The sequence below is a fragment of the Oncorhynchus kisutch genome, unplaced genomic scaffold (assembly GCF_002021735.2).
Source record: "Oncorhynchus kisutch isolate 150728-3 unplaced genomic scaffold, Okis_V2 Okis03b-Okis08b_hom, whole genome shotgun sequence".
Taxonomy (NCBI): Eukaryota; Metazoa; Chordata; class Actinopteri; order Salmoniformes; family Salmonidae; genus Oncorhynchus; species Oncorhynchus kisutch.
The window spans coordinates 19,194,932-19,318,920 of NW_022261980.1; the positions used below are offsets into that span (position 1 = coordinate 19,194,932).

General features: G+C 43.9%; 2 protein-coding genes and 1 long non-coding RNA gene across 3 annotated transcripts; 2 read left to right on the top strand and 1 right to left on the bottom strand.

The window, feature by feature from the left end:
- The first annotated feature begins 5,672 nt into the window (after positions 1-5,672).
- LOC109886248 (solute carrier organic anion transporter family member 3A1-like) lies at positions 5,673-68,507 on the top strand. The gene is made up of 10 exons (XM_031812470.1): positions 5,673-6,204; positions 14,676-15,135; positions 32,668-32,766; positions 38,525-38,797; positions 38,973-39,137; positions 42,048-42,246; positions 54,178-54,313; positions 56,321-56,493; positions 66,604-66,668; positions 67,894-68,507. Exons 1-10 carry the CDS (start codon positions 6,049-6,051, stop codon positions 68,268-68,270), a joined length of 2,103 nt encoding a protein of 700 aa, XP_031668330.1. The 5' UTR covers positions 5,673-6,048; the 3' UTR covers positions 68,271-68,507.
- LOC109886249 (high choriolytic enzyme 1-like) lies at positions 19,938-20,912 on the bottom strand. Its single transcript, XM_020477971.2, has one exon. It carries the CDS (start codon positions 20,733-20,735, stop codon positions 19,938-19,940), a length of 798 nt encoding a protein of 265 aa, XP_020333560.1. The 5' UTR covers positions 20,736-20,912.
- A 16,452-nt stretch (positions 68,508-84,959) lies between the features above and the next one.
- LOC116359596 (uncharacterized) lies at positions 84,960-86,030 on the top strand. Its single transcript, XR_004206705.1, has 2 exons — positions 84,960-85,322; positions 85,360-86,030. It is a non-coding gene; the product is annotated as an uncharacterized LOC116359596 (long non-coding RNA).
- Positions 86,031-123,989: the final 37,959 nt, after the last annotated feature.

Consider the following 123,989-nt stretch of genomic DNA (forward strand, 5'->3'; position numbering starts at 1 on the left):
GTGATAGTGAGAAGGACAGATGTCGTGTGGGAAAATAGCTTTTTTCACTCGATCTGTCCAACTTCTCACCTTATTGCCTCTAAAATGTAAATAAAACAGAGAGTTTATATAATGTGTCATTACATACCTATTAAAGAGTTTATATAATGTGTCATTACATACCTATTGGAACGTTTGTATAAAGAGTTTATATAATGTGTCATTACATACCTATTGGAACGTTTGTATAAAGAGTTTATATAATGTGTCATTACAGACCTATTAAAGAGCTTATATAATGTGTCATTACATACCTATTAAAGAGTTTATATAATGTGTCATTACATACCTATTAAAGAGTTTATATAATGTGTCATTACATACCTATTAAAGAGTTTATATAATGTGTCATTACAGACCTATTAAAGAGCTTATATAATGTGTCATTACATACCTATTAAAGAGTTTATATAATGTGTCATTACATACCTATTAAAGAGTTTATATAATGTGTCATTACAGACCTATTAAAGAGTTTATATAATGTGTCATTACAGACCTATTAAAGAGCTTATATAATGTGTCATTACGTACCTATTAAAGAGCTTATATAATGTGTCATTACATACCTATTAAAGAGTTTATATAATGTGTCATTACAGACCTATTGGAACGTTTGTATAAAGAGTTTATATCATGTGTCATTACAGACCTATTAAAGAGTTTATATAATGTGTCATTACATACCTATTAAAGAGTTTATATAATGTGTCATTACAACCTATTGGAACGTTTATATAATGTGTCATTACAGACCTATTAAAGAGTTTATATCATGTGTCATTACAGACCTATTAAAGAGTTTATATCATGTGTCATTACAGACCTATTAAAGAGTTTATATAATGTGTCATTACATACCTATTAAAGAGTTTATATAATGTGTCATTACATACCTATTGGAACGTTTATATAATGTGTCATTACATACCTATTGGAACGTTTGTGTCCAATTTGAATCGGGTTTTTAGGGCTAAGTGATCTTAGAAGTAAACAGCGGCTTTGAGAATGATGATCGCATGCAATTATGAAGCAAAAAATGACTAGGTATCCCCCCCTTACTGTCCATTTCTTGTTTTTAAAGGATGATAGAAGTGCTACACCTGGTGGAGAGAGATTGTAAGACAGAAATAGTAGCTTTATGCGTGCTGTACGTTACGACATGACATGTCAAGATGTAACGGAAGGTCAGTTTTTTCAACTTTTCTCCAATACTATAGAGCCATTACCATGTCGATCAACGCTTGAATAGAAACCTAGTTCACACCCCCGATTTTGAAGTCAACACAGTCGCTACAGTCCCATTAGTTTTCTTTGTAGCCTCGTTTGAACGTCGTGGTTATGCACATTTGTATGGAATGGGGCGGAGTTTACGTTACATTAATATCAGTTTGAAAATTAGGGGGTTCAGTCCAGTGGTGTGTTTACCCTTTTCTTTAATATTTATCTACAATAATTGGTAGTTCTAAGTACTTATTTTCCCAGTTTTTTATTTTTCCACAGTATTTAACAGTGGTACACAATAGGACAGAGACAGATAATATCTCCTTTCGTCGTTAATATCAACCATAAAGGAAAAGGGCAAAGTACGAGAGTCATGCTAATAATTATCCAAAGCAGGGATGGAGAGTGAGCTGGTGAGGTAGGCTGGTTAATACATATACTGAACATGTAACCACAGTAATGGGGGCCAGGAAATCAATGAATAAAAATGGAATATTGACAAATTAAACAGAAATTGTAGACCTTTAATCTTTTCCAACATGTGAACAGACACTTAACTTCAATTAAGCATGAAACATTTCACAATGTTAACTTCCTCTTTATCCCTGGTTGATGTACATGTCAGAGCCTCTTCAGTGTGGATGGGGTATAGCATACATTAACCCTGGTTGATGTACCTTTCAGAGCCTCTTCAGTGTGGATGGGGTAGAGCAGACATTAACCCTGGTTGATGTACATGTCAGAGCCTCTTCAGTGTGGATGGGGTATAGCAGACATTAACCCTGGTTGATGTACATGTCAGAGCCTCTTCAGTGTGGATGGGGTATAGCATACATTAACCCTGGTTGATGTACCTTTCAGAGCCTCTTCAGTGTGGATGGGGTAGAGCAGACATTAACCCTGGTTGATGTACATGTCAGAGCCTCTTCAGTGTGGATGGGGTAGAGCAGACATTAACCCTGGTTGATGTACATGTCAGAGCCTCTTCAGTGTGGATGGGGTATAGCAGACATTAACCCTGGTTGATGTACATGTCAGAGCCTCTTCAGTGTGGATGGGGTATAGCATACGTTTTCAACAACAAAGACTGCACTTCCAGTTTGTGTTCTTTACTCTGTTGAACTCTTTTGTATTCATTCATAATTTGCAAATAAATTCATTAAAAATCCTACAATGTGATTTTCTGGATTTTTTTTCTAATTTTGTCTGTCATAGTTGAAGTGTACCTATGATGAAAATGACAGGCCTCTCTCATCTTTTTAAGTGGGAGAACTTGCACAATTGGTGGCTGACTAAATACTGTTTTTCCCCCCTGTAGGTACAGCTGCAATGATCTGTGAGCTGCTTTGATAGCCGATGCTTAAAGTGGCCTAAATCACATTTTATTAGTCACATGCGCCGAATACAACAGAGAAATGCTTACTTACGAGCCCCCAACCAACAATGCAGTACAAATAAGAATAAGAAATAAAAGTAACAAGTAATTAAAGAGCAGCAGTAAAAAAGCAATAGCGATACTATATACAGGGAGTACCGGTACAGAGGCAATGTGGAGGCTATATACAGGGAGTACCGGTACAGAGGCAATGTGGAGGCTATATACAGGGGGTACCGGTACAGAGTCAATGTGGAGGCTATATACAGGGGGTACCGGTACAGAGGCAATGTGCGGGGGCAGCGGTTAGTTGAGGTAATTGAGGTAATATGTACATGTAGGTAGAGTTATTAAAGTGACTGTATAGATGATAACAACAGAGAGTAGCAGCAGTGTAAAAGAGGAGGGGGAGGCATTGCAAATAGTCTGGGTAGCCATTTGATTACATGTTCAGGAGTCTTATGGCTTGGATGTAGAAGCTGTTTAGAAGCCTCTTGGACCTAGACTTGGCACTCCAGTACCGCTTGCCGTGCGGTAGCAGAGAGAATAGTCTATGACTAGGATGGCTGGAGTCTTTGAAAATTTTTAGGGCCTTCCTCTGACACCGCCTGGTATAGATGTCCTGGATGGCAGGGAGCTTTGCCCCAGTGATTTACTGGGCCATACGCACTACGCTCTGTAGTGCCTTGCGGTCGGAGGCCGAGCAGTTGCCATACCAGGCGGTGATGCAACCAGTCAGGATGCTCTCGATTGTGCAGCTGTAGAACCTTTTGAGGATCTGAGGACCCATGCCAAATCTTTTCAGTTTCCTGAGGGGAAATAGGTTTTGTTGTGCCCTCTTCACGACTGTCTTGGTGTGCTTGGACCATGTTAGTTCGTTGGTGATATGAACACCAAGGAACTTGAAGCTCTCAACCTGCTTCACTACAGCTCCATCGATGAGAATGGGGGTGTGCTCGGTCCTCTTTTTCCTGTAGTCCACAATCATCTCCTTTGTCTTGATCACGTTGAGGGAGATGTTGTTGTCCTGGCACCACACGGCCAGGTCTCTGACCTCCTCCCTATAGTCTCGTCGTTGTCGGTGATCAGGCCTACCACTGTTGTCATCTGCAAACGTAATGGTGTTGGAGTCATGCCTGGCCGTGCAGTCATGAGTGAACAGGGAGTACAGGAGGGGACTGAGCACGCACCGCTGAGAGACCCCTGTGTTGAGGATCAGCATGGCGGATGTGTTGTTACCTACCCTTACCAACTGGGGGTGGCCCGTCAGGAAGTCCAGGATTCAGTTGCAGAGGGAGGTGTTTAGTCCCAGGGTCCTTAGCTTAGTGATGAGCTTTGATGGCACTATGGTGTTGAACGCTGAGCTGTAGTCAATGAATAGCATTCTCACGCAGATGCTCCTTTTGTCCATGTGGGAAAGGGCGGCCTGGAGTGCAATAGAGATTGCATCATCTGTGGATCTGTTATGGTGGTATGCAAATTGGAGTGGGTCTAGGGTTTCTGGGATGATGGTGTTGATGTGAGCCATGACCAGACTTTCAATGCACTTCATCGCTACAGACGTGAATGCTACAGGTCGGTAGTCATTTAGGCAGGTTACCTTAGTCCCTGTGCCCAAGAACACTAGGGTGGTCTGCTTAAAACATGTTGGTATTTCAGACTCGGACAGGGACAGGTTGAAATTGTCAGTGAAGACACTTGCCAGTTGGTCAGCACATGCTTCTCAGTGCTAGAGGCGTCACTACAGACCAACACTCTGTGTTGTGTAATTTTAATTAGGATGCTGCCACAACTGAAGGTCTGCTAGTTGAATTATTTTTATTTGCCCTGCACACAAAGAGACAACACACATTATGTTAACCCTTGGCGCGGTCCTATCTCTCAGGCACCTTGCTAGCTGGAGGTCAGGCAAAAGAGAACCAAAAGGAAATAACAGGTGCTGCGTGCACACATTCAATGCACAACAGCACACCATACAATACAAGCAAAATGATACAGGACATCATTCAGACAACATAAAGACATACCTGCACACGAAGAGACAACACACATTCAGTGCACAACAGCACACCATACAATACAAGCAAAATGATACAGGACATCATTCAGACAACATAAAGACATACCTGCACACGAAGAGACAACACACATTATGTTAACCCTTGGCGCAGTCATAGCTCTCAGGCACCTGCGCAAGCACATGGACACTCACTCAAACACTGTCCCAAGTACTCACACGTTACAATAGATACCCTAGTTAGGGAGCTTTGTGAAACTTGTTAACATAAATCTTTATATTGTCCACAATGTAACACATTTATGGTAGCATAACAGTACATTGTGTAACATTATGACGGTTTTATATTGAACAATTTCGGAAAATATACAAAACTTTTACAATCACATGTATGTACAATATTGATATGAAAAGTGTTTGTACACCAAAGAAAAACATTAGCTATGCAGCTGTAATTAAATACAAAAATACATGGAATTATTATTATTATTATCAAATTATTAACATTCCCTCTTGACCTGGCCTATTTGAATTGGTCCTTGTGTGCAACTTGGTGCATAATCACAACAAAATAACAATACCAAGGCTATATACAGGGGGTACCGATACCCAGTTGGGGGTACAGGTTGGTCGAGGTCATTTGTGCATGTAGGTAGTGGTAAAGTGACTGCATAGATAAGAAACAGTGAGTAGCAGCAATGTAAAAACAGGGGGGCAGGCAATGTAAATAGTCTGGGTAATCTCGTAAAGTTGAATATAGTCAGGAATGGATGGACTACTTAAATGTAAGATGTGATAGAGATGAAAGGGAGAGCAGAGAGCTAGAGAAATGGACAGAGAAATGGAGAGAAATAGGCAGAGAGAGCGAATTAGGCAGAGAGAAAGAGGGGTAGAGAGAGAGAGCTTGGGGGTGGTATTTTGGTGCAGGTTATCCAGCTGCACTGAGAGAGGTGGCTACGTAGTAACGCAACACGCACGGTACGGTGTGTGATCATTGCATTTCTCTGTGAAAAACAACCTGCACGATATGGAGACTGTCCGCTGTTATGGAATTTGATCATTGCCGCGGTTAGAGATATCAATATACCGTCGGCGGAAAAAACAATGTCCTTCAACGTTACGTCTGATGGGGGGCATTCATTCCTGCTGGAGCTGAGTCGACGCACCAGGGATGTTTAGAAGCCGCCCGGACCACCAGACCAATAAGGTCTTCAGAATAATGTATTGCCGTTTTCCGACCATGTTTATGTTGTGTGGACATACTGTAGCAGGGTTAATAATTCGAACCGGCTAGTGACAGCTAGTTCTCCTGCAATAGACTAAGTTATCTCGCTGGAAATGGTCATCATTAGACTGGATCTGTGTAGCTTCCAGCCGTACCTTTTCTGAAAGGATGCAGGTGAAAAATCAGATCTGTACAGAGAGGAGTACCGAAGACCCCGAACACGATGATAACCAGAAACATACTTCATGTTTTTCTAATATCAAAATATTTCTAGTATCGGAATGTGCGCTGATGCTGGCGCAGGGGACGGTTGGCGCGTATCTGGTAAGTTATCCTCTCAGAACGCTGTCGAACGTCCCAACCTTCCAGTGTTGGGAAATCATGTTTGTTCCCCTTCACATGCGATGTAGGCGCTTTTCTTTTGGTGAGAAACTGTGACGTTAGGTCAAGTGGCCCTTACACACGGAGCTCGCCAGAATCAACGTTCATGCACAACAATGTCGCCGGCGGTGTTGTTTTGTGTTCACATGAAATCAGGCTCATATCACGGAGCCTTCCAATTTCCACTGTCCATTGATTTATAACGCATACGCATCAGGTTAAGAGACTGCACCAGTAGAATGGTTGCCACGACACGTAACAACGCACAAACACGTTTTTGACCGGTTCACCAGGTGACATCTGGTCTCAATATAAAATGTGTATTTTGATGGCAGTTAGGCTACATCTTCTTAACAGATTATGGGCCTCTGTCGTGAGGCAGGCAGGTGGTATTCAGCAGTGGAGCACCAGCATCACATGGCTGATACTGTATTTATGACAGGCCTCATCAGTATGAACCTGCAGATAAACCAACACTGCTTTTGATTATAACTGTTGGAACTAGCTGGGGCTATGATACCCATGGTGAATAATAGATTTGTTGAATAACTGTTGTTGTACCACCAGACCCCCCTCCTAATTTCAGTTGACATATTTTCAATAATGCAGATGTGGGCAATTTGATTTGAGGTGTTGGGCTGGTCTGTAGTGCAGTGCTTAGTGTACAATTAATAGTGTCCCCTTATGTCCAAGCCCCCTAACCACAAGTGGTGGAAAAAGTACCCAATTGTCATACTTGAGTAAAAGTAAAGATACAGTGCCACATTTCAGGCTTCAAACATAAAGATATAAAACTGTATTTTTTTGTGAAGAATCAACAACAAGTGGGACACAATCATGAAGTGGAACGACATTTATTGGATATTTCAAACTTTTTTAACAAATCAAAAACTGAAAAATTGGGCGTGCAAAATTATTCAGCCCCCTTAAGTTAATACTTTGTAGCGCCACCTTTTGCTGCGATTACAGCTGTAAGTCGCTTGGGGTATGTCTCTATCAGTTTTGCACATCAAGAGACTGACATTTTTTCCCATTCCTCCCTGCAAAACAGCTCGAGCTCAGTGAGGTTGGATGGAGAGCATTTGTGAACAGCAGTTTTCAGTTCTTTCCACAGATTCTCGATTGGATTCAGGTCTGGACTTTGACTTGGCCATTCTAACACCTGGATATGTTTATTTTTGAACCATTCCATTGTAGATTTTGCTTTATGTTTTGGATCATTGTCTTGTTGGAAGACAAATCGCCGTCCCAGTCTCAGGTCTTTTGCAGACTCCATCAGGTTTTCTTCCAGAATGGTCCTGTATTTGGCTCCATCCATCTTCACATCCATTTTAACCATCTTCCCTGTCCCTGCTGAAGAAAAGCAGGCCCAAACCATGATGCTGCCACCACCATGTTTGACAGTGGGGATAGGGTGTTCAGGGTGATGAGCTGTGTTGCTTTTACGCCAAACATAACGTTTTGCATGGTTTCATCTGACCAGAGCACCTTCTTCCACATGTTTGGTGTGTCTCCCAGGTGGCTTGTGGCAAACTTTAAACAACACTTATAAGAAATGGCTTTCTTCTTGCCACTCTTCCATAAAGGCCAGATTTGTGCAATATACGACTGATTGTTGTCCTATGGACAGAGTCTCCCACCTCAGCTGTAGATCTCTGCAGTTCATCCAGAGTGATCATGGGCCTCTTGGCTGCATCTCTGATCAGTCTTCTCCTTGTATGAGCTGAAGGTTTAGAGGGACGGCCAGGTCTTGGTAGATTTGCAGTGGTCTGATACTCCTTCCATTTCAATATTATCGCTTGCACAGTGCTCCTTGGGATGTTTAAAGCTTGGGAAATCTTTTTGTATCCAAATCCGGCTTTAAACTTCTTCACAACAGTATCTCGGACCTGCCTGGCGTGTTCCTTGTTCTTCATGATGCTCTCTGCGCTTTTAACGGACCTCTGAGACTATCACAGTGCAGGTGCATTTATACGGAGACTTGATTACACACAGGTGGATTGTATTTATCATCATTAGTCATTTAGGTCAACATTGGATCATTCAGAGATCCTCACTGAACTTCTGGAGAGAGTTTGCTGTACTGAAAGTAAAGGGGCTGAATAATTTTGCACGCCCAATTTTTCAGTTTTTGATTTGTTAAAAAAGTTTGAAATATCCAATAAATGTCGTTCCACTTCATGATTGTGTCACACTTGTTGTTGATTCTTCACAAGAAAATACAGTTTTATATCTTTATGTTTGAAGCCTGAAATGTGGCAAAAGGTCGCAAAGTTCAAGGGGGCCGAATACTTTCGCAAGGCACTGTACCTTAATAGAAAAAGTCACCAAGTAAATTCCAACTTGAGTTAAAGTCTAAAAGTATTCTGTTTTAAATATACTTAAGTATCAAAAGGAAATGTAATTGTTAAAGTATACTTAAGTATCAAAAGTAAAAGTATGAATCATTTAAAATTCCTTAGTTTAAGCAAACCAGACGGCACCATTCTCTTGCTTTTTAATTTAAGGATAATTAGGGACACGCTTCAACACTCAGACATACAGTTGAAGTGGGAAGTTTACATACACCTTTACATACACCTTAACCAAATATATTTTTCACAATTCCTGACATTTAATCCTAGTAAAAATTCCCTGTTTCAGGTCAGTTCGGATCACCACTTTATTTTAAGAATGTGAAATGTCAGAATAATAGTAGAGAAAATGATTTCTTTCAGCTTTTATTTCTTTCATCACACGTGTGTCAGAAGTTTACATTCACTCAATTAGTATTTGGTAGCATTGTCTATAAATTGTTTAACTTGGGTCAAACGTTTCAGGTAGCTTTCCACAAGCTTCCCACAATAAGTTGGCTGAATTTTGGCCCATTCCTCCTGACAGAGCTGGTGTAAGTGAATTAGGTTTGTAGGCCTCCTTGCTCGCACACGCTTTTTCAGTTCTGCCCACGCATTTTCTACAGGATTGAGGTCAGGGCTTTGTGAATACCTTGACTTTGTTGTCCTTTAGCCATTTTGCCATAACTTTGGAAGTATGCTTGTGGTCATTGTCCATTTGGAAGACCCATTTGCGACCAAGCTTTAACTTCCTGACTGATGTCTTGAGATGTTGCTTCAATATATCCACATAATTTTCCTGCCTCATGAAGCCATCTATTTTGTGAAGTGCACCAATCCCTCCTGCAGCAAAGCACCCCCACAACATGATGCTGCCACCCCCATGCTTCACGGTTGGGATGGTGTTCTTCGGCTTGTAAGCCTCCCCCTTTTTCCTACAAATATAACGCTGGTCATTATGGCCAAAAAGTTCTATTTTTGTTTCATCAGACCAGAGGACATTTCTCCAAAAAGTACGATCTTTGTCCCCATGTGCAGTTGCAAACCGTAGTCTGGTTTTTTTATGGCGGTTTTGGTGCAGTGGCTTCTTCCTTGCTGAGTGGCCTTTCAGGTTATGTCGATATAGGACTTGTTTTACTGCGGATATAGATACTTTTGTACCTGTTTCCTTCATCATCTTCACACGGTCCTTTGCTGTTGTTCTGGGATTGATTTGCACTTTTCTCACCAAAGTGCGTTCATCTCTAGGAGACAGAACGCATCTCCTTCCTGAGCGGTATGACGGCCGCGTGGTCCTATGGTGTTTATATTTGCGTACTATTGTTTGTACAGATGAACGTGGTACCTTCAGGTGTTTGGTTACCTTTCGGTTACTGGCCCAAAGCTCTAACCACTAGGCTACCTGCAGCCCCATATAGACCTAGTTACTATGGTGTCAGAGTACTGGCTAGGCCAGAGAGCTGTATTTGTAGAACTAGTTACTATGGTATTAATCTAGACTATATTTGTAGAACTAGTTACTATGGTATTAATCTAGCACTGTATTCTGCTGTTTTTCCAAACTTTTGACTGGCACTGTTTTGACTTACAGTCTAGGGTTACACCCAGCAGTTTAGTCTCCTCAACTTACTATCTAGGTTTACACCCAGCAGTTTAGTCTCCTCAACTTACTGTCTAGGGTTACACCCAGCAGTTTAGTCTCCTCAACTTACAGTCTAGGGTTACACCCAGCAGTTTAGTCTCCTCAACTTACAGTCTAGGGTTACACCCAGCAGTTTAGTCTCCTCAACTTACAGTCTAGGGTTACACCCAGCAGTTTAGTCTCCTCAACTTACAGTCTAGGGTTACACCCAGCAGTTTAGTCTCCTCAACTTACAGTCTAGGGTTACACCCAGCAGTTTAATCTCCTCAACATACAGTCTAGGGTTACACCCAGCAGTTTAGTCTCCTCAACTTACTAAATCGCCACATTATTCAATAATAGATGTAGATCATGATATTAGAACCCAAATGTTGACCAGAAGGCCCTAGATCAAATCAAATTGTATTGTCACATGCACCGAATACAACAGGTGTAGGTAGACCTTACAGTGAAATACTGAATACAACAGGTGAACAGGTAGACAACAGGTAGACCTTACAGTGAAATGCTGAATACAACAGGTGAACAGGTAGACAACAGGTAGACCTTACAGTGAAATGCTGAATACAACAGGTGAACAGGTAGACAACAGGTAGACCTTACAGTGAAATGCTGAATACAACAGGTGAACAGGTAGACAACAGGTAGACCTTACAGTGAAATGCTGAATACAACAGGTGAACAGGTAGACAACAGGTAGACCTTACAGTGAAATGCTGAATACAACAGGTGAACAGGTAGACAACAGGTAGACCTTACAGTGAAATGCTGACTACAACAGGTGAACAGGTAGACAACAGGTAGACCTTACAGTGAAATGCTGAATACAACAGGTGAACAGGTCGACAACAGGTAGACCTTACAGTCAAATTACTTAACAAGCCCTTATAAGAGGTTGTGTTCAGCGCATTTGACAAATAAAGTGTGATTTGATTTGAGATGTCAACCTTATAGGCTCCTCGTCTCCCCCACACTACATACTACAGATATCCCTCTCCTCCACACTACATAGACAGATATCCCTCTCCTCCACACTACATACTACAGATATCCCTCTCCTCCACACTACATAGACAGATATCCCTCTCCTCCACACTACATAGACAGATATCCCTCTCCTCCACACTACATAGACAGATATCCCTCTCCTCCACACTACATACTACAGATATCCCTCTCCTCCACACTACATACTACAGATATCCCTCTCCCCCACACTACATACTACAGATATCCCTCTCCTCCACACTACATAGACAGATATCCCTCTCCCCCACACTACATAGACAGATATCCCTCTCCTCCACACTACATAGACAGATAGCCCTCTCCTCCACACTACATACTACAGATATCCCTCTCCTCCACACTACATACTACAGATATCCCTCTCCTCCACACTACATAGACAGATATCCCTCTCCTCCACACTACATACTACAGATATCCCTCTCCTCCACACTACATACTACAGATATCCCTCTCCTCCACACTACATAGACAGATATCCCTCTCCCCCACACTACATACTACAGATATCCCTCTCCTCCACACTACATACTACAGATATCCCTCTCCCCCACACTACATACTACAGATATCCCTCTCCCCCACACTACATAGACAGATATCCCTCTCCCCCACACTACATACTACAGATATCCCTCTCCACACTACATACTACAGATATCCCTCTCCTCCACACTACATAGACAGATATCCCTCTCCTCCACACTACATACTACAGATATCCCTCTCCTCCACACTACATAGACAGATATCCCTCTCCTCCACACTACATACTACATATATCCCTCTCCTCCACACTACATAGACAGATATCCCTCTCCCCCACACTACATAGACAGATAGCCCTCTCCTCCACACTACATAGACAGATAGCCCTCTCCTCCACACTACATACTACAGATATCCCTCTCCCCCACACTACACAGACAGATAGCCCTCTCCTCCACACTACATACTACAGATAGCCCTCTCCTCCACACTACATACTACAGATATCCCTCTCCTCCACACTACATACTACAGATATCCCTCTCCTCCACACTACATAGACAGATATCCCTCTCCTCCACACTACATAGACAGATATCCCTCTCCTCCACACTACATAGACAGATATCCCTCTCCTCCACACTACATACTACAGATATCCCTCTCCTCCACACTACATACTACAGATATCCCTCTCCCCCACACTACATACTACAGATATCCCTCTCCTCCACACTACATAGACAGATATCCCTCTCCCCCACACTACATAGACAGATATCCCTCTCCTCCACACTACATAGACAGATAGCCCTCTCCTCCACACTACATACTACAGATATCCCTCTCCTCCACACTACATACTACAGATATCCCTCTCCTCCACACTACATAGACAGATATCCCTCTCCTCCACACTACATACTACAGATATCCCTCTCCTCCACACTACATACTACAGATATCCCTCTCCTCCACACTACATAGACAGATATCCCTCTCCCCCACACTACATACTACAGATATCCCTCTCCTCCACACTACATACTACAGATATCCCTCTCCCCCACACTACATACTACAGATATCCCTCTCCCCCACACTACATAGACAGATATCCCTCTCCCCCACACTACATACTACAGATATCCCTCTCCACACTACATACTACAGATATCCCTCTCCTCCACACTACATAGACAGATATCCCTCTCCTCCACACTACATACTACAGATATCCCTCTCCTCCACACTACATAGACAGATATCCCTCTCCTCCACACTACATACTACATATATCCCTCTCCTCCACACTACATAGACAGATATCCCTCTCCCCCACACTACATAGACAGATAGCCCTCTCCTCCACACTACATAGACAGATAGCCCTCTCCTCCACACTACATACTACAGATATCCCTCTCCCCCACACTACATAGACAGATAGCCCTCTCCTCCACACTACATACTACAGATAGCCCTCTCCTCCACACTACATAGACAGATATCCCTCTCCTCCACACTACATATCACAGATATCCCTCTCCCCCACACTACATACTACAGATATCCCTCTCCTCCACACTACATAGACAGATATCCCTCTCCTCCACACTACATAGACAGATAGCCCTCTCCCCCACACTACATAGACAGATATCCCTCTCCTCCACACTACATAGACAGATATCCCTCTCCTCCACACTACATAGACAGATATCCCTCTCCCCCACACTACATATCACAGATATCCCTCTCCTCCACACTACATAGACAGATATCCCTCTCCTCCACACTACATACTACAGATATCCCTCTCCTCCACACTACATAGACAGATATCCCTCTCCTCCACACTACATAGACAGATATCCCTCTCCCCCACACTACATACTACAGATATCCCTCTCCTCCACACTACATAGACAGATATCCCTCTCCTCCACACTACATACTACAGATATCCCTCTCCTCCACACTACATACTACAGATATCCCTCTCCTCCACACTACATAGACAGATATCCCTCTCCTCCACACTACATAGACAGATATCCCTCTCCTCCACACTACATAGACAGATATCCCTCTCCTCCACACTACATACTACAGATATCCCTCTCCCCCACACTACATACTACAGATATCCCTCTCCTCCACACTACATAGACAGATATCCCTCTCCTCCACACTACATACTACAGATATCCCTCTCCTCCACACTACATAGACAGATATCCCTCTCCTCCACACTACATAGACAGATATCCCTCTCCTCCACACTACATACTACAGATATCCCTCTCCTCCACACTACATAGACAGATATCCCTCTCCTCCACACTACATACTACAGATATCCCTCTCCTCCACACTACATAGACAGATATCCCTCTCCTCCACACTACATACTACAGATATCCCTCTCCTCCACACTACATAGACAGATATCCCTCTCCTCCACACTACATAGACAGATATCCCTCTCCTCCACACTACATAGACAGATATCCCTCTCCTCCACACTACATAGACAGATATCCCTCTCCCCCACACTACATAGACAGATATCCCTCTCCTCCACACTACATAGACAGATATCCCTCTCCTCCACACTACATAGACAGATATCCCTCTCCTCCACACTACATACTACAGATATCCCTCTCCTCCACACTACATACTACAGATATCCCTCTCCTCCACACTACATAGACAGATATCCCTCTCCTCCACACTACATAGTACAGATAGCCCTCCTCCACACTACATAGACAGATAGCCCTCTCCTCCACACTACATAGACAGATAGCCCTCTCCTCCACACTACATAGACAGATAGCCCTCTCCCCCAAACTACATAGACAGATAGCCCTCTCCCCCACACTACGTAGACAGATATAACATTGTGTTTCTAGGTGAGTGTTCTGACCACCCTGGAGCGCCGCTTCAACCTCCAGTCCGCCGACGTGGGCGTGATCGCCAGCAGCTTCGAGATCGGCAACCTGGCCCTCATCCTATTTGTCAGCTACTTCGGCGCAAAGGCCCACCGGCCGCGTCTGATTGGCTGTGGGGGCCTCGTCATGGCGCTGGGCGCGCTGCTCTCCGCCCTGCCAGAGTTCCTGACCCACCAGTATGAGTATGAGGCCGGGGATGGGTGGCACGCAGAGGACGGGAGGGATGTGTGTTCCAACATGACCAGGACTGAGGGCAGAGACTCTGCCTTCCTGTGTGGGAACAAGTCCAACACCAACATGATGTACCTGCTGCTGATAGGGGCCCAGGTACTGCTGGGGATCGGGGCAACACCAGTACAGCCTCTAGGGGTGTCCTACATAGACGACCACGTCAAGATGAAAGACTCCTCTCTGTATATAGGTGAGTATATCAACCTTATATAATTTGCATATTAATAACAGAACAACTGTTACTCGTCTCTGTATATGGAGTAGGACCACACGCATTAGGAAGAAAGTAGTGACTCGTCTCTATACTGTATATAGAGGTCAGTTAACTACCACTCCCTAACCACAATAACCCTAACCACAATTCCAGCAGGTTCTCTCTGTATATACTGTAGGTGAGTAGGACCACACACTTTAGAACAAAATAACTCGGAGCACCTCGCTGAAACGTTCAACCAGCCCGTCAGTTTGAGGGTGGTAAGGGGTTGTGCCATGCTGTCTGTGATGCTGCTTTATGAGCTTAGAGTTGAATTTGGTTCCCTGATCAGTGACAATATAACCTATTGGAACATGACTAACTACTTGTTAGTTTTCCTGTGATGTGTTTGGAAAAGCACACCATAGGGCAGAGGTAGGTAACTACATTCAGCCTAGGGCTGATTCATGTCAGAGTAGATGGTTGGGAGAATGGAACATAATAATAAACACTCTAAATTGACCACAATTCAATTGACCCAAAAATAGATTGTATTTGAATATAACAGTAATTTCATAGCTTGATTACATTGAGACGCGATCAAATTTCTTTTTTTCTCTGGATTCCTGGCGGTTTTTAGACTTTTTGGACCAATTATTATTGTAATGTTTTTTTGCAAAAAGCTTTGGGGGGCCCCAAAACAAATGACTGGCAGGCCGATTTTGGCACGAGGGCTGCCAGTTGCCAACCCCTGCCATAGAGGTTAAGTGCTGAGAGAGAATGACGAGGACAGTAACAGATGGTAATGAGGTAATTTACCATCAGCACAACAGGCAGAATACAGTGGCTAGTATATGTGAAGAAAAATTCAATTCAACACTATATCATAATGAGTCCATTCTTTACAATATTATCTGGCTCTAACTAACAAGTGCTATCCCTGGATTAACTCTGTGGCTCTAACTAACAAGTACTAGCCCTGGATTAACTCTCTGTCTCTAACTAACAAGTACTAGCCCTGGATTAACTCTGTGGTTCTAACTAACAAGTACTATCCCTGGATTAACTCTGTGGCTCTAACTAACAAGTACTAGCCCTGGATTAACTCTCTGTCTCTAACTAACAAGTACTAGCCCTGGATTAACTCTGTGGTTCTAACTAACAAGTGCTATCCCTGGATTAACTCTCTATCTCTAACTAACAAGTACTAGCCCTGGATTAACTCTCTGTCTCTAACTAACAAGTACTAGCCCTGGATTAACTCTCTGTCTCTTAACTAACAAGTACTAGCCCTGGATTAACTCTGTGGTTCTAACTAACAAGTACTATCCCTGGATTAACTCTGTGGCTCTAACTAACAAGTACTAGCCCTCGATTAACTCTCTGTCTCTAACTAACAAGTACTAGCCCTGGATTAACTCTGTGGCTCTAACTAACAAGTACTAGCCCTGGATTAACTCTGTGGCTCTAACTAACAAGTACTAGCCCTGGATTAACTCTCTGTCTCTAACTAACAAGTACTAGCCCTGGATTAACTCTGTGGCTCTAACTAACAAGTACTAGCCCTGGATTAACTCTCTGTCTCTAACTAACAAGTACTAGCCCTGGATTAACTCTCTGTCTCTTAACTAACAAGTACTAGCCCTGGATTAACTCTGTGGTTCTAACTAACAAGTACTATCCCTGGATTAACTCTCTGTCTCTAACTAACAAGTACTAGCCCTCGATTAACTTTCTATCTCTAACTAAGAAGTACTAGCCCTGGATTAACTCTGTCTCTAACTAACAAGTACTATCCCTGGATTAACTCTGTGGCTCTAACTAACAAGTACTAGCCCTGGATTAACTCTCTGGCTCTAACTAACAAGTACTATCCCTGGATTAACTCTCTGGATCTAACTAACAAGTACTAGCCCTGGATTAACTCTGTGGTTCTAACTAACAAGTACTAACCCTGGATTAACTCTGGCTCTAACTAACAAGTACTAGCCCTGGATTAACTCTGTGGTTCTAACTAACAAGTACTAGCCCTGGATTAATTCTGTCTCTAACTAACAAGTACTAGCCCTGGAATAACTCTGTCTCTAACTAACAAGTACTAGCCCTGGATTAACTCTGTGGTTCTAACTAACAAGTACTAGCCCTGGATTAACTCTGTGGTTCTAGCTAACAAGTACTAGCCCTGGATTAACTCTGTGGTTCTAACTAACAAGTACTAGCCCTGGATTAACTCTCTGGCTCTAACTAACAAGTACTAGCCCTGGATTAACTCTCTGGCTCTAACTAACAAGTACTAGCCCTGGATTGACTCTCTGGCTCTAACTAATAAATACTAGCCCTGGATTAACTCTCTGGCTATAACTAATAAATACTAGCCCTGGATTAACTCTCTGGCTCTAATTAATAAATACTAGCCCTGGATTAACTCTCTGGCTCTAACTAACAAGTACTATCCCTGAATTGACTCTTTGTCTCTAACTAACAAGTACTAGCCCTGGATTAACTCTCTACCTCTAACTAAGAAGTACTATCCCTGGATTAACTCTGTGGCTCTAACTAAAAAGTACTAGCCCTGGATTAACTCTCTATCTCTAACTAAGAAGTACTAGCCCTGGATTAACTCTGTCTCTAACTAACAAGTACTATCCCTGGATGAACTCTGTGGCTCTAACTAACAAGTACTATCTAACTAACAAGTACTAGCCCTGGATTAACTCTCTGTCTCTTAACTAACAAGTACTAGCCCTGGATTAACTCTCTGTCTCTAACTAATAAATACTAGCCCTGGATTAACTCTGTGGCTCTAACTAATAAATACTAGCGCTGGATTAACTCTGTGGCTCTAACTAATAAATACTAGCCCTGGATTAACTCTGTGGCTCTAACTAATAAATACTAGCCCTGGATTAACTCTCAAATGAATCTCTCCCCTACATTTAAATCACCATCAAGACTAATGGCGTGACTAAGGGGCTGACTGAGGGACTGATTCTGACCAGTCACTAGGTTACGTAAACCTAATGACAGTGACTACAGAGGTTTAATGACACAGTGACTACAGAGGTTTAATGACACTGACTACAGAGGCCTGATGACACAGTGACTACAGAGGCCTAATGACACAGTGACTACAGAGGTCTAATAACACAGTGACTACAGAGGTTTAATGACACTGACTACAGAGGCCTGATAACACAGTGACACAGAGACCTAATGACACAGTGACTACAGAGGTCTAATGACACAGTGACTACAGAGGTTTAATGACACTGACTACAGAGGCCTGATGACACAGTAACTACAGAGGCCTAATGACACAGTGACTACAGAGGTTTAATGACACTGACTACAGAGGTCTAATGACACAGTGACTACATAGGTCTAATGACACAGTGACTACAGAGGTTTAATGACACAGTGACTACAGAGGCCTAATGACACAGTGACTACAGAGGTCTAATGACACAGTGACTACAGAGGTCTAATGACACAGTGACTACAAAGGTCTAATAACACTGTCATTAGACCTCTGTAGTCACTGTGTCATTAGACAGAACCAGGCTACCAGCAGACTAGAACCAGGCTACCAGCAGGCTAGAACCAGGCTATCTCCAGACTAGAACCAGGCTACCATCAGACTAGAACCAGGCTACCAGCAGGCTAGAACCAGAATACCAGCAGGCTAGAACCAGGCTATCGCCAGACTAGAACCAGGCTACCAGCAGGCTAGAACCAGGCTACCGGCAGGCTAGAACCAGACTACCAGCAGGCTAGAACCAGGCTACTGCCAGGCTAGAATCAGGTTACCACCAGACTAGAACCAGGCTAACAGCATGCTAGAACCAGGCTACTACCAGGCTAGAACCAAGCTACCAGCAGGGTAGAACCATGCTACTAGCAGGCTAGAACCAGTCTACCGCCAGGCTGGAACCAGGCTACCAGCAGGCTAGAACCAGGTTACCACCAGACTAGAACCAGACTATCTACAGACTAGAACCAGGCTACCAGCAGACTAGAACCAAGCTACCAGCAGGCTAGAACCATGCTACCAGCAGGCTAGAACCAAGCTACGTGCAGGCTAGAACCAGGCTACCGCCAGATTAGAACTAGGCTACCTGCAGACTGGAACCAGGCTACCAGCAGACTAGAACCATGCTACCAGCAGGCTAGAACCAGTCTACCGCCAGGCTGAAACCAGGCTACCAGCAGGCTAGAACCAGGTTACCACCAGACTAGAACCAGGCTCACTGCAGGCTAAAACCAGGCTACCAGCATACTAGAACCAAGCTACCAGCAGGCTAGAACCAGGCTACCACCAGGCTAGAACCAAGCTACCGCCAGGCTAGAACTAGGTTACCCCCAGACTAGAACCAGGTTACCAGCAGGCTAGAACCAGGCTACCGGCAGACTAGAACCAGGTTACCAGCAGGCTAGAACTAGCCTACCAGCAGGCTAGAACCAGGCTACAGCAACTTCCGGAAACATTGGAGGATACATTGTCAACATATATACAGCACCATAGTGTCATCAGAGAAACACATGAAGATTCAATAATGTTGTTTCAAATGCTTTTATTTCTATGTTTCAATCCAAAGTGATACAGAAAAGCACATTGTTCTGTACTACTAAATATTTATTTGATCTAAATCCGATAAGGCAATAAGACATGAGAAGCCGTGAATTATTGTGAATAACACACGGCTAATGATTTGAATGAACAGGACACTGGATAATGTGTCAGATGTATTGTAGACATCTTCACCTTTACTCTCCTCCTCCTGTGACTTGATGTCTTCCTCTCAGCAGCTGTAGAGTCGGTTGATCCTCAGGATGTCAGTGGTGGACATCCCCTGTCTCTGGCCGATGGACACGTCAGGGTTGGGGATGGGGGTGATGGTGTCCATCCCGTTGATAGAGAAGGCTGTTTTTCCATAGTGCATGACAGAGCTGTAGTCATAGGGAGTGTTCAGGTTGTTGGTGTTTTGTTTATCGAAGTTATTGGCCATGTAAGAGTCGATGTTACTCCAGTTGATTCTGATGTACTGGTCACGGTCGCTCCTGGTTTGTTCGTGCTGGAATCCCAGAGCGTGGAGGGTCTCGTGCTGAATGATGCCGAGAAAGATGCAGCCAACGCTGTTAACAGAGACCGTCTGTTTCCCTCCAATTCTCCCGAGAGAAGAGTAGCAGCCGCTCATACTCTCAAAGCTGATGTAGTCTTTCTGGTTGCCACGTGGCACAAAGCGAATGCAGGTCTTGCTGTGGAACGACTGGACGGCGTGCTCAATCTCCTTCATGTCGGAGGGAGTGAATCTGCTGTCTTCTATTGTGTAGGGCACTTCAATGTATCCACTAGAGGCTTTGTTCCACAGGCAGCTGTTTCCTCCTTGCATGCACTGCATGGCATTTCTGGTTCTTGGTACCACCAGGTCTCCCTCCATCAGCATCTCATCAGAGCCGTTATTAGCGGTCAGAATTCTCTCAGTGATGTCTACAGCCTCAAGGTGGTCTATCCACATGGCTGGTCCACTGTGGTCCATTTGGGCCTGAGAGAGGCCCAGTACCAGCAGCAGGATGGTGAGAGAGGGGCTTTGCTCCATCTTCAGTGTGTGGACAGATTCTGGATGGTTCCTTGGATCTGGCAGTGGACAGACTCTGGATGGCTCCTTGGATCTGGCAGTGGAGATACTCTAGATGTCTTGGTCTTTGAGATGCTTCGGAGAGGCTCCTTGGCACTGAGTCTTGATGTGTGATTCTGTCTGGTCAGTCCTGGGCTTTTATACAGACCTCTACAGGTGTGTCTGCAGGAGGATTAAGGGTTGGGGTCCATGTTGTTAGTTATAAATAAACTTCTGAAGGGAGGACTCCATCTACAGTTTACACAAGGATTCATTTACTAGGCTGGAGTTCTTGTTTAAAACCACCATTAGGACTACTGGGCCGGCTCCAGGCATAAGCGACATGAGCGGTCGCCGACCCCAAATATGTAATAATATAATTTTTGGGGGAAACTCAGTCAGGGTCTCAACCTACTGTTGAGAGTTAAATTAGTAGAATACACAAGGTGAATCAGCTGTTTTTCACTTGTTATGTCAGTCACTGACCCTCAATCAGCCAGATAACAATGTTTAGATTTTATTAGTCCGTATCACTCAGATATCATTAACATGGCAAAATGTGTACAACTGCAGAAAACTGGCTTTAAAAATGCAACATTTTCTCAACTCCCCATGGCAAAATGTGTAGAACTGCAGGGCATGTACTTTAACGTTCAAGAGAGGGGCCACAATATTTTTTTGATCCCTTGGTGGGGGGCCCCAGAAATGTTAGAACCGGGCCTGCAACACACACACACACACACACACCCACACACAGGTCGGTTTCCAGCTGGTCCAGTCTCCAGCTCATCCATTAGGGCTATTCTGGGTGGGACTAGCTCACTAATGCACCTCTCTTAGCCATGTTGTCAGTCCTCACTAAGGGTTAGAGCTGCTTTGTTTACAGGAAACACCCCACCCTGTTCTCATAGTTTATAAAATAGCTATCCTATTACCCAAATATACTGTTGTATCTTCATTAAAGTTACATGTGATTCATGAAAAGCACATCCATTTGTCCATCCAGATGATAATAAAGTTGATGAGATCAGCCATATGTCCCCCAGTATGATGAGATCAGCCATATGTCCCCCAGTATGATGAGATCAGCCATATGTCCCCCAGTATGATGAGATCAGCCATATGTCCCCCAGTATGATGAGATCAGCCATATGTCCCCCAGTATGATGAGATCAGCCATATGTCCCCCAGTATGATGAGATCAGCCATATGTCCCCCAGTATGATGAGATCAGCCGTATGTCCCCCAGTATGATGAGATCAGCCATATGTCCCCCAGTATGATGAGATCAGCCGTATGTCCCCCAGTATGATGAGATCAGCCGTATGTCCCCCAGTATGATGAGATCAGCCATATGTCCCCCAGTATGATGAGATCAGCCATATGTCCCCCAGTATGATGAGATCAGCCGTATGTCCCCCAGTATGATGAGATCAGCCATATGTCCCCCAGTATGATGAGATCAGCCATATGTCCCCCAGTATGATGAGATCAGCCATATGTCCCCCAGTATGATGAGATCAGCCGTATGTCCCCCAGTATGATGAGATCAGCCATATGTCCCCCAGTATGATGAGATCAGCCGTATGTCCCCCAGTATGATGAGATCAGCCGTATGTCCCCCAGTATGATGAGATCAGCCATATGTCCCCCAGTATGATGAGATCAGCCATATGTCCCTCAGTCAGTAGTATGATGAGATCAGCCATATGTCCCTCAGTCAGTAGTATGATGAGATCAGCCATATGTCCCTCAGTCAGTAGTATGATGAGATCAGCCATATGTCCCTCAGTCAGTAGTATGATGAGATCAGCCATATGTCCCTCAGTCAGTAGTATGATGAGATCAGCCATATGTCCCTCAGTCAGTAGTATGATGAGATCAGCCATATGTCCCTCAGTCAGTAGTATGATGAGATCAGCCATATGTCCCCCAGTATGATGAGATCAGCCATATGTCCCCCAGTATGATGAGATCAGCCATATGTCCCTCAGTCAGTAGTATGATGAGATCAGCTGTATGTCCCTCAGTCAGTAGTATGATACGGAGATCAGCCATATGTCCCTCAGTCAGTAGTATGATGGAGATCAGCCATATGTCCCTCAGTCAGTAGTATGATACGGAGATCAGCCATATGTCCCTCAGTCAGTAGTATGATGAGATCAGCCATATGTCCCTCAGTCAGTAGTATGATGGAGATTAGCCATATGTCCCTCAGTCAGTAGTATGATACGGAGATCAGCCATATGTCCCTCAGTCAGTAGTATGATGGAGATCAGCCATATGTCCCTCAGTCAGTAGTATGATATGGAGATCAGCCATATGTCCCTCAGTCAGTAGTATGATACGGAGATCAGCCATATGTCCCTCAGTCAGTAGTATGATGAGATCAGCCATATGTCCCTCAGTCAGTAGTATGATGGAGATCAGCCATATGTCCCTCAGTCAGTAGTATGATGGAGATCAGCCATATGTCCCTCAGTCAGTAGTATGATGAGATCAGCCATATGTCCCTCAGTCAGTAGTATGATGGAGATCAGCCATATGTCCCTCAGTCAGTAGTATGATGAGATCAGCCATATGTCCCTCAGTCAGTAGTATGATGGAGATCAGCCATATGTCCCTCAGTCAGTAGTATGATGGAGATCAGCCATATGTCCCTCAGTCAGTAGTATGATGAGATCAGCCATATGTCCCTCAGTCAGTAGTATGATGGAGATCAGCCATATGTCCCTCAGTCAGTAGTATAATGGAGATCAGCCATATGTCCCTCAGTCAGTAGTATGATGGAGATCAGCCATATGTCCCTCAGTCAGTAGTATGATGGAGATCAGCCATATGTCCCTCAGTCAGTAGTATGATGGAGATCAGCCATATGTCCCTCAGTCAGTAGTATGATGGAGATCAGCCATATGTCCCTCAGTCAGTAGTATGATGAGATCAGCTATATGTCCCTCAGTCAGTAGTATGATGGAGATCAGCCATATGTCCCTCAGTCAGTAGTATGATGAGATCAGCCATATGTCCCTCAGTCAGTAGTATGATGGAGATCAGCCATATGTCCCTCAGTCAGTAGTATGATGAGATCAGCCATATGTCCCTCAGTCAGTAGTATGATGGAGATCAGCCATATGTCCCTCAGTCAGTAGTATGATATGGAGATCAGCCATATGTCCCTCAGTCAGTAGTATGATGGAGATCAGCTGTATGTCCCTCAGTCAGTAGTATGATGAGATCAGCCATATGTCCCTCAGTCAGTAGTATGATGGAGATCAGCCATATGTCCCTCAGTCAGTAGTATGATGGAGATCAGCCATATGTCCCTCAGTCAGTAGTATGATGAGATCAGCCATATGTCCCTCAGTCAGTAGTATGATGGAGATCAGCCATATGTCCCTCAGTCAGTAGTATGATGGAGATCAGCTGTATGTCCCTCAATTCTGATCTTAATACCTTACTTTGACGTTGAAATTATCTTCTCTACTCAGAGTCTAGACTTGACGTAAGTGATTTGCCTGCTGGTTATGTAATGGCAATTCTGTTCCCCTACAGTTTAAGTTCAGACCATTTATTTCCCCTACAGTTTAAGGTCAGACCATTTCGTTTCCCTACAGTTTAAGTTCAGACCATTTCTTGCCCTTTCAGTTTAAGGTCAGACCATTTATTTCCCCTTGTATGACAATACAGTGTCCTACAGCTAGCCCATCCCCAATGTATCACAATACAGTGTCCTACAGCTAGCCCATCCCCCATGTATCAGCTAGCCCATCCCCCATGTATCACAATACAGTGTCCTACAGCTAGCCCATCCCCCATGTATCACAATACAGTGTCCTACAGCTAGCCCATCCCCCATGTATCACAATACAGTGTCTACAGCTAGCCCATCCCCCATGTATCACAATACAGTGTCCTACAGCTAGCCCATCCCCCATGTATCACAATACAGTGTCCTACAGCTAGCCCATCCCCCATGTATCACAATACAGTGTCCTACAGCTAGCCCATCCCCCATGTATCACAATACAGTGTCCTACAGCTAGCCCATCCCTCATGTATCACAATACAGTGTCCTACAGCTAGCCCATCCCTCATGTATCATAATACAGTGTCCTAAAGCTAGCCCATCCCCCATGTATCAGCTAGCCCATCCCCCATGTATCACAATACAGTGTCCTACAGCTAGCCCATCCCCCATGTATCAGCTAGCCCATCCCCCATGTATCACAATACAGTGTCCTACAGCTAGCCCATCCCCCATGTATCAGCTAGCCCATCCCCCATGTATCACAATACAGTGTCCTACAGCTAGCCCATCCCCCATGTATAACAATACAGTGTCCTACAGCTAGCCCATCCCTCATGTATCAGCTAGCCCATCCCCCATGTATCAGCTAGCCCATCCCCCATGTATCAGCTAGCCCATCCCCCATGTATCACAATACAGTGTCCTACAGCTAGCCCATCCCCCATGTATAACAATACAGTGTCCTACAGCTAGCCCATCCCCCATGTATCAGCTAGCCCATCCCCCATGTATCACAATACAGTGTCCTACAGCTAGCCCATCCCCCATGTATAACAATACAGTGTCCTACAGCTAGCCCATCCCTCATGTATCAGCTAGCCCATCCCCCATGTATCAGCTAGGCCATCCCCCATGTATCAGCTAGCCCATCCCCCATGTATCACAATACAGTGTCCTACAGCTAGCCCATCCCTCATGTATCACAATACAGTGTCTATAGCTAGCCCATCCCTCATGTATCACAATACAGTGTCCTATAGCTAGCCCATCCCCCATGAATCAGCTAGCTCATCCCCCATGTATCAGCTAGGCCATCCCCCATGTATCAGCTAGCCCATCCCCCATGTATCACAATACAGTGTCCTACAGCTATCCCATCCCCCATGTATCACAATACAGTGTCCTACAGCTAGCCCATCCCCCATGTATCACAATACAGTGTCCTACAGCTAGCCCATCCCCCATGTATCACAATACAGTGTCTACAGCTAGCCCATCCCCCATGTATCACAATAAGGTGTCCTACAACTAGCCCATCCCTCATGTATCACAATACAGTGTCCTACAGCTAGCCCATCCCCCATGTATCAGCTAGCCCATCCCCCATGTATCAGCCAGCCCATCCCCCATGTATCACAATACAGTGTCCTACAGCTAGCCCATCCCTCATGTATCACAATACAGTGTCCTACAGCTAGCCCATCCACCATGTATCACAATACAGTGTCTACAGCAAGCCCATCCCCCATGTATCAGCTAGCCGATCCCTCATGTATCACAATACAGTGTCCTATAGCTAGCCCATCCCCCATGTATCACAATACAGTGTCCTACAGCTAGCCCATCCCCCATGTATCACAATACAGTGTCTACAGCTAGCCCATCCCCCATGTATCACAATACAGTGTCCTACAGCTAGCCCATCCCCCATGTATCAGCTAGCCCATCCCCCATGTATCACAATACAGTGTCCTACAGCTAGCCCATCCCCCATGTGTCACAATACAGTGTCCTACAGCTAGCCCATCCCCCATGTATCACAATACAGTGTCCTACAGCTAGCCCATCCCCCATGTATCACAATACAGTGTCCTACAGCTAGCCCATCCCCCATGTATCACAATACAGTGTCCTACAGCTAGCCCATCCCCCATGTATCACAATACAGTGTCCTACAGCTAGCCCATCCCCCATGTATCAGCTAGCCCATCCCCCATGTATCACAATACAGTGTCCTACAGCTAGCCCATCCCCCATGTATCACAATACAGTGTCCTACAGCTAGGCCATCCCTCATGTATCACAATACAGTGTCTATAGCTAGCCCATCCCCCATGTATCACAATACAGTGTCTACAGCTAGCCCATCCCCCATGTATCAGCTAGCCCATCCCTCATGTATCACAATACAGTGTCCTACAGCTAGCCTATCCCCCATGTATCAGCTAGGCCATCCCCCATGTATCAGCTAGCCCATCCCCCATGTATCACAATACGGTGTCCTACAGCTAGCCCATTCCCCATGTATCACAATACAGTGTCCTACAGCTAGCCCATCCCCCATGTATCACAATACAGTGTCCTACAGCTAGCCCATCCCCCATGTATCTCAATAAGGTGTCCTACAGCTAGCCCATCCCCCATGTATCACAATACAGTGTCCTACAGCTAGCCCATCCCCCATGTATCACAATACAGTGTCTACAGCTAGCCCATCCTCCATGTATCAGCTAGCCCATCCCCCATGTATCACAATACAGTGTCCTACAGCTAGCCCATCCCCCATGTATCAGCTAGCCCATCCCCCATGTATCACAATACAGTGTCCTACAGCTAGCCCATCCCCCATGTATAACAATACAGTGTCCTACAGCTAGCCCATCCCTCATGTATCAGCTAGCCCATCCCCCATGTATCAGCTAGGCCATCCCCCATGTATCAGCTAGCCCATCCCCCATGTATCACAATACAGTGTCCTACAGCTAGCCCATCCCTCATGTATCACAATACAGTGTCTATAGCTAGCCCATCCCTCATGTATCACAATACAGTGTCCTATAGCTAGCCCATCCCCCATGTATCAGCTAGGCCATCCCCCATGTATCAGCTAGCCCATCCCCCATGTATCACAATACAGTGTCCTACAGCTATCCCATCCCCCATGTATCACAATACAGTGTCCTACAGCTAGCCCATCCCCCATGTATCACAATACAGTGTCCTACAGCTAGCCCATCCCCCATGTATCACAATACAGTGTCTACAGCTAGCCCATCCCCCATGTATCACAATAAGGTGTCCTACAGCTAGCCCATCCCTCATGTATCACAATACAGTGTCCTACAGCTAGCCCATCCCCCATGTGTCACAATACAGTGTCCTACAGCTAGCCCATCCCCCATGTATCACAATACAGTGTCCTACAGCTAGCCCATCCCCCATGTATCAGCTAGCCCATCCCCCATGTATCACAATACAGTGTCCTACAGCTAGCCCATCCCCCATGTATCACAATACAGTGTCTACAGCTAGCCCAAATCAAATCAAATCAAATGTATTTATATAGCCCTTCGTACATCAGCTGATATCTCAAAGTGCTGTACAGAAACCCAGCCTAAAACCCCAAACAGCAAGCAATGCAGGTGTAGAAGCACGGGGGCTAGGAAGAACTCCCTAGAAAGGCCAATACCTAGGAAGAAACCTAGAGAGGAACCAGGCTATGTGGGGTGGCCAGTCCTCTTCTGGCTGTGCCGGGTGGAGATTATAACAGAACATGGCCAAGATGTTCAAATGTTTATAAATGACCAGCATGGTCGAATAATAATAAGGCAGAACAGTTGAAACTGGAGCAGCAGCACAGTCAGGTGGAAGTTGAAACTGGAGCAGCAGCATGGCCAGGTGGACTGGGGACAGCAAGGAGTCATCATGTCAGGTAGTCCTGGGGCATGGTCCTAGGGCTCAGGTCAGTTGAAACTGGAACAGCAGCATGGCCAGGTGGACTGGGGACAGCAAGGAGTCATCATGTCAGGTAGTCCTGGGGCATGGTCCTAGGGCTCAGGTCCTCCGAGAGAGAGAAAGAAAGAGAGAAGGAGAGAATTAGAGAACGCACACTTAGATTCACACAGGACACCGAATAGGACAGGAGAAGTACTCCAGATATAACAAACTGACCCCAGCCCCCCGACACATAAACTACTGCAGCATAAATACTGGAGGCTGAGACAGGAGGGGTCAGGAGACACTGTGGCCCCATCCGAGGACACCCCCGGACAGGGCCAAACAGCCCATCCCCCATGTATCACAATACAGTGTCCTACAGCTAGCCCATCCCCCATGTATCAGCTAGCCCATCCCCCATGTATCACAATACAGTGTCCTACAGCTAGCCCATCCCCCATGTGTCACAATACAGTGTCCTACAGCTAGCCCATCCCCCATGTATCACAATACAGTGTCCTACAGCTAGCCCATCCCCCATGTATCACAATACAGTGTCCTACAGCTAGCCCATCCCCCATGTATCACAATACAGTGTCCTACAGCTAGCCCATCCCCCATGTATCACAATACAGTGTCCTACAGCTAGCCCATCCCCCATGTATCACAATACAGTGTCCTACATCTAGCCCATCCCCCATGTATCACAATACAGTGTCTACAGCTAGCCCATCCCCCATGTATCAGCTAGCCCATCCCTCATGTATCACAATACAGTGTCCTACAGCTAGCCTATCCCCCATGTATCAGCTAGCCCATCCCCCATGTATCACAATACAGTGTCCTACAGCTAGCCCATCCCCCATGTATCAGCTAGCCCATCCCCCATGTATCACAATACAGTGTCCTACAGCTAGCCCATCCCCCATGTATCACAATACAGTGTCCTACAGCTAGCCCATCCCCCATGTATCTCAATAAGGTGTCCTACAGCTAGCCCATCCCCCATGTATCACAATACAGTGTCCTACAGCTAGCCCATCCCCCATGTATCACAATACAGTGTCCTACAGCTAGCCCATCCCCCATGTATCTCAATAAGGTGTCCTACAGCTAGCCCATCCCCCATGTATCACAATACAGTGTCTACAGCTAGCCCATCCCCCATGTATCAGCTAGCCCATCCCCCATGTATCACAATACAGTGTCTACAGCTAGCCCATCCCTCATGTATCACAATACAGTGTCTACAGCTAGCCCATCCCCCATGTATCACAATACAGTGTCCTATAGCTAGCCCATCCCCCGTGTATCAGCTAGCCCATCCCCCATGTATCACAATACAGTGTCCTACAGCTAGCCCATCCCCCATGTATCACAATACAGTGTCCTACAGCTAGCCCATCCCCCATGTATCACAATACAGTGTCCTACAGCTATCCTGAAGCTAATGCCACAAGTTATACAGCTGATCCTTCATGTGGTTGGTATCCAAGCTGTGTATGAGACGGGCGAGCAGGTTTACAGACGTATTCCTAGTGTGTCTGTGTGTGTGTGTGTGTGTGCATGTTGACCCTGTGAGAATTGAAGCAGAGGAGGAGAGGTGTAGATCAGTTCAGCTGGTACCCTGCCAGGGGGTGCAGACCCTGCAAGGCTGGCAAGTAGTGCACTATGTAGGGAATAGGGTGCCATTTGGGATGCAGGCAAGAGATCATTACACTGTGTCCTGTACCCAGCCTGTACCCACTGCTACCCAGCCTCTCTCTGTCCTGTACCCAGCCTGTACCCACTGCTACCCAGCCTCTCTCTGTCCTGTACCCAGCCTGTAACCACTGCTACCCAGCCTCTCTCTGTCCTGTACCCAGCCTGTAACTACTGCTACCCAGCCTCTCTCTGTCCTGTACCCAGCCTGTACCCACTGCTACCCAGTCTCTCTCTGTCCTGTACCCAGCCTGTACCCATTTCTACCCATTCTCTCTCTGTCCTGTACCCAGCCTGTACGCACTGCTACCCAGCCTCTCTCTGTCCTGTACCCAGCCTGTACCCACTGCTACCCAGCCTCTCTCTGTCCTGTTCCCAGCCTGTACCCACTGCTACCCAGCCTCTCTCTGTCCTGTACCCAGCCTGTACCCACTGCTACCCAGCCTCTCTCTGTCCTGTACCCAGCCTGTACCCACTGCTACCCAGCCTCTCTCTGTCCTGTACCCAGCCTGTACCCACTGCTACCCAGCCTCTCTCTGTCCTGTACCCAGCCTGTACCCACTGCTACCCAGCCTCTCTCTGTCCTGTACCCAGCCTGTACCCACTGCTACCCAGCCTCTCTCTGTCCTGTACCCAGCCTGTACCCACTGCTACCCAGCCTCTCTCTGTCCTGTACCCAGCCTGTAACCACTGCTACCCAGCCTCTCTCTGTCCTGTACCCAGCCTGTAACTACTGCTACCCAGCCTCTCTCTGTCCTGTACCCAGCCTGTACCCACTGCTATCCAGTCTCTCTCTGTCCTGTACCCAGCCTGTACCCACTTCTACCCATTCTCTCTCTGTCCTGTACCCAGCCTGTACCCACTGCTACCCAGCCTCTCTCTGTCCTGTACCCAGCCTATACCCACTGCTACCCAGCCTCTCTCTGTCCTGTTCCCAGCCTGTACCCACTGCTACCCAGCCTCTCTCTGTCCTGTACCCAGCCTGTACCCACTGCTACCCAGCCTCTCTCTGTCCTGTACCCAGCCTGTACCCACTGCTACCCAGCCTCTCTCTGTCCTGTACCCAGCCTGTACCCACTGCTACCCAGCCTCTCTCTGTCCTGTACCCAGCCTGTACCCACTGCTACCCAGCCTCTCTCTGTCCTGTACCCAGCCTGTACACACTGTTACCCAGCCGTATCCCTGACTGTATCCCTGACATAAACCATGCCTGCCTCAAAGGCTCTGTTCAAAGGCTCATGTGTTTGTGAGGAGAGAAGAAGAAGTGAGGGTCAGGGGACAGCTGTAAATGGAAGGTTCTGTCAGCTGTACCTGGAAGGTTCTGTCAGCTGTACCTGGAAGGTTCTGTCAGCTGTAAATGGAAGGTTCTGTCAGCTGTACCTGGAAGGTTCTGTCAGCTGTACCTGGAAGGTTCTGTCAGCTGTACCTGGAAGGTTCTGTCAGCTGTACCTGGAAGGTTCTGTCAGCTGTACCTGGAAGGTTCTGTCAGCTGTACCTGGAAGGTTCTGTCAGCTGTACCTGGAAGGTTCTGTCAGCTGTACCTGGAAGGTTCTGTCTGCTGGAACTGGAAGGTTCTGTCAGCTGGAACTGGAAGGTTCTGTCAGCTGTACCTGGAAGGTTCTGTCAGCTGTACCTGGAAGGTTCTGTCAGCTGTACCTGGAAGGTTCTGTCAGCTGTACCTGGAAGGTTCTGTCTGCTGGAACTGGAAGGTTCTGTCAGCTGTACCTGGAAGGTTCTGTCAGCTGTACCTGGAAGGTTCCTTCCAGCTGTACCTGGAAGGATCTGTCAGCTGTACCTGGAAGGTTCTGTCAGCTGTACCTGGAAGGTTCTGTCAGCTGTACCTGGAAGGTTCTGTCAGCTGTACCTGGAAGGTTCTGTCAGCTGTACCTGGAAGGTTCTGTCAGCTGTACCTGGAAGGTTCTGTCAGCTGTACCTGGAAGGTTCTGTCAGCTGTAACTGGAAGGTTCTGTCAGCTGTACCTGGAAGGTTCTGTCAGCTGTACCTGGAAGGTTCTGTCAGCTGTACCTGGAAGGTTCTGTCAGCTGTACCTGGAAGGTTCTGTCAGCTGTACCTGGAAGGTTCTGTCAGCTGTACCTGGAAGGTTCTGTCAGCTGGAACTGGAAGGTTCTGTCAGCTGTACCTGGAAGGTTCTGTCAGCTGTACCTGGAAGGTTCTGTCAGCTGTACCTGGAAGGTTCTGTCAGCTGTACCTGGAAGGTTCTGTCAGCTGTACCTGGAAGGTTCTGTCTGCTGGAACTGGAAGGTTCTGTCAGCTGTACCTGGAAGGTTCTGTCAGCTGTACCTGGAAGGTTCTGTCAGCTGTACCTGGAAGGTTCTGTCAGCTGTACCTGGAAGAACCAAGAATGTTGTATTTTCATCTGTTTGAAGCTGGTGTCCAAAACCACAAGTAAAAGATACAATAACTACACTTCAGAACAGGAAGAATAGAAATAGCGCACATAGAACAGATCTACCGCTTCTTAGACTTGCTTTCAATGCGAATGACGGATCTATAACTCCCAGTTCTGTGCATTTGGCCGGGTCGCTCCTAAAAGTGACATATAGCAGCATACAGTCGTCCAATTGTATAAAAAGAGGGAAGGTATATTTTTCTGACTTCACTGGAAAGTTATGAAAGGTTACATTTGCCTTCGTATAAATCTGTCTAAACGTGTCCTTACCAATGAGAAGTGTCTTTTTGACGTTGTGGATGTTACTATTAAAGTGTCCTGTCTGTGTTTCTCTTTAGGTATAGTATTTTCCACGCTGGTGTTTGGCCCAGCCTGTGGCTTCATATTAGGATCCCTCTGCACCAAAGTCTATGTGGACGCTGTCTTCATCGACACAAGTCAGTACCTGTTACCTAGTAATATGTCCAGAGTTGGTGTCAATTCTACATCAATTCCAGTCAATTCCAAAAGGAGACCAAATTCCAAATGTTCCCAATTGAAAAAGTGTTGAATAGAATTGGAATAGGAATTTCAGTGTACTTCCTAATATTGACTGGAATTTAAATGGAATTGATCCCAACCCTGACCATTTCTTTAATACAGTAATGTGGCATTGTACTGCGATGTCTTGATCATTTGAAGTATATGGAAGTGATCCCTGTGTCAAAACATGTTTAACACACATGCAAGCATAGCCTACTGGGTATCTCTCCCATTCAGACAACAATATGGTACAATATACACTAGAACTTCTGGCTGCATTCTCCACCATATGTAGCACTGTGTCTCTCTTTTCCTTGGTTTCTACTGCTGTGTGACAAAAACAGTGTTATATTTCTTCCTCCTGGAGTCTCTGCTGTGTATATATATAATCTTTGTTCCGTCTGGAGTCTCTACTGTGTATATATATAATCTTTGTTCCCCCTGGAGTCTCTACTGTGTATATATATAATCTTTGTTCCCCCTGGAGTCTCTACTGTATATATATATAATCTTTGTTCCCTCTGGAGTTTCTACTGTGTATATATATAATCTTTGTTCCCCCTGGAGTCTCTACTGTATATATATATAATCTTTGTTCCCTCTGGAGTTTCTACTGTATATATATATAATCTTTGTTCCCTCTGGAGTTTCTACTGTGTATATATATAATCTTTGTTCCGTCTGGAGTCTCTACTGTGTATATATATAATCTTTGTTCCCCCTGGAGTCTCTACTGTATATATATATAATCTTTGTTCCCTCTGGAGTTTCTACTGTGTATATATATAATCTTTGTTCCCTCTGGAGTCTCTACTGTGTATATATATAATCTTTGTTCCCCCTGGAGTCTCTACTGTATATATATATAATCTTTGTTCCCTCTGGAGTTTCTACTGTGTATATATATAATCTTTGTTCCCTCTGGAGTCTCTGCTGTATATATATATAATCTTTGTTCCCCCTGGAGTCTGCTGTGTAATATATAATCATATGTGTATATATATATATAATCATATAGTCATTTAGCAGACGCTCTTATCTAGAGTGACTTACAGTTAGTGCATTCATTTTAAGATAGCTGGGTGGGAAACCACATATCAGAGGCATAGTAGGTACACTTTTCCTTAATAAAGTAGGGGTGGGAGGGCCAAGAGAACTGAGGTGGCAGAACGGAGTGCTCGGGTTGGGGTGTACGGTTTGACCATAGCCTGAAGGTAGGGAGGGACAGTTCCTCTTGCTGTTCTGTAGGTAAGCACTATGGTCTTGTAGTGGATGGGTTGGGGTGTACGGTTTGACCATAGCCTGAAGGTAGGGAGGGACAGTTCCTCTCGCTGTTCTGTAGGTAAGCACTATGGTCTTGTAGTGGATGGGTTGGGGTGTACGGTTTGACCATAGCCTAAAGGTAGGGAGGGGCAGTTCCTCTTGCTGTTCTGTAGGTAAGCACCATGGTCTTGTCGTGGATGGGTTGGGGTGTAGGGTTTGACCATAGCCTGAAGGTAGGGAGGGGCAGTTCCTCTTGCTGTTCTGTAGGTAAGCACTATGGTCTTGTAGTGGATGGGTTGGGGTGTACGGTTTGACCATAGCCTAAAGGTAGGGAGGGGCAGTTCCTCTTGCTGTTCTGTAGGTAAGCACTATGGTCTTGTAGTGGATGGGTTGGGGTGTAGGGTTTGATCATAGCCTGAAGGTAGGGAGGGACAGTTCCTCTTGCTGTTCTGTAGGTAAGCACTATGGTCTTGTAGTGGATGGGTTGGGGTGTACGGTTTGACCATAGCCTAAAGGTAGGGAGGGGCAGTTCCTCTTGCTGTTCTGTAGGTAAGCACTATGGTCTTGTAGTGGATGGGTTGGGGTGTACGGTTTGACCATAGCCTAAAGGTAGGGAGGGGCAGTTCCTCTTGCTGTTCTGTAGGTAAGCACTATGGTCTTGTAGTGGATGGGTTGGGGTGTAGGGTTTGATCATAGCCTGAAGGTAGGGAGGGACAGTTCCTCTTGCTGTTCTGTAGGTAAGCACTATGGTCTTGTAGTGGATGGGTTGGGGTGTAGGGTTTGACCATAGCCTGAAGGTAGGGAGGGACAGTTCCTCTTGCTGTTCTGTAGGTAAGCACCATGGTCTTGTAGTGGATGCGAGCGTCAACTGGAATTCTGGATAAGTTGCAGGGGTTTGATGGCAAAAGCGAGCAGCCCAGCCAACAGCGAGTTGCAGTAGTCCAGAAGGGAGATGACACGTTCGTGGATTAGGACCTGCGCCACTTCCTGTGTGAGGGGGGGTCGTACTCTACGGATGTTGTACAGCATGAATCTGCAGGAGTCACTGCTTCGATGTTTGCAGAGAATGACAGGGTGTTGTCCAGGGTCACGCCAAGGTTCTTTGCACTCTGGGAGGGTGACAGTGTGGAGTTGTCAACCATGATGGAGAGGTCTTTGAGTGGACAGGCCTTCTCTGGGATGAAGAGCAGCTCTGTCTTGTCAAGGTTGAGCTTGAGGTGGTGGGCCGACATCCAAGCTGAGATATCTGCCAGGCACGCAGAGATGCGTGTTGCCACCTGGGTGTCAGAAGGGGGAAGGAGAAAAGTAGTTGAGTGTCATCTTCATAGCAGTGAAATGAGCTGAGTGACTTGGTATATAGAGAGGAGAGGTCCATCCTCATAGCAGTGATAGGAGAGACCATGTGAGTATATGACAGAGCTGAGTGACTTGGTCTATAGCGAGAAGAGGAGAGGTCCATCCTCATAGCAGTGATAGGAGAGACCATGTGAGGATATGACAGAGCTAAGTGACTTGGTCTATAGAGAGAAGAGGGAGAGGTCCATCCTCATAGCAGTGATATGAGAGACCATGTGAGGATATGACAGAGCTGAGTGACTTGGTCTATAGAGAGAAGAGGAGAGGTCCATCCTCATAGCAGTGATAGGAGAGACCATGTGAGGATATGACCAGTGACTTGGTCTATAGAGAGAAGAGGAGAGGGCCTAGAACCGAGCCCTGGGGGACACTAGTAGTGAGAGTACGTGGTGCAGACATAGATCCTCTCCACGTCACCTGGTAGGAATGTAGAGAGGATCCACGTCACCTGGTAGGAGCGTAGAGAGGATCCACATCACCTGGTAGGAGCGTAGAGGATCCACATCACCTGGTAGGAGCATAGAGAGGATCCATGTCACCTGGTAGGAACGTAGAGAGGATCCACGTCACCTGGTAGGAGCGTAGAGAGGATCCATGTCACCTGGTAGGAACGTAGAAAGGATCCACGTCACCTGGTAGGAGCGTAGAGAGGATCCACATCACCTGGTAGGAACGTAGAGAGGATCCACGTCACCTGGTAGGAGCTTAGAGAGGATCCACGTCACCTGGTAGGAACGTAGAGAGGATCCACGTCACCTGGTAGGAGCGTAGAGAGGATCCATGTCACCTGGTAGGAGCGTAGAGAGGATCCACGTCACCTGGTAGGAGCGTAGAGGATCCATGTCACCTGGTAGGAATGCAAAAAGGATCCACGTCACCTGGTAGGAGCATAGAGAGGATCCACGTCACCTGGTAGGAGCGTAGAGAGGATCCATGTCACCTGGTAGGAACGTAGAAAGGATCCACGTCACCTGGTAGGAGCGTAGAGAGGATCCACGACACCTGGTAGGAGCGTAGAGATGATCCACGTCACCTGGTAGGAACATAGCGTGGATCCCCCCTGGTATCCCTACTGTGTTATATGCCCCCCCTGGTATCCCTACTGTGTTATATGCCCCCCCCCTGGTATCCCTACTGTGTTATATGCCCCCCTGGTATCCCTACTGTGTTATATGTGTTCCACTGGTATCCCTACTGTGTTATATGTGTTCCCCCTGGTATCCCTACTGTGTTATATGTGTTCCCCCTGGTATCCCTACTGTGTTATATGTCCCCCCTGGTATCCCTACGGTGTTATATGTGTTCCCCCTGGTATCCCTACTGTGTTATATGTGTTCCCCCTGGTATCCCTACTGTGTTATATGTGTTCCCCCTGGTATCCCTACTGTGTTATATGTGTTCCCCCTGGTATCCCTACTGTGTTATATGCCCCCCCCTGGTATCCGTGTTTAACCTGGTATCCTGACTGTGTTATATTAACCTGGTATCCTGACTGTGTTATATTAACCTGGTATCCTGACTGTGTTATATTAACCTGGTATCCTGACTGTGTTATAATAACCTGGTATCCTGACTGTGTTATATTAACCTGGTATCCTGACTGTGTTATATTAACCTGGTATCCTGACTGTGTTATATGTCCCCCCCTGGTGTCACTACTGTGTTATATGTCCCCCGCTGGTATCCCTACTGTGTTATATGTGTTTAACCTGGTATCCCTACAGTGTTATATGTGTTCCCCCTGGTATCCCTACTGTGTTATATGTGTTCCCCCCCCCTGGTATCCCTACTGTATTATATGTGTTCCCCCTGGTATCCCTACTGTGTTATATGAGTTCCCCCCCCCTGGTATCCCTACTGTGTTATATGTGTTTAACCTGGTATCCCTACTGTGTTATATGACCCCCCTGGTATCCCTACTGTGTTATATGACCCCCCCTGGTATCCCTACTATGTTATATGTGTTCCCCCTGGTATCCCTACTGTGTTATATGTGTTCCCCCTGGTATCCCTACTGTGTTATATGCCCCCCCCCCGGTATCCGTGTTTAACCTGGTATCCTGACCGTGTTATATTAACCTGGTATCCTGACTGTGTTACATGTGTTTAACATGGTATCCTGACTGTGTTATATTAACCTGGTATCCTGACTGTGTTATATGTGTTTAACCTGGTATCCTTACTGTGTTATATGTGTTCCCCCTGGTATCCCTACTGTGTTATATGACCCCCCCCCCCCCCTCTGGTATCCCTACTGTGTTATATGTGTTCTCCCTGGTATACCTACTGTGTTATATGTGTTTAACCTGGTATCCTGACTGTTATATGTGTTTAACCTGGTATCCTGACTGTGTTATATTAACCTGGTATCCTGACTGTGTTATATTAACCTGGTATCCTGACTGTGTTATATGTGTTTAACCTGGTATCCTGACTGTTATATGTGTTTAACCTGGTATCCTGACTGTGTTATATTAACCTGGTATCCTGACTGTGTTATATTAACCTGGTATCCTGACTGTGTTATATGTGTTTAACCTGGTATCCTGACTGTTATATGTGTTTAACCTGGTATCCTGACTGTGTTATATGTGTTTAACCTGGTATCCTGACTGTGTTATATGTGTTTAACCTGGTATCCTGACTGTTATATGTGTTTAACCTGGTATCCTGACTGTGTTATATTAACCTGGTATCCTGACTGTGTTATATGTGTTTAACCTGGTATCCTGACTGTGTTATATGTGTTTAACCTGGTATCCTGACTGTGTTATATTAATATCCTGACTGTGTTATATTAACCTGGTATCCTGACTGTGTTTTTTGTGTTTAACCTGGTATCCTGACTGTGTTATATTAATATCCTGACTGTGTTATATTAACCTGGTATCCTGACTGTGTTTTTTGTGTTTAACCTGGTATCCTGACTGTGTTTTTTGTGTTTAACCTGGTATCCTGACTGTGTTATATTAATATCTTGACTGTGTTGTATTAACCTGGTATCCTGACTGTGTTATATGTGTTTAACCTGGTGTTTTCTACCTGTGTTGCCAGGTAAGCTGGACATCGGCCCTGACGACCCCAGGTGGATTGGTGCGTGGTGGGGTGGCTTCTTGCTCTGCGGTGCCTTACTCTTCACCTCCTCCCTCTTCATGTTCGGCTTCCCCCAGTCCCTGAATGAGCAGGATGTGGACAGTGGGGGGGAGAGTGAACAGGCCATGTTGCCCCCCTCCCTGTCCAGGGATTACGAGGGTAACAAGCCCACTAATGGGGTGATCCATGGCTTCCAGGCCAATAGTGGACTGACCTGCTGCGAGCACATGAGAGGTGAGATCTACTGTCATATAATAATATGGTAATGTCAGCGATGTTGGTCAGGGGAGAGGTCTGCTTCTCTGTTTATTAACAGACTGGTGTTAATGGATACGGTACACATGTCAAATACATACAAGATATTATGTTGTGATGTACACAGTTTCAATCACCCCCCACCCCTTTACAGTCATCCCCAAGGTGACCAAGCACCTCCTGTCCAACCCTGTGTTTACCTGCATCTCGCTGGCAGCCTGTATGGAGATCGCTGTGGTTGCAGGCTTCGCCACCTTCCTAGGGAAGTACATGGAGCAGCAGTTCAACCTCACCACTTCCTCAGCCAATCAGCTGCTAGGTGATAATGCTAATCACTACATCCAAACCAGAGCATAATAAAACATGGGACTTCTATAGTGGTTTTCAATGACCCTGTGGCCTTTCCTTTCTTCCTTCACAGTGTTTGTTATTGGCCCCTTCTCACACACACTCCTCTCTGTCCTCTGTCTCTCCCTAACCCTGGTCCTAACACTGTTCTCTGTCTCTCCATAACCCTGGTCCTAACACTGTCCTCTGTCTCTCCCTAACACTGTCCTCTGTCTCTCCCTAACCCTGGTCCTAACACTGTCCTTCCAACCATAACCCCTGTCCTCTGTCTCTCCCTAACCCTAGTCCTAACACTGTCCTCTGTCTCGCCCTACCCCTGGTCCTAACACTGTCCTCTGTCTCTCCCTAACCCTGGTCCTAACACTGTACTTCCAACCATAATCCCTGTCCTCTGTCTCTCCCTAACCCTGGTCCTAACACTGTCCTCTATCCTTCCAACCATAACCCCTGTCCTCTGTCTCTCCCTAACCCTGGTCCTAACACTGTCCTCAGTCTCTCCCTAACCCTGGTCCTAACACTGTACTTCCAACCATAACCCCTGTCCTATGTCTCTCCCTAACCCTGGTCCTAACACTGTCCTCTGTCTCTCCCTAACCCTGGTCCCAACACTGTCCTCTGTCTCTCCCTAACCCTGGTCCTAACACTGTCCTCTGTCTCTCCCTAACCCTGGTCCTAACACTATCCTTCCAACCATAACCCCTGTCCTCTGTCTCTCCCTAACCTTGGTCCTAACACTGTCATCTGTCTCTCCCTAACCCTGGTCCTAACACTGTCCTCTATCCTTCCAACCATAACCCCTGTCCTCTGTCTCTCCCTAACCCTGGTCCTAACACTGTCCTCTGTCTCTCCCTAACCCTGGTCCTAACACTGTCCTCTATCCTTCCGACCATAACCCCTGTCCTCTGTCTCTCCCTAACCCTGGTCCTAACACTGTCCTCTTGTCTCTCCCTAACCCTGGTCCTAACACTGTCCTCTGTCTCTCCCTAACCCTGGTCCTAACACTGTCCTCTGTCTCTCCCTAACCCTGATCCTAACACTGTCCTCTATCCTTCCAACCATAACCCCTGTCCTCTGTCTCTCCCTAACCCTGGTCCTAACACTGTCCTCTGTCTCTCCCTAACCCTGATCCTAACACTGTCCTCTATCCTTCCGACCATAACCCCTGTCCTCTGTCTCTCCCTAACCCTGGTCCTAACACTGTCCTCTGTCTCTCCCTAACCCTGGTCCTAACACTGTCCTCTATCCTTCCAACCATAACCCCTGTCCTCTGTCTCTCCCTAACCCTGGTCCTAACACTGTCCTCTATCCTTCCAACCATAACCCCTGTCCTCTGTCTCTCCCTAACCCTGGTCCTAACACTGTCCTCTGTCTCTCCCTAACCCTGGTCCTAACACTGTCCTCTATCCTTCCAACCATAACCCCTGTCCTCTGTCTCTCCCTAACCCTGGTCCTAACACTGTCCTCTCGCTCTCCCTAACCCATGTCCTAACACTGTCCTCTATCCTTCTGACCATAACCCCTGTCCTCTGTCTCTCCCTAACCCTGGTCCTAACACTGTCCTCTATCCTTCCAACCATAACCCCTGTCCTCTGTCTCTCCCTAACCCTGGTCCTAACACTGTCCTCTATCCTTCCGACCATAACCCCTGTCCTCTGTCTCTCCCTAACCCTGGTCCTAACACTGTCCTCTGTCTCTCCCTAACCCTGGTCCTAACACTGTCCTCTATCCTTCCAACCATAACCCCTGTCCTCTGTCTCTCCCTAACCCTGGTCCTAACACTGTCCTCTGTCTCTCCCTAACCCATGTCCTAACACTGTCCTCTATCCTTCCAACCATAACCCCTGTCCTCTGTCTCTCCCTAACCCTGGTCCTAACACTGTCCTCTGTCTCTCCCTAACCCATGTCCTAACACGGTCCTCTATCCTTCCAACCATAACCCCTGTCCTCTGTCTCTCCCTAACCCTGGTCCTAACACTGTCCTCTGTCTCTCCCTAACCCATGTCCTAACACTGTCCTCTATCCTTCCAACCATAACCCCTGTCCTCTGTCTCTCCCTAACCCTGGTCCTAACACTGTCCTCTGTCTCTCCCTAACCCTGATCCTAACACTGTCCTCTATCCTTCCAACCGTAACCCCTGTCCTCTGTCTCTGCCTAACCCTGGTCCTAACACTGTCCTCTGTCTCTCCCTAACCCTGATCCTAACACTGTCCTCTATCCTTCCAACCATAACCCCTGTCCTCTGTCTCTCCCTAACCCTGGTCCTAACACTGTCCTCTGTCTCTCCCTAACCCTGGTCCTAACACTGTCCTCTATCCTTCCAACCATAACCCCTGTCCTCTGTCTCTCCCTAACCCTGGTCCTAACACTGTCCTCTATCCTTCCAACCATAACCCCTGTCCTCTGTCTCTCCCTAACCCTGGTCCTAACACTGTCCTCTGTCTCTCCCTAACCCTGGTCCTAACACTGTCCTCTATCCTTCCAACCATAACCCCTGTCCTCTGTCTCTCCCTAACCCTGGTCCTAACACTGTCCTCTCGCTCTCCCTAACCCATGTCCTAACACTGTCCTCTATCCTTCTGACCATAACCCCTGTCCTCTGTCTCTCCCTAACCCTGGTCCTAACACTGTCCTCTATCCTTCCAACCATAACCCCTGTCCTCTGTCTCTCCCTAACCCTGGTCCTAACACTGTCCTCTATCCTTCCAACCATAACCCCTGTCCTCTGTCTCTCCCTAACCCTGGTCCTAACACTGTCCTCTATCCTTCCAACCATAACCCCTGTCCTCTGTCTCTCCCTAACCCTGGTCCTAACACTGTCCTCTATCCTTCCAACCATAACCCCTGTCCTCTCCCTCCCTCCCTCCCTCCCTTCCTCCATAGGTATGACAGCCATTCCGTGTGCGTGTCTGGGTATCTTCCTGGGTGGTCTCTTGGTGAAGAAGTTAGACCTGTCAGCGTTAGGGGCCATCCGTATGGCCATGGGTGTCAACCTCGTCTCCACCGCCTGTTACGTCTCCTTCCTCTTCCTCGGCTGTGACACCGGCCCTGTCGCCGGGGTGACTGTCGCCTACGGCAACGCGTGAGTAGCCTACTGTATCACTGTTAACGCGTTCAACAATGTTACCAAGTTGTTCCTCACCTCTAATAACATTTTATTGGCCTCATGTGCAGAATACAAAAGGTGTAGATTTACAGTGAAATGCTTACTTACGAGCCCATTCCCAACAGGACACTTAAAAATTAAGACAAATATTTTCTACATATAAAAGGAAATAGTAAAACTATTTAAAAAAAATAAGATGATTATGACTATATACAGGGAGGTAATAACATGGTTATATACAGGGAGGTAATAACATGGCTATATACAGGGAGGTAATAACATGGTTATATACAGGGAGGTAATAACATGGTTATATACAGGGAGTACCAGGTAATAACATGGCTATATACAGGGAGGTAATAACATGGTTATATACAGGAAGTACCAGGTAATAACATGGTTATATACAGGGAGGTAATAACATGGTTATATACAGGGAGGTAATAACATGGTTATATACAGGGAGTACCAGGTAATAACATGGCTATATACAGGAAGTACCAGGTAATAAAATGGTTATATACAGGGAGGTAATAACATGGTTATATACAGGGAGGTAATAACATGGTTATATACAGGGAGTACCAGGTAATAACATGGTTATATACAGGGAGGTAATAACATGGCCATATACAGGGAGTACCAGGTAATAACATGGTTATATACAGGGAGTACCAGGTAATAACATGGTTATATACAGGGAGTACCAGGTAATAACATGGTTATATACAGGGAGTACCAGGTAATAAAATGGTTATATACAGGGAGTACCAGGTAATAACATGGTTATATACAGGGAGTACCAGGTAATAACATGGTTATATACAGGGAGGTAATAACATGGCCATATACAGGGAGTACCAGGTAATAACATGGTTATATACAGGGAGTACCAGGTAATAACATGGTTATATACAGGGAGGTAATAACATGGTTATATACAGGGAGGTAATAACATGGCTATATACAGGGAGGTAATAACATGGTTATATACAGGGAGGTAATAACATGGCTATATACAGGGAGTACCAGGTAATAACATGGCTATATACAGGAAGTACCAGGTAATAACATGGCTATATACAGGGAGTACCAGGTAATAACATGGTTATATACAGGGAGGTAATAACATGGTTATATACAGGGAGTACCAGGTAATAACATGGCTATATACAGGATGTACCAGGTAATAAAATGGTTATATACAGGGAGGTAATAACATGGTTATATACAGGGAGTACCAGGTAATAACATGGTTATATACAGGGAGGTAATAACATGGCCATATACAGGGAGTACCAGGTAATAACATGGTTATATACAGGGAGTACCAGGTAATAACATGGTTATATACAGGGAGTACCAGGTAATAACATGGTTATATACAGGGAGTACCAGGTAATAAAATGGTTATATACAGGGAGTACCAGGTAATAACATGGTTATATACAGGGAGTACCAGGTAATAACATGGTTATATACAGGGAGGTAATAACATGGCCATATACAGGGAGTACCAGGTAATAACATGGTTATATACAGGGAGTACCAGGTAATAACATGGTTATATACAGGGAGGTAATAACATGGTTATATACAGGGAGGTAATAACATGGTTATATACAGGGAGGTAATAACATGGCTATATACAGGGAGTACCAGGTAATAACATGGCTATATACAGGGAGGTAATAACATGGTTATATACAGGGAGGTAATAACATGGTTATATACAGGGAGTACCAGGTAATAACATGGCTATATACAGGGAGTACCAGGTAATAACACGGCTATATACAGGGAGGTAATAACATGGCTATATACAGGAAGTACCAGGTAACAACATGGCTATATACAGGGAGTACCAGGTAATAACATGGTTATATACAGGGAGGTAATAACATGGCCATATACAGGGAGTACCAGGTAATAACATGACTATATACAGGGAGTACCAGGTAATAACATGGCTATATACAGGGAGTACCAGGTAATAACATGGCTATATACAGGGAGTACCAGGTAATAACATGGTTATATACAGGGAGGTAATAACATGGCCATATACAGGGAGTACCAGGTAATAACATGACTATATATAGGGAGTACCAGGTAATAACATGGCTATATACAGGAAGTACCAGGCAATAACATGGCTATATACAGGGAGTACCAGGTAATAACATGGTTATATACAGGGAGTACCAGGTAATAACATGGCTATATACAGGGAGTACCAGGTAATAACATGGTTATATACAGGGAGTACCAGGTAATAACATGGTTATATACAGGGAGTACCAGGTAATAACATGGCTATATACAGGGAGCCCCAGGTAATAACATGGCTATATACAGGGAGGTAATAACATGGCTATATACAGGGAGTACCAGGTAATAACATGGTTATATACAAGGAGGTAATAACATGGCTATATACAGGGAGTACCAGGTAATAACATGGCTATATACAGGGAGGTAATAACATGGCTATATACAGGGAGTACCAGGTAATAACATGGCTATATACAGGGAGGTAATAACATGGCTATATACAGGGACTACCAGGTAATAACATGGCTATATACAGGGAGTACCAGGTAATAACATGGCTATATACAGGGAGTACCAGGTAATAACATGGTTATATACAGGGAGTACCAGGTAATACCATGATTATATACAGGGAGTACCAGGTAATAACATGGCTATATACAGGGAGTACCAGGTAATAACATGGTTATATACAGGGAGGTAATAACATGGCTATATACAGGGAGTACCAGGTAATAACATGACTATATACAGGGAGTACCAGGTAATAACATGGCTATATACAGGGAGTACCAGGTAATAACATGGTTATATACAGGGAGGTAATAACATGGCTATATACAGGGAGTACCAGGTAATAACATGACTATATACAGGGAGTACCAGGTAATAACATGGCTATATACAGGCAGTACCAGGTAATAACATGGTTATATACAGGGAGGTAATAACATGGTTATATACAGGGAGTACCAGGTAATAACATGGCTATATACAGGATGTACCAGGTAATAAAATGGTTATATACAGGGAGGTAATAACATGGTTATATACAGGGAGTACCAGGTAATAACATGGTTATATACAGGGAGGTAATAACATGGCCATATACAGGGAGTACCAGGTAATAACATGGTTATATACAGGGAGTACCAGGTAATAACATGGTTATATACAGGGAGTACCAGGTAATAACATGGTTATATACAGGGAGTACCAGGTAATAAAATGGTTATATACAGGGAGTACCAGGTAATAACATGGTTATATACAGGGAGTACCAGGTAATAACATGGTTATATACAGGGAGGTAATAACATGGCCATATACAGGGAGTACCAGGTAATAACATGGTTATATACAGGGAGTACCAGGTAATAACATGGTTATATACAGGGAGGTAATAACATGGTTATATACAGGGAGGTAATAACATGGTTATATACAGGGAGGTAATAACATGGCTATATACAGGGAGTACCAGGTAATAACATGGCTATATACAGGGAGGTAATAACATGGTTATATACAGGGAGGTAATAACATGGTTATATACAGGGAGTACCAGGTAATAACATGGCTATATACAGGGAGTACCAGGTAATAACACGGCTATATACAGGGAGGTAATAACATGGCTATATACAGGAAGTACCAGGTAACAACATGGCTATATACAGGGAGTACCAGGTAATAACATGGTTATATACAGGGAGGTAATAACATGGCCATATACAGGGAGTACCAGGTAATAACATGACTATATACAGGGAGTACCAGGTAATTACATGGCTATATACAGGGAGTACCAGGTAATAACATGGCTATATACAGGGAGTACCAGGTAATAACATGGTTATATACAGGGAGGTAATAACATGGCCATATACAGGGAGTACCAGGTAATAACATGACTATATATAGGGAGTACCAGGTAATAACATGGCTATATACAGGAAGTACCAGGCAATAACATGGCTATATACAGGGAGTACCAGGTAATAACATGGTTATATACAGGGAGTACCAGGTAATAACATGGCTATATACAGGGAGTACCAGGTAATAACATGGTTATATACAGGGAGTACCAGGTAATAACATGGTTATATACAGGGAGTACCAGGTAATAACATGGCTATATACAGGGAGCCCCAGGTAATAACATGGCTATATACAGGGAGGTAATAACATGGCTATATACAGGGAGTACCAGGTAATAACATGGCTATATACAGGGAGGTAATAACATGGCTATATACAGGGAGCCCCAGGTAATAACATGGCTATATACAGGGAGGTAATAACATGGCTATATACAGGGAGTACCAGGTAATAACATGGTTATATACAAGGAGGTAATAACATGGCTATATACAGGGAGTACCAGGTAATAACATGGCTATATACAGGGAGGTAATAACATGGCTATATACAGGGAGTACCAGGTAATAACATGGCTATATACAGGGAGGTAATAACATGGCTATATACAGGGACTACCAGGTAATAACATGGCTATATACAGGGAGTACCAGGTAATAACATGGCTATATACAGGGAGTACCAGGTAATAACATGGTTATATACAGGGAGTACCAGGTAATAACATGGCTATATACAGGGAGTACCAGGTAATAACATGGTTATATACAGGGAGGTAATAACATGGCTATATACAGGGAGTACCAGGTAATAACATGACTATATACAGGGAGTACCAGGTAATAACATGGCTATATACAGGGAGTACCAGGTAATAACATGGTTATATACAGGGAGGTAATAACATGGCTATATACAGGGAGTACCAGGTAATAACATGACTATATACAGGGAGTACCAGGTAATAACATGGCTATATACAGGGAGTACCAGGTAATAACATGGTTATATACAGGGAGGTAATAACATGGCCATATACAGGGAGTACCAGGTAATAACATGACTATATACAGGGAGTACCAGGTAATTACATGGCTATATACAGGGAGTACCAGGTAATAACATGGTTATATACAGGGAGTACCAGGTAATACCATGGTTATATACAGGGAGGTAATAACATGGTTATATACAGGGGTACCTGGTAAGGGGTTAGGGTTAACCCTGCCATATGAGTTCTGTTATACTCACAGACATAATTCAAACAGTTTTAGAAACTTCGGAGTGTTTTCTATCCACCAGTAATAATAATATGCATATATTCCCATCTGGAATATACATATACATCTGAAAGAGTAGGAGGCAGTTTACTCTGGGCACGCCTTTCATCCAAAAGTAAAAATGCTGCCCCCTAGCCCCAACAGGATATACAGGAAGTACCGGGTAATAACATGGCTATATACAGGAAGTACCAGGTAATAACATGGCTATATACAAGTGTGTGTGTGTGTGTGTAATAAATAATCAAGGGGGTCAATGTAAATAGTCAGGGTAGACATTTGATCAAATGTTCAGCAGTATAATGGGAGTAGAAGTTGTTCAGGTGCCTTTTGGTCCCAGACTTGGTGCTCCGGTACCGTTTGCCGTGCAGTAGCATTGATAACAGTCTATATGGCTTGGGTGGCTGGCTCCGGTACCGTTTGCCGTGTGGTAGCAGAGAGAACAGTCTATATGGCTTGGGTGGCTGGCTCCGGTACCGCTTGCCGTGTGGTAGCAGAGAGAACAGTCTATATGGCTTGGGTGGCTGGCTCCGGTACCGCTTGCCGTGTGGTAGCAGAGAGAACAGTCTATATGGCTTGGGTGGCTGGCTCCGGTACCGCTTGCCGTGCGGTAGCATTGAGAACAGTCTATATGGCTTGGGTGGCTGGCTCCGGTACCACTTCCCGTGCGGTAGCATTGAGAACAGTCTATATGGCTTGGGTGGCTGGCTCTGGTACCGCTTGCCGTGCGGCAGCATTGAGAACAGTCTATATGGCTTGGGTGGCTGGCTCCGGTACCGCTTAGCAGAGAGAACAGTCTATATGACTTGGGTGGCTGGCTCCGGTACCACTTGCCGTGCGGCAGCATTGAGAACAGTCTATATGGCTTGGGTGGCTGGCTCCGGTACCGCTTAGCAGAGAGAACAGTCTATATGACTTGGGTGGCTGGCTCCGGTACCGTTTGCCGTGTGGTAGCAGAGAGAACAGTCTATATGGCTTGGGTGGCTGGCTCCGGTACCGTTTGCCGTGCGGTAGCATTGAGAACAGTCTATATGACTTGGGTGGCTGGCTCCGGTACCGCTTAGCAGAGAGAACAGTCTATATGACTTGGGTGGCTGGCTCCGGTACCGTTTGCCGTGTGGTAGCAGAGAGAACAGTCTATATGGCTTGGGTGGCTGGCTCCGGTACCGTTTGCCGTGTGGTAGCAGAGAGAACAGTCTATATGGCTTGGGTAGCTGGCTCCGGTACCGCTTAGCATTGAGAACAGTCTATATGGCTTGGGTGGCTGGCTCCGGTACCGCTTGCCGTGTGGTAGCAGAGAGAACAGTCTATATGGCTTGGGTGGCTGGCTCCGGTACCGCTTGCCATGCGGTAGCATTGAGAACAGTCTATATGGCTTGGGTGGCTGGCTCCGGTACCACTTGCCGTGCGGTAGCATTGATAACAGTCTATATGGCTTGGGTGGCTGGTTCCGGTACCGCTTAGCAGAGAGAACAGTCTATATGACTTGGGTGGCTGGCTCCGGTACCGCTTGCCGTGCGGTAGCATTAATAACAGTCTATATGACTTGGGTGGCTGGCTCTGGTACCGCTTGCCGTGCGGCAGCATTGAGAACAGTCTATATGGCTTGGGTGGCTGGCTCCGGTACCGCTTGCCGTGTGGTAGCAGAGAGAACAGTCTATATGGCTTGGGTGGCTGTCTCCGGTACCGCTTAGCAGAGAGAACAGTCTATATTGCTTGGGTAGCTGGCTCCGGTACCGCTTAGCAGAGAGAACAGTCTATATGGCTTGGGTGGCTGGCTCCGGTACCGCTTGCTGTGCGGTAGCAGAGAGAACAGTCTATATGGCTTGGGTGGCTGGCTCCGGTACCGCTTGCCGTGCGGTAGCAGAGAGAACAGTCGATATGGCTTGGGTGGCTGGAGTCCTTGACCATTTTTAGGGCCTTTCTCTGAAACCGTCTTGTCTAGAGGTCCTGAATGGCAGGGAGTTAGGCCCCAGTGATGTATTGGACACTACCCTGAGTTGCACCTAGTGGTAAGATGCCGAGCAGTTGCTATACCAGGCGGTAATGCAGCCAGTCAAAATGCTGTATAACTGTATAAAGCAGCTGTATAACTTGTTGAGGGTCTGAGGGCCCATGCCACATCTTTTCAGCCTCCTGTGGGGGAAGAGGCATTGATGTGCCCTCTTTCACGACTGCCTTGGTGTGTTTGGACATTGATAGGTCCTTAGTGATGTGGAACCCAAGGAACTTGATGCTCTAGGCCCGCTCCACTACAGCCCCGTCGATGTGAATGGGGACATGTTCGGCCCTCCGTTTGCTGTAGTCCACAATGAGCACCTTTGTCTTGCCCACGTTGAGTGAGAGGTTGTCTTGGCACCACACTGCCAGGTCTCCGACCTCCTCCTCCTCCGGTCATAAAACCACTCCCTTATTATCTCTACCATAGTTAGAAGTTCATAAAGGTTATTGAATAGTGTGGCCTCTATAGATGATAGTGTAGTCTCTATAGATGATAGTGTAGCCTCTATAGATGATAGTGTGGCCTCTATAGATGATAGTGTAGCCTCTATAGATGATAGTGTAGCCTCTATAGATGATAGTGTAGCCTCTATAGATGATAGTGTGGCCTCTATAGATGATAGTGTGGCCTCTATAGATGATAGTGTAGCCTCTATAGATGATAGTGTGGCCTCTATAGATGATAGTGTAGCCTCTATAGATGATAGTGTAGCCTCTATAGATGATAGTGTAATCTCTATAGATGATAGTGTAGCCTCTATAGATGATAGTGTAGCCTCTATAGATGATAGTGTAGCCTCTATAGATGATAGTGTAATCTCTATAGATGATAGTGTAGCCTCTATAGATGATAGTGTGGCCTCTATAGATGATAGTGTAGCCTCTATAGATGAAAGTGTAGCCTCTATAGATGATAGTGTGGCCTCTATAGATGATAGTGTAATCTCTATAGATGATAGTGTAGCCTCTATAGATGATAGTGTAGCCTCTATAGATGATAGTGTAGCCTCTATAGATGATAGTGTAGCCTCTATAGATGATAGTGTAGCCTCTATAGATGATAGTGTAGCCTCTATAAATGACAGATAGTGTAGCCTCTATAGATGATAGTGTAGCCTCTATAGATGATAGTGTAGCCTCTATAGATGATAGTGTAGCCTCTATAGATGATAGTGTAGCCTCTATAGATGATAGTGTAATCTCTATAGATGATAGTGTAGCCTCTATAAATGACAGAAAGTGTAGCCTCTATAAATGATAGTGTAATCTCTATAGATGATAGTGTAGCCTCTATAGATGACAGAAAGTGTAGCCTCTATAAATGGTAGAAAGTGTAGCCTCTATAGATGATAGTGTAGCCTCTATAAATGATAGTGTAGCCTCTATAAATAACAGAAAGTGTAGCCTCTATAAATGATAGTGTAATCTCTATAGATGATAGTGTAGCCTCTATAAATGACAGAAAGTGTAGCCTCTATAAATGATAGTGTAATCTCTATAGATGATAGTGTAGTCTCTATAGATGATAGTGTAGCCTCTATAGATGATAGTGTGGCCTCTATAAATGATAGTGTAGCCTCTATAGATGACAGAAAGTGTAGCCTCTATAAATGATAGTGTAATCTCTATAGATGATAGTGTAGCCTCTATAAATGACAGAAAGTGTAGCCTCTATAAATGATAGTGTAATCTCTATAGATGATAGTGTAGTCTCTATAGATGATAGTGTAGCCTCTATAGATGATAGTGTGGCCTCTATAAATGGTAGTGTAATCTCTATAGATGATAGTGTAGCCTCTATAGATGATAGTGTAGCCTCTATAAATGACAGAAAGTGTAGCCTCTATAAATGATAGTGTAGCCTCTATAGATGATAGTGTAGCCTCTATAGATGATAGTTTAGCCTCTATAAATGACAGAAAGTGTAGCCTCTATAAATGATAGTGTAATCTCTATAGATGATAGTGTAGTCTCTATAGATGATAGTGTAGCCTCTATAGATGATAGTGTGGCCTCTATAAATGGTAGTGTAATCTCTATAGATGATAGTGTAGCCTCTATAGATGATAGTGTAGCCTCTATAGATGACAGAAAGTGTAGCCTCTATAAATGATAGTGTAATCTCTATAGATGATAGTGTAGCCTCTATAGATGATAGTGTAGCCTCTATAGATGATAGTGTGGCCTCTATAAATGGTAGTGTAATCTCTATAGATGATAGTGTAGCCTCTATAGATGATAGTGTATCCTCTATAAATGACAGAAAGTGTAGCCTCTATAAATGATAGTGTAGCCTCTATAGATGATAGTGTAGCCTCTATAGATGATAGTGTAGCCTCTATAGATGATAGTGTAGCCTCTATAGATGATAGTGTGGCCTCTATAGATGATAGTGTGGCCTCTATAGATGATAGTGCAGTCTCTATAGATGATAGTGTAGCCTCTATAAATGATAGTGTAGCCTCTATAGATGATAGTGTAATCTCTATAGATGATAGTGTAGTCTCTATAGATGATAGTGTAGCCTCTATAGATGATAGTGTAGCCTCTATAAATGATAGTGTAGCCTCTATAGATGATAGTGTAGCCTCTATAAATGATAGTGTAGCCTCTATAGATGATAGTGTAATCTCTATAGATGGTAGTGTAGCCTCTATAGATGATAGTGTAGCCTCTATAAATGATAGTGTAGCCTCTATAGATGATAGTGTAATCTCTATAGATGATAGTGTAGCCTCTATAGATGATAGTGTAGCCTCTATAGATGATAGTGTGGCCTCTATAAATGGTAGTGTAATCTCTATAGATGATAGTGTAGTCTCTATAGATGATAGTGCAGCCTCTATAGATGATAGTGCAGCCTCTATAGATGAAAGTGTAGCCTCTATAGATGATAGTGTAGCCTCTATAGATGATAGTGTAGCCTATATAGATGATAGTGTAGCCTCTATAGATGATAGTGTAGCCTCTATAGATGATAGTGTAGCCTATATAGATGATAGTGTGGCCTCTATAGATGATAGTGCAGCCTCTATAGATGATAGTGTAGCCTCTATAGATGAAAGTGTAGCCTCTATAGATGATAGTGTAGCCTCTATAGATGATAGTGTAGCCTATATAGATGATAGTGTAGCCTCTATAGATGATAGTGTAGCCTCTATAGATGATAGTGTAGCCTCTATAGATGAAAGTAGAGCCTCTATAGATGATAGTGTGGCCTCTATAGATGATAGTGTGGCCTCTATAGATGATAGTGTAGCCTCTATAGATGATAGTGTAGCCTCTATAGATGATAGTGTAGCCTCTATAGATGATAGTGTAGCCTCTATAGATGATAGTGTAGCCTCTATAGATGCTAGTTTAGAACTGCCATGCTCCGACACCACCAAAACAGCTGCCATGCTCCGACACCACCAAAACAACTGCCATTCTCCGACACCACTAAAACAACTGCCATGCTCCGACACCACTAAAACAACTGCCATGCTCCGACACCACTAAAACAACTGCCATGCTCCGACACCACTAAAACAACTGCCATGCTCCGACACCACTAAAACAACTGCCATGCTCCGACACCACTAAAACAACTGCCATGCTCCGACACCACTAAAACTACTGCCATTCTCCGACACCACTAAAACAACTGCCATGCTCCGACACCACTAAAACAACTGCCATGCAGACAAACAGGCTACAGACAGACAAGACTGGTATTGTTGTAACTCAGCAATCTTTGTCCTCCAAACACGACGAGTTGAGTTTTTACCAAAAAGTTATATTTTGGTTTCATCTGACCATATGACATTCTCCCAATCTTCTTCTGGATCATCCAAATGCTCTCTAGCAAACTTCAGACGGGCCTGGACATGTATTGGCTTAAGCAGGGGGACACGTCTGGCACTGCAGGATTTGAGTCCCTGGCGGCATAGTGTGTTACTGATGGTAGGCTTTGTTAATTTGGTCCCAGCTCTCTGCAGGTCATTCACTAGGTCCCCCGTGTGGTTCTGGGATTTTTGCTCACCGTTCTTGTGATCATTTTGACCCCACGGGTGAGATCTTGCATGAAGCCCCAGATCGAGGGAGATTATCAGTGGTCTTGTATGTCTTCCATTTCCTAATAATTGCTCCCACAGTTGATTTCTTCAAACCAAGCTGCTTTCCTATTACAGATTCAGTCTTCCCAGCCTGGTGCAGGTCTACAATTTTGTTTCTGGTGTCCTTTGACAGCTCTTTGGTCTTGGCCATAGTGGAGTTTGGAGTGTGGACAGGTGTCTTTTATACTGATAACAAGTTCAAACAGGTGCCATTAATGCAGGTAACGAGTGGAGGACAGAGGAGCCTCTTAAAGAAGAAGTTACAGGTCTGTGAGAGACAGAAATCTTGCTTGTTTGTAGGTGACCGAATACTTATTTTCCACCATAATTTGCAAATAAATTCATAAAAAATCCTACAATGTGATTTTCTGGATTTTTTTTCTCATTTTGTCTGTCATAATTGAAGTGTACCTACGATGAAAATTACAGGCCTCTCTCATTTTTTTAAATGGGAGAACTTGCACAATTGGTGGCTGACTAAATACTTTTTTGCCCCACTGTAGCTATCATTGTACATAGCATGTTTCCAGTGTTTTGATAATGCCATGGTTTTCTATATAACAGTATGTAACCTGTTTGCCTGTTCCCAGGACCCTGCGGTCATGGCAGAGACCGGAGCATGGCTGCATCAACAACTGTAACTGCTACACAGCCTCAGTGAGCCCTGTGTGTGGCTCCAACGGGATCACCTACCTCTCTGCCTGCTTCGCCGGCTGCCTCACACCTGTAAGTCCCTGGTCTTCTGGCAGGACCTTTACAGCCAGCTGCATTGTCATTGACAACCATAGTAGACCATGTTCTAAAAGTCTCTATACATTATAGAGTCCTATACAGCTGCCTCAAGGCTGTATCATTCACATGATAGTAGATCACATAAACCCATCGGGTACATCATATCAGGGTCACCAAAACTGTAGGAGCAAGCTATATTAGTCATGTAGGTGATATATAGAAGTCTGTGGCTGAGTCCCAAATGGCACCCTATTCCCTATATAGTGCACTACTTTAGACCAGGGCCCAATGATTCCTATAGTTTATATATTGTATCCACTCCTCTCCAGAACCTCACCAGCTGTATGTCTATCTATAGGTGATATCCTCTCATGTCCTCCAGAACCAGCTGTCTATCTATAGGTGATATCCTCTCCTGTCCTCCAGAACCAGCTCTCTATCTATAGGTGATATCCTCTCCTGTCCTCCAGAACCAGCTGTCTATCTATAGGTGATATCCTCTCCTGTCCTCCAGAACCAGCTGTCTATCTATAGGTGATATCCTCTCCTGTCCTCCAGAACCAGCTGTCTATCTATAGGTGATATCCTCTCCTGTCCTCCAGAACCAGCTGTCTATCTATAGGTGATATCCTCTCCTGTCCTCCAGAACCAGCTGTCTATCTATAGGTGATATCCTCTCATGTCCTCCAGAACCAGCTGTCTATCTATAGGTGATATCCTCTCCTGTCCTCCAGAACCAGCTCTCTATCTATAGGTGATATCCTCTCCTGTCCTCCAGAACCAGCTGTCTATCTATAGGTGATATCCTCTCCTGTCCTCCAGAACCAGCTGTCTATCTATAGGTGATATCCTCTCCTGTCCTCCTCCAGAACCAGCTGTCTATCTATAGGTGATATCCTCTCCTGTCCTCCAGAACCAGCTGTCTATATATATAGGTGATATCCTCTCCTGTCCTCCAGAACCAGCTGTCTATCTATAGGTGATATCCTCTCCTGTCCTCCTCCAGAACCAGCTGTCGATCTATAGGTGATATCCTCTCCTGTCCTCCAGAACCAGCTGTCTATCTATAGGTGATATCCTCTCCTGTCCTCCTCCAGAACCAGATGTCTATCTATAGGTGATATCCTCTCCTGTCCTCCAGAACCAGCTGTCTATCTATAGGTGATATCCTCTCCTGTCCTCCAGAACCAGTTGTCTATCTATAGGTGATATCCTCTCCTGTCCTCCAGAACCAGCTGTCTATCTATAGGTGATATCCTCTCCTGTCCTCCAGAACCAGTTGTCTATCTATAGGTGATATCCTCTCCTGTCCTCCAGAACCAGCTGTCTATCTATAGGTGATATCCTCTCCTGTCCTCCAGAACCAGCTGTCTATCTATAGGTGATATCCTCTCCTGTCCTCCTCCAGAACCAGCTGTCGATCTATAGGTGATATCCTCTCCTGTCCTCCAGAACCAGCTGTCTATCTATAGGTGATATCCTCTCCTGTCCTCCTCCAGAACCAGATGTCTATCTATAGGTGATATCCTCTCCTGTCCTCCAGAACCAGCTGTCTATCTATAGGTGATATCCTCTCCTGTCCTCCAGAACCAGTTGTCTATCTATAGGTGATATCCTCTCCTGTCCTCCAGAACCAGCTGTCTATCTATAGGTGATATCCTCTCCTGTCCTCCAGAACCAGTTGTCTATCTATAGGTGATATCCTCTCCTGTCCTCCAGAACCAGCTGTCTATCTATAGGTGATATCCTCTCCTGTCCTCCAGAACCAGCTGTCTATCTATAGGTGATATCCTCTCCTGTCATATCCTCTCCTGTCCTCCAGAACCAACTGTCTATCTATAGGTGATATCCTCTCCTGTCCTCCAGAACCAGCTGTCTATCTATAGGTGATATCCTCTCCTGTCCTCCAGAACCAGCTGTCTATCTATAGGTGCTATCCTCTCCTGTCCTCCAGAACCAGTTGTCTATCTATAGGTGATATCCTCTCCTGTCCTCCTCCAGAACCTGACCAGCTGTATGTGTATCAGCAGTAAGGAGGAGGAGTCAGTGGCGTTGCCGGGGAAATGTCCCAGTCCAGGCTGCCAACAGGCCTTTATCACCTTCCTTTGTGTCATCTGTGTGTGCAGCATGATCGGAGCCATGGCCCAGACACCCTCCGTCGTCATACTTATCAGGTAACCTCTAACCCTGACCTCTGGCCCAGACCCCCTCTGTTATCATACTCATCAGGTAGCCTCTAACCCTGACCTCTAACCCAGACCCCCTCTGTTATCATACTCATCAGGTCATCTCTATCCCCAACCTCTAACCCAGAGACCCCTCTGTTATCATACTCATCAGGTAGCCTCTAACCCAGACCCCCTCTGTTATCTTACTCATCAGGTCATCTCTATCCCTGACCTCTAACCCTGACCCCCTCTGTTATCAGGTCATCTCTATCCCTGACCTCTAACCCAGACCCCCTCTGTTATCATACTTATCAGGTAACCTCTAACCCTGACCTTTATCCCTGACCTCTATCCCAGACCCCCTCTGTTATCATACTCATCAGGTCATCTCTATCCCTGACCTCTAACCCAGACCCCCTCTGTTATCATACTCATCAGGTCATCTCTAACCCAGACCCCTCTGTTATCATACTCATCAGGTCATCTCTATCCCTGACCTCTAAACCAGACCTCCTCTGTTATCATACTCATCAGGTCATCTCTAACCCAGACCCCTCTGTTATCATACTCATCAGGTCATCTCTATCCCTGACCTCTATCCCAGACCCCCTCTGTTATCATACTCATCAGGTCATCTCTATCCCTGAACTCTAACCCTGACCTCTAACCCAGACCCCTCTGTTATCATACTCATCAGGTAACCTCTATCCCTGACCTCTAACCCAGACCCCTCTGTTATCATACTCATCAGGTCATCTCTCACCCTGACCTCTAACCCAGACCCCCTCTGTTATCATACTCATCAGGTAACCTCTAACCCAGACCCCTCTGTTATCATACTCATCAGGTCATCTCTATCCCTGACCTCTAACCCAGACCCCCTCTGTCATCATACTCATCAGGTAATCTCTAACCCTGACCTCTAACCCTGACCCCCTCTGTTATCATACTCATCAGGTAACCTCTAACCCTGACCTCTAACCCAGACCCCCTCTGTCATCATACTCATCAGGTAACCTCTAACCCAGACACCTCTGTTATCATACTCATCAGGTAACCTCTAACCCTGACCTCTAACCCTGACCCCCTCTGTTATCATACTCATCAGGTAACCTCTAACCCTGACCTCTAACCCAGACCCCCTCTGTCATCATACTCATCAGGTGACCTCTAACCCTGACCTCTAACCCAGACCCCTCTGTTATCATACTCATCAGGTAACCTCTAACCCAGACCCCTCTGTTATCATACTCATCAGGTAAACTCTAACCCTGACCCCCTCTGTTATCATACTCATCAGGTAACCTCTAACCCAGACCCCCTCTGTTATCATACTCATCAGGTTAGACCACTCAGACATACCTGTGTTATGTGCACCACAGGAAGAGTAGCTGCTGGATTTGCAATAATCAAAGGGTCCTAATCAATGAAATCCTCTAACCCCCGATGTCATCATTCTGGTCCCCAGCAAGAAATCCAAATAATGTTCCTCAAACAGAAGGGGAACGAACAAAGAGTCACTGACACCAACCAAAACCAAACAGGTTTTAGGAGGGGTTCTGAAAGACACTCATGGGGGTGACACCCACCATGAGAGCGCAGCACAGGTGTAACACATAATGACTAACGAGATGACAACCAGCACAGGTGTAACACATACTGACTAACAAGATGACAACCAGCACAGGTGTAACACATAATGACTAACGAGATGACAACCAGCACAGGTGTAACACATACTGACTAACAAGATGCCAACCAGCACAGGTGTAACACATACTGACTAACAAGATGACAACCAGCACAGGTGTAACACATAATGACTAACGAGATGACAACCAGCACAGGTGTAACACATAATGACTAACGAGATGACAACCAGCACAGGTGTAACACATACTGACTAACAAGATGCCAACCAGCACAGGTGTAACACATACTGACTAACAAGATGACAACCAGCACAGGTGTAACACATACTGACTAACGAGATGACAACCAGCACAGGTGTAACACATACTGACTAACGAGATGACAACCAGCACAGGTGTAACACATACTGACTAACGAGATGACAACCAGCACAGGTGTAACACATAATGACTAACGAGATGACAACCAGCACAGGTGTAACACATACTGACTAACGAGATGACAACCAGCACAGGTGTAACACATACTGACTAACCAGGTGGCAACCAGAACAGGTGTAACACATACTGACTAACGAGGGGGCAACCAGAACATGTGTAACACATACTGACTTAAGGAGGTGACAACCAGAACTGGTGTAACACATACTGACTAAGGAGGTGACAGTCAGAACAGGTGTTACTATGCTGCTGTAATGGCTTGCTGCTGTTACTATGCTGCTGTTACTATGCTGCTGTTACTATGCTGCTGTTACTATGCTGCTGTTACTATGCTGCTGTAATGGCTTGCTGCTGTTACTATGCTGCTGTTACTATGCTGCTGTTACTATGCTGCTGTTACTATGCTGCTGTAATGGCTTGCTGCTGTTACTATGCTGCTGTTACTATGCTGCTGTTACTATGCTGCTGTTACTATGCTGCTGTAATGGCTTGCTGCTGTTACTATGCTGCTGTTACTATGCTGCTGTTACTATGCTGCTGTAATGGCTTGCTGCTGTTACTATGCTGCTGTTACTATGCTGCTGTAACTATGCTGCTGTTACTATGCTGCTGTTACTATGCTGCTGTTACTATGCTGCTGTAACTATGCTGCTGTTACTATGCTGCTGTTACTATGCTGCTGTAACTATGCTGCTGTAACTATGCTGCTGTAAATATGCTGCGGTTACTATGCTGCTGTTACTATGCTGCTGTTACTATGCTGCTGTTACTATGCTGCTGTAACTATGCTGCTGTTACTATGCTGCTGTTACTATGCTGCTGTTACTATGCTGCTGTAATGGCTTGCTGCTGTTACTATGCTGCTGTTACTATGCTGCTGTTACTATGCTGCTGTTACTATGCTGATGTTACTACGCTGCTGTAATGGCTTGCTGCTGTTACTATGCTGCTGTAATGGCTTGCTGCTGTTACTATGCTGCTGTTACTATGCTGCTGTTACTATGCTGCTGTTACAATGCTGCTGTTACTATACTGCTGTAATGGCTTACTTCTGTTACTATGCTGCTGTTACTATGCTGCTGTTACTATGCTGCTGTAATGGCTTGCTGCTGTTACTATGCCGCTGTTACTATGCTGCTGTTACTATGCTGCTGTTACTATGCTGCTGTTACTATGCTGCTGTTACTATGCTGCTGTAATGGCTTGCTGCTGTTACTATGCTGCTGTTACTATGCTGCTGTTACTATGCTGCTGTTACTATGCTGCTGTTACAATGCTGCTGTAATGGCTTGCTGCTGTTACTATGCTGCTGTTACTATGCTGCTGTTACTATGCTGTTGTTACTACGCTGCTGTTACTACGCTGCAGTTACTATGCTGCTGTTACTATGCTGCTGTTACTACGCTGCTGTTACTACGCTGCTGTTACTACGCTGTTGTTACTACGCTGCTGTTACTACGCTGCTGTTACTACGCTGCTGTTACTACGCTGCTGTTACTATGCTTCTGTTACTATGCTGCTGTTACTATGCTGCTGTTACTATGCTGCTGTTACTATGCTGCTGTTACTATACTGCTGTTACTATGCTGTTGTTACTATGCTGCTGTTACTACGCTGCTGTTACTACACTACTGTTACTATGCTTCTGTTACTATACTGCTGTTACTATGCTGCTGTTACTATGCTGCTGTAATGGCTTGCTGCTGTTACTATGCTGCTGTTACTATGCTGCTGTTACTATGCTGATGTTACTATGTTGCTGTTACTATGCTGCTGTTACTATGCTGCTGTTACTATACTGCTGTTACTATGCTGTTGTTACTATACTGCTGTTACTATGCTGCTGTTACTATACTGCTGTTACTATGCTGCTGTAATGGCTTACTGCTGTTACTATGCTGCTGTTACTATGCTGCTGCTACTATACTGCTGTTACTATGCTGCTGTAAAGGCTTACTGCTGTTACTATGCTGCTGTTACTATGCTGCTGTTACAATGCTGATGTTACTATACTGCTGTTACTATACTGATGTTACTATGCTGCTGTTACTATGCTGATGTTACTATGCTGCTGTTACTATGCTGCTGTTACTACGCTGCTGTTACTATGCTGCTGTTACTATGCTGTTGTTACTACGCTGCTGTTACTACGCTGCTGTTACTACACTGCTGTTACTACGCTGCTGTTACTATGCTTCTGTTACTATGCTGCTGTTACTATGCTGCTGTTACTATGCTGCTGTTACTATACTGCTGTTACTATGCTGCTGTTACTATACTGCTGTTACTATGCTGCTGTAATGGCTTACTGCTGTTACTATGCTGCTGTTACTATGCTGCTGTTACTATACTGCTGTTACTATACTGATGTTACTATGCTGCTGTTACTATGCTGCTGTTACTATGCTGCTGTTACTATGCTGCTGTTACTACGCTGCTGTTACTATGCTGCTGTTACTATACTGCTGTTACTATGCTGCTGTTACTATGCTGCTGTAATGGCTTGCTGCTGTTACTACGCTGCTGTAATGGCTTGCTGCTGTTACTATGCTGCTGTTACTATGCTGCTGTTACTACGCTGCTGTTACTATGCTGCTGTTACTATGCTGTTGTTACTATACTGCTGTTACTATGCTGCTGTTACTATGCTGCTGTAATGGCTTGCTGCTGTTACTATGCTGCTGTTACTATGCTGCTGTTACTACGCTGCGGTTACTATGCTGCTGTTACTATGCTGTTGTTACTATACTGCTGTTACTATGCTGCTGTTACTATGCTGCTGTAATGGCTTGCTGTTGTTACTATGCTGCTGTTACTATGCTGCTGTTACTATGCTGCTGTTACTATGCTGCTGTTACTATAATGCTGTTACTATGCTGCTGTTACTACGCTGCGTTTACTACGCTGTTGTTACTATGCTGCTGTTACTACGCTGCTGTTACTACGCTGTTGTTACTACGCTGCTGTTACTATGCTGCTGTTACTACGCTGCTGTTACTACGCTGTTGTTACTACGCTGCTGTTACTATGCTGCTGTTACTACGCTGCGTTTACTACGCTGTTGTTACTACGCTGCTGTTACTACGCTGCTGTTACTACGCTGTTGTTACTACGCTGCTGTTACTACGCTGTTGTTACTACGCTGCTGTTACTATGCTGCTGTTACTATACTGCTGTTACTACGCTGCTGTTACTATGCTGCTGTAATGGCTTGCTGCTGTTACTATGCTGCTGTTACTACGCTGCTGTTACTACGCTGCTGTTACTATGCTGCTGTAATGGCTTGCTGCTGTTACTATGCTGCTGTTACTACGCTGCTGTTACTATGCTGCTGTTACTATGCTGCTGTTACTATGCTGCTGTTACTACGCTGCTGTTACTATGCTGCTGTTACTATGCTGCTGTTACTATGCTGCTGTTACTATGCTGTTGTTACTATGCTGTTGTTACTATGCTGCTGTAATGGCTTACTGCTGTTACTATGCTGCTGTTACTATACTGCTGTTACTATGCTGTTGTTACTATACTGCTGTTACTATGCTGCTGTAATGGCTTACTTCTGTTACTATGCTGCTGTTACTATGCTGCTGTTACTATGCTGCTGTCACTATACTGCTGTTACTATGCTGCTGTTACTACGCTGCGTTTACTACGCTGCTGTTACTATACTGCTGTTACTATGCTGCTGTTACTACGCTGCGTTTACTACGCTGCTGTTACTATGCTGCTGTTACTATGCTGCTGTAATGGCTTGCTGCTGTTACTATGCTGCTGTAATGGCTTGCTGCTGTTACTACGCTGCTGTTACTACGCTGTTGTTACTACGCTGCTGTTACTACGCTGCTGTTACTACGCTGCTGTTACTACGCTGCTGTTACTATGCTGCTGTTACTATGCTGCTGTTACTATGCTGCTGTTACTACGCTGCTGTTACTATGCTGCTGTTACTATGCTGCTGTTACTATACTGCTGTTACTATGCTGCTGTTACTACGCTGCTGTTACTATGCTGCTGTAATGGCTTGCTGCTGTTACTATGCTGCTGTTACTACGCTGCTGTTACTATGCTGCTGTTACTATGCTGCTGTTACTATGCTGCTGTTACTACGCTGCTGTTACTATGCTGCTGTTACTATGCTGCTGTTACTATGCTGCTGTTACTACGCTATTGTTAATACGCTGCTGTTACTATACTGCTGTTACTATGCTGCTGTTACTATGCTGCTGTTACTATACTGCTGTTACTATGCTGCTGTAATGGCTTACTGCTGTAATGGCTTACTGCTGTTACTATGCTGCTGTTACTATGCTGCTGTTACTATGCTGATGTTACTATGCTGCTGTTACTATGCTGATGTTACTATGCTGCTGTTACTATGCTGCTGTTACTATGCTGCTATTACTACGCTGCTGTTACTATGCTGCTGTTACTATGCTGCTGTTACTATGCTGCAGTTACTATACTGCTGTTACTATGCTGCTGTTACTACGCTGCTGTTACTACGCTGATGTTACTACACTACTGTTACTACGCTGCTGTTACTATGCTGCTGTTACTATGCTGATGTTACTATACTGCTGTTACTATGCTGCTGTTACTATGCTGATGTTACTATGCTGCTGTTACTATGCTGTTGTTACTATACTGCTGTTACTATGCTGCTGTAATGGCTTACTGCTGTTACTATGCTGCTGTTACTATGCTGCTGTTACTATGCTGATGTTACTATACTGCTGTTACTATGCTGCTGTTACTACACTGCTGTTACTATGCTGCTGTTACTATGCTGTTGTAATGGCTTGCTGCTGTTACTATGCTGCTGTTACTATGCTGCTGTTACTATGCTGCTGTTACTATGCTGCTGTTACTATGCTGCTGTAACGGCTTGCTGCTGCTGTAATGCTTGCTGCTGTTACTACGCTGCTGTTACTATGCTGCTGTTACTACACTGCTGTTACTATGCTGCTGTTACTATGCTGCTGTTACTACACTGCTGTTACTACACTGCTGTTACTATGCTGCTGTTACTATGCTGCTGTAATGGCTTGCTGCTGTTACTATGCTGCTGTTACTATGCTGCTGTTACTATGCTGCTGTTACTATGCTGCTGTAATGGCTTGCTGCTGTTACTATGCTGCTGTTACTATGCTGCTGTTACTATGCTGCTGTTACTATGCTGCTGTTACTATGCTGCTGTTACTATGCTGCTGTAATGGCTTGCTGCTGTTACTATGCTGCTGTTACTATGCTGCTGTTACTATGCTGCTAATGTAACGGCTTGCTGCTGCTGTAATGCTTGCTGCTGTTACTATGCTGCTAATGTAACGGCTTGCTGCTGTTACTATGCTGCTGTTACTGTGCTGATGTTACTATGCTGGTGTAATGGCTTGCTGCTGTTACTCTGCTGCTGTTACTCTGCTGCTGTTACTATGCTGCTGTTACTATGCTGCTGTTACTATGCTGATGTTACTATGCTGCTGTTACTATGCTGCTGTTACTCTGCTGCTGTTACTATGCTGCTAATGTAACGGCTTGCTGCTGCTGTAATGCTTGCTGCTGTTACTATGCTGCTGTTACTCTGCTGCTGTTACTATGCTGCTGTTACTATGCTGCTGTTACTATGCTGCTGTTACTCTGCTGCTGTTACTCTGCTGCTGTTACTATGCTGCTGTTACTATGCTGCTGTTACTATGCTGATGTTACTATGCTGGTGTAATGGCATGCTGCTGTTACTATGCTGCTGTTACTATGCTGATGTTACTGTGCTGCTGTTACTATGCTGCTGTTACTATGCTGCTGTTACTCTGCTGCTGTTACTATGCTGCTGTTACTCTGCTGCTGTTACTCTGCTGCTGTTACTATGCTGCTGTTACTATGCTGCTGTTACTCTGCTGCTGTTACTATGCTGCTGTTACTATGCTGCTGTTACTATGCTGCAGTTACTATACTGCTGTTACTATGCTGCTGTTACTACGCTGCTGTTACTACGCTGATGTTACTACACTACTGTTACTACGCTGCTGTTACTATGCTGCTGTTACTATGCTGATGTTACTATACTGCTGTTACTATGCTGCTGTTACTATGCTGATGTTACTATGCTGCTGTTACTATGCTGTTGTTACTATACTGCTGTTACTATGCTGCTGTAATGGCTTACTGCTGTTACTATGCTGCTGTTACTATGCTGCTGTTACTATGCTGATGTTACTATACTGCTGTTACTATGCTGCTGTTACTACACTGCTGTTACTATGCTGCTGTTACTATGCTGTTGTAATGGCTTGCTGCTGTTACTATGCTGCTGTTACTATGCTGCTGTTACTATGCTGCTGTTACTATGCTGCTGTAACGGCTTGCTGCTGCTGTAATGCTTGCTGCTGTTACTACGCTGCTGTTACTATGCTGCTGTTACTACACTGCTGTTACTATGCTGCTGTTACTATGCTGCTGTTACTACACTGCTGTTACTACACTGCTGTTACTATGCTGCTGTTACTATGCTGCTGTAATGGCTTGCTGCTGTTACTATGCTGCTGTTACTATGCTGCTGTTACTATGCTGCTGTTACTATGCTGCTGTTACTATGCTGCTGTAATGGCTTGCTGCTGTTACTATGCTGCTGTTACTATGCTGCTGTAATGGCTTGCTGCTGTTACTATGCTGCTGTTACTATGCTGCTGTTACTATGCTGATGTAATGGCTTGCTGCTGTTACTCTGCTGCTGTTACTCTGCTGCTGTTACTCTGCTGCTGTTACTATGCTGCTGTTACTATGCTGCTGTTACTCTGCTGCTGTTACTACGCTGCTGTTACTATGCTGCTGTTACTATGCTGCTGTTACTATGCTGATGTAATGGCTTGCTGCTGTTACTCTGCTGCTGTTACTCTGCTGCTGTTACTCTGTTGCTGTTACTCTGCTGCTGTTACTATGCTGCTGTTACTATGCTGCTGTTACTATGCTGCTGTTACTATGCTGCTGTTACTATGCTGCTGTTACTATGCTGCTGTTACTATGCTGCTGTTACTCTGCTGCTGTTACTCTGCTGCTGTTACTATGCTGCTGTTACTATGCTGCTGTTACTATGCTGCTGTTACTCTGCTGCTGTTACTATGCTGCTGTTACTCTGCTGCTGTTACTATGCTGCTGTTACTACGCTGCTGTTACTCTGCTGCTGTTACTCTGCTGCTGTTACTATGCTGCTGTTACTATGCTGCTGTTACTCTGCTGCTGTTACTCTGCTGCTGTTACTATGCTGCTGTTACTATGCTGCTGTTACTCTGCTGCTGTTACTCTGCTGCTGTTACTATGCTGCTGTAACTATGCTGCTGTTACTATGCTGCTGTTACTATGCTGCTGTTACTCTGCTGCTGTTACTCTGCTGCTGTTACTATGCTGCTGTTACTATGCTGCTGTTACTATGCTGCTGTTACTCTGCTGCTGTTACTATGCTGCTGTTACTCTGCTGCTGTTACTATGCTGCTGTTACTACGCTGCTGTTACTCTGCTGCTGTTACTCTGCTGCTGTTACTATGCTGCTGTTACTATGCTGCTGTTACTACGCTGCTGTTACTCTGCTGCTGTTACTCTGCTGCTGTTACTATGCTGCTGTTACTATGCTGCTGTTACTCTGCTGCTGTTACTATGCTGCTGTTACTATGCTGCTGTTACTACGCTGCTGTTACTCTGCTGCTGTTACTCTGCTGCTGTTACTATGCTGCTGTTACTCTGCTGCTGTTACTATGCTGCTGTTACTATGCTGCTGTTACTATGCTGCTGTTACTACGCTGCTGTTACTCTGCTGCTGTTACTCTGCTGCTGTTACTATGCTGCTGTTACTCTGCTGCTGTTACTCTGCTGCTGTTACTCTGCTGCTGTTACTATGCTGCTGTTACTATGCTGCTGTTACTCTGCTGCTGTTACTATGCTGCTGTTACTATGCTGCTGTTACTATGCTGCTGATGTAACGGCTTGCTGCTGTACATTTTGACTGCTTTCTATAGTGTGTTTCTTTGTGTTTCAGAACAGTGAGCCCTGAGCTAAAATCCTACGCTCTTGGAGTTCTGTTTCTGGGCCTGAGACTACTAGGTAGGAGATCACTGTCATCGATAACATGTTTCTGGGCCTGAGACTACTAGGTAGGAGATCACTGTCATCGATAACATGTTTCTGGGCCTGAGACTACTAGGTAGGAGATCACTGTCATCGATAACATGTTTCTGGGCCTGAGACTACCAGGTAGGAGATCACTGTCATCAATGACATGTTTCTGGGCCTGAGACTACTAGGTAGGAGATCACTATCATCGATAACATGTTTCTGGGCCTGAGACTACTAGGTAGGAGATCACTGTCATCGATAACATGTTTCTGGGCCTGAGACTACTAGGTAGGAGATCACTGTCATCGATAACATGTTTCTGGGCCTGAGACTACTAGGTAGGCGATCACTGTCATCAATAACATGTTTCTGGGCCTGAGACTACTAGGTAGGAGATCACTGTCATCGATAACATGTTTCTGGGCCTGAGACTACTAGGTAGGAGATCACTGTCATCGATAACATGTTTCTGGGCCTGAGACTACTAGGTAGGAGATCACTGTCATCGATAACATGTTTCTGGGCCTGAGACTACCAGGTAGGAGATCACTGTCATCAATGACATGTTTCTGGGCCTGAGACTACTAGGTAGGAGATCACTATCATCGATAACATGTTTCTGGGCCTGAGACTACTAGGTAGGAGATCACTGTCATCGATAACATGTTTCTGGGCCTGAGACTACTAGGTAGGAGATCACTGTCATCGATAACATGTTTCTGGGCCTGAGACTACTAGGTAGGAGATCACTGTCATCGATAACATGTTTCTGGGCCTGAGACTACTAGGTAGGAGATCACTGTCATCAATTACATGTTTCTGGGCCTGAGACTACTAGGTAGGAGATCACGGTCATCGATAACATGTTTCTGGGCCTGAGACTACTAGGTAGGAGATCACTGTCATCGATAACATGTTTCTGGGCCTGAGACTACTAGGTAGGAGATCACTGTCATCGATAACATGTTTCTGGGCCTGAGACTACTAGGTAGGAGATCACTGTCATCAATAACATGGCTTTTATTCCATTGTTTATGTACAATACAAACCAAGCTGAATCCATTCAATGTAATGTTAGCTATACTGTATGTGTTTAAGTATGATGGCTGATCTATTGTTTGCATTTTCAAGCCACAACGAACCAAGCAAACCAGACAATCACAGCATTTAAGGTTTGGGTCTAATGTCTGATCTATGTTCCCTCTCCTCCCAGGTTTCATCCCTCCCCCTCTGATCTTCGGCATGGGCATCGACTCCACCTGCCTGTTCTGGTCCACAGTCTGTGGAGACAAGGGAGCCTGCATGCTGTACGACAACGTGGCCTATCGACACCTCTACGTGAGTATCGCCATCGCTCTCAAGTCCACCGCCTTCATCCTTTACACCACCACTTGGCAGTGTCTCCGGACCAACTATAAGAAATACATTAAGAACAGTGAAGGCTACCTGACTCCCACCCAGCTGTTTTCCTCCAACGTGACTCTGGACAACCTGGGCAAGGAGATCACCCAGAACCCAGGCAACCGGACAATGTTTATATATAACCTGGAGGAACCAGAGATGAGTTATAACATGGAGTCTGTTTTATAGTTTCTCCAAGACCCGGGGGACGACTAACTGGCTGGCTGCCTGACTGGCAAGCTGGCTGACTGCCTGACTGGCAAGCTAACTAACTGGCTGGCTGCCTTACTGGCAAGCTGGATGACTGCCTGACTGGCAAGCTAACCTACTGGCTGGCTGCCTGACTGGCAAGCTAACCTACTGGCTGGCTGCCTGACTGGCAAGCTGGCTGGCTGCCTGACTGGCAAGCTAATCTACTGGCTGGCTGCCTGACTGGCAAGCTAATCTACTGGCTGGCTGTCTGACTGGCAAGCTGGCTGACTGGCTGGCTGCCTGACTCGCAAGCTGGCTGACTGGCTGGCTGCCTGACTGGCTGGCTGCCTGACTGGCAAGCTAACTGGCTGGCTGACTGGCAAGCTGGATGACTGCCTGACTGGCAAGCTAACCTACTGGCTGGCTGCCTGACTGGCAAGCTAACCTACTGGCTGGCTGCCTGACTGGCAAGCTGGCTGACTCGCTGGCTGCCTGACTGGCAAGCTAATCTACTGGCTGGCTGCCTGACTGGCAAGCTAACCTACTGGCTGGCTGCCTGACTGGTTGGCTGCCTGACTGGCAAGCTAATCTACTGGCTGGCTGCCTGACTGGCAAGCTGGCTGACTGGCTGGCTGCCTGACTCGCAAGCTGGCTGACTGGCTGGCTGCCTGACTGGCTGGCTGCCTGACTGGCAAGCTAACTGGCTGGCTGACTGGCAAGCTAACTGGCTGGCTGGCTGGCTGGCTGACTGGCAAGCTGGCTGGCCGGCAAGCTAACTGGCTGGCTGGCTGACTGACTGCTGTTGCCATCACAACACACTACTATTCACTCTTTATTCTGGTCTTTAATAGACATTTCTGATCAGTTTTATCCACATTAACAGGTCTCCTCCTGGGATGATTGTTCTGAGCCAGACAACACAGTGGTAGTACTGGCTGGGTAGAATTCAACGGTTTTTGTCAGGGCCACAGGAGGTGGAGTTGTTGTCGTCTGTCATGTGTTGTCCTCTCTGGGTGCAGATAGACAGGGTCAGTCCTGACCTGATCCACCTCAAAGTGTCTGTTCTCCTCAGCTCTACATATCATAGGAAATCTCTTTCAGTTCCAACCAGTCCCAATGAACATATGAAAGCATCCCCACTAGATCATCTGAATGATTTCGGCTTATGATTGTCTTTTTATTCTGACTGGTTGTTTGGTCCTAGTCCATCCTCTTAAAGGAGGGGCTAGTTGAACCTGCCATTAAACCAATGTTTCATTTGACAGACAGGTTTACCAGCAGGCTAGTGGGTTAGCAGGTTAGAGTTCCACCACAGATGATAGACAGGTTTACCAGCAGGCTAGTGGGTTAGCAGGTTAGAGTTCCACCACATATGATAGACAGGTTTACCAGCAGGCTAGTGGGTTAGCAGGTTAGAGTTCCACCACAGATGATAGACAAGTTTACCAGCAGGCTAGTGGGTTAGCAGGTTAGAGTTCCACTAGCCTGTTCTCATTTACAATTGCGACCTGGCCAAGATAAAGCAAAGCAGTTTGATGCATACAACAACACAGAGTTACACATGGAGTAAAACAAACATACAGTCAATAATACAGTATAAACAAGTCTATATACAATGTGAGCAAATGAGGTGAGATAAGGGAGGTAAAGGCAAAAAAAGGCCATGGTGGCAAAGTAAATACAATATAGCAAGTAAAACACTGGAATGGTAGATTTGCAGTGGAAGAATATGCAAAGTAGAAATAAAAATAATGGGGTGCATAATGAGGGAGATAAGTGTTTCCAGTTTCAGAGATTTTTGTAGTTCGTTCCAGTCATTGGCAGCAGAGAACTGGAAGGAGAGGCGGCCAAAGAAAGAATTGGTTTTGGGGGTGACTAGAGAGATATACCTGCTGGAGCGTGTGCTACAGGTGGGAGATGCTATGGTGACCAGCGAGCTGAGATAAGGGGGGACTTTACCTAGCAGGGTCTTGTAGATGACATGGAGCCAGTGGGTTTGGCGACGAGTATGAAGCGAGGGCCAGCCAACGAGAGCGTACAGGTCGCAATGGTGGGTAGTATATGGGGCTTTGGTGACAAAACAGATTGCACTGTGATAGTTTGTTGAGTAGGGTATTGGAGGCTATTTTGTAAATGACATCGCCAAAGTCGAGGATTGGTAGGATGGTCAGTTTTACAAGGGTATGTTTGGCAGCATGAGTGAAGGATGCTTTGTTGCAAAATAGGAAGCCAATTCTAGATAACTTTGGATTGGAGATGTTTGATATGGGTCTGGAAGGAGAGTTTACAGTCTAACCAGACACCTAAGTATTTGTAGTTGTCCACGTATTCTAAGTCAGAGCCGTCCAGAGTAGTGATGTTGGACAGGCGGGCAGGTGCAGGTAGCGATCGGTTGAAGAGCATGCATTTAGTTTTACTTGTTTTACTTGATGATAGACAGGTTTACCAGCAGGCTAGTGGGTTAGCAGGTTAGAGTTCCACCACAGACGATAGACATGTTTACCAGCAGGCTAGTGGGTTAGCAGGTTAGAGTTCCACCACAGATGATAGACAGGTTTACCAGCAGGCTAGTGGGTTAGCAGGTTAGAGTTCCACCACAGATGAGTTGGAGATAGGGTTGCATAATTCCAGTAATTTTCCCCAACTTCCATGGTTTTCCAGAGATCCTAGTTGAAGGATTCCAGATTTCCTGCTTATTCCACCCTGATTCTGGGAACCTTCCAAGTAGGATTTCTGGAAAACGTAGTAATTTTACTAGAGTTTTGCAAACCTAGTTAGAGTTAAAGATATATTGAAGATAGTGATATTTATAGAAGAAGTCTAGAATGTTCTGGCACAACATATCGCTGATCCCTTTACTTCATTCACTGTGGTGTTAGTAAATCTGTGGACATCACTGCACACGATTCAGACAGAGATCAGTAGTTCAACTGTTTGGACACTCAACACCTTACCTTCTGATTTTTCTTTTAAAATGCCATTTTCATGAGTTTTCCAGGAGCTTTTCTAACCAGGAATAACTCTGGGCTCTAGTCATGATCAAGGAAAATGGTTGTCAGTTCAACCATATCTCTGGCTGTTTGGCAGTTTGGCAGCGATATTGTTCTGCTTATTATATGAATGTATTTTATTTGTTCATTTAGAATGTTTTTCCTTGATAGACTTTCATAACTTGCCATCAAGAAAAAGCTATAACTTCCAAAAGCATATTTTAAATAACAGTGGCAGCAGGTGATAATATTATGTTGATGAAAAGCTTGCTGATTTATGCATGTAAACATATATTCACTTGCACGGACATGGGAGTGGCTGATGGCTTACCAAGGGTTAAATCTATATTGAGCAGTTATTAGCCTTCAGATCCAGAATGCTCAAATGCATTGTGACCAAGACTAAACAGTTCTCTCACGGATAACGGTCAAATACTGACCCGGTCACACAGTTAGGTCTCACAAAAAGAGGTCTGACTTTTAGTTTTTAGTAAAACTTACATTCGATTTTAATATGTTATGCTTCAAAAACATAACATGTACTTATCTGTCGAGCTATCTAACACTAAAACATTTTATATATGTATCCTTTATCAAGGTTATAGTAGGACCAGGTTATAGTAGGACCAGGTTATAGTAGGACCATGTTATAGTAGGACCAGGTTATAGTTGGACCATGTTATAGTAGGACCATGTTATAGTAGGACCAGGTTATAGTAGGACCAGGTTATAGTAGGACCATGTTATAGTAGGACCATGTTATAGTAGGACCAGGTTATAGTAGGACCAGGTTATAGTAGGACCAGGTTATAGTAGGACCATGTTATAGTAGGACCAGGTTATAGTAGGACCAGGTTATAGTAGGACCAGGTTATAGTAGGACCATGTTATAGTAGGACCAGGTTATAGTAGGACCAGGTTATAGTAGGACCATGTTATAGTAGGACCAGGTTATAGTAGGACCATGTTATAGAAGGACCAGGTTATAGTAGGACCAGGTTATAGTAGGACCATGTTATAGTAGGACCAGGTTATATTAGGACCATGTTATATTAGGACCATGTTATATTAGGACCAGGTTATAGTAGGACCAGGTTATAGTAGGACCAGGTTATAGTAGGTCAGAGTACCAAGGGATGTAGGACCAGGTTATAGTAGGACCAGGTTATAGTAGGACCATGTTATAGTAGGACCATGTTATATTAGGACCAGATTATAGTAGGACCAGGTTATAGTAGGTCAGAGTACCAAGGGATGTAGGACCAGGTTATAGTAGGACCATGTTATAGTAGGACCATGTTATAGTAGGACCAGGTTATAGTAGGACCATGTTATAGTAGGACCATGTTATATTAGGACCAGGTTATAGTAGGACCAGGTTATAGTAGGTCAGAGTACCAAGGGATGTAGGACCAGGTTATAGTAGGACCAGGTTATAGTAGGACCATGTTATAGTAGGACCAGGTTATAGTAGGACCATGTTATAGTAGGACCAGGTTATAGTAGGACCATGTTATAGTAGGACCAGGTTATAGTAGTACCAGGTTGTAGTAGGACCAGGTTATAGTAGGACAGAGTACCAAGGGATGTAGGACCAGGTTATAGTAGTACCAGGTTATAGTAGGAGGGGGTTATAGTAGGACAGAGTACCAAGGGATGTAGGACCAGGTTATAGTAGGACCAGGTTATATTAGGACCATGTTATAGTAGGACAGAGTACCAAGGGATGTAGGACCAGGTTATATTAGGACCAGGTTATATTAGGACCAGGTTATAGTAGGACCATGTTATAGTAGGACCAGGTTATAGTAGGACCATGTTATATTAGGACCATGTTATAGTAGGACCAGGTTATAGTACATCAGAGTACCAAGGGATGTAGGACCAGGTTATAGTAGGACCAGGTTATAGTAGGACCATGTTATATTAGGACCAGGTTATAGTAGGACCAGGTTATAGTAGGTCAGAGTACCAAGGGGTGTAGGACCAGGTTATAGTAGGACCATGTTATAGTAGGACCAGGTTATAGTAGGACCATGTTATAGTAGGACCAGGTTATAGTAGGGCCATGTTATAGTAGGACCAGGTTATAGTAGGACCATGTTATAGTAGGACCAGGTTATAGTAGTACCAGGTTGTAGTAGGACCAGGTTATAGTAGGACAGAGTACCAAGGGATGTAGGACCAGGTTATAGTAGTACCAGGTTATAGTAGGAGGGGGTTATAGTAGGACAGAGTACCAAGGGATGTAGGACCAGGTTATAGTAGGACCAGGTTATATTAGGACCATGTTATAGTAGGACAGAGTACCAAGGGATGTAGGACCAGGTTATATTAGGACCAGGTTATATTAGGACCAGGTTATAGTAGGACCATGTTATAGTAGGACCAGGTTATAGTAGGACCATGTTATATTAGGACCATGTTATAGTAGGACCAGGTTATAGTACATCAGAGTACCAAGGGATGTAGGACCAGGTTATAGTAGGACCAGGTTATAGGAGGACCATGTTATTAGTAGGACCATGTTATAGTAGGACCAGGTTATAGTAGGACCATGTTATAGTAGGACAGAGTACCAAGGGATGTAGGACCAGGTTATAGTAGTACCAGGTTATAGTAGGACCAGGTTATAGTAGGACAGAGTACCAAGGGATGTAGGACCAGGTTATAGTAGGACCAGGTTATAGTAGGACAGAGTACCAAGGGATGTAGGACCAGGTTATAGTAGGACCATGTTATAGTAGGACCATGTTATAGTAGGACCATGTTATAGTAGGACCAGGTTATAGCAGTACCATGTTATAGTAGGACCAGGTTATAGTAAGACCATGTTATAGTAGGACCAGGTTATAGTAGGACCAGGTTATAGTAGGACCATGTTATAGTAGGACAGAGTACCAAGGGATGTAGGACCAGGTTATAGTAGGACCAAGGCCCAACTCAGGCCTACATTCAATCAGATTAAAGCCATACTGCCAATTTCTGGAATTATTCTGCTTCCCCAGAGTCAGATTAACTTGTGGATACCATTTCTATGTCTCGGCAGTATCAAATCAAATCAAATCAAATTGTATTTGTCACATACACATGGTTAGCAGATGTTAATGCGAGTGTAGCGAAATGCTTGTGCTTCTAGTTCCGACAATGCAGTAATAACGAACAAGTAATCTAACTAACAATTCCAAAAAAACTACTGTCTTATACACAGTGTAAGGGGATAAAGAATATGTACATAAGGATATATGAATGAGTGATGGTACAGAGCAGCATAGACAAGATACAGTAGATGATATCGAGTACAGTATATACATATGAGATGAGTATGTAAACCAAGTGGCATAGTTAAAGTGGCTAGTGATACATGTATTACATAAGGATGCAGTCGATGATATAGAGTACAGTATCTACGTATGCATATGAGATGAATAATGTAGGGTAAATAACATTATATAAGGTAGCATTGTTTAAAGTGGCTAGTGATATATTTACATCATTTCCCATCAATTCCCATTATTAAAGTGGCTGGAGTAGAGTCAGTGTCATTGACAGTGTGTTGGCAGTATGGAGTGTGTTGGCAGTATGGAGGAAGTTGGAGGTCATTTTGTGAGCCAATGCTAACTAGCGTCAGCAAAATGACTGGAACTCTACTGTACTTGTAAACTTCCATTCATTGGAAGTCATTGGAAGAATTGGTGCATCCAATGGCAATGTCTGTGATAGGTATAACGCTGGGAGCCGCTTGTAGATGTGACTGTTCCAATGCACACCTCCAACATCGCCTAAACAAAAACAATGATGTGGGTTAACAGTGATCTGATAGAATCTAGGGCTCATTTATCAAATCAAATCAAATCAAATTTTATTTGTCACATACACATGGTTAGCAGATGTTAATGCGAGTGTAGCGAAATGCTTGTGCTTCTAGTTCCGACAATTCAGTAATAACCAACAAGTAATCTAACTAACAATTTCAAAACTACTATCTTATACACAGTGTAAGGGGATAAAGAATATGTACATAAAGATATATGAATGAGTGATGGTACAGAGCAGCATAGGCAAGATACAGTAGATGGTATCGAGTACAGTATATACATATGAGATGAGTATGTAAACAAAGTGGCATAGTTAAAGTGGCTAGTGATACATGTATTACATAAGGATGCAGTAGATGATATAGAGTACAGTATATACGTATGCATATGAGATGAATAATGAAGGGTATGTAACATTATATTAGATAGCATTGTTTAAAGTGGCTAGTGATATATTTTACATCATTTCCCATCAATTCCCATTATTAAAGTGGCTGGAGTTGAGTCAGTGTCAGTGTGTTGGCAGCAGCCACTCAATGTTAGTGGTGGCTGTTTAACAGTCTGATGGCCTTGAGATAGAAGCTGTTTTTCAGTCTCTCGGTCCCAGCTTTGATGCACCTGTACTGACCTCGCCTTCTGGATGATAGCCGGGGTGAACAGGCAGTGGCTCGGGTGGTTGTTGTCCTTGATGATCTTTATGGCCTTCCTGTAACATCGGGTGGTGTAGGTGTCCTGGAGGGCAGGTAGTTTGCCCTCGGTGATGCGTTGTGCAGACCTCACTACCCTCTGGAGAGCCTTACGGTTGTGGGCGGAGCAGTTGCCGTACCAGGCGGTGATGCAGCCCGCCAGGATGCTCTCGATTGTGCATCTGTAGAAGTTTGTGAGTGCTTTTGGTGACAAGCCAAATTTCTTCAGCCTCCTGAGGTTGAAGAGGCGCTGCTGCGCCTTCTTCACGATGCTGTCTGTGTGAGTGGACCAATTCAGTTTGTCTGTGATGTGTATGCCGAGGAACTTAAAACTTGCTACCCTCTCCACTACTGTTCCATCGATGTGGATAGGGGGGTGTTCCCTCTGCTGTTTCCTGAAGTCCACAATCATCTCCCTAGTTTTGTTGACGTTGTGAGGTTATTTTCCTGACACCACACTCCGAGGGCCCTCTCCTCCTCCCTGTAGGCCGTCTCGTCGTTGTTGGTAATCAAGCCTACCACTGTTGTGTCGTCCGCAAACTTGATGATTGAGTTGGAGGCGTGCGTGGCCACGCAGTCGTGGGTGAACAGGGAGTACAGGAGAGGGCTCAGAACGCACCCTTGTGGGGCCCCAGTGTTGAGGATCAGCGGGGTGGAGATGTTGTTGCCTACCCTCACCACCTGGGGGCGGCCCGTCAGGAAGTCCAGTACCCAGTTGCACAGGGCGGGGTCGAGACCCAGGGTCTCGAGCTTGATGATGAACTCTGTGTTACTGTGGGTTAACACTGATCTGATAGAATTTAAATGGTGAACTCTGATCAAATCAAATCAAATTGTAATTGTCACATGCGCCGAATACAAGTGTAGACCTTACTGTGAAATGCTTACTTACAAGCCCTTAACAAACAGTGCAGTTCAAGAAGAGTTAAGAAAATATTTACCAAAAAAACGAAAGTAAAAAATAGTTTTAAAAAACACAATAACATAACTATAACAAGGCTATATACAGGGGGTACCGGTACCGAGTCAGTGTGCGGGGATAAAGTTTAGAGATAATTTGTACATGTAGGTAGGGGTGAAGTGACTATGCATAGATAATAAACAGTGAGTAGCAGCAGTTTACAAAACAAATGGGGGGGTCAATGTAATATTCCAGTGGCCATCTGATTAATTGTTCAGCAGTCTTATGGCTTGGGGGTAGAAGCTGTTAAGGAGCCTTTTGGCCCTAGACTTGCCGTGTGGTAGCAATGAGAACAGTCTATGACTTGGGTGACTGGAGTCTCTGACAATTGTATGGGCTTTCCTCTGACACTACTTATTATATTGGTCCTAGATTGCAGGAAGCTTGGCCCCAGTGATGTACTGGGCTGTACTCACTACCCTCTGTAGCGCCATACCAGGCAGTGATGCAACCGGTCAGGATGCTCTCATTGATGCAGCTGTATAACTTTTTGAGGATCTGGGGACCCATGCCAAATCTTTTCAGTCTCCTGAGAGGGAAAAGCTTTTGTCGTGCCCTCTTCACGACTGTCTTCGTGTGTTTGGACCATGATAGATCATTGGTGATGTGGACACCAAGGAAATTGAAACTCTCAGCCCGCTCCACTACAGCCCCGTTGATGTTAATGGGGACCTGTTCGGTCCGCCTTTTCCTATAGTTCACAATCATCTCCTTTGTCTTGGTCAGGTTGAGGGAGAGGTTGTTGTCCTGGCACCACACTGCCAGTTCTCTGACCTCCTCCCTATAGGCTGTTTCATCGTTGTCTGTGATCAGGCCTACCACTGTTGTGTCATCAGAAAACTTAATGATGGTGTTGGAGTCGTGTTTGGCCACTCAGTCATGGGTGAACATGGAGTACAGAAGGGGACTTAAGTACACACCCCTGAGGGGCCCCAGTGTTGAGGATCAGCGTGGCAGACGTGTTGTTGCCTGGGGGCACCTGGGGGCAGCCCGTCAGGAAGTCCAGGATCCAGTTGCGGAGGGAGCTGTTTAGTCCCAGGGTCCTTAGCTTAGTGACGAGCTTCGTGGGCAATAGGGTGTTGAACGCTGAGCTGTAGTCAATGAATAGCATTCTCACATAGGTGTTCCTTTTGTCCAGGTGGGAAAGGGCAGTGTGGAGTGCAATAGAGATTGCATCATCTGTGGATCTGTTAGGGCGGTATGTGAATTGGAGTGGGTCGAGGGTATCCAGGATGATGCTGTTGATGTGAGCCATGACCAGCCTTTCAAAGCACTTCAGGGCTACCGACGTGAGTGCTACGGGCGGTAATCATTTAGACAGGTTGCCTTTGCTTCCTTGGGCACAGGGACTATGGTAATCTGCTTGAAACATGTAGGTACTACAGACTCGGTCAGGGAGAGGTTGAAAATGTCAGTGAAGACACTTGCCAGTTGCTCCGCGCATGCTCTGAGTGCACGTCCTGGTAATCCATCTGGCCCTGTGTCTTTGTGAATGTTGACCTGTTTAAAGGTCTTGCTCACATCGGCTACCGAGAGCATTATCACAGTCACCCAGAACAGCTGGTGCTCTCGTGCATGCTTCAGTGTTGCTTGCCTGGAAGCAAGCATAAAAGGCATTTAGCTCGTCCGGTAGGCTAGCTTCACTGGGCAGCTCGGATCTGGGTTTCCCTTTGTAGCCCATAATAGTTTTTAAGCCCTGCCACATCCGACGAGCGTCAGAGCCAGTGCAGTAGGATTCAATCTTAATCCTGTATTGACGCTTTGAGGGTTTGAGGGTTGTTTGAGGGTTCGTCTGATGTGGCAGGGCTTAAAAACTATTATGGGCTACAAAGGGAAACCCAGATCCGAGACATTCGTCTGATGTCCCGCTCCTATCCTGCCTTGGTATAGGCTCTGAGATTTAAATAGGCAGTGATGTCTATATACAGGGGGGTACCGGTACAGAGTCAATGTGAAGGCTATATACAGGGGGTACCGGTACAGAGTCAATGTGGAGGCTATATACAGGGGGTACCGGTACAGAGTCAATGTGGAGGCTATATACAGGGGGTACCGGTACAGAGTCAATGTGGAGGCTATATACAGGGGGTACCGGTACAGAGTCAATGTGAAGGCTATATACAGGGGGTACCGGTACAGAGTCAATGTGGAGGCTATATACAGGGGGGTACCGGTACAGAGTCAATGTGGAGGCTATATACAGGGGGTACCGGTACAGAGTCAATGTGGAGGCTATATACAGGGGGTACCGGTACAGAATCAATGTGGAGGCTATATACAGGGGGTATCGGTACAGAATCAATGTGGAGGCTATATACAGGGGGTACCAGTACAGAATCAATGTGGAGGCTATATACAGGGGGTACCGGTACAGAATCAATGTGGAGGCTATATACAGGGGGTACCAGTACAGAATCAATGTGGAGGCTATATACAGGGGGTACCGGTACAGAGTCAATGTGGAGGCTATATACAGGGGGTACCGGTACAGAGTCAATGTGAAGGCTATATACAGGGGGTACCGGTACAGAGTCAATGTGGAGGCTATATACAGGGGGGTGCCGGTACAGAGTCAATGTGGAGGCTATATACAGGGGGTACCGGTACAGAGTCAATGTGGAGGCTATATACAGGGGGTACCGGTACAGAATCAATGTGGAGGCTATATACAGGGGGTACCGGTACAGAATCAATGTGGAGGCTATATACAGGGGGTACCGGTACAGAATCAATGTGGAGGCTATATACAGGGGGTACCGGTACAGAATCAATGTGGAGGCTTTATACAGGGGGTACCAGTACAGAATCAATGTGGAGGCTATATACAGGGGGTACCAGTACAGAATCAATGTGTCGTCATCGAGTAATTGTCTCTGGCCCCCTCCCAGTTAGGGGGAGTGATGAGCTCTACAGCAGAGTCTCACAACTCAATCGCTGGTTGAAAACTGTTTTCTGCCCCTCCCAAAAGTTAGAATTTGTAGATAATTGGCCCTCTTTCTGGGACTCACCCACAAACAGGACCAAGCCTGACCTGCTGAGGAGTGACGGACTCCATCCTAGCTGGAGGGGTGCTCTCATCATATCTACCAACATAGACAGGGCTCTAACTCCTCTAGCTCCACAATGAAATAGGGTGCAGGCCAGGCAGCAGGCTGTTAGCCAGCCTGCCAGCATAGTGGAGTCTGCCATTAGCACAGTCAGTGTAGTCAGCTCAGCTATCACCATTGAGACCGTGTCTGTGCCTCGACCTAGGTTGGGCAAAACTAAACATGGCGGTGTTCGCCTTAGCAATCTCACTAGGATAAAGACCACCTCCATTCCTGTCATTACTGAAAGAGATCATGATACCTCACATCTCAAAATAGGGCTACTTAATGTTAGATCCCTTACTTCAAAGGCAATTATAGTCAATGAACTAATCACTGATCATAATCTTGATGTGATTGGCCTGACTGAAACATGGCTTAAGCCTGATGAATTTACTGTTTTAAATGAGGCCTCACCTCCTGGCTACACTAGTGACCATATCCCCCGTGCATCCCGCAAAGGTGGAGGTGTTGCTAACATTTACGATAGCAAATTTCAATTTACAAAAAAAAAAATGACATTTTTGTCTTTTGAGCTTCTAGTCATGAAATCTATGCAGCCTACTCAATCACTTTTTATAGCTACTGTTTACAGGCCTCCTGGGCCATATACAGCGTTTCTCACTGAGTTCCCTGAATTCCTATCGGACCTTGTAGTCATAGCAGATAATATTCTAATCTTTGGTAACTTTAATATTCACATGGAAAAGTCCACAGACCCACTCCAAAAGGCTTTCGGAGCCATCATCGACTCAGTGGGTTTTGTCCAACATGTCTCTGGACCCACTCACTGTCACAGTCATACGCTGGACCTAGTTTTGTCCCATGGAATAAATGTGGTGGATCTTAATGTTTTTCCTCATAATCCTGGACTATCGGACCACCATTTTATTACGTTTGCAATTGCAACAAATAATCTGCTTAGACCCCAACCAAGGAACATCAAAAGTCGTGCTATAAATTCACAGACAACACAAAGATTCCTTGATGCCCTTCCAGACTCCCTCTGCCTACCCAAGGACGCCAGAGGACAAAAATCAGTTAACCACCTAACTGAGGATCTCAATTTAACCTTGCGCAATACCCTAGATGCAGTTGCACCCCTAAAAACTAAAAAAATGTCTCATAAGAAACTAGCTCCCTGGTACACAGAAAATACCCGAGCTCTGAAGCAAGCTTCCAGAAAATTGGAACGGAAATGGCGCCACACCAAACTGGAAGTCTTCCGACTAGCTTGGAAGGACGGTACCGTGCAGTACCGTAGAGCCCTTACTGCTGCTCGATCATCCTATTTTTCTAACTTAATTGAGGAAAATAAGAACAATCCGAAATTCCTTTTTAATACTGTCGCAAAGCTAACTAAAAAGCAGCATTCCCCAAGAGAGGATGACTTTCACTTTAGCAGTGATAAATTCATGAACTTCTTTGAGGAAAAGATTATGATTATTAGAAAGCAAATTACGGACTCCTCTTTAAACCTGCGTATTCCTCCAAACCTCAGTTGTCCTGAGTCTGCACAACTCTTCCAGGACCTAGGATCAAGAGAGACGCTCAAGTGTTTTAGTACTATATCTCTTGACACAATGATGAAAATAATCATGGCCTCTAAACCTTCAAGCTGCATACTGGACCCTATTCCAACTAAACTACTGAAAGAGCTGCTTCCTGTGCTTGGCCCTCCTATGTTGAACATAATAAACGGCTCTCTATCCACCGGATGTGTACCAAACTCACTAAAAGTGGCAGTAATAAAGCCTCTCTTGAAAAAGCCAAACCTTGACCCAGAAAATATAAAAAACTATCGGCCTATATCGAATCTTCCATTCCTCTCAAAAATTTTAGAGAAGGCTGTTGCGCAGCAACTCACTGCCTTCCTGAAGACAAACAATGTATACGAAATGCTTCAGTCTGGTTTTAGACCCCATCATAGCACTGAGACGGCACTTGTGAAGGTGGTAAATGACATTTTTATGGCATCGGACCGAGGCTCTGCATCTGTCCTCGTGCTCCTAGACCTTAGTGCTGCTTTTGATACCATCGATCACCACATTCTTTTGGAGAGATTGGAAACCCAAATTGGTCTACACGGACATGTTCTGGCCTGGTTTAGATCTTATCTGTCGGAAAGATATCAGTTTGTCTCTGTGAATGGTTTGTCCTCTGACAAATCAACTGTAAATTTCGGTGTTCCTCAAGGTTCCGTTTTAGGACCACTATTGTTTTCACTATATATTTTACCTCTTGGGGATGTTATTCGAAAACATAATGTAAACTTTCACTGCTATGCGGATGACACACAGCTGTACATTTCAATGAAACATGGTGAAGCCCCAAAATTGCCCTCGCTAGAAGCATGTGTTTCAGACATAAGGAAGTGGATGGCTGCAAACTTTCTACTATTAAACTCGGACAAAACAGAGATGCTTGTTCTAGGTCCCAAGAAACAAAGAGATCTTCTGTTGAATCTGACAATTAATCTTAATGGTTGTACAGTCGTCTCAAATAAAACTGTGAAGGACCTCGGCGTTACTCTGGACCCTGATCTCTCTTTTGAAGAACATATCAAGACCATTTCAAGGACAGCTTTTTTCCATCTACGTAACATTGCAAAAATCAGAAACTTTCTGTACATTTATTGAGTTTCTATTTCCCAAATTAACTCAAAGGATATCAGAATATCGATTTTACAACAGCCGCTAATGAACCCGTTTCCTCTATCAGTCTCATAATCTGATCGTTGTATAGCCCTTGAATCTGCACGGACCCGGGTCCCACTAATGAATTATTTACTAAAAACTAAAATGATGATACACATAGACAAAACACATTATAGGCTATTGATTAGAACTTAGTATAACGGGCCAACACACTATGGCGCGTGTTACCCACAATGGGGATTTCAAAAGAGAGAGAAAAAGAAGTACACAAGAGAAATATACATTTGGGTGAATTTGTCAGCTATGCTATTCTAACCCTAGCCTTGCCTCAAACTGCCACTTTTATGGGTCAGAATATAATGATGTAATTACGTAGGGGGGTGATCTCCGGGGATTCTCTGCGTGGACTGTTCCGTTGTTCGATGACGCACTTCTCCTGCGCACCTCGTTGCTCGTCCTCCCGGTGTCCGTGTCCCTTAGGAGTCTGTCCCCCCCCCTTTTCTCTGGAAGGGGTCTTCTGAGGACAGACAGCTCTGTAGCTCAGAGCTCACAGCATAGGAATGAAACGCTTTAGATACCACGATTCGATGGGAGATGGAGGCTAGGTGGTTCGACTTGAATTCACCCGCTTAGACACAGCTACTCATCCGTAGCTTGGGTAGAAAGGATTTCTTTGTCCTCAAACTTGCGTTGCGTTCTGGGTTGGTTGACTTTTTCAGACCCTTTCAGCAACTCTTGCCTAACATTGCTTGTTGTAAACACCAGGTTGTTTCAGTTTTAGGGCACACAAAAACAGTATTTCACTCCAGCTCAAGCAGTTTGAGGAGCAGCCAGCCTCTCACTGCCCGACAGGTGATCGTCCGACAAAACTCTGGATGGGCTCTCCAACCTTGTTCCTGCAGCTACCCAGTGCTTCATTTTGGAAACCAAGTGAAATCTTTTCGGAAACATCGACAGAAACATGTTTTCGTAACGAAACATACTTCACTAAACTGTTGACAGCCCCTCTGTGTGCTCCAGAAAGGAATAAAGGAGAGAGAGGAGGAGATGGAAACGCACAGTGGTGAGATACTGTATTATGGATAGCTAAAGGTAATGGGGCACCCAATTCATTATTCAAATATTAAACATTCCCTATTACTAGGCTATTCAAAATGAAATACAAATTCACTAATTGTAGGCTAACTGTAAGCCACCCTGCTCAATCAATGAATCAAACGCATGGCCTAGGGCTTTACGTTCTCTGCCAGACTCATGGATATAAATGTTGGAGTGTAGCATAAGGTAACCAGTCCACCAGTATGCACAGTAATACAGTCCACACTCAAAGGCCGTTACTAGAATGTGTTTAATCTTGGAGTATAGGCTAGACCAATTATGTACCAAAGACATCTTAAATCAGTTTGATGTTTTTCTGCCATGCATGCTGTAGGATGGGTAATGCCATAAGGATGGCTTGGGCTCATAAGCCTGTGCATAAACTGGAATATACATATGGGTCATCACTTTAGAAAGCACTGTCCATTTTGTTGTATTAGGCTTTGAAACAACATCCACAGCAACCATGTTTTACACTGTTTTAACCTGACTTTTAAAAGTAAGATAGACCTACTCTTTTGAGGATAAGTGTTTCATGTGATTTTCCATGGCATTTGCAATAATATCAGAGTGGTTGGAGGGACAATAGAGCCCTGAGTACCAGGCCATTAAGACCTGACGGAGGGACGATAGAGTCCTGAGTACCAGGTCATTAAGACCTGATGGAGGGACAATAGAGCCCTGAGTACCAGGCCATTAAGACCTGATGGAGGGACAATAGAGCCCTGAGTACCAGGCCATTAAGACCTGATGGAGGGACAATAGAGCCCTGAGTACCAGGCCATTAAGACCTGATGGAGGGACGATAGAGTCCTGAGTACCAGGTCATTAAGACCTGATGGAGGGACAATAGAGCCCTGAGTACCAGGCCATTAAGACCTGATGGAGGGACGATAGAGCCCTGAGTACCAGGCCATTAAGACCTGATGGAGGGACAATAGAGCCCTGAGTACCAGGCCATTAAGACCTGATGGAGGGACAATAGAGCCCTGAGTACCAGGCCATTAAGACCGGATGGAGTGACTATAGAGCCCTGAGTACCAGGCCGTTAGGACCTGATGGAGGGACAATAGAGCCCTGAGTACCAGGCCATTAGTACCTGATGGAGGGACAATAGAGCCCTGAGTACCAGGCCATTAAGACCTGATGGAGGGACAATAGAGCCCTGAGTACCAGGCCATTAAGACCTGATGGAGGGACAATAGAGCCCTGAGTACCAGGCCATTAGTACCTGATGGAGGGACAATAGAGCCCTGAGTACCAGGCCATTAAGACCTGATGGAGGGACAATAGAGCCCTGAGTACCAGGCCATTAAGACCTGATGGAGGGACAATAGAGCCCTGAGTACCAGGCCATTAAGACCTGATGGAGGGACAATAGAGCCCTGAGTACCAGGCCATTAAGACCTGATGGAGGGACAATAGAGCCCTGAGTACCAGGCCATTAGGACATGATGGAGGGACGATAGAGCCCTGAGTACCAGGCCATTAAGACCTGATGGTAGTGAGCTAGTGTTTTGTGTACTACATCATCCATTTAGTATGATGTGTTTATTTTTTGTTGCAATTCCATCCTGGACTGCATCTTCAAGGAATTACAGTGAAATTCCAATTCTCTACTATGCTTTTTGATAAGGACAATTTGGAATTGGAATTTGGTTTACTTTTTGAATTGCCTGGAATTTAAATGTAATGGACACCAACCCTGTGGTGAACACAGCTCTGGTTTGAAGGGGAACCCTGAGCTGACCAGGTTCATTAAGGTTGAAGGGGAACCCTGGGCTGACCAGGTTCATTAAGGTTGAAGGGGAACCCTGGGCTGACCAGGTTCATTAAGGTTGAAGGGGAACCCTGGCCTGACCAGGTTCATTAAGGTTGAAGGGGAACCCTGGCCTGACCAGGTTCATTAAGGTTGAAGGGGAACCCTGGGCTGACCAGGTTCATTAAGGTTGAAGGGGAACCCTGGGCTGACCAGGTTCATTAAGGTTGAAGGGGGATCCTGGGCTGACCAGGTTCATTAAGGTTGAAGGGGAACCCTGGGCTGACCAGGTTCATTAAGGTTGAAGGGGGATCCTGGGCTGACCAGGTTCATTAAGGTTGAAGGGGAACCCTGGGCTGACCAGGTTCATTAAGGTTGAAGGGGGATCCTGGGCTGACCAGGTTCATTAAGGTTGAATGGGGCAGTGGGGTGTTGGCTCGCGTTAGAAGGTGATAAATACACCAAAAGCTCATGGCACTTTGCAGGAAATCTTTTAAAACAAAAAGCATTGAAATGTGAAAATAGCATCTTCCTGTATTTTAAACATGTCAGACTTTTAGATGTCCCAAATGCTTCAATTTATTTTACCTTTTTTCAAAATGCATACATTTATATTTAACAATGTTACGTTCTGTATATAACTTGTAAAATATGACATGATTGTATGTTCATTGTAAATACATTAAATACTATTTTAGTTTTTACTATGCCCTGTTGGTCCTCCTTACTGCAACACAGTATTTATAGGCTGCTGTCTGTTGATGTTCTATTACAGTATTATACTAGAAATAATATATTAAGTTCCTGTTGACAAATATTTTATATTGAACAATATATTGTTATTGTTCAATAAAAAGAGAAGTTTCTGTTTATGACATACAGTATGTTCCCTTCCTGTCCGGCAGATGGCATTGTTGGGCATATGAAAGGAGCTCTTCCATCCATCCCCTCTTACAGTCAACCTCTTACAGTCATACTAAGGTCGGGATTCAATCCCATGGCCCCTTTTCGGCTATGCACCATTTAAAATAAATGTTACCACGGTAACATTACCATGATTCAATTCAAAGCAAACACTATCTATCAGACAAGATAGATAATGACATTATAATATCATAGACAGATAATGACAGTATAATAACGTTCACCTTTATTTAACCAGGTAAGCTAGTTGAGAACAAGTTCTCATTTACAACTGATACCTGGCAAAGATAAAGCAAAGCAGTGCGACACAAACAACAACACAGAGTTACACATGGAATAAACAAGTGTACAGTCCAAATTAAAATATATATAATATAGATTGATAATGACATAATAACAAATATATATAAATATTGACAGTTTAATAACATAGATAGATAATGACATTATAATGGCATAAGTAGATCATGACATGACATAATAATATAGATTGACAATGACATAATAACATAGATAATGACATTATAATGGCATAAGTAGATCATGACATGACATAATAATATAGATTGACAATGACATAATAACATAGATAATGACATTATAATGGCATAAGTAGATCATGACATGACATAATAATATAGATTGACAATGACATAATAACATAGATAATGACATTATAATGGCATAAGTAGATCATGACATGACATAATAATATAGATTGACAATGACATAATAACATAGATAATGACATTATAATGGCATAAGTAGATCATGACATGACATAATAATATAGATTGACAATGACATAATAACATAGATAATGACATTATAATGGCATAAGTAGATCATGACATGACATAATAATATAGATTGACAATGACATAATAACATAGATAATGACATTATAATGGCATAAGTAGATCATGACATGACATAATAATATAGATTGACAATGACATAATAACATAGATAATGACATTATAATGGCATAAGTAGATCATGACATGACATAATAACATAGATTGACAATGACATAATAACATAGATAATGACATTATAATGGCATAAGTAGATCATGACATGACATAATAATATAGATTGACAATGACATAATAACATAGATAATGACATTATAATGGCATAAGTAGATCATGACATGACATAATAATATAGATTGACAATGACATAATAACATAGATAATGACATTATAATGGCATAAGTAGATCATGACATGACATAATAATATAGATTGACAATGACATAATAACATAGATAATGACATTATAATGGCATAAGTAGATCATGACATGACATAATAATATAGATTGACAATGACATAATAACATAGATAATGACATTATAATGGCATAAGTAGATCATGACATGACATAATAACATAGATTGACAATGACATAATAACATAGATAATGACATTATAATGGCATAAGTAGATCATGACATGACATAATAATATAGATTGACAATGACATAATAACATAGATAATGACATTATAATGGCATAAGTAGATCATGACATGACATAATAACATAGATAATGACATAATAACATAGATAATGACATTGTAATAATCTAAATAGATAATGACATATTATACCATAGATTGATATTGACATAATAACAGATTGATAATGACAATATAGTAACATAGATATATAATGGCATGTTATAATAACAGATAGATAATGACATTATAATAACAGATCGATAATGATATAGATAGATAATGCCATAATAATATAAATGGATAATGACATGTTATTATAACATAGATAGATGACATTATAATAATAACAGATAGATAATGACATGTTATAGCATAGATAGATAATGGCATTATAATAATATACATAGATAATGGCATAATAATATAAATAGATAATGACATATTATTATAGCATAGATAGATAATGACATGTTATAGCATAAATATATAATGACATGTTATAGCATAAATATATAATGACATTATAATAATATAGATAATGACATTACAATATAACTAGATAATGACATTATAATAATATAGATCATGACATGAGATTATGGCCTAGGGTGGTCTAGCGGTTTAACCTGCTGCCTCCTCTTGACATACACTGCTGCAGCTATAACTAGATAATGACATTATAATAATATAGATCATGACATGAGATTATGGCCTAGGGTGGTCTAGCGGTTTAACCTGCTGCCTCCTCTTGACATACACTGCTGCAGCTATAACTAGATAATGACATTATAATAATATAGATCATGACATGAGATTATGGCCTAGGGTGGTCTAGCGGTTTAACCCGCTGCCTCCTCTTGACATACACTGCTGCAGCTATAACTAGATAATGACATTATAATAATATAGATAATGACATGAGATTATGGCCTAGGGTGGTCTAGCGGTTTATCCCACTGCCTCCTCTTGTTATTATAGCATAGATAGATAATGATATTATAATAACAGATAGATAATGCCATTATAATAACATAGATAGATAATGACATTATAATAACAGATAGATAATGCCATTATAATAACATAGATAGATAATGACATTATATTAACAGATAGATAATGCCATTATAATAACACAGATAGATAATGATATTATAATAACAGATAGATAATGCCATTATAATAACATAGATAGATAATGACATTATAATAACAGATAGATAATGCCATTATAATAATATAGATAGAGAATGACATTATAGATAATGACATTATAATAACAGATAGATAATGCCATTATAATAATATACATATATAATGACATTATAATAACAGATAGATAATGACATTATAATAATATAGATAATGACATGTTATAGCATAAATATATAATGACATTATAATAATATAGATAATGACATTATAATAATATAGATAATGACATTATAATAACAGATAGATAATGACATTATAATAACAGATAGATAATGACATGTTATAGCATAAATATATAATGACATTATAATAATATAGATAATGACATTATAATAACAGATAGATAATGACATGTTATAGCATAAATATATAATGACATTATAATAATATAGATAATGACATTATAATAACAGATAGATAATGACATTATAATAACAGATAGATAATGACATTATAATAACAGATAGATAATGACATTATAATAATATAGATAATGACATGTTATAGCATAAATATATAATGACATTATAATAATATAGATAATGACATTATAATAACAGATAGATAATGACATTATAATAACAGATAGATAATGACATTATAATAACAGATAGATAATGACATTATAATAATATAGATAATGACATTATAATAACAGATAGATAATGACATTATAATAACAGATAGATAATGACATTATAATAACAGATAGATAATGACATTATAATAATATAGATCATGACATGAGATTATGGCCTAGGGTGGTCTAGCGGTTTAACCCGCTGCCTCCTCTTGACATACACTGCTGCAGCTATAACTAGATAATACCATTATAATAATATAGATCATGACATGAGATTATGGCCTAGGGTGGTCTAGCGGTTTAACCCGCTGCCTCCTCTTGACATACACTGCTGCAGCTATAACTAGCAATGCAAATGCATTTCTGATTTGAATAATATTACTACACAGATCATACATGTAACGTTAGCTAGAGAACAGTACGCTTTAACCTGCAATGAAAATTACTTTCTGACCAAATTAGAAACTTGGAATATGTGAAAATGTAGCTAGACTCTTACCCGTATATATGGGTGAACGCTTCACGGCAGACTGGAAATATTTAACTCTGTTCTGTTTGTAGCTACATCTAGTTTGGCAGCGTTGTGTCAAGTCACTCTGGTTCACACAGACTGGAAATATTTAACTCTGTTCTGTTTGTAGCTACATCTGGTTTGGCAGCGTTGTGTCAAGTCACTCTGGTTCACACTGACCGGGGCGTGTACAGAAAGTAGCCAATCACTTTTTCCAAATGATCTGTTGATAGCGCCTGCTAAATTCAGGGCATCAAAGTAGCAACACTTTTGTAGTTCTCAATGGCTAACGTTAGTCCTTTCTACCGTGCTGTTTTTGAAAGATATATCAACACATACTGAGCAGCAGACGTTATAGACAGAAGCATGCAACATTGCAGACCAATCCAAACTCTTCTCCCTGCAAATCCAGCTCATCCAATATCTCAGCCAAACATGGCTAGCGGGAAGGTTCCTTGCCTTTTTCCGTGGCTAAACCAACTAGGCTTGTATTTTTAACAATTTTATTTGTATTTATGCCTGTCGGAACATTGTTAATTAAATGACATTGAACCAACATCGAATATATGTTGAATTGGGTCACTCATTCTAATTCTAGAGGGTTTAGGCTAGATTCATTCTGGAACCGTGGAAGGGCCGCAATCTAGCACGATTGAAATTTAAATGTAATTTCTGATTGAGTTAACAGCCTTATTCTAAACTGGATAAAATAAAACATGTTCTCATCAATCTACATGCAATATCCCATAATGACAAAGCCAAAACAGGGTTTTAGACATTTCTGCAATTAAAAAAATAAAACTGAAATACCTTATTTACATAAGTATTCAGACCCTCTGGAAAATGACTATTCAGAGCAATTTTGACATTGAAGTTCCTGGTCTGAAAACATCACCACATTGTTAAGACTTTATCCAGTTCCTGGTCTGAAAACATCACCACATTGTTAAGACTATATCCAGTTCCTGGTCTGAAAACATCACCACATTGTTAAGACTATATCCAGTTCCTGGTCTGAAAACATCACCACATTGTTAAGACTATATCCAGTTCCTGGCCTGAAAACATCACCACATTGTTAAGACTATATCCAGTTCCCGGTCTGAAAACATCACCACATTGTTAAGACTATATCCAGTTCCTGGCCTGAAAACATCACCACATTGTTAAGACTATATCCAGTTCCTGGTCTGAAAACATCACCACATTGTTAAGACTATATCCCGTTCCTGGCCTGAAAACATCACCACATTGTTAAGACTATATCCAGTTCCTGGTCTGAAAACATCACCACATTGTTAAGACTATATCCAGTTCCTGGTCTGAAAACATCACCACATTGTTAAGACTATATCCAGTTCCTGGTCTGAAAACATCACCACATTGTTAAGACTATATCCAGTTCCTGGTCTGAAAACATCACCACATTGTTAAGACTATATCCAGTTCCTGGTCTGAAAACATCACCACATTGTTAAGACTATATCCAGTTCCTGGTCTGAAAACATCACCACATTGTTAAGACTATATCCAGTTCCTGGTCTGAAAACATCACCACATTGTTAAGACTATATCCAGTTCCTGGCCTGAAAACATCACCACATTGTTAAGCTGAAAACATCACCACATTGTTAAGACTATATCCAGTTCCTGGCCTACCATGTGTTGAAAACAGAGCCACAGACAAAACATCACCACATTTTATTGAACCCTTATTTTACCAGGTAAGTTAACTGAAAACATATTTTACAGCAGCGACCTGGGGAATAGTTACAGAGGAGAGGAGGGGGGATGAATGAGCCAATTGGAAACTGGGGATTGTATTAGGGCCAGATTGGGAATTTTGTCAGGACCCCCTTTTAAGTCCGATCCAAAAGACGGCACCCTACACAGGGCAATGGGGCATTGGGATATATTTTTTTAGACCAGAGGAAAGGGTGCCTCCTACTGGCCCCCCAACTCCACTTCCAGCAGCATCTGGTCTCCCATCAAGGGACCAACCAGGACCGAGTAAAGAACATGAACACTGTGAAAGCTCCCAATTCCCTGCTTTATTGACGTTTCCATCTGAAAAGGATCTTCGTCAGGTCAAACAAACCAACCAGGACCGACCCTGCTTAGCGTCTGAGGCAGGCCAGCAGTGGGACGCAATAAATCACTATTTACAAATACTTTATTTCCAACTGTATTTCACAGGCAATGTCACGACTTCTACCGAAGGTAACTCCTCTCCCTGTTCGGGCGGCGCTCGGCGTCGCCGGTCTACTAGCCGCTACCACTCCCTTTTTCTGGTTCCTGTTACCTGCCGTAATTCGTGCAGGATTAGATTTGTGTGTATTGCGCTCGATTGTATTTGATGTTTGTTGTTTTTTCGCTATTACGCACGTGTATGTAAAGTGTCGGAACTGTGTTTGTTCCTCCGTGTGTTTGCACGAGTTTCTGATTATTCGAGAGCGTAGTTTTGGGATTTTTTTCTGTGCCGTTTTGTATTGGTGGACTATATTATTAAACACGCTTCTCAGACATCCCTGGTCTCCTGCGCCTGACTCCTACACCTCTCACCAAGACGCATGTTATCACAGGCAAATCCATCATAGAAAACATCACAGACGCCATCCTACGGGAGCAGAAAGACTATCTGCGTGATCAGCCATCGATACCAGGGTATTAAAAGTACTGATGAGGTGCTGACCTGTTGCACCCTCTACAACCACTGGGATTATTATTATTTGACCTTGCTGGTCATCTATGAACGTTTATAACAGCACATGGCCAAGATGTTCAATCTCAACCCGGCAAAACCAGAAGAAGACTGGCCACCCCTCAGAGCCTGGTTCCTCTCTAGGTTTTTTCCTGCCTTTCTAGGCCTTACTAGGAAGTTTTACCTAGCCACCGTGCTTCTACATCTGCATTGCTTTCTGTTTTGTGTTTTAGGCTGGGTTTCTATACAGCGCTTTGTGACATTTATTTATTGATTGATTAAAAAAGATTCCGTCATGTAGAATTGCATGAAATGAGTTTATAAAAATGCCACATGTTTCCTGGACCCCAGGCTACAAACAAATCCCCATGTGTGCAACTTCTGCAAGCGCCTGTACACAACTACTCTATGCCACTACGCTAAAGCAATGATAATAATGCTTTATTATAAAGGAGATTACCTCAGAGTCACACTCACTTTTTGTTCCGGCACCTCCCGATTTACAAATTAAGCACTGAGTAAAAGTATGGATACCTTAATAGAAAATGATTAAAGTAATTATGAAAGTCACCCAGTAAAATCCTACTTGACTAAAAGACTAAAAGTATTTTGTTGAAATAAACTTAAGTATCAAAAGTAAATGTATGAATAATTTTAAATTCCTTAGTTTAAGCAAACCAGACGGCAACATTCTCTTGGTTTTTAAATTTAAGGATAACCAGGGACACGCTTCAACACTCAGACATACTTTACAGATGAAGCATGTGTGTTCAGTGAGTCCGCCAGATCAGAGGCAGTAGGGATGACCAGGGATGTCCTCCAGATCAGAGGCAGTAGGGATGACCAGGGATGTCCTCCAGATCAGAGGCAGTAGGGATGACCAGGGATGTTCTCTGTTTAGTGAGTCCGCCAGATCAGAGGCAGTAGGGATGACCAGGGATGTTCTCTGTTTAATGAGTCCGCCAGATCAGAGGCAGTAGGGATGACCAGGGATGTTCTCTGTTTAGTGAGTCCTCCAGATCAGAGGCAGTAGGGATGACCAGGGATGTTCTCTGTTTAATGAGTCCGCCAGATCAGAGGCAGTGGGGATAACCAGGGATGTTCTCTGTTTAGTGAGTCCTCCAGATCAGAGGCAGTAGGGATGACCAGGGATGTTCTCTGTTTAGTGAGTCAGAGGCAGTAGTGATGACCAGGGATGTTCTCTGTTTAGTGAGTCCTCCAGATCAGAGGCAGTGGGGATGACTAGGGATGTTATCTGTTTAGTGAGTCCTCCAGATCAGAGGCAGTAGGGATGACCAGGGATGTTCTCTGTTTAGTGAGTCCTCCAGATCAGAGGCAGTAGGGATGACCAGGGATGTTCTCTGTTTAGTGAGTCAGAGGCAGTAGTGATGACCAGGGATGTTCTCTGTTTAGTGAGTCAGAGGCAGTAGTGATGACCAGGGATGTTCTCTGTTTAGTGAGTCAGAGGCAGTAGTGATGACCAGGGATGTTCTCTGTTTAGTGAGTCTGCCAGATCAGAGGCAGTAGTGATGACCAGGGATGTTCTCTGTTTAGTGAGTCAGAGGCAGTAGTGATGACCAGGGATGTTCTCTGTTTAGTGAGTCCGCCAGATCAGAGGCAGTAGTGATGACCAGGGATGTTCTCTGTTTAGTGAGTCCGCCAGATCAGAGGCAGTAGTGATGACCAGGGATGTTCTCTGTTTAGTGAGTCCGCCAGATCAGAGGCAGTAGTGATGACCAGGGATGTTCTCTGTTTAGTGAGTCAGAGGCAGTGGGGATGACCAGGGATGTTCTCTGTTTAGTGAGTCAGAGGCAGTGTGGATGACCAGGGATGTTCTCTGTTTAGTGAGTCAGAGGCAGTGGGGATGACCAGGGATGTTCTCTGTTTAGTGAGTCAGAGGCAGTGGGGATGACCAGGGATGTTCTCTGTTTAGTGAGTCCTCCAGATCAGAGACAGTAGGGATGACCAGGGATGTTCTCTGTTTAATGAGTCCGCCAGATCAGAGGCAGTGGGGATGACCAGGGATGTTCTCTGTTTAATGAGTCAGAGGCAGTGGGGATGACCAGGGATGTTCTCTGTTTAGTGAGTCCTCCAGATCAGAGGCAGTGGGGATGACCAGGGATGTTCTCTGTTTAGTGAGTCAGAGGCAGTAGTGATGACCAGGGATGTTCTCTGTTTAGTGAGTCCTCCAGATCAGAGGCAGTGGGGATGACCAGGGATGTTCTCTGTTTAGTGAGTCAGAGGCAGTAGGGATGACCAGGGATGTTCTCTGTTTAGTGAGTCAGAGGCAGTAGTGATGACCAGGGATGTTCTCTGTTTAGTGAGTCCTCCAGATCAGAGGCAGTAGTGATGACCAGGGATGTTATCTGTTTAGTGAGTCCTCCAGATCAGAGGCAGTGGGGATGACTAGGGATGTTATCTGTTTAGTGAGTCAGAGGCAGTAGTGATGACCAGGGATGTTCTCTGTTTAGTGAGTCCTCCAGATCAGAGGCAGTGGGGATGACTAGGGATGTTATCTTAATAAGTGTGTGAATTAGACCATTTTCCTTTCAACAGAGTACTTTCGAGTATCAGTGAAAAAGTATGGAGAAAATAGTGCATTATTTTCTTTAGGAAAGTAAAAGTTAATATATATAAATAATAATATAAAGTACAGAAGGTACACTGGAGACCATAATCTCCCCTCCGTTCACTCCCCTAAAACATGACTAAAGTGCTTTGAAGTATTTTTACTGAAGTACTTTACACCACTGAATTTAGGTTCCGGATTCCGAAAATTCTGCCAACCCCTCCAAAGACATGTGATCAATGCGTTGATATTTCCTTAGATACTGTCTTGGCCTAATTCCAATACTCCAAAGTACACAGCAAATCAAATCAAATTTATTTATATAGCCCTTCGTACATCAGCTGATATCTCAAAGTGCTGTACAGAAACCCAGCCTAAAACCCCAAACAGCAAGCAGGTGTAGAAGCACGGTGGCTAGGAAAAACTCCCTAGAAAGGCCAAAACCTAGGAAGAAACCTAGAGAGGAACCAGGCTATGTGGGGTGGCCAGTCCTCTTCTGGCCACCCCACCCAAATGAGTTATTGTTATTGTCACCATAAAAGCTGAATGGAGTCATTTTCCAGATGGAGTTATAATGCTCTTTCACACGCGCACCGGTCTGATTTACTGTTCTGCCTGCTGCTATGGACAATTGACCTGTTTACCAGACTACCTTGTCCTGGACCTATTTACCAGACTACCTTGTCCTGGACCTGTTTACCAGACTACCTTGTCCTGGACCTGTTTACCAGACTACCTTGTCCCAGACCTGTTTACCAGACTACCTTGTCCTGGACCTGTTTACCAGACTACCTTGTCCTGGACCTGTTTACCAGACTACCTTGTCCTGGACCTGTTTACCAGACTACCTTGTCCTGGACCTGTTTACCAGACTACCTTGTCCTGGACCTGTTTACCAGACTACCTTGTCCTGGACCTGTTTACCAGACTACCTTGTCCTGGACCTGTTTACCAGACTACCTTGTCCTGGACCTGTTTACCAGACTACCTTGTCCTGGACCTGTTTACCAGACTACCTTGTCCCAGACCTGTTTACCAGACTACCTTGTCCTGGACCTGTTTACCAGACTACCTTGTCCTGGACCTGTTTACCAGACTACCTTGTCCTGGACCTGTTTACCAGACTACCTTGTCCCGGACCTGTTTACCAGACTACCTTGTCCCGGACCTGTTTACCAGACTACCTTGTCCCGGACCTGTTTACCAGACTACCTTGTCCTGGACCTGTTTACCAGACTACCTTGTCCTGGACCTGTTTACCAGACTACCTTGTCCTGGACCTGTTTACCAGACTACCTTGTCCTGGACCTGTTTACTGTTTACCAGACTACCTTGTCCCAGACCTGTTTACCAGACTACCTTGTCCCGGACCTGTTTACCAGACTACCTTGTCCTGGACCTGTTTACCAGACTACCTTGTCCTGGACCTGTTTACCAGACTACCTTGTCCTGGACCTGTTTACCAGACTACCTTGTCCTGGACCTGTTTACCAGACTACCTTGTCCTGGACCTGTTTACCAGACTACCTTGTCCTGGACCTGTTTACCAGACTACCTTGTCCCGGACCTGTTTACCAGACTACCTTGTCCCGGACCTGTTTACCAGAACGATGTATTAGAATGATGTGATATACAACATAATGTATTAGAATGATGGTTTCTTTATTATTTGGTTAGGTCAGGGTTTGACAAGGGTGGTTGGTTTCGTTTTTCCATTGTCTAGAGGTTGTCTAGTCTAGGTGTTTATATATGTATGGTTACCTACACATTTTGGACGGAGCAGGACCCTGGATGCAGGCAGAGTCGTCGCCTAGGAGCAAGAGAGGACAGCAACGACGTCGGGGAGGTAGGCCACAGAAACCCAAAGACATTTTTTGGGGGGGCACATGGAGCAGTCGGCGAAGTTGAGGGGTGAGTCAGAGATTGTCGAGGAGTTATTGGACAGATTGGAGGAGAGTGAACGGAGGGGAGATTATGAGACCTTCGAGGAGTTGTTGATTAAATTGGAGGAGAGTGAAGAGAGAGAGCTGTTGGTTTGGCGTAGTATGCACGGCATTCACCCTGAGGAGCGTGTTAGCTGTCCGATGCCACCTGTGTCAGTTCCTCATACTCATCCTAAAACATGTGTTAAAGTTTCGGGAACAATTGATGCTGGCTATACACACCAGGTCTCCAGTGTACCTTCACAACCCGGTGTGTCCTGTTCCTACTCCTCGCACTCTTCCTCCAGTGCGCCTCCAGTGTCCAGTACGCCCTGTTCCTCCTCCCCGCACTCGCCCTGAGGTGCGTGTCACCAGCCCGGTACCACCAGTACCGGCACTACGCATCAGGCCTCCAGTGCGCCTCCAGGGTCCAGTACGCCCTGTTCCTGCTCATCGCACTCGCCCTGATGTGCATGTTCCCAGCCCGGTACCACTAGTGCCGGGACCACGCACCAGGCATAGAGTGCGCCTCGGCAGTCCAGAGCTTCCGGCGACAGTACCCATTCCAGAGCGTCCGGCGACAGTACCCAGTCCAGAGCGTCCGGCGACAGTACCCAGTCCAGAGCGTCCGGCGACAGTACCCAGTCCAGAGCGTCCGGCCACAGTACCCAGTCCAGAGCGTCCGGCCACAGTACCCAGTCCAGAGCGTCCGGCCACAGTACCCAGTCCAGAGCGTCCGGCGACAGTACCCAGTCCAGAGTGTCCGGCGACAGTATCCAGTCCAGAGCGTCCGGCTACAGTACCCAGTCCAAAGCTTCCGGCGACAGTACCCAGTCCAGAGCGTCCGGCGACAGTACCCAGTCCAAAGCTTCCGGCCACAGTGCCCAGTCCAGAGCGTCAGGGGACAGTACCCAGTCCAGAACCTCCAACGACGGGCCACAGTCCGGAACCTCCAACGACGGGCCACAGTCCGGAACCTCCAACGACGGGCCACAGTCCGGAACCTCCAACGACGGGCCACAGTCCGGGACCTACAACGAAGGGCCCCAGTCCGGAACCTCCAACGACGGGCCCCAGTCCAGAACATCCGGCGAGGGTCCCCAGCCTATGGTGAGGATCCGCAGTCCTGACGTCCTGACCTTAGTTGTCTTTGTTTTCTTTATTATTTGGTTAGGTCAGGGTGTGACAAGGGTGCTTTGTTTAGTTTTTCCATTGTCTAGGGGTTTTATCTAGTCTAGGTGTTTATATGTCTATGGTTACCTTGATTGGTTCTCAATCAGAGGCAGCTGTTTATCGTTGTCTCTGATTGGGAACCATATTCAGGTAGCCATATTCCTTGGTTATTTTGTGGGTTGTTATTCTATATTTAGTTGCCTGTTCTGCATTAGCCATCTTGCTTCATGGTTTGTTTTGTTGTTTTGTTGTTCAGTGTTTGTTCTTCTATTAAATAAGTATGTTCACTTACCACGCTGCGCCTTGGTCTCCTCTTTATGACGACCATGACACTAGAAGTTAACCGGTGTGCTCAGAAACAGAGGTAATACGTTTATCAATACATATCCCCAGCTTGATAGGGAGGAAATGACACATCGTCCCTCTGTGTCCCAAAGTCACAGGAGCCATGAAGCTGGCAGCACTTGGTGGACCCCATGGGCTGGTTCTGCATCAGTGTGGTGATCGCCATCACGACTCTACAACTCCTTCTTCGTCACCAAGTTGGTGCTACCGCCCCATTTCCATGAGGGGTATATCCCCTGGGCCTTGGTTGTCACTGAGTATTAATCCCACAGACCAGCTGTCTGCTTCATCAATGACTTTGACTGCTATAGTCACCCTGTACCTCTCCTCCTAGGTTACTACCGAACTTGTTTTTGTGTGGATTCCCTGATGCGGTTAGCTTTTAACAGCTGGGACCCTGCTATTTCTTGTCCCGGAATCCAGCTTGACAGACAGGTTGAAGCCTGCTTCACAGACAGGTTGAAACCTGCTTCACATACCGGTTGAAGCCTGCTTCACAGACCGGTTGAAGCCTGCTTGACAGACAGTTTGAAGCCTGCTTCACAGACAGGTTGAAGCCTGCTTGACAGACAGGTTGAGGCCTGCTTGACAGACAGGTTGAGGCCTGCTTGACAGACAGGTTGAGGCCTCCTTCACAGACAGGTTGAAGCCTCCTTCACAGACAGGTTGAAGCCTGCTTGACAGACAGGTTGAAGCCTGCTTGACAGACAGGTTGAAGCCTGCTTGACAGATAGGTTGAAGCCTGCTTGACAGACAGGTTGAAGCCTGCTTGACAGACAGGTTGAATCTTGCTTCACAGACAGGTTGAAGCCTGCTTGACAGAGCTGCTTAGCTGCTAGCCATCAATGTAAAAAAGTTAGTCCCAGATGAGTTTTCCAATGGAGCTCTCTTTGTCTGGAGAAATACATGAAAAGTTCCAAATCAGCAGGAGCTGTATCTACTAGGCTTTGTTTCAGGATAAACTGATCACTCACAGTTCCAATGCGGCAATTGTTTGCTTGCAGAGGATTATAGGTTTGAGGTTGTTTCCGTGATCACGCATGTCGCCAGCCTACGTAAGAAACTGGGAGAAATGCAGAGTGGAATGTTTACCTTTTCTACGCCGGTGGCTGGACGCTTGTTGGATGCATCTTCGCCTTATTGTTTGTCGTTATCCGACTGGCTGGTGTTGCCCGGCGCTCCCCCATCTGATAGCGGAGTCGAAGGTGCACAGCAAGAGGAGCATGGCAATGAACAATGGTCGCATGTAACGAGCCTTGGAAGCCAAAGACAGTGGCCTCCCGCAAAGCAGTCTACACACCCAACGAGAGACCCGGAACAGATACAAACTACGAATAGTTTCGCTGTCCTGGAGCCTGATCTTCCTATACCTTCATCGCTGTAGGTACCTGTGTCTGCGGCCACAGTGCCTACTCCTACGATTTCGAAGTCGACAACCTTCCATCCTTGCTCTGGATCGAGTGAGGCTTCTCCATCTGTCAGAGGCCTACACCGGGAGCAATGGGCTCAGGTTATCCTGCCTCTCACCCATCCATAAAGGGTTCTCCGAATCCTGTGAAGAGTGGGCAGATTTCCATGTCCTTCTCGCCAGCCGTGATTTGGGGTTTTTGTATTGTAGATATGTGGTAGTGGTGGAGTAGGGGCCTGTGGGCACACAGTGTGTTGTGAAATCTGTGAATCTATTGTAATGTTTTTAAAATTGTATAACTGCCTACATTTTGCTGGACACCAGGAAGAGTAGCTGCTGTCTTGGCAGGAACTACTGAGGATCCATAATGAATACTAATACAACACATCACTGAGTACCACTCTTCATATTTTCAAGCATGGTGGTGGCTGAATCATGTTATGGGTATGCTCGTCATCGGCAAGGGAGGTTTTGTTTATCATAAGAAGAAATGGAATAGAGCTAAGCACAGGAAAAATCCTAGACAAAAACCTGGTTCAGTTTGCTTTCCAACAGTTCACCTTTCAGCGTGACAGTAACCTAAAACACAAGGCTAAATATACATTGAAGTTGCTTACCAAGACGACATTGAATGTTCCTGAGTGGTCTTATTCCAGTTTTGACATAAATTGACTTGAACATCTATGTCAAAACCTGAAAATGTCTGTCTAGCAATGATCAACAACCAACTTGACAGAGCTTGAAGAATTACAAAAAAATAATAATGTGGAAATATCATACAATCCAAGTGTGCAATGCTCTAACCCTAACCCAATGCTATAACTCTAACCCAATGCTCTAACCCTAACCCAATGCTATAACTCTAGCCCAATGCTCTAGCCCAATGCTCTAACCCTAACCCAATGCTCTAACCCTAACCCAATGCTCTAACCCTAACCCAATGCTATAACTCTAACCCAATGCTCTAACCCTAACCCAATGCTATAACTCTAACCCAATGCTCTAACTCTAGCCCAATGCTCTAACCCTAACCCAATGCTCTAACCCTAACCCAATGCTCTAACCCTAACCCAATGCTATAACTCTAACCCAATGCTCTAACCCTAACCCAATGCTCTAACCCTAACCCAATGCTATAACTCTAACCCAATGCTCTAACTCTAGCCCAATGCTCTAACCCTAACCCAATGCTCTAACCCTAACCCAATGCTCTAACCCTAACCCAATGCTCTAACCCTAACCCAATGCTCTAACTCTAACCCAATGCTCTAACCCTAACCCAATGCTCTAACCCTAACCCAATGCTCTAACCCAATGCTATAACTCTAACCCAATGCTCTAACTCTAGCCCAATGCTCTAACCCAATGCTCTAACCCTAACCCAATGCTCTAACCCTAACCCAATGCTCTAACCCTAACCCAATACTCTAACCCTAACCCAATGCTCTAACTCTAGCCCAATGCTCTAACCCTAACCCAATGCTCTAACCCTAACCCAATGCTATAACCCAATGCTCTAACCCTAACCCAATGCTCTAACTCTAGCCCAATGCTCTAACCCTAACCCAATGCTATAACTCTAACCCAATGCTATAACCCTAACCCAATGCTCTAACCCTAACCCAATGCTATAACCCTAACCCAATGCTCTAACCCTAACCCAATGCTATAACTCTAACCCAATGCTCTAACTCTAGCCCAATGCTCTAACCCTAACCCAATGCTCTAACCCTAACCCAATGCTCTAACCCTAACCCAATGCTATAACTCTAACCCAATGCTCTAACCCTAACCCAATGCTATAACTCTAACCCAATGCTCTAACCCAATGCTACAACTCTAACCCAATGCTCTAACTCTAGCCCAATGCTCTAACCCAATGCTCTAACCCTAACCCAATGCTCTAACCCTAACCCAATGCTCTAACCCTAACCCAATACTCTAACCCTAACCCAATGCTCTAACTCTAGCCCAATGCTCTAACCCTAACCCAATGCTCTAACCCTAACCCAATGCTATAACCCAATGCTCTAACCCTAACCCAATGCTCTAACTCTAGCCCAATGCTCCAACCCTAACCCAATGCTATAACTCTAACCCAATGCTATAACCCTAACCCAATGCTCTAACCCTAACCCAATGCTATAACCCTAACCCAATGCTCTAACCCTAACCCAATGCTATAACTCTAACCCAATGCTCTAACTCTAGCCCAATGCTCTAACCCTAACCCAATGCTCTAACCCTAACCCAATGCTATAACTCTAACCCAATGCTCTAACTCTAGCCCAATGCTCTAACCCAATGCTCTAACCCTAACCCAATGCTCTAACCCTAACCCAATGCTCTAACCCTAACCCAATACTCTAACCCTAACCCAATGCTCTAACTCTAGCCCAATGCTCTAACCCTAACCCAATGCTCTAACCCTAACCCAATACTCTAACCCTAACCCAATGCTATAACTCTAACCCAATGCTCTAACCCTAACCCAATGCTATAACTCTAACCCAATGCTCTAACCCTAACCCAATGCTATAACCCAATGCTCTAACCCTAACCCAATGCTCTAACCCTAACCCAATGCTCTAACGCTAACCCAATGCTCTAACCCTAACCCAATACTCTAACCCTAACCCAATACTCTAACCCTAACCCAATGCTCTTAAACTCACAGGTGTAATCGCTGCCGAAGGTGATTCTAACATGTATTGACTCAGGGTTAAATACTTATTAAATCAATATATAATACTGTTTTATTTTTCATATTTCTTTCACAAATGTTAGAATTTTTATTCTACTTTGACCTAACAGAATATTTTGTGTAGATCGTTTATATATCTAACATGGCTGTAAAACATGATCCTAAATATCAATACCACTGGTGTTTAATATGAGGGTTTCAGCATGAAATATCCTTTATGTATTTTACACATTTTCATTTATCTTACTATGTCAACATGTCTTTGTTGTAAAAGTTTTGCCACCAAACTGTTGGCAGTTGTGAAAAAAGACAATAGTTGGAAGAGTTGCAGAGTTAACTGAAAATAAAATGTCATTGTTGATCAGATACTTTTGTTCATGAATTAATTTTCTCTTTAACCATATAGACTATCTACTAAACTCATGGACAATATGGATACAATACATGAATTACAAAAGTTACCATAGATTACCTGTTAATTACCAAAATGACTGAATATTACGGTAACTTTGGTAAATTACTGGTAGATTTGAAACCCTTCTTGTGTTACTTTATCCTGAAAGCTTTCCACAAAACACCCTTAATCTGCTGTGTGTGTGTGTGTGTGTGTGTGTGTGTGTGTGTGTGTGTGTGTGTGTGTGTGTGTGTGTGTGATCTGCTGTGTGTATTACTGTCAGTCCGGTAATGAGTGTGTATGTGGGGTAATCCTTCATAGGGATGATGACTCTATGGCTTTAGGGTTAAAGGTTAAATAGGACTTTGTACTGGGTCTAATGAGGGTGTGTTTGCCCTGCTTGGAGAGTTCACCATGCCATCAGACAAATACTGCATGTTTTCTACTAGTAGTAGTAGCCATCAGACAAATACTGCATGTTTTCTAGTAGTAGTAGCCATCAGACAAATACTACATGTTTTCTAGTAGTAGAAGTAGCCATCAGACAAATACTACATGTTTTCTAGTAGTAGTAGTAGCCATCAGACAAATACTGCATGTTTTCTAGTAGTAGTAGTAGCCATCAGACAAATACTGCATGTTTTCTAGTAGTAGTAGTAGCCATCAGACAAATACTGCATGTTTTCTAGTAGTAGTAGTAGCCATCAGACAAATACTGCATGTTTTCTACTAGTAGTAGTAGCCATCAGACAAATACTGCATGTTTTCTAGTAGTAGTAGCCATCAGACAAATACTGCATGTTTTCTGGTAGTAGTAGTAGTAGTAGCCATCAGACAAATACTGCATGTTTTCTGATAGTAGTAGTAGTAGTAGTAGCCATCAGACAAATACTGCATGTTTTCTACTAGTAGTAATAGTAGTAGCCATCAGACAAATACTGCATGTTTTCTAGTAGTAGTAGTAGTAGCCATCAGACAAATACTGCATGTTTTCTACTAGTAGTAGTAGACATCAGACAAATACTTCATGTTTTCTAGTAGTAGCCATCAGACAAATACTGCATGTTTTCTAGTAGTAGTAGTAGTAGTAGCCATCAGACAAATACTACATGTTTTCTAGTAGTAGTAGCCATCAGACAAATACTGCATGTTTTCTACTAGTAGTAGTAGCCATCAGACAAATACTACATGTTTTCTACTAGTAGTAGTAGCCATCAGACAAATACTGCATGTTTTCTAGTAGTAGTAGCCATCAGACAAATACTGCATGTTTTCTACTAGTAGTAGTAGCCATCAGACAAATACTGCATGTTTTCTACTAGTAGTAGTAGCCATCAGACCAATACTGCATGTTTTCTACTAGTAGTAGTAGCCGTCAGACAAATACTGCATGTTTTCTACTAGTAGTAGTAGCCATCAGACAAATACTGCATGTTTTCTACTAGTAGTAGTAGCCATCAGACAAATACTGCATGTTTTCTACTAGCAGTAGTAGCCATCAGACAAATACTGCATGTTTTCTACTAGTAGTAGTAGCCATCAGACACATACTGCATGTTTTCTACTAGTAGTAGTAGCCATCAGACAAATACTGCATGTTTTCTACTAGTAGTAGCCAGTGGATAAAAATACTACATGTTTTCTACTAGTAGTAGCCAGTGTAGAAAATACTACATGCTTTCTACTAGTAGTAGCCAGTGGAGAAAAATACTACATGTTTTCTACTAGTAGTAATAGTTGTAGTTATATTAATACTAGTAGTAGTAGCCATCAGACAAATACTGCATGTTTTCTACTAGTAGTAATAGTTGTAGTTATATTAATACTAGTAGTAGTAGCCAGTGGAGACATACTACATGTTTTCTACTAGTAGTAATAGTTGTAGTTATATTAATACTAGTAGTATTATTGTATGTCTGTTAGTTTGTAAATATGTCTCATTCAACCACAATGCGTCTGTTTAGTGTGTTTTGTATCTTGCCGTGTAACTAAAATGCAGTTACATGTTTTCCACTGGAAAGAGAGAGCCTTGGGGTTGTGGGACATGTTTTGGTCAACTCCGGTCAATAGTAAGGGCAGTAGGGAGTGATTCTGTTTTGGTCAACTCCGGTCAATAGTAAGGGCAGTAGGGAGTGATTCTGTTTTGGTCAACTACGGTCAATAGTAAGGGCAGTAGGGAGTGATTCTGTTTTGGTCAACTCCAGTCAATAGTAAGGGCAGTAGGGAGTGATTCTGTTTTGGTCAACTCCGGTCAATAGTAAGGGCAGTAGGGAGTGATTCTGTTTTGGTCAACTCCAGTCAATAGTAAGGGCAGTAGGGAGTGATTCTGTTTTGGTCAACTCCGGTCAATAGTAAGGGCAGTAGGGAGTGATTCTGTTTTGGTCAACTCCGGTCAATAGTAAGGGCAGTAGGGAGTGATTCTGTTTTGGTCAACTCCGGTCAATAGTAAGGGCAGTAGGGAGTGATTCTGTTTTGGTCAACTCCGGTCAATAGTAAGGGCAGTAGGGAGTGATTCTGTTTGGTCAACTCCGGTCAATAGTAAGGGCAGTAGGGAGTGATTCTGTTTTGGTCAACTCCGGTCAATAGTAAGGGCAGTAGGGAGTGATTCTGTTTGGTCAATAGTAAGGGCAGTAGGGAGTGATTCTGTTTTGGTCAACTCCGGTCAATAGTAAGGGCAGTAGGGAGTGATTCTGTTTTGGTCAACTCCGGTCAATAGTAAGGGCAGTAGGGAGTGATTCTGTTTTGGTCAACTCCGGTCAATAGTAAGGGCAGTAGGGAGTGATTCTGTTTTGGTCAACTCCGGTCAATAGTAAGGGCAGTAGGGAGTGATTCTGTTTTGGTCAACTCCGGTCAATAGTAAGGGCAGTAGGGAGTGATTCTGTTTTGGTCAACTCCAGTCAATAGTAAGGGCAGTAGGGAGTGATTCTGTTTTGGTCAACTCCGGTCAATAGTAAGGGCAGTAGGGAGTGATTCTGTTTTGGTCATCTCCGGTCAATAGTAAGGGCAGTAGGGAGTGATTCTGTTTTGGTCAACTCCGGTCAATAGTAAGGGCAGTAGGGAGTGATTCTGTTTTGGTCAACTCCGGTCAATAGTAAGGGCAGTAGGGAGTGATTCTGTTTGGTCAATAGTAAGGGCAGTAGGGAGTGATTCTGTTTTGGTCAACTCCGGTCAATAGTAAGGGCAGTAGGGAGTGATTCTGTTTGGTCAATAGTAAGGGCAGTAGGGAGTGATTCTGTTTTGGTCATCTCCGGTCAATATTAAGGGCAGTAGGGTGTGATTCTGTTTTGGTCAACTCCGGTCAATAGTAAGGGCAGTAGGGAGTGATTCTGTTTGGTCAATAGTAAGGGCAGTAGGGAGTGATTCTGTTTTGGTCAACTCCAGTCAATAAGTAAGGGCTGTAGGGAGTGATTCTGTTTTGGTCAACTCCGGTCAATAGTAAGGGCAGTAGGGAGTGATTCTGTTTTGGTCAACTCCAGTCAATATTAAGGGCAGTAGGGAGTGATTCTGTTTTGGTCAACTCCAGTCAATAGTAAGGGCAGTAGGGAGTGATTCTGTTTTGGTCAACTCCAGTCAATAGTAAGGGCAGTAGGGAGTGATTCTGTTTGGTCAATAGTAAGGGCAGTAGGGAGTGATTCTGTTTGGTCAATAGTAAGGGCAGTAGGGAGTGATTCTGTTTTGGTCAACTCCGGTCAATAGTAAGGGCAGTAGGGAGTGATTCTGTTTTGGTCAACTCCAGTCAATAGTAAGGGCAGTAGGGAGTGATTCTGTTTTGGTCAACTCCGGTCAATAGTAAGGGCAGTAGGGAGTGATTCTGTTTTGGTCAACTCCAGTCAATATTAAGGGCAGTAGGGAGTGATTCTGTTTTGGTCAACTCCAGTCAATAGTAAGGGCAGTAGGGAGTGATTCTGTTTTGGTCAACTCCGGTCAATAGTAAGGGCAGTAGGGAGTGATTCTGTTTTGGTCAACTCCAGTCAATAAGTAAGGGCTGTAGGGAGTGATTCTGTTTTGGTCAACTCCAGTCAATAGTAAGGGCAGTAGGGAGTGATTCTGTTTTGGTCAACTCCAGTCAATAGTAAGGGCTGTAGGGAGTGATTCTGTTTTGGTCAACTCCAGTCAATAGTAAGGGCAGTAGGGAGTGATTCTGTTTTGGTCAACTCCAGTCAATAGTAAGGGCAGTAGGGAGTGATTCTGTTTTGGTCAACTCCAGTCAATAGTAATGGCTGTAGGGAGTGATTCTGTTTTGGTAAACTCCGGCCAATAGTAAGGGCTGTAGGGAGTAATTCTTGGAATGGTTGATGCTGTAGCTGAAGGGCACTAAGCTTGACTATTGTTGCCAAGGATTTGCCCTGCTTAACTTGGCTAACTGGATTTACTATTAGCTCCAATGGCAGCCAAGGTTGAGGATCATCAGATCACCTTCCTATTGATGCTCTGATCTCATACAGACTAACTCTGTCTCTGTCTGTCTGTCTGCAGCCTGTCTGTGTCTGCCTGTCTGTCTGTCTGTCTGTCTGAGGCCTGTCTGCAGCCTGTCTGTCTGTCTGTCTGTCTGTCTGTCTGTCTGTCTGAGGCCTGTCTCTCTCTCTGTCTTTGGTCTGTCTGTCTGTCTGTCTTCGGTCTGTCTGTCTTCGGTCTGTCTGAGGCCTGTCTGTCTTCTGTCTGTCTGAGGCCTGTGTCTGTCTGTCTGTCTGTCTGTCTGTCTGTCTGTCTGTCTGTCTGTCTGTCTGTCTGTCTGTCTGTCTGTCTGTCTGTCTGTCTGTCTGTCTGCAGCCTGTGTGTGTGTGTCTGTCTGTCTGTCTGAGGCCTGTGTGTGTCTGTCTGTCTGTCTGAGGCCTGTCTGTCTGTCTTCTGTCTGTCTGTCTGATGCCTGTCTTGTCTGTCTGTCTGTCTCTCTGTCTGTATGTCTGTCTGAGGCCTGTCTTTCTGTCTTCTGTCTGTCTGAGGTCTGTCTGTACGTTCAGTCTGTACGTTCTGTCTGTACTGTCTGTCTGTACTGTCTGTCTGTACTGTCTGTCTGTACTGTCCTGTGGGGAAGGACTGTACAGAACCACACAGTTACCTGACTGCAGGTTGTTATTATAAACTAGTTATATCCTCTACAGAACCACACAGTTACCTGACTGCAGTCTGCAGGTTGTTATTATAAACTAGTTATATCCTCTACAGAACCACACAGTTACCTGACTGCAGTCTGCAGGTTGTTATTATAAACTAGTTATATCCTCTACAGAACCACACAGTTACCTGACTGCAGTCTGCAGGTTGTTATTATAAACTAGTTATATCCTCTACAGAACCACACAGTTACCTGACTGCAGGTTGTTATTATAAACTAGTTATATCCTATACAGAACCACACAGTTACCTGACTGCAGTCTGCAGGTTGTTATTATAAACTAGTTATATCCTCTACAGAACCACACAGTTACCTGACTGCAGGTTGTTATTATAAACTAGTTATATCCTCTACAGAACCACACAGTTACCTGACTGCAGGTTGTTATTATAAACTAGTTATATCCTATACAGAACCACACAGTTACCTGACTGCAGTCTGCAGGTTGTTATTATAAACTAGTTATATCCTCTACAGAACCACACAGTTACCTGACTGCAGTCTGCAGGTTGCTATTATAAACTAGTTATATCCTCTACAGAACCACACAGTTACCTGACTGCAGTCTGCAGGTTGCTATTATAAACTAGTTATATCCTCTACAGAACCACACAGTTACCTGACTGCAGTCTGCAGGTTGCTATTATAAACTAGTTATATCCTCTACAGAACCACACAGTTACCTGACTGCAGGTTGTTATTATAAACTAGTTATATCCTCTACAGAACCACACAGTTACCTGACTGCAGTCTGCAGGTTGTTATTATAAACTAGTTATATCCTCTACAGAACCACACAGTTACCTGACTGCAGTCTGCAGGTTGCTATTATGAACTAGTTATATCCTCTACAGAACCACACAGTTACCTGACTGCAGTCTGCAGGTTGTTATTATAAACTAGTTATATCCTCTACAGAACCACACAGTTACCTGACTGCAGTCTGCAGGTTGTTATTATAAACTAGTTATATCCTCTACAGAACCACACAGTTACCTGACTGCAGGTTGTTATTATAAACTAGTTATATCCTATACAGAACCACACAGTTACCTGACTGCAGTCTGCAGGTTGTTATTATAAACTAGTTATATCCTCTACAGAACCACACAGTTACCTGACTGCAGGTTGTTATTATAAACTAGTTATATCCTCTACAGAACCACACAGTTACCTGACTGCAGGTTGTTATTATAAACTAGTTATATCCTATACAGAACCACACAGTTACCTGACTGCAGTCTGCAGGTTGTTATTATAAACTAGTTATATCCTCTACAGAACCACACAGTTACCTGACTGCAGGTTGTTATTATAAACTAGTTATATCCTCTACAGAACCACACAGTTACCTGACTGCAGGTTGTTATTATAAACTAGTTATATCCTCTACAGAACCACACAGTTACCTGACTGCAGGTTGTTATTATAAACTAGTTATATCCTCTATAGAACCACACAGTTACCTGACTGCAGTCTGCAGGTTATTATTATAAACTAGTTATATCCTCTACAGAACCACACAGTTACCTGGCTGCAGTCTGCAGGTTGTTATTATAAACTAGTTATATCCTCTACAGAACCACACAGTTACCTGACTGCAGGTTGTTATTATAAACTAGTTATATCCTCTACAGAACCACACAGTTACCTGACTGCAGGTTGTTATTATAAACTAGTTATATCCTCTACAGAACCACACAGTTACCTGACTGCAGGTTGTTATTATAAACTAGTTATATCCTCTACAGAACCACACAGTTACCTGACTGCAGGTTGTTATTATAAACTAGTTATATCCTCTATAGAACCACACAGTTACCTGACTGCAGTCTGCAGGTTGTTATTATAAACTAGTTATATCCTCTACAGAACCACACAGTTACCTGACTGCAGTCTGCAGGTTGTTATTATAAACTAGTTATATCCTCTACAGAACCACACAGTTACCTGACTGCAGGTTGTTATTATAAACTAGTTATATCCTCTATAGAACCACACAGTTACCTGACTGCAGTCTGCAGGTTGTTATTATAAACTAGTTATATCCTCTACAGAACCACACAGTTACCTGACTGCAGGTTGTTATTATAAACTAGTTATATCCTCTACAGAACCACACAGTTACCTGACTGCAGGTTGTTATTATAAACTAGTTATATCCTCTATAGAACCACACAGTTACCTGGCTGCAGGTTGTTATTATAAACTAGTTATATCCTCTACAGAACCACACAGTTACCTGACTGCAGGTTGTTATTATAAACTAGTTATATCCTCTATAGAACCACACAGTTACCTGACTGCAGTCTGCAGGTTGTTATTATAAACTAGTTATATCCTCTACAGAACCACACAGTTACCTGACTGCAGGTTGTTATTATAAACTAGTTATATCCTCTACAGAACCACACAGTTACCTGACTGCAGTCTGCAGGTTGTTATTATAAACTAGTTATATCCTCTACAGAACCACACAGTTACCTGACTGCAGTCTGCAGGTTGTTATTATAAACTAGTTATATCCTCTACAGAACCACACAGTTACCTGACTGCAGTCTGCAGGTTGTTATTATAAACTAGTTATATCCTCTACAGAACCACACAGTTACCTGACTGCAGTCTGCAGGTTGTTATTATAAACTAGTTATATCCTCTACAGAACCACACAGTTACCTGACTGCAGGTTGTTATTATAAACTAGTTATATCCTCTACAGAACCACACAGTTACCTGACTGCAGTCTGCAGGTTGTTATTATAAACTAGTTATATCCTCTACAGAACCACACAGTTACCTGACTGCAGGTTGTTATTATAAACTAGTTATATCCTCTACAGAACCACACAGTTACCTGGCTGCAGTCTGCAGGTTGTTATTATAAACTAGTTATATCCTCTACAGAACCACACAGTTACCTGACTGCAGTCTGCAGGTTGTTATTATAAACTAGTTATATCCTCTACAGAACCACACAGTTACCTGACTGCAGTCTGCAGGTTGTTATTATAAACTAGTTATATCCTCTACAGAACCACACAGTTACCTGACTGCAGGTTGTTATTATAAACTAGTTATATCCTCTACAGAACCACACAGTTACCTGACTGCAGTCTGCAGGTTGTTATTATAAACTAGTTATATCCTCTACAGAACCACACAGTTACCTGACTGCAGGTTGTTATTATAAACTAGTTATATCCTCTACAGAACCACACAGTTACCTGACTGCAGGTTGTTATTATGAACTAGTTATATCCTCTACAGAACCACACAGTTACCTGACTGCAGTCTGCAGGTTGTTATTATAAACTAGTTATATCCTCTACAGAACCACACAGTTACCTGACTGCAGGTTGTTATTATAAACTAGTTATATCCTCTACAGAACCACACAGTTACCTGACTGCAGTCTGCAGGTTGTTATTATAAACTAGTTATATCCCCTACAGAACCACACAGTTACCTGACTGCAGTCTGCAGGTTGTTATTATAAACTAGTTATATCCTCTACAGAACCACACAGTTACCTGACTGCAGTCTGCAGGTTGTTATTATAAACTAGTTATATCCTCTACAGAACCACACAGTTACCTGACTGCAGGTTGTTATTATAAACTAGTTATATCCTATACAGAACCACACAGTTACCTGACTGCAGGTTGTTATTATAAACTAGTTATATCCTCTACAGAACCACACAGTTACCTGACTGCAGGTTGTTATTATAAACTAGTTATATCCTCTACAGAACCACACAGTTACCTGACTGCAGTCTGCAGGTTGTTATTATAAACTAGTTATATCCTCTACAGAACCACACAGTTACCTGACTGCAGGTTGTTATTATAAACTAGTTATATCCTCTACAGAACCACACAGTTACCTGACTGCAGGTTGTTATTATAAACTAGTTATATCCTATACAGAACCACACAGTTACCTGACTGCAGTCTGCAGGTTGTTATTATAAACTAGTTATATCCTCTACAGAACCACACAGTTACCTGACTGCAGGTTGTTATTATAAACTAGTTATATCCTCTACAGAACCACACAGTTACCTGACTGCAGTCTGCAGGTTGTTATTATAAACTAGTTATATCCTCTACAGAACCACACAGTTACCTGACTGCAGTCTGCAGGTTGTTATTATAAACTAGTTATATCCTCTACAGAACCACACAGTTACCTGACTGCAGTCTGCAGGTTGTTATTATAAACTAGTTATATCCTCTACAGAACCACACAGTTACCTGACTGCAGGTTGTTATTATAAACTAGTTATATCCTATACAGAACCACACAGTTACCTGACTGCAGTCTGCAGGTTGTTATTATAAACTAGTTATATCCTCTACAGAACCACACAGTTACCTGACTGCAGGTTGTTATTATAAACTAGTTATATCCTCTATAGAACCACACAGTTACCTGACTGCAGGTTGTTATTATAAACTAGTTATATCCTATACAGAACCACACAGTTACCTGACTGCAGTCTGCAGGTTGTTATTATAAACTAGTTATATCCTCTACAGAACCACACAGTTACCTGACTGCAGTCTGCAGGTTGCTATTATAAACTAGTTATATCCTCTACAGAACCACACAGTTACCTGACTGCAGTCTGCAGGTTGCTATTATAAACTAGTTATATCCTCTACAGAACCACACAGTTACCTGACTGCAGTCTGCAGGTTGCTATTATAAACTAGTTATATCCTCTACAGAACCACACAGTTACCTGACTGCAGGTTGTTATTATAAACTAGTTATATCCTCTACAGAACCACACAGTTACCTGACTGCAGTCTGCAGGTTGTTATTATAAACTAGTTATATCCTCTACAGAACCACACAGTTACCTGACTGCAGTCTGCAGGTTGCTATTATGAACTAGTTATATCCTCTACAGAACCACACAGTTACCTGACTGCAGTCTGCAGGTTGTTATTATAAACTAGTTATATCCTCTACAGAACCACACAGTTACCTGACTGCAGTCTGCAGGTTGTTATTATAAACTAGTTATATCCTCTACAGAACCACACAGTTACCTGACTGCAGGTTGTTATTATAAACTAGTTATATCCTATACAGAACCACACAGTTACCTGACTGCAGTCTGCAGGTTGTTATTATAAACTAGTTATATCCTCTACAGAACCACACAGTTACCTGACTGCAGGTTGTTATTATAAACTAGTTATATCCTCTACAGAACCACACAGTTACCTGACTGCAGGTTGTTATTATAAACTAGTTATATCCTATACAGAACCACACAGTTACCTGACTGCAGTCTGCAGGTTGTTATTATAAACTAGTTATATCCTCTACAGAACCACACAGTTACCTGACTGCAGGTTGTTATTATAAACTAGTTATATCCTCTACAGAACCACACAGTTACCTGACTGCAGGTTGTTATTATAAACTAGTTATATCCTCTACAGAACCACACAGTTACCTGACTGCAGGTTGTTATTATAAACTAGTTATATCCTCTATAGAACCACACAGTTACCTGACTGCAGTCTGCAGGTTATTATTATAAACTAGTTATATCCTCTACAGAACCACACAGTTACCTGGCTGCAGTCTGCAGGTTGTTATTATAAACTAGTTATATCCTCTACAGAACCACACAGTTACCTGACTGCAGGTTGTTATTATAAACTAGTTATATCCTCTACAGAACCACACAGTTACCTGACTGCAGGTTGTTATTATAAACTAGTTATATCCTCTACAGAACCACACAGTTACCTGACTGCAGGTTGTTATTATAAACTAGTTATATCCTCTACAGAACCACACAGTTACCTGACTGCAGGTTGTTATTATAAACTAGTTATATCCTCTATAGAACCACACAGTTACCTGACTGCAGTCTGCAGGTTGTTATTATAAACTAGTTATATCCTCTACAGAACCACACAGTTACCTGACTGCAGTCTGCAGGTTGTTATTATAAACTAGTTATATCCTCTACAGAACCACACAGTTACCTGACTGCAGGTTGTTATTATAAACTAGTTATATCCTCTATAGAACCACACAGTTACCTGACTGCAGTCTGCAGGTTGTTATTATAAACTAGTTATATCCTCTACAGAACCACACAGTTACCTGACTGCAGGTTGTTATTATAAACTAGTTATATCCTCTACAGAACCACACAGTTACCTGACTGCAGGTTGTTATTATAAACTAGTTATATCCTCTATAGAACCACACAGTTACCTGGCTGCAGGTTGTTATTATAAACTAGTTATATCCTCTACAGAACCACACAGTTACCTGACTGCAGGTTGTTATTATGAACTAGTTATATCCTCTACAGAACCACAGTTACCTGACTGCAGTCTGCAGGTTGTTATTATGAACTAGTTATATCCTCTACAGAACCACACAGTTACCTGGCAGCAGTCTGCAGGTTGTTATTATAAACTAGTTATATCCTCTAGAGAACCACACAGTTACCTGACTGCAGGTTGTTATTATAAACTAGTTATATCCTCTACAGAACCACACAGTTACCTGACTGCAGTCTGCAGGTTGTTATTATGAACTAGTTATATCCTCTACAGAACCACACAGTTACCTGACTGCAGTCTGCAGGTTGTTATTATAAACTAGTTATATCCTCTACAGAACCACACAGTTACCTGGCTGCAGGTTGTTATTATAAACTAGTTATATCCTCTACAGAACCACACAGTTACCTGACTGCAGGTTGTTATTATAAACTAGTTATATCCTCTACAGAACCACAGAATTACCTGACTGCAGGTTGTTATTATAAACTAGTTATATCCTCTACAGAACCACACAGTTACCTGACTGCAGTCTGCAGGTTGTTATTATAAACTAGTTATATCCTCTACAGAACCACACAGTTACCTGACTGCAGTCTGCAGGTTGTTATTATAAACTAGTTATATCCTCTACAGAACCACACAGTTACCTGACTGCAGGTTGTTATTATAAACTAGTTATATCCTCTACAGAACCACACAGTTACCTGACTGCAGTCTGCAGGTTGTTATTATAAACTAGTTATATCCTCTACAGAACCACACAGTTACCTGGCTGCAGTCTGCAGGTTGTTATTATAAACTAGTTATATCCTCTACAGAACCACACAGTTACCTGACTGCAGTCTGCAGGTTGTTATTATAAACTAGTTATATCCTCTACAGAACCACACAGTTACCTGACTGCAGTCTGCAGGTTGTTATTATAAACTAGTTATATCCTCTACAGAACCACACAGTTACCTGACTGCAGTCTGCAGGTTGTTATTATAAACTAGTTATATCCTCTACAGAACCACACAGTTACCTGACTGCAGGTTGTTATTATAAACTAGTTATATCCTCTACAGAACCACACAGTTACCTGACTGCAGTCTGCAGGTTGTTATTATAAACTAGTTATATCCTCTACAGAACCACACAGTTACCTGACTGCAGGTTGTTATTATAAACTAGTTATATCCTATACAGAACCACACAGTTACCTGACTGCAGTCTGCAGGTTGTTATTATAAACTAGTTATATCCTCTACAGAACCACACAGTTACCTGACTGCAGGTTGTTATTATAAACTAGTTATATCCTCTACAGAACCACACAGTTACCTGACTGCAGGTTGTTATTATAAACTAGTTATATCCTATACAGAACCACACAGTTACCTGACTGCAGTCTGCAGGTTGTTATTATAAACTAGTTATATCCTCTACAGAACCACACAGTTACCTGACTGCAGGTTGTTATTATAAACTAGTTATATCCTCTACAGAACCACACAGTTACCTGACTGCAGGTTGTTATTATAAACTAGTTATATCCTCTACAGAACCACACAGTTACCTGACTGCAGGTTGTTATTATAAACTAGTTATATCCTCTATAGAACCACACAGTTACCTGACTGCAGTCTGCAGGTTATTATTATAAACTAGTTATATCCTCTACAGAACCACACAGTTACCTGGCTGCAGTCTGCAGGTTGTTATTATAAACTAGTTATATCCTCTACAGAACCACACAGTTACCTGACTGCAGGTTGTTATTATAAACTAGTTATATCCTCTACAGAACCACACAGTTACCTGACTGCAGGTTGTTATTATAAACTAGTTATATCCTCTACAGAACCACACAGTTACCTGACTGCAGGTTGTTATTATAAACTAGTTATATCCTCTACAGAACCACACAGTTACCTGACTGCAGGTTGTTATTATAAACTAGTTATATCCTCTATAGAACCACACAGTTACCTGACTGCAGTCTGCAGGTTGTTATTATAAACTAGTTATATCCTCTACAGAACCACACAGTTACCTGACTGCAGTCTGCAGGTTGTTATTATAAACTAGTTATATCCTCTACAGAACCACACAGTTACCTGACTGCAGGTTGTTATTATAAACTAGTTATATCCTCTATAGAACCACACAGTTACCTGACTGCAGTCTGCAGGTTGTTATTATAAACTAGTTATATCCTCTACAGAACCACACAGTTACCTGACTGCAGGTTGTTATTATAAACTAGTTATATCCTCTACAGAACCACACAGTTACCTGACTGCAGGTTGTTATTATAAACTAGTTATATCCTCTATAGAACCACACAGTTACCTGGCTGCAGGTTGTTATTATAAACTAGTTATATCCTCTACAGAACCACACAGTTACCTGACTGCAGGTTGTTATTATGAACTAGTTATATCCTCTACAGAACCACAGTTACCTGACTGCAGTCTGCAGGTTGTTATTATGAACTAGTTATATCCTCTACAGAACCACACAGTTACCTGGCAGCAGTCTGCAGGTTGTTATTATAAACTAGTTATATCCTCTAGAGAACCACACAGTTACCTGACTGCAGGTTGTTATTATAAACTAGTTATATCCTCTACAGAACCACACAGTTACCTGACTGCAGTCTGCAGGTTGTTATTATGAACTAGTTATATCCTCTACAGAACCACACAGTTACCTGACTGCAGTCTGCAGGTTGTTATTATAAACTAGTTATATCCTCTACAGAACCACACAGTTACCTGGCTGCAGGTTGTTATTATAAACTAGTTATATCCTCTACAGAACCACACAGTTACCTGACTGCAGGTTGTTATTATAAACTAGTTATATCCTCTACAGAACCACAGAATTACCTGACTGCAGGTTGTTATTATAAACTAGTTATATCCTCTACAGAACCACACAGTTACCTGACTGCAGTCTGCAGGTTGTTATTATAAACTAGTTATATCCTCTACAGAACCACACAGTTACCTGACTGCAGTCTGCAGGTTGTTATTATAAACTAGTTATATCCTCTACAGAACCACACAGTTACCTGACTGCAGGTTGTTATTATAAACTAGTTATATCCTCTACAGAACCACACAGTTACCTGACTGCAGTCTGCAGGTTGTTATTATAAACTAGTTATATCCTCTACAGAACCACACAGTTACCTGGCTGCAGTCTGCAGGTTGTTATTATAAACTAGTTATATCCTCTACAGAACCACACAGTTACCTGACTGCAGTCTGCAGGTTGTTATTATAAACTAGTTATATCCTCTACAGAACCACACAGTTACCTGACTGCAGTCTGCAGGTTGTTATTATAAACTAGTTATATCCTCTACAGAACCACACAGTTACCTGACTGCAGTCTGCAGGTTGTTATTATAAACTAGTTATATCCTCTACAGAACCACACAGTTACCTGACTGCAGGTTGTTATTATAAACTAGTTATATCCTCTACAGAACCACACAGTTACCTGACTGCAGTCTGCAGGTTGTTATTATAAACTAGTTATATCCTCTACAGAACCACACAGTTACCTGACTGCAGGTTGTTATTATAAACTAGTTATATCCTCTACAGAACCACACAGTTACCTGACTGCAGGTTGTTATTATGAACTAGTTATATCCTCTACAGAACCACACAGTTACCTGACTGCAGTCTGCAGGTTGTTATTATAAACTAGTTATATCCTCTACAGAACCACACAGTTACCTGACTGCAGGTTGTTATTATAAACTAGTTATATCCTCTACAGAACCACACAGTTACCTGACTGCAGTCTGCAGGTTGTTATTATAAACTAGTTATATCCTCTACAGAACCACACAGTTACCTGACTGCAGTCTGCAGGTTGTTATTATAAACTAGTTATATCCTCTACAGAACCACACAGTTACCTGACTGCAGGTTGTTATTATAAACTAGTTATATCCTCTACAGAACCACACAGTTACCTGACTGCAGGTTGTTATTATAAACTAGTTATATCCTCTACAGAACCACACAGTTACCTGACTGCAGTCTGCAGGTTGTTATTATAAACTAGTTATATCCTCTACAGAACCACAGCCACAAACCCTAAGTTAGGAATCCTGTGGGAGAAACTGATGAGGTGTTTGTGATTTGTCCCTGCAGGTGGTAACACTTTGTAAATCTGGCCCTGATGTACACCTACAGTACAGTCCTTCCCTACAGTACCGTTCTTCCCTACAGTATAGTCCTTCCCTACAGTATAGTCCTTCCCTACAGTATAGTCCTTCCCTACAGTACAGTCCTTCCCTACAGTACAGTCCTTCCCTACAGTATAGTTCTTCCCTACAGTATAGTCCTTCCCTACAGTACAGTCCTTCCCTACAGTATAGTCCTTCCCTACAGTACAGTCCTTCCCTACAGTATAGTCCTTCCCTACAGTACAGTCCTTCCCTACAGTATAGTCCTTCCCTACAGTACAGTCCTTCCCTACAGTATAGTCCTTCCCTACAGTATAGTTCTTCCCTACAGTATAGTCCTTCCCTACAGTACAGTCCTTCCCTACAGTATAGTCCTTCCCTACAGTACAGTCCTTCCCTACAGTACAGTCCTTCCCTACAGTACAGTTCTTCCCTACAGTATAGTCCTTCCCTACAGTATAGTCCTTCCCTACAGTATAGTCCTTCCCTACAGTATAGTCCTTCCCTACAGTATAGTCCTTCCCTACAGTATAGTCCTTCCCTACAGTACAGTCCTTCCCTACAGTACAGTCCTTCCCTACAGTACAGTTCTTCCCTACAGTATAGTCCTTCCCTACAGTATAGTCCTTCCCTACAGTATAGTCCTTCCCTACAGTATAGTCCTTCCCTACAGTATAGTCCTTCCCTACAGTACAGTCCTTCCCTACAGTACAGTCCTTCCCTACAGTATAGTCCTTCCCTACAGTATAGTCCTTCCCTACAGTGCAGTCCTTCCCTACAGTACAGACCTTCCCTACAGTATAGTCCTTCCCTACAGTGTAGTCCTTCCCTACAGTATAGTCCTTCCCTACAGTACAGTTCTTCCCTACAGTATAGTCCTTCCCTACAGTATAGTCCTTCCCTACAGTATAGTCCTTCCCTACAGTATAGTCCTTCCCTACAGTATAGTCCTTCCCTACAGTACAGTCCTTCCCTACAGTACAGTCCTTCCCTACAGTATAGTCCTTCCCTACAGTATAGTCCTTCCCTACAGTACAGTCCTTCCCTACAGTACAGTCCTTCCCTACAGTACAGTCCTTCCCTACAGTATAGTCCTTCCCTACAGTACAGTCCTTTCCTACAGTATAGTCCTTCCCTACAGTATAGTCCTTCCCTACAGTATAGTCCTTCCCTACAGTACAGTCCTTCCCTACAGTATAGTCCTTCCCTACAGTACAGTCCTTCCCTACAGTATAGTCCTTCCCTACAGTACAGTCCTTCCCTACAGTATAGTCCTTCCCTACAGTACAGTCCTTCCCTACAGTATAGTCCTTCCCTACAGTACAGTCCTCCCCTACAGTATAGTCCTTCCCTACAGTATAGTTCTTCCCTACAGTATAGTCCTTCCCTACAGTATAGTTCTTCCCTACAGTATAGTCCTTCCCTACAGTATAGTTCTTCCCTACAGTATAGCCCTTCCCTACAGTATAGTCCTTCCCTACAGTATAGTTCTTCCCTACAGCACAGTCCTTCCCTACAGTACAGTTCTTCCCTACAGTACCGTCCTTCCCTACAGTATAGTCCTTCCCTACAGTACAGTCCTTCCCTATAGTACAGTCCTTCCCTACAGTACAGTCCTTCCCTATAGTATAGTCTTTCCCTACAGTATAGTCTTTCCCTACAGTATAGTCTTTCCCTACAGTATAGTCCTTCCCTACAGTACAGTCCTTCCCTACAGTACAGTCCTTCCCTACAGTGTAGTCCTTCCCTACAGTACAGTCCTTCCCTACAGTACAGTCCTTCCCTACAGTACAGTCCTTCCCTATAGTATAGTCTTTCCCTACAGTATAGTACTTCCTTACAGTACAGTCCTTCCCTACAGTACAGTCCTTCCCTACAGTATAGTCCTTCCCTACAGTGTAGTCCTTCCCTACAGTGTAGTCCTTCCCTACAGTATAGTTCTTCCCTACAGTATAGTCCTTCCCTACAGTACAGTCCTTCCCTACAGTACAGTCCTTCCCTACAGTATAGTTATTCCCTACAGTACAGTCCTTCCCTACAGTATAGGTCTTCCCTACAGTACAGTCCTTCCCTACAGTATAGCCCTTCCCAACAGTATAGCCCTTCCCTACAGTATAGTCTTTCCCTACAGTATAGTCCTTCCCTACAGTACAGTCCTTCCCTACAGTATAGTCCTTCCCTACAGTACAGTCCTTTCCTACAGTATAGTCCTTCCCTACAGTACAGTCCTTCCCTACAGTATAGTCCTTCCCTACAGTATAGTCCTACAGTACAGTTCTTCCCTACAGTATAGTCCTTCACTACAGTATAGTCTTTCCCTACAGTATAGTCTTTCCCTACAGTATAGTCTTTCCCTACAGTATAGTCCTTCCCTACAGTACAGTCCTTCCCTACAGTACAGTCCTTCCCTACAGTATAGTCCTTCCCTACAGTATAGTCCTACAGTATAATCCTTCCCTACAGTACAGCCCTTCCCTACAGTACAGTCCTTCCCTACAGTACAGTCCTTCCCTACAGTACAGTCCTTCCCTACAGTATAGTCCTTCCCTACAGTATAGTCCTTCCCTACAGTATAGTCCTTCCCTACAGTTCTTCCCTACAGTACAGTCCTTCCCTACAGTATAGTCCTTCCCTACAGTACAGTCCTTCCCTACAGTATAGTCCTTCCCTACAGTACAGTCCTTCCCTACAGTATAGTCCTTCCCTACAGTACAGTCCTTCCCTACAGTATAGTCCTTCCCTACAGTACAGTCCTCCCCTACAGTATAGTCCTTCCCTACAGTATAGTTCTTCCCTACAGTATAGTCCTTCCCTACAGTATAGTTCTTCCCTACAGTATAGTCCTTCCCTACAGTATAGTTCTTCCCTACAGTATAGCCCTTCCCTACAGTATAGTCCTTCCCTACAGTATAGTTCTTCCCTACAGCACAGTCCTTCCCTACAGTACAGTTCTTCCCTACAGTACCGTCCTTCCCTACAGTATAGTCCTTCCCTACAGTACAGTCCTTCCCTATAGTACAGTCCTTCCCTACAGTACAGTCCTTCCCTATAGTATAGTCTTTCCCTACAGTATAGTCTTTCCCTACAGTATAGTCTTTCCCTACAGTATAGTCCTTCCCTACAGTACAGTCCTTCCCTACAGTACAGTCCTTCCCTACAGTGTAGTCCTTCCCTACAGTACAGTCCTTCCCTACAGTACAGTCCTTCCCTACAGTACAGTCCTTCCCTATAGTATAGTCTTTCCCTACAGTATAGTACTTCCTTACAGTACAGTCCTTCCCTACAGTACAGTCCTTCCCTACAGTATAGTCCTTCCCTACAGTGTAGTCCTTCCCTACAGTGTAGTCCTTCCCTACAGTATAGTTCTTCCCTACAGTATAGTCCTTCCCTACAGTACAGTCCTTCCCTACAGTACAGTCCTTCCCTACAGTATAGTTATTCCCTACAGTACAGTCCTTCCCTACAGTATAGGTCTTCCCTACAGTACAGTCCTTCCCTACAGTATAGCCCTTCCCAACAGTATAGCCCTTCCCTACAGTATAGTCTTTCCCTACAGTATAGTCCTTCCCTACAGTACAGTCCTTCCCTACAGTATAGTCCTTCCCTACAGTACAGTCCTTTCCTACAGTATAGTCCTTCCCTACAGTACAGTCCTTCCCTACAGTATAGTCCTTCCCTACAGTATAGTCCTACAGTACAGTTCTTCCCTACAGTATAGTCCTTCACTACAGTATAGTCTTTCCCTACAGTATAGTCTTTCCCTACAGTATAGTCTTTCCCTACAGTATAGTCCTTCCCTACAGTACAGTCCTTCCCTACAGTACAGTCCTTCCCTACAGTATAGTCCTTCCCTACAGTATAGTCCTACAGTATAATCCTTCCCTACAGTACAGCCCTTCCCTACAGTACAGTCCTTCCCTACAGTACAGTCCTTCCCTACAGTACAGTCCTTCCCTACAGTATAGTCCTTCCCTACAGTATAGTCCTTCCCTACAGTATAGTCCTTCCCTACAGTTCTTCCCTACAGTATAGTCCTTCCCTACAGTATAGTCCTTCCCTACAGTTCTTCCCTACAGTATAGTCCTACAGTACAGTTCTTCCCTACAGTATAGTCCTTCCCTACAGTATAGTCCTTCCCTACAGTACAGTCCTTCCCTACAGTATAGTCCTTCCCTACAGTATAGTCCTTCCCTACAGTATAGTCCTACAGTATAGTCCTTCCCTACAGTATAGTCATTCCCTACAGTACAGTCCTTCCCTACAGTATAGTCCTTCCCTACAGTACAGTCCTTCCCTACAGTATAGTCCTTCCCTACAGTACAGTCCTTCCCTACAGTACAGTCCTTCCCTACAGTACAGTTCTTCCCTACAGTATAGTCCTTCCCTACAGTATAGTCCTTCCCTACAGTATAGTCCTTCCCTACAGTATAGTCCTTCCCTACAGTACAGTTCTTCCCTACAGTACAGTCCTTCCCTACAGTATAGTCCTTCCCTACAGTATAGTCCTTCCCTACAGTACAGTCCTTCCCTACAGTATAGTCCTTCCCTACAGTACAGTCCTTCCCTACAGTATAGTCCTTCCCTACAGTATAGTCCTTCCCTACAGTACAGTCCTTCCCTACAGTACAGTTCTTCCCAACAGTACAGTCCTTCCCAACAGTATAGTTCTTCCCTACAGTATAGTCCTTCCCAACAGTATAGTTCTTCCCAACAGTATAGTTCTTCCCTACCGTACAGTCCTTCCCAACAGTATAGTTCTTCCCAACAGTACAGTCCTTCCCAACAGTATAGTTCTTCCCTACAGTACAGTCCTTCCCAACAGTATAGTTCTTCCCAACAGTACAGTCCTTCCCAACAGTATAGTTCTTCCCTACAGTATAGTCCTTCCCTACAGTATAGTCCTTCCCTACAGTATAGTCCTTCCCTACAGTATAGTCCTTCCCTACAGTACAGTCCTTCCCTACAGTACAGTCCTTCCCTATAGTACAGTCCTTCCCTACAGTATAGTCCTTCCCTACAGTATAGTCCTTCCCTACAGTGCAGTCCTTCCCTACAGTACAGTCCTTCCCTACAGTATAGTCCTTCCCTACAGTATAGTCCTTCCCTACAGT

Bases quoted from the DNA above. Each gene is read 5' to 3' on its own strand.
- LOC109886248 (XM_031812470.1), top strand. From the start codon at position 6,049: ATGCAGGTGAAAAATCAGATCTGTACAGAGAGGAGTACCGAAGACCCC. The intron at 15,136-32,667 runs GTGAGTATATCA...GTTTCTCTTTAG, and splicing joins AGACTCCTCTCTGTATATAG to GTATAGTATTTTCCACGCTG. The intron at 66,669-67,893 runs GTAGGAGATCAC...CTCTCCTCCCAG, and splicing joins TCTGGGCCTGAGACTACTAG to GTTTCATCCCTCCCCCTCTG.
- LOC109886249 (XM_020477971.2), bottom strand. From the start codon at position 20,735: ATGGAGCAAAGCCCCTCTCTCACCATCCTGCTGCTGGTACTGGGCCTC.